General features: G+C 42.3%; 1 long non-coding RNA gene across 1 annotated transcript; it reads right to left on the bottom strand.

Moving 5' to 3' along the window:
- Positions 1-44,471: 44,471 nt before the first annotated feature.
- LOC132884827 (uncharacterized) lies at positions 44,472-82,960 on the bottom strand. The gene is made up of 3 exons (XR_009654495.1): positions 82,690-82,960; positions 80,673-80,911; positions 44,472-44,529 (listed from the first exon to the last, which is right to left on the bottom strand). It is a non-coding gene; the product is annotated as an uncharacterized LOC132884827 (long non-coding RNA).
- Positions 82,961-144,179: the final 61,219 nt, after the last annotated feature.

Below are 144,179 nucleotides of genomic sequence, written 5' to 3'. Positions count from 1 at the left end.
TAACAAAGAGTAAATTTAGTGATTTATTTAAAAGGCGCCGCTTTATTTGATTAGGAATGGCATATTAGCGTGAGTTAAGGAGAGAAGAACTGGAGAGAGAGAGAGAGACGGACATACAGTTGTCAAAGCAGAAGCTGTATGTGAGAGATAAGGCTGTGCCATAAACTGCATGCCGTGTGTGTGTGTGTGTGTGTGTGTGTGTGTGTGTGTGTGTATGCGTGCATGCTTGTTCCCTCGTGAAAGAGAAGTCAACGTCAGGTACTTGAAATCACCTTTGCTACCTACTGTGTGTTTTGTGAACACCAACCTCACATGAAGTTTTATTACATAAAAAAAAAAAAACAACTCTATGGGTTATCGAGTTCGATCATTGTTCTTCAGTGATTCCAAGTATTCAGAAACACAAAAGTGACACTTCTCCAACACTGTCGAACCGTTCCCAGGTCACGCTGCCTGCCAGCGTTACAGTGAAGACCGTCCTGAAAAGTCGAGACGTGCAAAAGGAAGCTCAACTGGCCGTTTAACAACACCCTCCTCCGACCTCTCTTCCCCCACCCGTCTCTTCGTTTATTTATTTCTTTATTTCCCTCCTCTCCCGTGTGGCTTCAGGAGAAAATGTCCACACTTCTGAAATTCAAGCAGCCCACGCTGACGCCAGTTCCCAAGGAGAAACCTGATTTTCTCAGGTTTAACTAAATAATGTATGCATACTTTTACTTTGGCATGATAAAGCAATTTTGGTCTTAACAGTGCCCTGAGAAGGGGATATTTCAAAAGAGAAAGTGAGGGAGGCAGGGGGTATGAGAGGGACAGTTTCCTGAATAATTCAGACAGTTCAAGTGGGGATGAAAGGAGAAGAATATTTCGTTCTTCCCCTCCACACACACACACACACACCCGCCTCCATAAAAGCGAAACAAAAGCTTTCCTTCTATAGCTGTCAAGAAGGTGGGAAAAGAGTTAGAAGTTTTTCCAATCATTATTATCTCATCTCATCTCATTATCTCTAGCCGCTTTATCCTGTTCTACAGGGTCGCAGGCAAGCTGGAGCCTATCCCAGCTGACTACGGGCGAAAGGCGGGGTACACCCTGGACAAGTCGCCAGGTCATCACAGGGCTGACAACCATTCACACCTACGGTCAATTTAGATTCACCAGTTAACCTAACCTGCATGTCTTTGGACTGTGGGGGAAACCGGAGCACCCGGAGGAAACCCACGCGGACACGGGGACAACATGCAAACTCCGCACAGAAAGGCCCTCGCCGGCCACGGGGCTCGAACCCGGACCTTCTTGCTGTGAGGCGACAGCGCTAACCACTACACCACCGTGCTGCCCATCATTATTATTATTATTATTATTATTGTTATTATTATTTCAGGGCAGCATGGTGGTGTAGTGGTTAGCTCTGTCACCTCAGAGCAAGAAGGTTCCGGGTTCAAGCCCAGTGGCTAATGGGGGCCTTTGTGTGCGAAGTTTGCATGTTCTCCCCGTATCTGCGTAGGTTTCCTCCAGGTGCTCCGGTTTCCCCCACAGTCCAAAGACATGCAGGTTTGGCTAATTGCTGGCTCTAAATTGACCGTAGGTGGGAATGTGAGTGTGGATGGTTGTGTGTCTGCCCTGAGATGATCTGGTGACTTGTCCAGGGTGTACCCCACCTCTTGCTCATAGTCAGCTGGGATAGGCTCCAGCTTGCCTGAGACTCTGCACAGGATAAGCGGTGACTGAAAATGGATGGATGGGCGATTATTTCAGGTTGTCGAATGACCAAAGGGGGATGATCCTAAATGTCTAAGGGTCCAGTGTGTCCATTAGGGGCCCCAAGTATAAAATGAACAAGTTTTTCTTACTTGGAGTCCCAAGCCCCACTGATACAGTAGATCTCAACTGATTGAAAGACTTCCTTTTTGGGGTTCAGTATTACATTACAGGCATTTAGCAGATGCTCTTGTCCAGAGCAACATACAACATACCCAGAACAGCCTAGGGAGCAGTTGGGAGTTTGGTGCCTTGCTCAAGGGCACTTCAGCCATTCTTGCTGATCCAGGGAATCAAACTGGTGACCTTTTGGTTCCAAAGCTGCTTTTCTAACCATTAGGTCTCTTTGGTGATTATCTTTTTGGTTCTTTTCACCAGATTTGCAGGAACCCTATAGTGTGGCGGAGAGGCATAATCTGAAGTACTTTATGGGCATTTAATATTCCCCTGTCCCGGTGGAAAGCAAAAGAAGAAGAACCTTTCATTCCTCCCAAAGAAGCAAAACTCAATTAATTCATTCATTCATTCTAATGCCTTTACTCATGACTATGCAGAAGCCATAAAGCATTTCTACTTTTTTTGGATATTATTAATTTAAAGGGTCCAAAGCCCAGCTACTGCAGCAGTCTAACACCTACTGGAAGAATTCCTTATCGGGGTCCAAGCATCACTTGTGCAATAACCCAAGAATTATTACCTATCTGATTTTGTACCCAACAGTCAATCCTGGGGGCGGCATGGTGGTGTAGTGGTTAGCACTGTCGCCTCACAGCAAGAAGGCCCAGGGTTTGAGCTCAGCGGCCGGTGAGGGCCTTTCTGTGTGGAGTTTGCATGTTCTCCCAGTGTCTGCGTGGGGTTTCCTCTGGGTGCTCCGGTTTCCCCCCCAGTCCAAAGACATGCAGGTTAGGTTAACTGGTGACTCTAAATTGACCGCAGGTGTAAATGTGAGTGTGAATGTTTGGTTGTCTCTGTGTCAGCCCTGTGATGACCTGGCGACTTATCCAGGGTGTACCCTGCCTCTTGCCCGTAGTCAGCTGGGATAGGCTCCAGCTTGCCTGCAACCCTGTAGAATAGGATAAGTGGCTACAGATAATGGATGGATGGACGGTCAATCCTGGCCTTTCTGTGTGGAGTTTGCATGTTCTCCTCATGGCTGAGTAGGTTCCCTCTGGGTTCTCCGATTTCCTCTGACAGCCCAAAGACATGCAGATTTGGTCAATTGGTTACTCTAAATTACCCATAGGTGTGAATGTGAGTGTGAATGGTTGTCCGTCTCTCTGTCTTGGCCCCATGATGGACCGGTGGCTTGTCTAGGGTGAACCCTGCCTCTCACCCAATGTCAGCTGTGATTGGTTTCACAACCAGCAGTGGATAAACAGCATCGAAAAGCACTTAATTTTCAAAAGTCTGAGGGTTTTTTTTTTTTTTGAGTGCTCAAAAGACTTTGCGATGTAACCTCTGGGCATTCTACATGTTGAAAATGAAAGCAGAAGAAGAATCTTTGGTTCCGCCCTCCTAAAAAAAGCAAAACTTTCCTTCCTTCATGCTAATGACTTGCAGTGACCTGAGTCTCAGAATCTACAACTTATCTCCCACTCAGCCTGGCATGTCCTTCATCTAAAGTTATCAAAAAATTTTGCATTAGCAATTTCTGACAGATGGAGAGCACAAGCCTGTAAGTGTAACAGTGCATTGGCCTTGCGTGCCAGGCTAAAAAGAAGGAAGGAATGGTGGAATAAACGAAAGGTGAGGAAGGAAGTGCTGCTATAATTAGAGGTCACGGTTGTGTACCTTGAGCATTCAGTTCAGGGTGAAAAAGGTGTGAATTGTACTGGTAAAGGGAATTGTGTGTCCTTTTTTCTTTACCTTTACTGTCTTTTTTTTTCAAAATGCAGAGAAAAAAGGAGAAAGGAAAATACTAGCTCAGTCTAAGTACCCAAAGCCACACAAAGCTGTCAGAATGCCATAAAAACCACCACTGCAGGAGCCCCCACCTGGCTCCAGCCCTCCATCTTCACTTTTATACATGCCTTCGTGTGTGTGTGTGTGTGTGTTTGTGAGCACCGATTGTGTTTCCACAGCTACTGCCTACGCCAAAGTGAATCGAAGCGAGGGAGCAAAGCCTGCTGGGATCTCGTCAGCCGAGCGGCCCAGCCCACGGAGCTCACGCATGCCAGCAACATTGCATCAGAGTCGCAACCTCATACACGCGTACGCGCACACTCAAACCGTGACCCTAGAGCCTCTTCTGCCTCCCACGCAGCCTGGCATGTCCTCCTAACTTCCTCCCAAAGTGTTAAAAAACTTCACGGCTCCCAAGGGAGGAGGTTTAGCAGGGCCTCACAGCAGCGGGTACCTTTTTAACAGGCCTTTGCTAATTCCAGCGTCACGCGTGCTCAATGTGGGCTTGTGAGGTTTCTCTCAGTCGGAGTTGGTAAAACATGGTAGCAGAAGCACCTGAGAATTATGGGTTAGCACCTGCAGGTTTTTTAAGGGTCATTTATTTCTACCCCACTCTTCTTTGGATATATGTGGTACCTCTCCTCCCTACCCACCCCCTTTCTTTTTTTTACCACTATGCTAGTTCAGGAAACTGGCAAACATTTTTAAAACCACCCCTGTTTTCACTGGTTCAAGACCCTAACCGTTGTGTAATCAGATGTGGAAGTTTCCTGATGCATCGCATAAAAATAATAATAACTATAGAGAAGTTGCAAAATACAAAGTCAAGTCAGCATCTATAAACAGTGCAAAGTTATTCCCATAGGCAACAATTACACACGAGGTAAGACCAGGGGTACATGTGTTTATTTAACTTTGCTGCACTGTTCACATTTTATTTTAATGCTGTGAATCATCACGAGCTCACACTTGAAAGTTCACTCAGGGTCAGCTTAGGGGCTGTTGAATCATGTTTTGTTTATGAACGAAACCTTGAGGAAAAGGTACAGTACAATGCCGTGCCCGATTTCCATCTGTCTATTATCTATACCACTTAATCTACTGAAGGTCGCAGGATCCAATCCCAGCTGACTTCAGGCGAGAGGTGGGGTTCACCCTGGACAGGTTGTGATGAACAACCATTCACACTCACATTCACATCTACGGGCAAGTTATGCCGCTTTTCCACTACAAACGCGGCTGAGTCGGGCTGAGCCGTGCCGTGCTGAGTCGGGCTGAGCGGGGCTGTTGGAGTTGCATTTCGACTACAACCGTGCTGAACCGTGCTGGCTGGAAGTGGGTGGACACATTGGGTGGAGTTAGCGAAAGTGGGTGGACGTCACGTGATGTCGTTAAGCAGCGCAAACAGTGACATCAGTGACCTTTTAAACGGTAGTCTCACGACCCGGATAGTAAACAATAAACATGGAGGACATGGAGTCGTTAGTGTTGCTGGTCTTGGTTCTGTGGCTTGTTGTCACCGACAACGCCAACAGATACTGGCAAGAGCGTATAGATGAGGCGAGGCGCATAAGGCTTCAGAAATTCTCGTAATTCTCCTTCTTCCGGGTTTACGGTGTTTACAGATCCCAGCGTGCTCGCGGGGTGTGTGTGGGCATGTGAGGACACTCCTCCTCACCAATCAGTGCACAGGGGAGTGTCTGCTCACGCCCCCAGCCTCACTCGGCACGGTTTGGCTCGCTTCAGCCCCACTCCAAAACGGTGCGAGTTTTAGGGGCTAAGCAGGGCTGAAGCGAGCCGAGTCGTGCTGTTTTTTGGTAGTCGAAACGCGAGCCGTGTCGGGCTGAAGTGAGCTGAAGTGAGCTGAAGTGAGCTGAAAAAGGGTAGTGGAAAAGGGCCATTAGAGTCGTCAGCTGCATGTCTTCGGACTGTCAGAGGAAACCCACCCAGACATGAGGAGAACATGCAAACTCCACACAGAAAGGTTCAAACCCAGGACCTTCTTGCTGTGAGGCAGCACTGCACCACCAAGCAGAATAAGTGTGGAAAGCTGGGAAGCAGATCGTTCCATGATAGAGGAGGAAACGGGAGCACCCAGAGGAAACCTAGTCGGGTACAAGGTTAGAACCTGGTTTCTATGAGGCAACAGTGCTAACTACTGCACCAACCTGCCTCCCCCTTACCCGAGTTATAGAAATCTACTCACAATGCCATTCTCATTTGAATTTGTACAAAGATTCCACGAGATCAGCATCATTTACCTAATAGCGCAAGTCCCCCCTAGGATTTGAGGTCTTTGATGGTTCTCGATTCCAGACCTGCATTTGGCCAGTCTGTTTTGTCATCAAAAAATGTGGAACACTTCCAGATTGGCACTTTCACCTTGTTGATGGAAAGGAGATATGAAAACATGCATCATTGACTCGGTTATGGTATGTGGTGTGTGTAGTCAGTAACTGTAAATAGTGGTCACTGTGGGTATGCCTGGTTTATACTCCTCCCTTTGTGTACCCCCCTCTCTCTCTCTCAGTTTCCACTTTCCCATCATGTAGTCACTTGATCTGATTCCTCCTCTTGGCCACACAATGAAGCCAAGGTCGAGAGCCGTCACATTTATCCGTTTGCGACTAACAGTAGGCACAAGGAGCAATGCAGCACCTTACAAATGAGATTAGCCCAATGAAATAAACCTCTTTCTGAACCGTGATGTCATTCTTCGCTTGTAGATTGTGTTCGAAGGAATTCCTTTGACGTGTAATTGGGGACGAGGCAAATAAGCTTATGCAGTTGAGCGTTCATGTGAAGCCACTCGGGCCGAGGTGGCTTCCTTTCTTGTGCTCTGCATCCCATTCAAACGTGCATTCATTAAGACTAACTAGCTTTTTATCAGCTGTCGAGAACGAGAAAGAGAAGTGTGGGGGGGGAGGGGGTGAAGAGAGATTGGTGCATGATTTCTAATTACACTCCCATAAGGAGAGCCTCCCTTGCCTCTTCTCTTGATTCTTGATTTCTCCCTTGCATTTTTCACTGACGGAGGACAATGGCAGACTTTTTTTGAAGAAAAAAAAAACAATCTTAAAGAAGAAACTCCATACTGAGACACTGAACACAATGGTTTGCTGCTTTATCAGTGCCGGAGACACTAAGATAGCCCTCAAGTACCACGCAAGAGGCTGTGTCTCACACGCGACGCTCTCTTGAACGCCCTCCTCTCTTGAAGTGCACCGCTCTCTCGCAAAACACTCGTCACACGCACTCGCGCACACGAATGTACCTCTTCATAGCTCTCCATACACAAAGCGAACAGCAGAAAAGGCAACGGGAAACGTTCACCTCCTCCTGCACAAAGACAGACGATCTAGCCCTGAGGGAAGCAGGGATGGAGGGGGGTCAGTAGGGGAAGGTGGGGGTAAGTAAGTACACTGTTACAGTACAGTGGGGCAGAGCTCATAAATACAGTCAGCATTATGAATATTTCAGTGTGGTGACCTCAAATCTTTAATATTCCGGGTCTGTAATTAAAAACATCGCTGATCGATGCTTGTCTTCATCATCTTCATCATCATCGTGTACAGGGTGGCAGGGGTACAGCATCAGAGTCCATTCCAAGAGATTCGTTTCTGAGAATTATTTCTTTGAGTTCCTTTCCCTGGTTTGCATTCATTGCTCACGGCGTAACGTAACCTCACGCGACGTAATTAGCATGAAAATCAGTTGATCAACCTGTAAATATTCCCCAAGCATTTCAAGATGATGTCAAAGGACTTTTTTTTTTTTTTTTCCATCACAGAGCCGCATTAAAATCACTTTAATTCAAGTCCAAAATCCAGGTATGCTTATCTATCTTCTTATCTCCGGAGGTCTTCAGTATTAAAAATAAATATTTGCAATAGGCTGAACCTGTTTGCCCCCCCCCTTTTCTGAAATAAATAAATAAATAAATAAGAGAAGACCAGCTCTGCGGCACGATATGATCTAGAAAGTGACCTCATTTCCATCACATCTTATATATTTTATGAGATACATGGAATGTGAGCGACGGAATAAATACCCAAGAGACTTCTAGCCCAAATTACTATTTATTTATTTATTTATTTATTTACGTGTTCATCATTGAAATAAACTTATTTCTTCATCTGTCAAATATCGAAACATTTATTCACAAGTGAGTGATTTTTTTTTTCTTATTCCAGAAGAAATGGAAGAAATGTTTTTTTTTTACATTTTATCCTCCCCAAAAAAGCAAATAAATATATATATTTTTAAATTATTTGTTTTATTTATTTACTGATTAATTTGTTTTTATCAATCTATGTATTCATCTCTCTATTTTTCATTTTTTTTAATTTAATATCTTTGTATTTTCTTTCTGTCTTTCAGTTCGGTTCAACCCCCTCTACGACACTGGCCTCTGTACTGACGGCTACTTTTTAAACCTTCACCCTTATTATTAAACTTCCTGCCAGATTTGGCTGTAGTGAAACCCAGCAAGCACTGATGAGGTTAAGTTTGCTCTGTAGACTTGCTTTGCCGAGTGCTATTCCACTCCGATAAAGAACGAGTCATTGTTCACACACACACACACACACACACACTCTTTGCTCTCGAGTCTATGGAGTCCCTGCACACTAACACGCTGCACTACAGAAAGGGGAAGTGCAAGGGGCAAGGGCAGTCACAGTAACGACTTCAGTAAGTACCGATCGTCACCTTTTCTATCCCTCTATTAGCGGATCAGTGGCCGTTAGCCTCACACTAACCCCGCTCTCATCCTGATATTCTTCTTCTCAGTGTATGGGCTCGACTGACAGCGCTGACACCTCACAACTGAGAGAAAGAGAGGAAACAAGGGCAGGACTTTTAAGGATTCCAAAAGCAATTTATAGGCTGGCTGACAAATAAAAGGCTCAGAATTAATCCTGACCCCGGGGAGGAATCAAAGCTGGACTGAAACTATTTCATTCTTTCGAGTTTCCCTTGATTTAAAAGCAGACCTGGTGGGAGAGTTGAAGGCTTTTCTTAGAGTCGAGTTCAGAATACTGGGCGTTGGACTAACTGCGGTGGACTAATATATATATATATATATATATATATATATATATATATATATATATATATTACTGTCTTCGGTGCATGTAAAGAAATGCTGTAGACCAAAAATGACTTCAGAATAATTCTAAAAAATTACTCTAAACAGTAATCAGTAAGCCATAATAAATGAAACAAAGTCAGTATTTGGTGTGAGATGACCCTTTGCTTTAAAAAAAAAAAGAAAAGGAGTCTCAGGTCCCAACGAGTGCAGTTTTATGCGGAAATGAGCTGTAGGTTTTACTGAGCATCTTCCAGAACCAGCCGCGGTTCTTCTGAACACTTTGTCTGTCATACTGGACTCACTTCTTCATTTTGCACCAAAACCCAGCAGCCTTCATTATGTTTTCTTTTTTAACCTGTAATACACTGCTCAGATGGAAAATGGAAACTTTTTTTTTTCTGTAACATTTAATTTTGTGCTGGAAAACGAATGTTAAAATGGAACACTAAAATGTTTTTGTAATGTTTTGACTCGATGATGTAGACGTCATAAAATAGAAATCTATAACAAAGTTTGGATGGGAAAAAAATGGGGTGCCTAAGACTATATATATATATATATATATATATATATATATATATATATATATATATATATATATAAAATTTTACACACACACAGGAGTGATGGATGCTGGCCAAAAAGGAGAACGAAAAAGCTGAGAAGTTGCTTCATTATATCTCCATCTGATTCATGCGCTTTGCAGCTGATCAATGGAGATTAATAAGTGTAATTATCATTTTGGCCAGAATCCACACCCACCTTGTAAGCACTGTGTGTGTACGCGTATGCTACATGACTGAAAGATCCGTTAGCCTTAATTTGACAAATCGCTTCACTCTCCTGCTCCACAGCTGAACTGTATTCAGTTCCTCAGTCACTCTATTCATTTAACGAGCCTGACTCTCTCAGACTCAAAACACACACAAATATTTCTTAAAATCCCGTCTTTCATTTGATCCGGACTACAGCTCTAATCTTTCATCACTTTACAGTATTTGACAGAAACGATATACGAGAGAGGATTCTTGGCTAGCGTTGTGTTTGAGTTTCTAGAGTTCCTACAATTCCCTAAGAACTACTTTACTGTCCATGTCGCTAATCTCAACACTTTTTTTTTTTTTTGCTAGCCTGAATTCTGACAAGCATTTATCATGAACTTGAGCTAAGCTGTATTTCTGTCATACTTTACATTCCCAGAAGTTCTCACATGCCTCTTTTCCACCAAATCAGTTCCAGGGCTGGTTCGGGGCCAGTGCTGGTCATACCTGTCAACCCTCCCGTTTTTCCCGGGAAATCCCTTATTTTGACTTATTTCCCGCTGTCTTCCCGTTTTCTTAATTTTCCCGAAAATATCCTGTATTTTGACATTATATAAAAGTCCCGTATTTTCACAATATAAAAAAGTCGGTAGGTCCAGAATTCATGACGCGCCTCTGACAGGAGTTTACAGCAGGAAGTCGGGCCATGAATTCACGTCCCCGCCCTCTCAGGCATCAGTAATTACAGAACTCCGTCCGGAGGCGAGGCTGAATAAGTGATTAGGTCCAGTGTTGCCAGATTGGGCGGTTTCCTGCCCAAGTTGGGCGGTTTCAAGTGCATTTTGGCGGGTTTTGAACATATTTTAGGCTGGAAAACGTCAGCAGTATCTGGCAACACTGATTAGGTCTGAGGTGAAGATGGCGATGCTAATAGCTAAGAAAAACATTAGCCTCTCTTTCTTTGATGATTTCAACAAGTGCGTGGCTGGAATGTTCCCAGACTCTTCCATCGCAAAGAAATTTTCCATGGGGAAAACGAAAGCCTCCCAAATAATCAAAGGTAAGCTACACATGTTTACATTAAGTATGTCCTGGCTAAGACCTCATAAATAGCCTAGTGTAAACTAATTGGTGTATTAACTGTTTTATCCACTCATTGTCTATTTTATTTTCTATCTGAAACTTACCCATTTTAAATCACTCTTGGTTTAATTTTTTATATTACTCTTTATTACTCTATCTATCTATCTATCTATCTATCTATCTATCTATCTATCTATCTATCTATCTATCTAGTGTTCCGAGGCCATGACTCTGGTAAAGCCATAATAAATTGCAATGGAATTAAATTTATTGACTGGTTATATAATGACCTTTCTTATTTTAACATAAGATACGTATTTTAGCCCTTAATTTCGGAAATAACTGGTACCACTGAAAGCAAATAAAAATAAATGTAGAGTTTATTCACAAATGCACTCTATAAACCATAAGCATATTGAGTTTGGGTCTTGGCTATCACCAACATGCACCAGAGTACAGGAAATCACAAATACGAGATAGAAAATTGCCCCCCATTCAACTACACACCCACTTTTGGTGAAGGGTATGACTTTCCGAAATTTTCCCTTATTTTGAGTTAAAAATCTGGGAAATATCCCTTTTTTTCAAACCTCAAAGTTGACAGGTATGGTACTGGTGCTGGTTCACAACTCGTTCAACTTGCGAGCCAGCTGAGAACCAGTTTGCTTTTCCATCGCTCGCGGTGCTAAGGGAAGACACGTCATTACGTCGCTGTATACGTCAGTTACGTCGCTATGTTTGCATAAACCTTGGCATGAATATCGAAGCAAAAACAACACGGAAGAAGCAGCAGCAACAGCAGCAACAACAACAATAATAATGGATGACTTCACGTTTGTACAGCTGCAGCTTCTCGTCGCTTAAAAATGGCGATCTTTCGCGGTCTTGTTATTGTTGTTGGTCTTAACAACTCCGCCCCCCCCGCTGACGTAAGCGGTTCTTTCCTCTGGCCCAGCAGAGAGTTGGTGCTAGCCTGGAACCGGTTTTTCTGGCCCCAGAGCCAGTTCTTTGTCAGTGGAAACAGAAAACCCGGTTCCAAACTAAGCACTGGCCCCGAACCAGCCCTGGAACTGCTTTGGTGGAAAAGGTACAACATACTACATGGTGGTCCCGCTAACCGCTAACTTGCTAGCCAGTACGCCTCACTTGCTATCTTGTTAGCTAGCTAGTCATCAGTGTTACGAGCAAAACAACAACAAAACAGCTGCTAGTTCAGGACCCATCCTGAAGGTACGCTAAAATGAACAAAACTAGCAATTGTTAGCATCCAAACACTTCTCGGAAGGTTGAAGGGGGTCTCGGAGATGATGTGTACCCCCATGAAAAGGTTCCTTTTCTGTTAAAACGCTGGCCAATTAAACAGGAAAGCAGCTGCCTCCAGCTTAGATGCGAACTCCAAAACCCTCGTGAGGTAAAATTAAGCCGGGTTCTGCTTGGCTTCTCTCTGTGTAAACACTGCTTGGAAAGTCGCCCCTAATGAGCCTGTTGCAGTGTTTACCTTAGATAAGGTGAGTGGAGCTGCACAGATACAGCGCGATAATGATGTGTTTGCACAGAAAAAGGATATGTAGCTGTCCTGACATGTGAAAAAAGGCTGCATAAGCCTACATAAGCCTTTTATCAAATAAGCTAATACGACGTAACACAAAATAGCGACGGAGGAAAAATGTTCGTCTCATGGATCAGTATTGAGGTTAGCGTGAGTTTCTGTGGTCCTTTTTCTTTTCTTTTTTGATTTCAGACCATGGATAAATGCTTTCAATGTAGTTCATCCATTAAGTAGCCACTGGGGAAGAAAAAAGGTCACGGAGGAGTCTTTTATTCCATCATTCCATCCGTGTGTCTGAACCCCTTCTGCCATGTAGATTTAGAGCATCTCGAGATCACTGAGTATCTACCTATTGACTGCCTGTTCCGCCCGTGGTCATAAATACACCCCCACATGTGCACACACACACACACACACACACACACACAGGCTAAGCAGCTCCTTTGTGAAACCAAGAGTACGCTTGCAAAAAGAGAGAGAGAGAGAGAAAAGGTATCCAGCGCTGTCAATTTGACATATTTACACTTTAGCGATTCCACTGTTTTGTCCTGCGGTGGCACCTATCGTGGGCCAGATGTGTGAGCAGGACTGTGTGACCTGAATGCTGCCCCAGGGGCCACTGGGTAATGCGCGGTGATGTCAGGAGCCCAGCTGAGGTGAGAGGAAGTGACAGGCAGAAGGGGACTGCGGGGCACATCATCTCTCCACTCGGCTGGAGCGGCAAGGGAGGGCTGCGAATCGCTTATGAATAGTCATTAGGGCTTCGTTACCCCGCTCTTCCCCTTCCCCTTCCCCTTCGACACCCAAACGTCTTTTGTCATCCTCGAAAGGTGCAGTGTTTAATTGCCAATTGATTTTTTTCTCCCCCCTTCTTCCCCCTCGGTCTCACTCCGCCTTCTGATATGACAGCACGTCAGGCAGGAAAACGGTGCTGAACTAAAAAAGGACTCGGGGGGATGGATTAGTGTGGATAAATCTGGCAACCTGGACTACTGCTAGCCTGTGAGGTCTCGGTCCAGATTGTTTAAGAGCTCCATTTATAATTAATGCACAGTTAAATGAAAAAAAAAAAGGAATAGCACAAAGGAAAAGATTTGAATGAGGCCTATAAGCTGTGAGCACTGTGTATGTGTGTGTGTGTGTGTGAGAGAGAGAGAGAGAGAGAGAGAGAGAGCAGACATTTAAACCTACAAGCATGTCGGCTCAGTGAGCTCTGCGCACAGCAACTGTCAATTACATGAACAGCTGTAGGAGTCGAGTGGACGAGTGAAGCCATCAAACGAAGCCGCGTTCTGACAGGTGAGCCTGACGCCCTTCTTTTTTTTCCCCTCTCAAATCCTCATCTCCCTCCTTCACTCACTCACTCACTCACTCACTCACTCTGTCGCTCCATCTATCCTTGCCTCGGCAGTTTGTTCAACTTGTGAAAGCCCTGAGGTGTATAAAAGGGAAAGGGGAACAAAAAACACACACACACACACACACACGATGGAAAAAAATCATAAATGTCAAATCCTGCACTCGAATCAGGCACACGTGAGGCCTGAACGTGAATGTGTGTCTTTCATTGCTTTTCCCCCTCACTATTTCTCTCCGCTGAGCAGAAAAATGGGAGTGTGTCGCCTATTGTAAAGACTGATCTAAACACACAAGGTTATCAGGTAGGTACATGTGCATCTGTGTGTGTGTGTGTGTGTGTGTGTGTGTGTGTGTGTGTGTGTGTGAGAGAGAGAGAAGATTCAGCCTGGCTAAATAGAGGCCCATCCCTCCATATTACAAAATCAATTTCTCTTAGCTGTGCAGATTTGTGTGTATGTGTATACATGTGTGTGTGTGTGTGTTGCTTGGATGTCAAACATCGCTGTCCTCTTTTGACATGCCGTGTGGTGTGATTACCTCGTCACTGCCATATTAATACAGTGAATAATGAGAGAGACGCGGTGCTGCCATTCTAAGCCAACAATACGTGCAGAGCAGGAGCATGCACGAGAAAGTGTGTGTGTGTGTAGGGCAGAAGGTATGAGCTGGTATAATAGGAGCACTGTTGGGGTAATGTAGTCTCTATTGTGCGGCTGCGTAAATGCCCATTTCAGTGCACAGAGCCTGCATTAAGCCCTAAAGAAATGTTTCGAAGAATGGCTCTTCTTCTCCTCCCCTCCTTCGCTCCCTCCCTCCCTCCCTCCCTCCCTCATCATCCCCCCTTCCCTCTCAGTCTGACAGGCACCAGCCGTGCGTCTTTTACGCCGTCGCACTGATGCAGGTGTGCCAGTCTGCCTAACGGGCGCTAATTACACATTTTCCTGCCCGGCAACAATTAAGGTCAGTGCAGTAATTGCAGGTTTTGAGGCAGTTTTAACTGGCACTGCCAGCACTGGAGGAGGAGTGGGGGGGGCATCTTAATGCCATGTATTCCGTGTCTTGTTGGGGTTGACCTCAGCCGTAAATTAACGCAAACCACAATATTGAAGTACTACAATAACGCAGCACAGGTACTGTCAATACATTCCATAGCGCAGAACACGCAGAGCTAAGTGGGTTGTGACTTCCTGCGCATAAATTAAAGACTGGGTGTACAATTTACGCCTTGCGAGGACGTAAAGTCAAATCCGGCACCGTTTCGGAGTGCTTCGAAGAATCTTCTGACGATTCCTTTCAAGAAGAAATCCACCCTTATGACTAACATGGTGTCGAAGATTTCATTTCTGATTTAAAAAAAAAAAATTCCACTTTGGGGTGGCACTGTCGCCTCACAGCAAGAAGGTTCTGGGTTTGAGCTCAGTGGCCGACGGGGGCCTTTCTGTGTGGAGTTTGCATGTTCTCCCGGTGTCTGCGTGGGTTTCCTCCCACAGTCCAAAGACATACAGGTTAGGTTAATTGGTGGCTCTAAATTGACCGTGAATGCGAATGGTTGTTTGTCTCTGTGTCGGCCCTGGTGACTTGTCCATAGTCTCTGGGATAGGCTCCAGCTTGCCCGTGACTCTGCACAGGATAAGCGGTTATGGATGGATGGATGGATGGATGGATGGATGATTTCACTTTGGTTAACATTAAACACAATGCTGTACTGTATGCTCAGCTCAAATAGATCAGGGTCCAAAACTCTGCGTCGACTCCCTTGTATTCGTCATCTCGTAGATCATTAACTAGCAGAGCCGAGTCTTTGCTGTAGCAGCTAGCTTTCGTAATACGGTATGACTTCATGTTACCTGGTGTTAAAAGCAACAATATTGACCTCTGGCATTTTAAATGTTCACCTTCATCACTCGGTTATAGTCTTACGTTAGCATTTTGACACTCTAGCTAGCTAAGTCAAAAAACGTGAACGATAATTTCAATTCTTTACAACGGACATATTTCTAAAAAACTGAACAACATTCTTTGAAATATGATCATTTGGTATTCTTTGTGGTTTCTTCACGGCAGCATGAATTAGCTTAATTATCTTTGAGCTAGCTATGTACGGTAACATACCGCGAGTTGACCTTGTGGTTAGAGTGTCCGCTTCTCAACCAGGAGACTGCAAGTCCAACTTGTGGTTGGGTCATCATAAAAATGGTACGTACTGCGATCTGGCGAGGCATGTCAAGTAGGGAGTCAAACTCTTGCGGTTCCCAGAGGACCCCCACACACACACAACTGTAACCCTAGGTATGTCATCGGCGAGAGGCCGAATGCTATAGAAACAGAGATCGGTGCCACCCAATGTGCCTTAAGGACCTGGTTAGTACTTGGATGGGAGACTGCCTGAGAAGACCAGGTCCTGGTGTGGGAACGACTTTGACTTGATGAACCATGTAACATTGTACTATACAGGTTAGGGCTGTAACGATACACCCAACTCATGATTCGATTCATATCGCGATTTTTGACCCACGATTCGATACGCCCACGTTTTTTTTTTTTTATGTTTTTTTAAAGTAGTAAATTTGACTTATTAACATTTACTTACTTACATTAACTATTTAATAACAAATAATTCAGACCACTGCAGAGAATGAGTAATATGTATGCAAAAATGAACAAATGTATATCCAAAGATTGTTTTTTTTTCTCAAAATAATACTGTTGAGCCGGAAGCTCTGTTTTTTTCGGTTCTGAAAAAGTCATTTTTCCAAATCGTGTAAATCCGTTAAGATTTTTTTTTTTGGGGGGGGGGTGGCTCTCTCACTGTCTCACTCTCATAGGGCCAATGATTTTCTGTGATCGCGGAAAACAGATGGAAATTACAGAATTTTTATGGTGAAACATTGCTCGCGTGTCAAAATGTAACTGCCGCAGAAGGCTTCCGCCCAAGCAGACATGCCTTCAGTGTTGCCAGATATAGCTAACGTTTTCCACCCCAAAATATGTTCAAAACCAGCCAAAAAGCACCTAAACCTGCCCAATCTGGCAACACTGCATGCCTTTCCGGTCAAGTGATTGTGATTGGCTTGTGGCACACCTAGCCAGCCAATGAGCTGCTTGTTTACAGATTCGCTCCCCGCGTCGCAACCAGAATGGCGACCGCTTAAAAGAAATGAATGCTCTGCCAGTGGCGAGTGTGGACGTTGCGTGGTGACTCGCAGAAGATTGTCGCAGGTCGGCGAAAAAACGACTTACTAATAGATATAAAAAATAAAAGTAATTTAAGTAAGTTTAAAATGTAATTTAAATAAAAAGTAAAGTATTCATAAATTGAAGTTTGGAAGCGCCTCTGTTTTGGGGCTGAGGAGAAGTTTGAAAGGGTGTACCGCGATTCTGCCTTCTTGTATCGCGATACGGATCGTGGCTCTGCGTATCGTGATTTCGATTTCGATACGCATATCGTTACAGCCCTAATACAGGTTGATACCAGCTTCGTAACACAGGTTGTTACGACAACATTTTGACACCTGGTATAAATTTTTGTTTTTGGAGAAAAAAAAACCCCATACGTCATTTATCGAAATTATTTCGCAGATGCAAAACGGTAACTTCAGAACTCTTTCCTTGGCCTCCGTGGTGATATTTCGCTCACTTTCCCGACGCTGAGGAATGGAGTTTTGGCTTAAAACGCTTCCGTCCAGAGATGCAATTTCCAAATAGCCACATAGATCAAATCAAGTGCCAAATAATTGTCTTGTTTTTATTAATAGATTCAAAACACAGCCAAGGAGAGTAGAAGTGCCTCGCTCGGCAGTTTGGGAGGACCGAGCCGTTATGACAGAGCGCAGGTGTTTGTTTTAAGACACCTCAGAGACCTGAAGCACCCCCAGAGTCATCTGACTGCATGCGTGTGTGAGCTATCCTCAGAGACACACACATCCGGGACACGTCGTACACAAACACACACAGGTGGATCCCTCTTTAAAGCATGTGTGTGTGTGTGTGAGCAGTTAAAGGATGACTAACTTCCCACTACGAAGTCTGAGAGTCTTCAGTGCAGATGCTAATGACCACACCAAAAACAACGCGGCTCAATGAATGCGGATGCACTTTGTTTCAGTATCTCTGCAGCTAATCTCAGCGGTTCTTTTTTTTTAAACAAGCTGTTAATATTGATTAGTGCAGAGGAGAATCCAATCACAATAACAGCATTTCATTAGTGGTATATGTGTGTGGGGGGAGGGGTGTAGGGGGCGTCTTGTTTGTCGGAATATGATCGAATTGATAGTGACACGCATCGATTTCTATCATGACGTGCTGCACCTTGAAGAATAATGACCACTTGTTGTAGTTACCGTCACAGTGATCAAGGTCAGTGAAGAGAGGAGGGGCGGCACGGTGGTGTAGTGGTTAGCGCTGTCACCTCACAGCAAGAAGGTCCGGGTTCGAGCCCCGTGGCCGGCGAGGGCCTTTCTGTGCGGAGTTTGCATGTTCTCCCCGTGTCCGCGTGGGTTTCCTCCGGGTGCTCCGGTTTCCCCCACAGTCCAAAGACATGCAGGTTAGGTTAACTGGTGACTCTAAATTGACCGTGAATGGTTGTCTGTGTCTATGGCCCTGTTTACATTATTTCGAATCAGCGGATCATCAGATTAACGTTTTTAAAACGATTTGCGTACACACACAAATAGCAGGAAGTGAAGTCCGCGCCGTTTTTCAGCAGTCGCGTCACATGACCAACATGGCATGACCAACGCCAGCGAATCAGGAAGGTGGATGTCACAGTGACGTTGTCCAATGACGACGTCAGCTAGAGCTCAGCACTGCGTATCCTCGTTCCTCAATGTTTACACAGCACCGGATCAGATACGTACTGGGTTGAATACGTGCGCCCTGGCGGATTCAAATTGTTCCGCCTGTGGAGTCGTTTCCCGGCGTTTTAACGTGCACGGACAGTGCATCCGCAACGAAAACGATACGGATACGGTCTAATGTAAACACCACCTAAGTGTCAGCCCTGTGATGACCTGGCGACTTGTCCAGGGTGTACCCCGCCTTTCGCCCGTAGTCAGCTGGGATAGGCTCCAGCTTGCCTGCGACTCTGTAGAAGGATAAAGCGGCTACAGATAATGAGATGAATGAAGAGAGGGACAGCTGCCAGTGTATTTATATAGTCAGTAGATCACACAAACGTGCGTTCTGTACGTGCATGTGAACCTTCAAAGGCTACATGCGTCTAAAAAAACATCGATAACGGAAACGTATATTGCAGAAGTACCTTGGATTACAGCGCTGTTGAATCCTCGATTCTGATTGGTCAAAAAGTTCAGATTCATTTTCAAGAACAGTAGCTCTGACAATCTTTTACGTTGTATATTAACGCCGTTTCTAGAATAACAGCTTAAACCAGGACTCGACTGGTCACGTAAACAGATTTCAAAACATGCAGTTGTTTTGAAATGTACACACTTGAGTTACATACATAATATTGTAGCTACCATTTCTGCCACCATGACTGGGTTAAAGTTACTTGTTTTTTTACGTGTGTTTATAATAAACAAATAGTTACTATTTTGTTTGACCGCGAGTTGGCCTAGTGGTTAGCGTGTCTGTCTCTCGACTGTGAGATTGCGTGTTCTACTCGTGGTCGGGTCATACCAAAGACCATCATAAAAATGGTACCTACTACCATCTGGCGAGGCACGCTGCAATACAGATGCGAGTAGGGAAGTCAGACTCTCGTGGTTACTAGAGGACTAGCCGGCTGCTGTAACCCTGGCTGTATAGGCGAGAGGCCAAGGGCTATGGAAACAGAAGTCGGCGCCGCACCCATACACCTCAAAAGAGCTGGTTAGTACTGGGACAGCAGACTGCCTGGGGAGACCAGATCCTGGCATGGAAGGGACTTTGACCATTCTGTTAACATCTTTAGTTTTGAACTAATTCTACAAGTGTTCTAAACACTTTGGCGGAGCGTCCGTCTCACCCAAAATTGTTGCCTTTTTGTAAATCTCAATAAACAATGAAATTATAAATATTTGTACATGTCTCAGTGTGTGACTGGAACTGGTATTCGTGTAACACATTTTGGGAGAGACTGACATCCATGACTTATCGTCCTCACTATTAGTCTCGTGTCTCCAGTGCTCGGTTATGAAACCAGATGTGTTTTGTCTGATGTTTGTTCGGGAGGGAAAAATAGTTTTAGCCAAAATATTCCTTTCACACAAACATACACATAAACACTGCTGAGAAAGGCCTCATTAATGCAGAGGACTTTGTGCTTGTTTGAGAGAGAGAGTGTGTGTACGTGTACTTGCTACATATTGAGGACCGGAATACTTTTGTTTACTGACCATTGCATTTTTGGGAAGTGAGGACATTTTGGCTGGTCCTCACTTCTTCAAGGAGCTGTTAGAGGGTTAAGACTTAGTTTTAGGGTTCGGGTTAGGGTAAGGGATGGGGTTTGGTTGAGGGTTAGGTATTTTGTTGTGATGCTTAAGGTGAGGGTAAGGGGCTAGGGAATGCATTATGTCAATGAGTCCCCACAATGACAGAATTACAAGAATGTGTGTGTGTGTCTGAGAGAGAGAGAGAGAGAGAGAGAGAGAGAGACAGCGAGTGAGCGTGTATGTGTACTTGTACTTGCGACATATTGAGGACCAGAATACTTTTGTTTACTGACCATTGCATTTTTGGGAAGTGAGGACATTTTGGCTGGTCCTCACTTCTTCAAGGAGCTGTTAGAGGGTTAAGACTTAGTTTTAGGGTTCGGGTTAGGGTAAGGGACGGGGTTTGGTTGATGGTTAGGTATTTTGTTGTGATGCTTAAGGTGAGGGTAAGGGGCTAGGGGATGCATTATGTCAATGAGTCCCCACAATGACAGAATTACAAGAACGTGTGTGTCTGAGAGAGAGAGAGAGAGAGAGAGAGAGACAGCGAGCAAGCGTGTATGTGTACTTGTACTTGCGACATATTGAGGACCAGAATACTTTTGTTTACTGACCATTGCATTTTTGGGAAGTGAGGACATTTTGGCTGGTCCTCACATCTTCAAGGAGCTGTTAGAGGGTTAAGACTTAGTTTTAGGGTTCGGGTTAGGGTAAGGGGTGGGGTTTAGTGAAGGGTTAGGCATTTAGCTGTGATGGTTAAGGTGAGGGTAAGGGGCTAGGGAATGCATTATGTCAATGAGTCCCCACAATGACAGAATTACAAGAATGTGTGTGTATGAGAGAGAGAGAGAGAGAGAGAGAGAGAGAGAGAGAGAGAGCAAACCACAATTCAGCCACTAAAGGCACAAGTGCTCAAGTAATCAAAGTGTGCAGGACAGATCTACAATGCTCACTGCACAGCTGTATTACAGATGTAGCATCTATTTTGTTTGTTGGATGTCAACATGTGCAAAAACAGCTAGAGATCCAAAGAGGGTTTTTTTTTTGTTTGTTTTTAAGTTTGTTATAGATGAGGAAGGTTTTGGTGTGTGTGTGTGTGTGTGTGTGTGTGTGTGTGTGTGTGTGTGTGGACAGTGTTGGTCATATGAGAGTGATGGAAAAGGGGGCTGTACAAGTATGTGCTGAGTGAGACAAAGAGGTTGCAGTCTAATTGTGACTACACGGCTGTATGTGTGTGTGTGTGAACAGGATCAGATATCGGGGCAGTGTGCTGATCTAGGCTCAGTCGTCTTTCCCTGTTAATACGACAGCTGGGACAGAGGGAGGACACGGATGCGGGACAAAGGCAAAGAGACAGATGCGGCTTTTGTCATGCAGAACTCCTGGGTTCCACACACACACACTCCGACAGCATTACACTGCTTTTGATTACACAGCTCACCCTTTATTAAACGTGTGCATGTGTGTGTGTGTAATCTGTGACTCAGACTTTTGGTGGTCATGTGATAGAGCTAATCCTGACTGAATCAGTTCTTGTGTGTGTGAGAGAGAGAGAGATCCATGCTAAAGGTGAGTGAGAATGAGACTTTAAGAGACAGAGTGATGAGTCCTGCTAATAAGGACCACATGAGGGTATCCGCACAAAAGCCTGAGCAAAACCAGCACTCTTCATCACCGTTTTCTCGATTAACAAAACATGGGCGTACGCTATACTGACAAATGTAGACGTTGGCGACTTTGAAGTCAAAACTATTTGTAAATATTTGCCGAAAGTCTCCTTACATTCTGTCTGATTCAATAAAATGTCTGCGCGGAGAAGAAACTCCAGTGGTCTCACAGTGTGGCCCACAAACATCCAGCCAGTCAGGAAAAAGAGGCGTCTTTACTTGCTTGTTTGTGTTTTGTGGGCGTGGCACTGGGAAGGGAGGGGCTGCATTTGTTTGATTTTTGAGTTTGAAAACAGCTAGCTTTGGCTAACCATCTGCCAAAACTTTTGTCGAAATTGCTTATTGCACCTTTAAGTTTGTTTTGTTTCTTATTTTGTGGAGTTTTCACACAATGATGACTGACTGACTGACTGACTGTGGAAAATGACCCCACCCCTTCTCTCAATTGCCAACCCAGTTAAGGGCAAAAGAGAGCCTTATCTCAGAGGGTTCATCTTCAGATAGGTGCTGTGTGTGGCATGTGTGTGGGGGACACTTGTGAAGGATTCCTTCATGACAGGACTGCTGTTGTCAGTTGTCTGAGTCTTAAATTAGATATGAGTTTTATCTAATAGTTGAATGTCATCTGGGCCAAACCCGGCGTAAATCCCCCTCCGTCTAGCCACATTCTCTACAGTCCACTCTCGTTTCAGCGGGCTGATTTAGCACAAGGCACAACACTCACTGATCGAGCTGTGACATATTCGGAACTTTAAGAATATCATCGGTGTCTGTAGTGTGGGTCAAAGCGCAAGTCGGCAAAAATAAACTGGGACAACTTTGCACGTGACCAATATCAACAACCACGTGGAAACGGAAAAAGGGTTGTGACTGAAATTGTGCAAAAATATACCTAAGTCTTCGCAATGAGATACTGAAATAGTAGGGTTTAAATAGACAAACAAATTAAGAGACAGACACAGAACAGGTGCACACATTAGGGTAACAAACCAATGACGAGGCAGGACGAAAAGCAAAACAAAGGGACAGGGCAAAACAAACAAAAGTGCATAAGCACAAGCAGAGCTTGATGCACCAGGAACCACTGGCTAATTTAGCGACTGTATATTATCTGCAATTTCAATTTCGAATTGTTATCTTCTTATGTACCGTAAAAAAAAATTTCACTTCCGGTGCCTGTGGACATTAGTCTAGTAAACTAGACCCACCCGCCTAGCGGCCAAAAATATTTTTGCCTAGCGAGTGGGTCTAGCCTTGCACCATATAAACAAAAACACCCCGGGCATCAAATCGTGCCCGCCAATCACAACGCAAGGTTTTTGTTTGGATTCTTTGGGCGGGCTTTTGCAGGAGTGACGACAAAGCTGCGCGACGCTGGAGAAAGCACAACAGGAAAGATGGCTACTGCTAGTGAACAGCGCGCGTTTGACTCCTCTTTGGAATCAGTTTTAGAAGAATTAGACTTGGAGTTTTCGTTGAAACATGAGCAGGAAGAGGCTCTCCGCTCATTCCTTTTCAAGAAGGACGTTTTCGCTGTTTTGCCGACCGGCTATGGCAAAAGTCTGATCTACCAGCTGGCTCCGCTCGTAGCCAAAAGGATGGGGCTAGTTTGTGCAGTACGAAGAATTAATAAACAGCTTTGAAACATTACTTTTTGATTGTTTCTTATTTTCCCGTTATTTTAAATTTAAGGGAAATTATTTCACCAAACACCACTAAATAAAAACTCTCAAAAACAGTTTAAGCAAACCCTTGAAAAACACTTGAAAAAAAAAAGTGTATGTTAAGTATGTGGTACAGACTCCAAACTTGTGGTCATTATCTCCAAACTTCTTAATATCTAGAACCTGTTTATTAATTAATACGCATTTTGAAAAATGATTTATTTCAAGGTCTCCCCCACTGCTTTCTGTCGCTCTGACTACGTCACAGTCACTGTTGCGCTGATTGGTCAGAGCGTTGGCCTATACGCACAGAGACAGTTTGAAAGACAGCGGTTTGTTCCTCCCACACCCGTCGGAAATGTCTACAGATCGAGGCCAGACTAAATATTCACATTTAGTCTGGCTTGCCAGGCTATGTGGACGTTAATTCAAGCTGAAATTCTATCCACGTGAATAAAATCTCCACTTGGAGTAAAATTCTCTGGTCTCTCTGGCACCTCAGGGTGTCAACAAGGGAGACGTTAATAATATCGACCACAAACATCCAGCCAATCACAGCAAAGGGGCATCTTTATTGAGGTGTGAATGTGATTTTAAAGGCGACTCATAAGTTGTTTTTAAGTTTCGAAGCAGCTAGCTATGGCTAACCTTTTGCCAAAACATCTGTCAAAATTGCTTATTGCACCTTTAAGTTTTATCTTTTGCTGACACAATTGCTGATTGGACCTTAAAAAAGGTAGATATTATGGGAGAATCTCTCAGGGTGGATCAGATCTCCACCCAGCCGCCTTCCTTCACCCTCAAGTTTTATTTCATGTCTGCTCAGTGGCCTTAAACTGTTACCTTCTCGTTATAAATCTTCTCAGGTTTCACCTTGGTGTCCGTGTGTGTGTGTGTGTGTGTGTGGGTAGTCGGCGGCCCCTGTGCGTATTATACCCCACAGGGCAGAAATGAGCTCCAGGCTGTTGCCCTTGCTGTGTCAGGGCGTCTCTCACATGAGTGATCTCTTTTCAAAGACCCGAGGAGCGCAGCCACACACCTCCCTGCCCCTCTCACGGCGCTACGCTAATAGGCTAAAGCGCTAGGTAATGGCCTGCTCATTCTTTCTGTCTCTCTCACCTTTAGATGAAGAGGAACAGCTGCTGGCTTTCAGTAGAAATATAAAGTCGACCTTTTAAGAGAACTCCAAGTAAGCACACGAGTCGCCGCTAGTCTGAGAGCTGAACAGTTACATCAAGCGACACATGGCATAAAATAATGAAAAGCGTGAAGGATATTACGTCAAGGAAGTGAGAGTTTTGACTTTGAGAGCGATCCAAAGTCAGAAAATAAAAGCTTCGGCTTTTTAAATCGGAATGTCTGAGTTTTCTTATGAATTTGTTAACCGATTCAGTGAGTCACCGGTTCGATGATTCGCTGAATCATATTGTGCCATTTTTCCTTTTTAACTCTTCCTTGAACAGTTTGTGTCTTGTAACGACAGCCGTACAAATGACTCGAGTTGTTGGTGTTGTCATGGCAACCTACAGTACCATCCTTCACTTCCTGGCCTGTCCTGACGCTCCTGAACCGAATACCAAAGCTGAAAACATTTGGTGTCGGAAACCGTTTATTTATTTTATTTTTAAACGTTGAACTTAAAGTCGGGATCTACTCATGTGTAGTTTTGCTAGCATTAGCATTAGCATTAGCAGTGTAGTTCTTGTCGAGATGACTGCAATGGGCAGTAAAATCGATTCACCGATTCATGTTGCAGTATTTTATTCCTGAGCCTTCCTCACAACGTTGGCGCCTTATTTTAATAACGGTCACGCAAATAACTCACTGTCATGGCAACCAGAAGACACCACCCTCCATCACCCTGTGGAATGACTGGTTGTTCATTCGGGAAGCGAATTTTTGGGACGGAAAGTGAACATTTTGCGATGGAAACGTCCGCAACGGTTCAATGTTAAGCCCGATTGCATTGTTTCTCTTACACAGATGAGCAAGTGCACACCCCCTCCCTCTGATCGCTACCAACTCTCCAGCAACACATAAACAAAAGAGGAAAGGGAAATGAGCATCACTCATATTTATACGGTTCAATTTGCCCACGCAAGCCAGCAATTCATTTTCATGATCAATTAAGACGGCTGCGGGCGTCCGCAATGCATTTTCTTTTGACGGCACCCAGATCTACGATATCCCTCCTGCTAAGATCGCTCCACGGGGGGAGCTCTTCACTCGATTTTTCATGTCTAGTCCGTGTGTGTGTGTGTGTGTGTGTGTGTGTGTGTGGAAGGGTCACGTCATAAACACCTGTTCGAAAGGGTGCAGACAGATGTCATTAAGGTGTACGAGAAAAACGATGCGTTCTCCAGGAATGGGGTCGGTACTTTATTTTGCGTACAAACGTCAAGCCTCCCATTGCTTTCGAAGGTATGAGCAAAGAGCAAAAAAAAAAAAACATTTTATTTTCCTCACTAACATTTTTGCAAATCATTACACCCGTCTCGAGAGAGAAAGAGAGTTCAGGAGGAAAAAAAATATATGAAAGAAAGAAAAAAGCATACCCTGGCCTGAACTATTCCTTCCTCATGGACAGAGACATTCATTTCAATATATTTACCTCTATGAATTTGTTTTTGTGTGTGTGTGTGTGGAAGGAAATGATAAAGAATGGAGTGTGTGTTTTCGGAGAGCCAGCGCTGCCATAGAGTGGAAGCCTCACGGGCGCATTAGAAAGGGAAATTACGCTCAGCGGGGAGAAAAATCATTGTGTTACCCCAGGTGAAAAATATTGTTGCTTTGCTTAAAAGTGCATGCAAGGCAGCCTGCATTATTAGAATGTTTAAATATTAATTCTTCCACCGGGTAGTAAAGATGATCGAGCCGCAGTGTCAACTACTTTATTTTATTTTTTTTTCCTCCCTCCTCCATTTTCTAGCAGCCTGAAGAGCTGCTTCCTCAAACTGAAATTTTATTCGGAGTGGTTCTGCACTTTGTTTGTCAATTTGCACAACAACAACAAAAATGGTAATTTTAAAATGAACCCAGTTCGGCTGAGCTATAACGAATTAAATTCATTTTCATTTTCTTTCCATAGACATCCTGTTCTGGGTGGCACTGCATAGTAGGGTTATACAGTACCGTACGTCATTACTCAGTACTGAGTGTCTTGAAAGGATGTTCAGTATGAGCAATTTGTGAATAAGTATCCTGGGATGAGCACAAGACAGTCTTCATGATTCCAGGTGCACTATCAGGATCAAATTGATCTTTTTATTCGACCGACTCTGCTCTTTTGCGTATGGATGGACACCGCTGCCATGCAAGAAAAAAAAATAATCCCGATCAGCGTTTCATTATTACAAGAAAAGCATCTAGTTCATGGATGCATTCACAGAAAACATCTCGTTGTTAAGATGCATGTATCTTGTTGTAATGAGAAAACATTATTACCATAGAAGCATCTTATTATTCTATAAATCTTGCGATTATTCTGAGAAAACATCCCGTTATTATGAGGAAAGTAGTTTATTATGATTAGAAAACATTGAAGTATGAGATAAACGACTTGTGATTATTCTGAAACATCTCAATATGAGATAAACATCTTGTTATTATATTTTATTATTAAACATCTCAACATGAGATAAACTTGTTGTTAGAAAATACTTCGCGAGGATGAGGAAAGTATTTTACGATTCTTAGAAAGCATCTCAGTATGAGATAAACATCTTGTTGTTTAATAATTATTTTTAAATGATTATAATAAAAACCATAATAATAATTATTATTATAAAACACGTCATTATTATAAAAAAAGTAATTTATTTTTATTTGAAAACATCTATGATATGAAGTGAACGTTGTTGTTGTGAGAAAATGCTTCGTTATTTTGAATATTTTATGATTTTCAGAAAACATCTCAATGTCAGGAACTTGTTTTTGTTGTTAGAAAACAATTTGTGATTATAAGAAAAGTATTTTATTATTAAACATCTCAACATGAGATAAACATCTTGTTATTGGTTTATAATTCATCTCATCTCATTATCTCTAGCCGCTTTATCCTTCTACAGGGTCGCAGGCAAGCTGGAGCCTATCCCAGCTGACTACAGGCGAAAGGCGGGGTACACCCTGGACAAGTCGCCAGGTCATCACAGGGCTGACACATAGACACAGACAACCATTCACACTCACATTCACACCTACGGTCAATTTAGAGTCACCAGTTAACCTAACCTGCATGTCTTTGGACTGTGGGGGAAACCGGAGCACCCGGAGGAAACCCACGCGGACACGGGGAGAACATGCAAACTCCACACAGAAAGGCCCTCGCTGGCTGCTGGGCTCGAACCCAGAACCTTCTTGCTGTGAGACGACAGCGCTAACCACTACACCACCGCACCACTTATTATTATTCTTAAACACCTCATTATGATGAGTAAAGCATTTCATTATTGTTCAAAGAGCTCATGCTATTCTGAGAAATATAAAATATAGAAACACATACAGCTACATACAGTACAGTATGTGTAGCTACAGAGTATAACAGGTTACAAATCATAACCAACTGAAACGGCGCATTCCATGTCACGCGAGTATAAAAATTAACTTATTTGTAAAACCGTGATGCTTTTTCAAAATTACGAGATATATCATTTTGTAAGAACACTTTTTTTATGCAATACAACGTTTATTTCTCAAGATGTTTTCTCGTAGTGATGCGAAACATACACTACCGTTCAAAAGTTTGGGATCACTTTGAAATGTCCTTATTTTTGAAAGAAAAGCACTGTTCTTTTCAACGAAGCTCACTTTAAACTAATCAGAAATCCACTCTATACATTGCTAATGTGGTAAATGACTATTCTAGCTGCAAATGTCTGGTTTTTGGTGCAATATCTCCATAGGTGTATAGAGGCCCATTTCCAGCAACTCTCACTCCAGTGTTCTAATGGTACAATGTGTTTGCTCATTGCCTCAGAAGGCTAATGGATGATTAGAAAACCCTTGTACAATCATGTTAGCACAGCTGAAAACAGTTGAGCTCTTTAGAGAAGCTATAAAACTGACCTTCCTTTGAGCAGATTGAGTTTCTGGAGCATCACATTTGTGGGGTCGATTAAATGCTCAAAATGGCCAGAAAAACGTCTTGACTATATTTTCTATTCATTTTACAACTTATGGTGGGAAATAAAAGTGTGACTTTTCATGGAAAACACAAAATTGTCTGGGTGACCCCAAACTTTTGAACGGTAGTGTATCCGTAATAACGAGATACTGGGGTTATTTTTTGCGTGGCAGCAACGCACTTTCGTATTTATGAAGCTGTTCATGTTACGCCACCACTGACGTCTTTCTCGATCACGGAGAAATGTTTGAGATGTGCAGGGTTCATGATGCTAAACTGGAGGCTGTGAGGTGATTAGAATTTTTAGCCACAATTTTTAATCATCGTTTCTTGGAAAAAAAATCTGAATCTCTGTAACTGTAAGATCTTAATTGTTATAGAGAGAGTGTTCAATGTGATGCTCGCTCGACCATTTAACAATTTTAGGTGCTCGGAAGCTTCTGGGAATTTTTTTTTTTTTTTTTGGAAGGTATCATGGTGCAAAAATGTAACTGTTTATGCCACAATGTTTTAAGCATCCGCTTCATCATGGTTTAGTAAAAAAGTCGGTTTTAATCTCACTCCCACTAATGGCTCATCTCCAGATCAGACAACTGAAACCCAAAGCAAATTAAAATTGATCTTAAATGTCAATGCGTATAGGTGGCAGTCAATAATTTGAGACCACTTGGATACAGACAACATACTTGCAGTGACAATCCATGTAGAGCAATTAAAAAGAAAGCTCTCTCTCTCTCTCTCATTCTGCAGACTTTCATTCAGGCCTTTGCTGTCACAAAAGAAATACAAACAGATGCACATTTATTGGCGATCTGAGTTATTCCTGAGAATCACTTAATTTTTTGGGGGCTTTCAGGTACAAACAGGAAGTCCGTGAGCTGCATTAAGGAACTGCGTTCCAAAAAGATGAGGGAGACGGAAACAAGAAGAGGGATAAAGGAACGAATGTGACTCGGCGAGCTACAAAGACAGACAGGGAGGAGAGAAAAGAGGCCTCGTCTCGAGCTCTTTCGCTGTCATTCAGTCATGCGCTCTGCCAGAATTCGCCACCTGAGACGGATTGGCGCGCATGTCGGAGTCGCTCATGCAGGAGAAGCAATACACAAGTCGAGTGTAAAGCCACTTTAAAAGCTCATCAGGCGCTGCCCGCGCTTGTAGGAAATACCTTATTCATGACGGAGCGGCCCGGGCCTAGGTAATTACTCGAATCAAGGTGGCCTCGGAAATGTTTAAATCTACCAGGAGCACTGAGGGCATGAATAATGTAGGATAATTTGCATCTAAATTTTTTAAATGTTTTTCATTCAATACAAAAAAAAATCCTAAAATGCAGGCTCCAATTAAAGTTTGATGGCTGAAAAGCTGAGAAGCTCTCGTACGTACCGGCTGAAAAGCTCCTTATTTGCAGATATTATTTAGCGCTATAGGATAAAGAAGAGGAAGTAGACTACAGGGGACGGGAAAGAGTTTCCGATAAATAGCAATTAACCAAGAGGTATTAGCATGCCCCGAAATGGAGCACATGGATGTTCGGCACTGTTGTTTCGATAAATTAATATTTCTATGATCTATGACTGTATTCACATGAATATAGTAATGGTCAGTGTATGATTGTCCATTCATGAGCTTGTTCATGAGCATTAAAGTTAAAAAATATTTATTTTTTTCGTGGTGCGGTTTTCATCAAATCCTGCGCTCTGATTGGCTGGCGAGCAGGTCCGTATCCTACGGTACGGACCCCGGTTACGGACCTCTGGCGACTCGCTCGTTCACAACAACAACAAACATAGTAGCATTTTTTCGTCAACATTTATCTTTTTTTTAATAAGATTTATTTATAAGATTATTAAAAATCTTATAAATGTTTGCCAGCATTTCTCAGGAGAATAGCGTTAATTTTACAGCATGGATAGCGATAACGACAGTGTTCACAGTGAAAGCGAGTTTTACTACCCTGAGGAAGAAGAAATAAAAGAAAACATTTCAGGAGAAAGCTAAAAACCTCTAACTGTTGTTAACGCCGAGCAAAAACATGTCTGAATCCTGAATGACTCAATTTTGTATAAATAGGGGACTACATAGGCGACAAAATGTAGTTTTTTTTCCTGCCATGGAAGTGCACTTGTATACCGAGGAGGAATCCATTTGTGTTACAGCCGTGAATGAGGATTCAAAATGGCGGCTCGGCTCGGTTTTCCCTTTCGGGCGCTCTCGTTTTCTGTTAGAATTTGGTAAAGAAAAAAATAAATATATTATTTACCAGCTTAAGGTCGGTCCATATGGTGAAATACCGTGACCTCGGCCTTGAATACTGACCTCGGCCCAGAGGGCCTCACTCAGTACTTTCAAGACCTCGGTCACGGTACTTCACCATACGGACCTCCCAGCTGGTAAATAATATGAGTAAAACAACCAGATATTTGTATCTTTCAGTTTCGCAATATAGCTACAAGGCTAATGTCGCAAACAAGTAATGGGGCTCGCAAGTAAAGTCATTCACACCTGGAAAGAGATTTATAGTAAGCCATACTGTATCTTCAATAATAATTTGTGACATTACTGAAGAAATAAATGCAGTTTGAAAAAGAAACATTTGAGTGAGACTTCTATTCTTCGCTATATTAGCATCATAGCAGTTACTTTGTTCCGATACTTAGGTCTCATCGTTAAGTATTGCTACTTTACTTGAGATTTCTTTCACCTAATCTGTTTGAAAAATCTTTACCTTCTCCTCAAAATACCGAATATGACAGCAATAATGAGGGCTAATACCCAACATTGGCTAACTAGCTAGCTAACATTTGAGAGATTTGAGAGACAAGCTGTAGTTTGTTCGCCGTAGCTAATGTTTTCCGACGTTCCTTGACGAAAGAGCTGCTAATTTAGCATTAGCAACTAAAATTAGTGAAATTTTCACTTTTTAAAATCATTTTGCTTTCATATCTGAGGTAAATTCGAGTGTATGCTTTTCTACTCTGACTTGAGTGAAGAATTTGAAGCTGTACAGCTTTTTTTTTTTAATACCAGAGAATTTAGTTAGATTTCTGTCCTCATGCTCAAAACCAAATAATCTTAGCCAGTTTGAGTGAGACTTCTATTAGTAGCTATATTCGTATCATCGCAGTTACTCTAACACTTAAGTCTTGTTTTAAAGGGGAACAGAGGGCAATATATAGAGTAAATATAACAATAAAACACACATTAACGAACCTTATTCAAGACTTACAAAAGTTTTTTGTTCTAAGGTTGGAAAGTTATAGTGTTTTGAAAGTAGCTCGAGCAAACTATTTCCGCAGTTTGAACAGCCCGCCATGATATTAATTTTATCCAATCAGAATGCACGTTCATTTTCTCTGCGTAACACTCATGACGTATGTGCCCAGTTGTGTTGGCTCATTGAGGTTGGGACTAGCACGTGTGAATCGGAAAGTAGGATGAATTGTAAGTGATCGGCTACACAATGCCACAGTGTGTTGCTTTTGGGTGTAATAACAGGACCGATCCTCCAGACGTGTCTTTTCACTCGTTTCCACTGAAAAACACCAAGCGAGTTCGAGCATGGCTACGTATGATCGGCAGAAGCGATTTCAAGCCATCACGCGCTTCAAGGCTATGTTCAAAACATTTCCTGCCCTCGGCATATGAGGAGGACTTATTTGCCAAATACGTTGGACTACAACCAGGGAAGAAGCCCAGGCGAATTCTGAAGGATGATGCCGTACCAACGGAATTTTGTCGTAGGCCAAGTGCAAGTGAGACGGCGGCGAGCGAGTTCTCTGCACGTTCTGTGAGGTTGAAAAAGCGTCGAAAGGAAGCGAAAAAAAAGAAAGAGGTAGGACTCGTCTCGCATTGAAAAGTTGTAATATGCAAGAATAGGAATAGTATTGTAAGTGTTGTGTATTTGATTGATTTTGCAGATGAAAGAGATGCTTGTATCTGCTACTTCTACTTCACCTGGCTGTGCTCTGAAGAAGGTAAATATATGGTATTCTATGATTAATTCATCAGTTAGCAAATAAAGCTAACCAAAATAGAAACTTTACTTTCGCTTGTGTTTCGAGTTACAAAACATGATTACACGCTTCTCTCCTAGTGCAGTGGGTAGGGCTGACGTCACGGTCTTTTAAAAATGGCGACTCTTGTGCCGTTTAGCGTACCGACTATTATATTTACAATTACCAAGATATTTCGTTGTTTTCTAGTATATAAATTTGATAGAATACTTAAGAATACGTTACTTTGTCACATCAGCAACTGTATATATTATATTTGGTACCCCTTTAAAGTATCTCTACTTTACTTTAGATTTCTTTCACCGCATGCTTTTGAAAAAGCTTTATTTTCTCCTGATCCATCCTGGTGCCCTATGTCTGGCTGGAGTCTCATCGCATCGCTCCTGTGGAGGACGGCCCCATGTGGACAGTTGAAAGTCACACTTGGAAGACGCTCTGGACTCTTACAGTAATGCTTTTACGGCTGAGGACTACAGTTGACTTGCTAACTTTAGGACTGCAGTTGTCATGAACAGTTTTGCACTCGAGTTTCCATTAATAAAGAGTTTATAACATCAACGAAACTGACTTCATGTTAAAACTGTTAATGTTATAGTCATGCTGTCTGTTGTTGCCCAAATGAGGATGGGTTCCCTTTTGAGTCTGGTTCCTCTCGAGGTTTCTTCCTCGTGTCGTCTGGGGGAGTTTTTCCTTGCCACCATCGCCACAGGCTTGCTCATTGGGGATAGATTAGAGATAAAATTGGCTCATGTCTTGGGTCATTGAGATTCTGTAAAGCTGCTTTGGGACAATGTCTACTGTTAAAAGCGCTATACAAACAAACTTGACTTGACTTGGCTTGACTTGACTTGAATTTTCTCCTCAGTGTTCCCAATGTGAGAGCAAGAATGAGAGCTAATACCCAAGATTAGCTAACTAGCGAGCTAACATTTGAGAGATTTGAGATAATCTGTGGTTTGTTAGCTGTAGCGAATGTTTTCCTACATTCCTTGACAAAAGAGCTGTTAAATTAGCATTAGTAGCGAACATCAGTGAGATTTTCACATTTTTAAAACAGTTTTACTTTCATATCTGAGGTAATTTCAAGAGTGTCTACTTTTCTACTCTGAACTGAGTGAAGAATTTGAAGCTGTCCATCTTTTTACAAGAGAATTTAGTTAGATTTATGTCCTCAAGAGCAAAACCGAATAATGTTAGCCAGTTTGAGTGAGACTTCTATTATTAGCTACATTAGCATCATTTGTTACTGTACGTATGTTTGATTGCAAAGTATCGCTACTTGAGATTTCTTTCACCTAATACATTTGAAAATCTTTACTTTCTCCTCAAAATACCCAATATGACAGCAAGACTGAGAGCTAATACACAACATTAGCGAACTAGCTAGCTAACCTTTGGGAGATTCGAGAGATAATCTGTTGTTAGTTAGCCGTAGCGAATGTTTTCCTGCATTGCTTGATGAAACAGCTGCTAAATTAGCATTAGTAGCTAAAATCAGTGAGATTTTCACATTTTTAAAACAGTTTTACTTTCACATCTGAGGTAAATTCAAGAATGTCTACTTTTCTACTCCGAGATGAGTGAAGAATTTGAAGCTGTAGTACAGCATTTTTTTTTAAACCACAGAAGCTAGATTTCTGTCCTCAAGAGCAAAACCAAATAGCGTTAGCCAGTTTGAGTGAGACTTCTATTATTAGCTACATTAGCATCATAGCAGTTAATTTGTTACTGGGCATATGTTTGATTGCAAAGTATCTCTACTGTACTTGAGATTTCTTTCACCTAATGCATTTGAAAATCTTTACTTTCTCCTCAAAATCCCCAATATGACAGCAAGAATGTGAGCTAATACACAACATTAGCTAACTAGCGAGCTAACATTTGGGAGATTCGAGAGATAATCTGTTGTTAGTTAGCTGTAGCGAATGTTTTCCTGCCTTCCTTGATGAAAGAGCAGCTAATTTAGCATTCGTAACTAAAATCCGTGAGATTTTCAGCTTTTATATACTTTCATATCCGCGGTAAATTTAAGAGTGTCTACTTTTCTACGCCGAGCTGAGTGAAGAATTAGAAGCTGTCCATCTTTTTTACAAGAGAATTTAGTTAGATTTCTGTCCTCAAGAGCAAAACCAAATAGCGTTAGCCCAGCGGTTCCCAAAGTGGGGGTTGCGGAGGGACTCCAGGGGGGTCACGGAGAGACGGGACTGTTTGCATAACACAGAAAAAAAAAAAAAAACGGGCATTGGAATGTTTTGAATGGCGTCGGAATGTTGGTAATGCGTCAGCCGGCAGAGAGTCATTAACTCAGTCTATAGAACCCAATCACCCCCTTTCACTCCATAATCGCTCCCCGCCCTCCAATATGAATTTCATTCAGTGTATAGCTGCCACGGTCATTAGAATTCAATTGCTCCCTTTCACTCAGTAATCGCGCTCCGCCCTTGAATATTAATTCAATATTAATTCGATATTGTTGTTGTTATTAGCAAGCCCTCCTCCTGTGAATACAAACTGTATAAAACAGGTCCCTATTTTGAGATTCAGAACAAAACATCGGACGGCGACTTTATGACAACATGGACAAGTTTCTACACGTGCTTCCTACAAAACGCAAGGCTGCTGCACAGGACGAGTTCCCATGCACTTCGGCAGCGAAGTTTCCTTTTGCCACATCCTACCTCTGTGAGGTGGGCTTTTCTGCAGTGGCCTCCATCAAGACCAAATACAGGGCAAAGTTGAACATTGAAAACGAACTAAGGGTGGCGATCTCACAGTTATCACCAAGATTTGAAAAACTCTGTACTGAAAAGCAAGCACACACAAGTCACTGAAAAAATATTCTGATGTTCTGTGTAATGTTCTGTTTTATTATGATGTGCAATGCTCTTTTGTGGAAAATGCTCTTCTGTGAATAAAAAATAGCAACTTTAATATCCGTCTGATTATTATTATTATTATTATTATTATTATTACTACACTACACACTGCATAATGGGTGGTGGTGGTGGGGGGGTCGATGTCAGGGGGTCCCAAAAATATTCTGAAGTCCAAAAGGGGGTCCCCAGCCAAAAAGTTTGGGAACCACTGCATTAGCCAGTTTGAGTGAGACTTCTATTATTAGCTACATTAGCATCATAGCAGTTGCTTTGTTACTGGACATACAGTAATTCTGATTAAGTATTTGTACTTTACTTGAGATTTCTTTCACCTAATACTTTTGAAAAAGCTTTCTTTTCTCCTCAATGTACCCAATGTAAGGCTACATCCACACGACAACGGCAACGAGATTTTTTTTTTTTTAGCGGGTAAAAAAAATATCGCGTCCACATGGGCAACGGATCAGTAAAATATCAGGTTCATATGGCAATGCATCACTTGCTGAAAACGATGCAATACACATGCCACATCTCTACGTGCGCTGTAAGACGGTCCCATCGGAGACACCAGAACAATAGAAGAAGAAGTAGGATGCATGCGCATGTAACGGGTTTATTTTTTTCCACTTGCCATTGTGTGTAGTGGTGGGTAAATTCTGCGCTGGCCCTTTAAGAGCGTAGGTAGTTATGGGAACGAGGCGCTGGCCTCTTTCAGTTCATTTTGGAAATGTAATGCCGCTTTTCCACTACCAACGCGGCTGAGTTGGGCTGAGCCGTGCCGTGCTGAGTTGGGCTGAGTTGAGCTGAGCAGGGCTGTTGGCGTTGCATTTTGACTACAACCGCGCTGAACCGTGCTGGCTGGAAGTGGGTGGACACATTGGGTGGAGTTAGCGAAAGTGGGTGGACGTCAGGTGATGTTGTTAGGCGGCGCAAACAGTGACATCAGTGACCTTTTAAGCGGTAGTCTCACAACCCGGAGAGTAAACAATAAACATGGAGGACATGGAGTCATTAGTGTTGCTGGTCTTGGTGCTGTGGCTTGTTGTCACCAACAACGCCAACAGATACTGGCAAGAGCGTATAGATGAGGCGAGGCGCATAAGGCTTCATAATTCTCGTAATTTGTAATTCTCCTTCTTCCGGGTTTACGGTGTTTACAGATCCCAGCGTGCTCGCGGGGCGTGTGAGGACACTCCTCCTCACCAATCAGTGCACAGGGGAGTGTCTGCTCACGCCCCCAGCCTCACTCAGCTCGGTTTGGCTCGCTTCAGCCCTACTCCAAAACCGTGCGAGTTTTGGGGGCTGAGCAGGGCTGAAGCGAGCCGAGTCGTGCTGTTCTTAGATAGTCGAAATGCGAGCCATGTCGGGCTGAAGTGAGCTGAAGTGAGCTGAAAAAAGGTAGTGGAAAAGGGCCATAAGCGCCAATGCCACTGGACGTTTGCAGCCCGTCCTCAGCAGTGTATTTGTGTCTCATTTCTTCAGAATAAAAAGACTGGTGAACAACACAACGCAACATCTGTTACACGCATAAACCCCTTCTTCTACCCGGCGTGAAGCACTCACAGGAACAAACACACAACAACAACAAGAAGATGGCTGCGACTACGCGAGGAAATCGTGCCTTCTGTGTGTACAAATTAGTTTTATTAGTGTGCATAGTTTTATAGAACTTAATGTTCTTATTGTGTGTGAACATTTTGAAAAGCATTTTTATATAATTTATATAACTTTTTATAGTGTGTGAACATTTTGAAAAGCAGTCTTATCCAATAAAAAAAAAAAGAAATTCAAGAAATGGTTCAGTTACTTGTTTATTTAAAAGAAAAGCTGTATACAAAAGTGAATGCAATGCAGTGGTTCATACAAAACAGTCTGTTGAAGGGTCTTCTGACCCTTTTCCCCTCTGCCTCCATTATAGTCAGGTAACTGTTGCTTTGTGTGGAAGGCTGGACTTTCTGTTCATCAAAGCAGGTGTAAATTGTCTGTCTGGCAGGTCAGTCAGGTTAATGTGTAAACAATTTCAATTTGTTACGAATGATGCGCGCGAGAGTGCTGCTTGTTCTAGTCATGTGGTTGTGACATCATCGTAAACAAATCCGTTCTACTCATCCAGACGACTTTGCAACGGCGCCGTTGCCAGATTTTTCCACTCTGGAACCCGTTCTCAAAAAATATCGTTTTGGGGCACCCAAAACGCCGGTGCCGTGTGGACGCCAGGCCGAAACGATAAACAATTTTATCAGTTTCACCTGAATCCGTTGCCGTGTGGACAGGGCCTAAAAGCAAGAGTAAGAGCTAATACCCACCGTTAGTCATGCAAATTAGCCGGATGCTAATACCAATTACAGAATTATTAGCGTGTTAGCTAACATTTCAGAGATAAGCTGTTGGTTTGCTATAACTAATGTTTTCCTACTTTCCTTGATGAAAGAGTTGCTAATTTAGCATTAGGAGCTAAAATCAGCGAGATTTTTTTTTACGTTTTTTTATACTTTTACTTTCATATCCGAGGTAAATTCCAGAGCGTATACTTTTTCTCCTCTGACCCGAGCAGTGGCGATCCTAGAGTGATTTACTCTCTGGGCGAAACCCCCTGCTGGCGCCCCCCCCCCCCCCCCCCCCCCCCCCCCGCCCGTCTAGTTTTTTTTTTTCGGGGGGGTTTTTTTGGGGACCTTTTTTTTTTTGGACCGTTTTTTTTTTCGCACCCGCGCTCGTGTGCCCCCCCCCCCGCATTGGGCTCTGTATTAGCCAACAGAATGTTAACAGCTTTACATGGTCGTTTAAACATTTCTCGTCGTGTGTTGTACGTCGCGGACACGGCCCGTTATAAATTTGCTGTTACCAGAATGGCAATGATCAAGTCGTAATGTATTACTTAAGACTCTGTGTAATGTCATAATAGTGTAGTACTATGGTAGTAAAGTCTTTGATGACTAGTACAAAGTTCCGCTGGCGGGATTGTGCATATTATGGGGCTACGACAAGTTAGGCGCACACACACACACTGATGACGTCACCTGCGCAACTTTGGTATTGGGCTTCCCCATCCAAAATGTTCAACCCCCCCGCCCGTCTTGTTTTTTTTTTTATTTCGGGGGGGTTTTTTGGGGGACCTTTTGTTGGGGGGGGACCGTTTTTTTTTTTTTTGAGCCCGCGCTCGTGCCGCCCCCCCCCCCCCGCGATGCCGCCCCGGGCAGCTGCCCGGTCGGACCGCCCCCAGGACCGCCCCTGGACCTGAGTGAAGAATTTGAAGCTGTACAGCTTTTTAAAAAAAAAAAAAAAATTGTTAGATTTCTGTCCTCAAGAGCAAAACCAAACAATAAAACATATAAACAAATAAAACATGGCAGCACAGCTTAGATATGAGCGGTTGCAGCAAGGTAAGCTATACAGGATTCAATAAAAAGATCATGCTGGCATGACGTTCTTCGCCTCCTCCTTTATTCTGCATGTTGTGGGTTGTTTTTTTGTCACTCTGTCACTGATGCTTTTTAATGTGAGCTAACATCGTGTTAGCTTGAGCGCTAAGAGCACTGTAAATTCTGCATGCAGTCACTATAAAATGAGATAAAAGTGTGCGTATGTGTGTGTTACTTCATTTGGACTGATAATATCAGACTGGGCTTACCTGCTTCCAGACGCAACAGCAACAGTGCAGAGACATGAAGTGCAGCAACACAGCATCAGAGAGAGAGAGAGAGAGAGAGAGAGAGAGAGATGGTATTGATTAATTTTGTGTCCAGTGTTATCTTTCAAAATCCTTTGTTAAAGCTTTCAGAGAAAGATATCACACAAAGATGACATTTACAAGATGCACAATTCTATCAGACAGCTGAAAAAAAAACCCCACAAAACATCAGAAAAGGTTATCGAAAGCCATGATTCGTGTGTTTTTTCCTACTATTTTTAAAATGGCTTTGACGGAGGAGTAGCCAAACATGCCAATACCACTGATTCCTAAAATGCCATATTGAATCCAAACAGTAATTAGTGTAGTTGTGTAGTGGAGAGAGCGCAGAAATCTCTCTGACACTATCTTCTGCTCCACCGCGCAGATGGAAGATGGTAATTATCACTGTCTGCTACTCAGCCTCTCCATTTGCATTTAACCCAGATTTGAGGTCAACAGGAATCTCCACCCTGAGCCTTGCACCACACACACACACACACACACACACGCTAAGATAGGCATCTCAAATTTCACCTTCTTCACTCTTTCTACTTTCCTCCGATCTGCACTGAAACATATACACCAGTTACTCCGAGTCTGTGTTTCGCTGCAATCTGATCATTCAGCAGTCATGTGAAGTATCAGCGAAGACGTTCCTGTAGAACTCTGGCTCAAATGCGAAATTCGGGGGGTTCTTAGGAACTAAGACAAAGTCCTGATGTGATGACGGAGTAATAACCAAAAGAGAGGTTAAATAAAGAAAAACAAAAGAGCGGAAACAAGACAAAATGAAGAGAGAAAAGAAATGAAATGAAAAAGAAATTAAGCAAGTGGAAACTAAGAGAGACTAAAAAAGAGACTATACACATGAAAACTACAAAAGAGACTAAAAGACTAAAACTTAAAGAGAGACACCATGAGTGAAAGTGAAAAGAGAGACTAGAGAAAGCCTTAATAAGAGAGACTAAAAGTGACGAAATGGGAGAAATCTAAAAGAGAGAAAGGAGTGAAAACTAAGAGACTAATCGAGAGACAACATGGGTGAAAACTAAGAGACTACAAGACTGAAACTTAAAAGAGGCTTAAAGAGGAACAGCATATGCAAAAAGTAAGAAACTGAAAGAGACCATATGAGTGAAAACTAAGAGACTAAAAGAGGGACAATATATGCAAAAAGTAAGAAATGAAAGGAGAGACTAAAAGAGAGACTGAATGATTAAAAAAACTAAATGAGACGAAACGGGTGACCATGAAAAGGAAGACAATTAAAAGAGAGACTATATGAGTGAAAACTAAAAGAGAGACTAAAGAAGTGAAAACTGCAAAAGAGACTAAAAGACAAACTTAAGAGAGACTAAAAGAGAGACACCATGAGTGAAAGTGAAAAGAGAGACTAAAAGAGAGACTTAATGAGTAAGAGAGACTAACATAGACTAAATGGGAGAAATCTAAAAGAGAAATAAGTGAAAGCTACAAGAGAGACTGAAGAAAACTAAGAGACTAAACAAGAGACAACATGGGTGAAAACTAAAAGAGAGACTACAAGACTGAAACTTAAAGAGAGACTAAAAGAGGAACAATATATGCAAAAAGTAAAAAAAAACAAAAAGAGAGACTAAAGGAGAGATCAAATGAGCAAAAACTAAAAGAGAGACTAAATGTAGGAAACTGAGAGACTAAATTAGTTAAAACTACAAGAGAGATTAAATGAGTGAATACAAAGAGAGACTACACAAGACAAACGAGTGAAAACTAAAGGAGAGATGACGAGACTGAAACTTAAAAGAGATACATGAGTAAAACCTAAGACTAAATGAGTGAAAAGAGGGATTACATGAGTGAAAACTAAAGGAGAGACTAAAAGAAAGACTAAAAGAGAGACAAAATGAGTGAAAACAAAAACGAAGACAATTAAAAGAGACTAAAAGGGAGACTAAATGAGTAAAAATTAAAAGGAAGACAATTAAGAGAGACTAAAAGAGACTCTAAATGAGTAAAAACTAAGAGAGACTAAAAGTGTGAAACTGACAGACTAAATTAGTTAAAACTACAAGAGAGATTAAATGACTGAATACAAAGAGAGACTGCACAAGACAAAGGAATGAAAACTCAAGGAGGGATTACAAGATTGAAACTTAAGAGAGACAACATGAGTAAAAAGTAAGACACTAAACGAGTGAAAAGAGGGATTACATGTGTGTAAACTAAAGGAGTGACTAAAAGAAAGACAGAGAGACTAAATGAGTGAAAACAAAAAGGAAGACAATTAAGACAGACTAAATGAAAGACTAAAAGAGAGACAAAATGAGAAAAAAATGAGAGACAAAATGAGTGAAAACGAAAAGGAAGACAATTAAGAGAGACTAAAAGCGAGACTAAATGAGCAAAAACTAAGAGAGACTAAAAGTGTGCAACTGAGAGACTAAATTAGTTAAAATTACAAGAGAGATTAAATGAGTGAATACAAATAGAGACAACATGAGACAAATGACTGAAAATGAAAGGAGAGATTACAAGATTGAAACTTAAGAGAGACAACATAAGTAAAAAGTAAAAGACTAAATGAGTGAAAACTAAAGGAGAGACTAAAAGAAAGACTAAATGAGTGAAAATTAAAAGGAAGGCAATTAAGAGAGACTAAAAGCGAGACTAAATGAGCAAAAACTAAGAGAGACTAAAAGTGTGAAACTGAGAGACTAAATTAGTTAAAATTACAAGAGAGATTAAATGAGCGAATACAAAGAGAGACAACATGAGACAAATGAGTGAAAACGAAAGGAGAGATTACAAGATTGAAACTTAAGAGAGACAACATAAGTAAAAAGTAAAAGACTAAATGAGTGAAAACAAAAAGGAAGACAATTACGAGAGACAAAATGAGCGAAAGCTAAGAGAGACTAAAAGTGTGAAACTGAGAGACTAAATTAGTTAAAATTACAAGAGAGATTAAATGAGCGAATACAAAGAGAGACAACATGAGACAAATGAGTGAAAACAAAAAGGAAGACAATTACAAGAGAGACTAAATGAGTGAAAATTAAAAGGAAGACAATTAAGAGAGACTAAAAGCGAGACTAAATGAGCAAAAACTAAGAGAGACTAAAAGTGTGAAACTGAGAGACTAAATTAGTTAAAATTACAAAAGAGATTAAATGAGCGAATACAAAGACAGACAACATGAGACAAATGAGTGAAAACGAAAGGAGAGATTACAAGATTGAAACTTAAAAGCGAGACATGAGTAAAAAGTAAAAGACCAAATGAGTGAAAACTAAAGGAGAGACTAAAAGAAAGACTAAAAGAGAGACTAAATGAGTAAAAAAAAACTAAGAGAGACTAAATGAGTGAAAACAAAAAGGAAGACAATTACGAGTGACAAAATGAGCGAAAACTAAGAGAGACTAAAAGTGTGAAACTGAGAGACTAAATTCGTTAACGCTACGAGAGAGATTAAATGAGCGAATACAAAGAGAGATTAACAAGAGACAACACGAGTGAAAACTAAAGGAGTGACTACGAGACTGAAACTTAAAAGAGAGACAACATGAGTCAAAAGTAAGAGATGAAACGAGTGAAAAGCGAGATTGCGAGTGAGAACTACAAGAGAGATTAAAGAGACGACTGGAACAAAAATTAAAACTGAGACTATAAATGAGTGAAAACATAGCAGTACTGCAAAAAGATAAAACTATCGTGTGTGTGTGTGTGTGTAAGAGAGAGAGAGAGAGAGAGAGATTGTGTTGTGCGTGCATGAGGCAGCATTCTCTCCCTTTTCCTTTCCATGTTCTCTAATCAGACGCCAGATTACGTCCTCCCTTTCAGATACACAGTAATTACATCGCTATGTGAAACACACACACACACCTTCCTACAGCCTTGGCCCCACTGATCACATACAGACAGCAAAGACAAATTCTTTTCTAATAAACACGATGTTGTGTTCTGCTCCTGCGCAAGAGCAAAAGCAGAAGTTGTTAACTATCAGCGTCGAACCTGAGAGGTTATCCAAAGGTGTCCTAACCACACCACACCCCCTCCCCGACACCCACCCCCACCTGGGACTTCTCACAGTTGTTCAAGACTTCTTGTCGTCTCTGGTCCACTGGGAGAAGAGTGTAAAAGAGATAAATAAGCATAAAAAGAGGTGGGCTGGGGGGGGAGCCGTACACCAAGAATAACCGCTCTTTCAGCCGGGTGTTTATCAGCAACAGCTCGACTGGAGGCTACAGACGTTCACTCTGCCAGTGTTATGGCATGTTGTGTGTCCTATTCTGGAGATTGGCTCGTGATAACATCTCAATGGAGGGACAGGGACTGATAGACATCTCAGAGAGAGAGAGAAACAGTAAAAAAAAAACAAGTGATTCGAAGAATGAAAGAAAGAAAGTGATATCCAGGCTGTTTATAGAAGAAGAAGACGACGACGACGTCGGATTATTATCCAAAACGTTTAATATCAGTAATAATACCTCTGAAATAATAAAAAATAAACGCGATTATTATCATTATACCTTATAAGTATCAAGTAATAATGGCTCATAAAAATATTTCTCATCTCGTCTCGTCTCATTCTCTCTAGCCGCTTTATCCTGTTCTAAAACTAAAACATACTGTATTTACGATAGTGTTTATTTTTTTTTTACATTCATATTTTATATCGAGAGATTTTTTTTAATTAGAATAACTACATATTATAATTATCATAACTGTCACTTCAAATACGACGTGAAGCTCTGGGATCCTGCGAAGTCTTGCTAACACACACACACACACACACACACACATAGAGTGTCTCATTATCTGGTGCTGTGCCATCACACCATCAAAGGAGTTTTGATAGGAGCCGAGTGACCGTTTGAGTCGGGCCCCTCCGTGTGTCCGGAGTGTGAGACCTCTGACAGTGTGAAAGTGTGTGAACGAGTGTGAAATAGCGTGAAAGAGTGAGACAGTGTCAGTGTGCCAGTGTAGCCGAGCTCCTCATTGTTTAAATCCGCAGGCTTATCAACACACACCTTCAGCTGCTTCATTTCAGTTGTGAATGAGAGAAAGAGGTGCTGTTATTACTTCTGCAGCGTTGCTACTGATCCATGTGTGTTTGTGCGTCTGGGTACATGTGTCTCTGTGTGTGTGTGTGTGTGTGTGTGTGTGTGAAGACTTTGTGTGCTGATGTAATTGCGTTCTAGCCGAGCAGTCATCCGTTCTCTGTGTAAAACAGCTACAGGCTCCTTAATCAGGCTGCCGGGTGTGTGTGTGTGTGTGTGTGTGTGTGTGTGTGTGTGTGTGTGTGTGTGAGAGAGAGAGAGAGGAGCCCGGGCCGGAACAAAAACAACCCTGCACGCCACACACACAAACACCTGTTCAGCATTGATAGCAGATGCCATTCAGTGAGCAGGACAAAACCGGGAGCGGAATTAAAAAAACGCAAGCATCACCAACTTCTTATTATTTACTGCCAGATGAACTAGTATAATACCGAGCTCTGTTTGACAACCTCGTAATTACACTTTTTTTCCCCCCTTTTTATTATTTTTGCATCATTTTCTCCTTCTATCTCTCACTCTTTCTCATGCCAGACACATACCTGCTCACTTTTCCATGATGGGATTGGACAGTTTTATTCTCATTTCCTTTTAATTCCTCTGAAAGAAGAAAAACAATGCTGCGTGTTACACGTCGCGTCATTTGCGTCAGTCCCCCCCCCCGCATAATTGATTGGCATTAGGCTGCAGCTCAGGTAATTACACGGCGCTGGGGCAGAGCTGCGGTTTGAAATAAAAACGTGAATTATTTTAGGAGCCGTTTGGTTTCTGCGGGATTCTTTATCGTCTCTGCTCTCGTCTGAGGCGCGGGAATTCAGTCGACGTACGGTACAATTCCGAGCTCACAAAAGACAACACCTTTGAACGTGAAGTTTTTAGGTTTTCTGGGGTTTTTTTCATGACACGTTAGCGTCTCATGCAACCACTTTTCGATGACGTACACGGATTCTGAAAGGATGCGTCGACATCCAGTCGTCTTTAAATCTGTGGGAATCTCTGAAAACGTCTCTTTCCTGATGAGATGCCTTCAGCTAAATAATTTACATAAATGCATCTGATTGGCTGAAGAAAAAAAAAAAAACGATGACGTGTTTAGACCACCCATCTGCGATATAATACTAATAAATACCAGAATATTTATCTGCTTAACGTCTAATTATATCATGAATACAATGATATATATAATGAAAATGGTCACAACAACAACCTGTATAAACATTGAACAAGGAAAATAATAAGGTAAATTCAATATAACATTTATTATTATTATTATTATTATTATGTTTTTCTGGGGGGCAGCACGGTGGTGTAGTGGTTAGCACTGTCGCCTCACAGCAAGAAGGTCCGGGTTCGAGCCCCGTGGCCGGCGAGGGCCTTTCTGTGTGGAGTTTGCATGTTCTCCCCGTGTCCGCGTGGGTTTCCTCCGGGTGCTCCGGTTTCCCCCACAGTCCAAAGACATACAGGTTAGGTTAACTGGTGACTCTAAATTGACCGTAGGTGTGAATGTGAGTGTGAATGGTTGTCTGTGTCTATGTGTCGGCCCTGTGATGACCTGGCGACTTGTCCAGGGTGTACCCCGCCTTTCGCCCGTAGTCAGCTGGGATAGGCTCCAGCTTGCCTGCGACCCTGTAGAACAGGATAAAGCGGCTACAGATAATGAGATGAGATGAGATGAGATGAATATCGTGAAGAATAAAAGTTGTAAAAAAAAAGTACAAAAAAAATCTAAAAGTTTTGTTGAGAAAAAAATATTTTTTTTTACATTGTATAAAACAAATATAATTTAAATGAAATCAAATATATAAGATCTATATTTTTAAAGCAAGAAAATCCAACCATTTAATTGTTTCATGGACAGAATGAAAAATGAAAACGGTAAAAAAGTTAAAATAAATAAATATTAAAATTAAAAAAAAGAAAAACTGACTTGTAAAAATGTTGTAAAAAAATTTTAATGATGTATATTTTTAAAAATATGAAAATAATAAATGTATTTTAAAAATCTATAATTTGTAGAAATATTTAATCAGGAAAATAATGTAAATTTTTAAATATATATATATACATATACATATATATATATATATATATATATATATATATATATATATATAATTTATTATAGAAAGTTTAAAAAGCTATTTTATGAATCTACGTTTTACTCATGAGTAACAACACAGGTGTTCAGGATTTTCTTTTTTAAAATACAAGTTTATCGCAATTAAAAAAAAAATGTCCGTCTGTCTGTCTGTCTGTCTGTCTGTCTGTCTGTCTGTCCAGTTTTTCCCCCTTTCACTCGTACTCGATCTCCAAACCTGTCATTACATGTCAAGTCCACTCTACCTCTGAGGATCTCGTTCATGTAATCAAATGATGACATCAAACAAAATGGCCACCTAGGACCTCTTATCTGAGCCAGAGCACAAACACGCAGCTCCTTCCACACACGTATACACACACACACACACACACACACACACTCTCAGCGACACGTGCATGCTCGCTCTGACTGATAGTGCTCCTCTAAAACCCATCTGGCCTGGAGATGTAATAAAATTGACATATTGATTTGGATGAAATTTACGAATGCCTGTTTTATAAAGTCCATCTCCAAAGCGGAGGCCTCTCCGCGCTGCTGCCATTTTTCCCCCAAATGGATCAATTACGTGCCCACGTAATCCAGTTACCTGTGAAATCCGCACATAGTTCGCCCATTCCCACCACTCTGCAGCCTCGCACACACTTACACACTCTGTCGAGCTGAACTGATGTCAGCGAGGTTGTCGCTCGATCTCTCACATTAATGAGTGACTCCAGCGAAGGCCCGAGTATTATATGTATGTGTGTGTCACGCAGAGCAATCTGGATCTTGCCGAGAAGCTACTAGGATGCGTTTGGAAAGTTGCAAGCGGACATTTTGGATTCAGAAACGCACCTACAGATAATATTTCACGCTCAGACACTCGGTTGCACTGGATGCGTTGTAAATATCCCAGGTTTTGTGAATACTAGTACTGTGTTACATAACCCTCAGACAGAGTTAGGGTCGTATCTTACTGGGCTGCGACTAGTTGGAGACACAACAATTGCGATAAAATATGCAAATTAGCAAAAATTTTCACTTGGAATCATACTGAATTGATATTCGCGTATTTTACCGCAATTGTGTTTCCAAATAGTCGCAGGCTGTCGCAGCCCGGCTTTCCCTCGGCAGGCAGGGAAGTAGAGGAAGCCTCACGGAAACTGACTTGAGAAGGGTTCGCGACGGCTTTGCGACCCCAGCGACGCATTTGCGGCTATTTTGAGAGAAATTTTGTCGCACGAATTTTTTGAACATGTTCAAAATTTCAGCGACGAAGGAGCAACACTTTGCGACTCATGCGAGGAAATTGAGAAGCCCCGCGAATGTTTCAAAACACTTTTGAAACTCTCTCGCGAATGACGTTCGCAATTTGTTGCAAGCTGTCGCAGCCCAGTGAGATACTAGCTTTATTCTTCCTTCACAAAGCTGACTGGTCAGCAGTTCTAGCGTTTCTATAGCGACAACTTACCCACAACTCGATATAGGAGGTTTTCCGCGATGTTTGGTGAGCGCTCGTGGGCGGAGTTTTCAGTGTTAGTGATTTGGAAAACGCGCGGAAAATGTTCATGCTTTTCGGTTTCTTGGAATCAATCTACTTTTTGTTTGTTTGTTTTTAAAGCCCGTTCCACAATATTAAACATATTACGATGAAATAACGATGCATTTGGCTGTCGAGTAATCTCCAGAAGGACTTTTTCCATGGAATATCCTGCATATCTTAAAAGAAAAAAAACCCGCTTGTGGTCTGCTTGAAATCATAATTTCGCTTGGCGCTGCTCGAATTCAGCAACAGATTCAAGACAGGAGGTGTGGCTTGCGATATTTAAACAATTTGCATTGTCAATATAGCTCTGGTTTGATTCGTAGATTTACTTTTTAACAGATTTATCCTGTTAGGTTACATAAAAATGGAATAGTTGAGTCATATCATTGAACGATTTGCAGTTGAAACGATGTGAACCTGATAACCGATAGCTAAAATTTACCGCTGTGTCCACGAGATCAGCCTCATAGCTGAGCAAAACAAATTTCCGACACCTGATGTGTTTTGTCTGATTGAAAATGAGAGGAAATTGTGTGTGTGTGTGTGTGTGTGTGTGTGTGTGTGTGTGTGTGTGTGTGTGTGTATTTATTCTATCCACATTCACTGGATATGAGCAGTCGCGCGCTCTGATTGGCGACTCTACTACTAGGATATCAGCTCATATACCGTGAGTAGAGAAAACCAAAATGGCGTAGCGTGTTGCTGAACCAACCGAGGACGAAATAAAAACTCAACAAGAAAACAAAACCCCAAAAAATAAAAAAAGCAACAAAATATGGAATAAAAGTATTTGATGGTAAGAACGTACCTCTTTTTACATTTTCAAGAATGACTATTATTTTCGCATTTTTCACAAATTGCTCCTGTCGTTTCGCCGGTTTGTTAAGCGGAAATGATTTTGTCGGACGTTCTGCGTAAAGTTTTTATTGATCGAATTTGCAAAAAAATAAAAATGCTCAGTTTCTCAAAATCCAGTGAATGTGGATCGAATAAAACAGTTATTCCACTCAATCTTGTCGTACACGGTTTCTAGCTAACAGCTCACGTACGACTCGATTTCGTGGAATAACTGTTAATTAAATGTTTTTTTTTCATCGAGTATCATTCAAAAATGAGAGCAAATCGTGTGTAGTTGTCTCATCTCATCTCATCTCATTATCTCTAGCCGCTTTATCCTTCTACAGGGTCGCAGGCAAGCTGGAGCCTATCCCAGCTGACTACGGGCGAAAGGCGGGGTACACCCTGGACAAGTCGCCAGGTCATCACAGGGCTGACACATAGACACAGACAACCATTCACACTCACATTCACACCTACGCTCAATTTAGAGTCACCAGTTAACCTAACCTGCATGTCTTTGGACTGTGGGGGAAACCGGAGCACCCGGAGGAAACCCACGCGGACACGGGGAGAACATGCAAACTCCACACAGAAAGGCCCTCGCCGGCCCCGGGGCTCGAACCCGGACCTTCTTGCTGTGAGGCGACAGCGCTAACCACTACACCACCGTGCCGCCCCGTGTGTAGTTGTGGTAAAAAAAAAAAAAAAAAAATCAAAAATCATTACAACTGTAATGCATCACAAATCAAATCACCCATTTTGTTTCAATAAATATGAATGACTCGTGATGAGTTCTAGTTTTATTGATTTTTTTTTCCTGTTTAGCATAGGGTGACCAGACGTCCCGGTTTTACCGGGACAGTCCCGATTTGAGGTTGTGTGTCCCGAGTCCCGACAAAAGTCTGTCGGGACACGGATATGTCCCGGTTTTCGCCACTCGCGACGTTTGCGACTGAGCAGCGTGGGAATCATTAGCGGAGAAATGTCTTTATTTACTATTCTGATGAATTGACAGGAATCGCAAACTTTCCTGGTTACTGCCCCCTGGCCCTGTGGCATGGGTGTTTATTTAGCCACATTATTCCAGACAACAGAACGTGTTGCCATCTCATCTCATTATCTCTAGCCGCTTTATCCTGTTCTACAGGGTCGCAGGCAAGCTGGAGCCTATCCCAGCTGACTACGGGCGAAAGGCGGGGTACACCCTGGACAAGTCGCCAGGTCATCACAGGGCTGACACATAGACACAGACAACCATTCACACTCACATTCACACCTACGGTCAATTTAGAGTCACCAGTTAACCTAACCTGCATGTCTTTGGACTGTGGGGGAAACCGGAGCACCCGGAGGAAACCCACGCGGACACGGGGAGAACATGCAAACTCCACACAGAAAGGCCCTCGCCGGCCCCGGGGCTCGAACCCAGGACCTTCTTGCTGTGAGGCGACAGCGCTAACCACTACACCACCGTGCTGCCACGTGTTGCCATGCAACAATAAAATAAACATTAACTGGCGCGAATGTTCTTTGTCTAGCAGCAGTCATGCCGCAGCAATTATGCCGAAAAGAAAATGTACCTTTTCCAAAGGTTTACAGGGCACCTACCCCTTCCTCCGAGAGGTGCAGAACAATGCGCACGAAGCCTACTGCGCACACTGTAAGTGTTCCTTCTCCGTAGCCCACGGTGGTAATGCCGATATACATACAGGATCACATTAAAACAGCTAAACACAAGCGAGGCTACTTTTCCGACTGGAAAAGATTCACTCTTCTTGTAAATATATGGTACGTAGGCTAATGCATTTTGTTTAGGGTGGGTGGATTGACAGTCGCCTTAGCTTTGTTCCTGTGCTTTGTTCTTGTACTGAATTGAGTAGCCTAAATGCTGTGCGCTCCTGTGGGGGCTTTCCTCAGGCTGTCGCCCCTCTCCTCTTTTATTGCTGTTTTGTTTGAGTATATATTCTCAAATCACTTGTCTCTCTTTTGTTTCTGTTTAACATACCATTCTGACAGTTTGGCCATATTGCTGTGTTGAACAGCTTCCATTAAAAAGTGTTCACTTTTGTACACATCTTCTTGCTTTATTCATTCAGTTGTGGGGAATGGTTAGTAAGGTTGATTCTGACCTAGGCTATGTTGAGGTCACATATCTACTTTTTAAGTTCATGCTATAGTGCATACAATTTTAGAGAGATAGCCTACATGTGCATATGCATTCTTCTTGGTGTTCTCACAAACAGGTGAAATAAATCAGTTTAAATTTGGCCTATGGACATAGCCTGGCCTATTCTCAGCCATTACAAAATCTGTTGTCTGACCATAATTTAACTGATCTGTATACCACTGTGCTACTAGATAACAAAATGCCTGTTTGTTTTATTTCATGTGAGATTTTGATAAATATGAGCTTCAACAAAATGATAAGAGCACCTCTCTGAGTGTCACGTTTACGTAAAAAAAAAAAAGGTGTGCGTGCACAAGCATGGTCGCGCACAAAAGTGTCCCGGTTTCAGACTAGGGAAATCTGGTCACCCTAGTTTAGCAGAAAGCAAAGAGGTGGATTGCTTTAGGAATCGCTTCTCGGGGATGAAAGAAAGAAGAAAAGGGGGAAAAAATTAAAAAGGCGGGGGGAAAAACGTTCTCGATCTTATTCTCTACACTTCAGTGGATAACATGTGGTTCAGTTACAGCGTACATAACTCTCCTTCTCTCCGTGTGTGTGTGTGTGTGTGTGTGTGTGGAGTGCTGAAACTCACTCACACTGAACAATCTGTGTGTGAAACGCTTGTCAGGTAGAGCACGACCCAGGCAGTGGAGTGACTCCTCTGAAAGGGCTCCAGTAAAAGCATAATGGAGGAGTGTAGCAAGATAAAGAGTGTGTGTTCAAGTTTGACTTGGTGTGTGTGTGCGCAGCTGACATCTTTCTGCAAGAAAAACACCTCTGATGTGTCACGTCGCTGTAAAACTTGTGGCTAGCTGAGTTCACAGTAGGGAGCGAGGTGTGACTGTGACCATTACAGGCCCCTCACGACGCAAATATTGAAGGAAATAACAGTTCAAGAAGAAAAAAAAAATGAAGGGTTTCGTCATCCAGGTTGAGCTCGGTTTATCAGCCGTGTACGCTCGTGTTTACAAATTAAACAAACCTCCTTTATTATTTTTTTGGCTGTTTAATTCAGCTGTGTAGCAGCTACTAGCGCGCCATGTTATAATAAGATTAGCGAAAGCACCTCTGCTGTTTCATAGTCAATGACAGCTAATGTGTAACTAGCCTGGCGAAACCCTGCCGCTAGCAATAATGATCACCGTGAGTGACTCTCTCTCTCTCTCTCTCTCTCTCTCTCTCTCTCGTTCTCGTTCTCTCTCTCTCTCTCTCCTGTAATCAGTCTGAGCTGATGATGAGCACTTGTGTAATTAAGATGGTGGATGTTGGGAGGAAGAGCCATCAGCGTCTCTCTCTCTCTCGCTCTCTCTCTCTCTCTCTCTCTGTGACAAGCTTCAGCGTCTTAACCTGAACAAGTCGCAAGACAAAAGCCCCCCCCACACACACACACACCATAACCAGGAGGACTAATTTCCAGACCAGGTAAGAAATCCATGGAATCAACTCTCAATAATGAGGTCATCAAACATGCTTTTCGGTTGCCAAGTTCCACAAAATAGCACTGACGCTGAACCCATTTGTCCTGTTTTTAGCTTCGAGATGGCAGCAAACCTCATGGGTCACGTGACTACAACAACGTGATCCACTCATCACGATAAACGATGAGTAATGGTTTTACGGCCACTTCGACAATATTAAACAACGGCAGAGTCAAACCGCAAACGGCAAATCTTGTCGTCTTCCGCCACCGTTTTTCTTTTCTCTTTAAACGGATGATTTTTTTTTTCTCGTCTTGTGACGCTGCCGTTTATGGATGCTCAGATCTAAATATTCCGCTGTGATGCATCAGACTCATGGATTAAAATACATCAGGGGATCGGGGAGGGGGGATCAGATGTCAAAGCTGATACAGTACCACGGTTTTAGGTCAGTGACTAGCTCCGGTATCAAGTCAGCAAAAAAAAAAAAGAATGAATACGTCAGTAAATAAATACAAACGAGCAAGTTGGCAAGCAAGCAAACCAATAAATAAATAAATGAGGAGCGAAAATAAAACGAGTCTGCGAAAAAAAATGCAATAAATAATGAACAGACAAGGATCCAAATAAAAACAATGAATGAATGAATAATATATATATATTTTTAAAATAAATAAATAAATTACGAAAGATTGACAAATATACAAGCAGATAAGCAAGCAAACAAATAAATAACAGAATTTGTGTTCATACAAATAATCCGATCCATCAAAAGCAAATAAATACATAAAATAAATGAATGACGGAAAGTAAAATATAAATAATAAACAGACAAGCAAGCAAACCAGTCTTTTTCTGGGGGATTGATGATACATACACCAACCCCTCTCTCTCTCTCTCTCTCTCTCAGCAACATGTTAATCGAGCTACTTCTATCCATGAAATGGGACTCGCGTTTACATTTTCCATATTAAACTAAAAAGTAAATTCTCAATAATATAAGCATTTTTTTTTCCTGAACAGGACTTCTTAAAAAACAACAACAAAAAAATCTCTTCTGCATTTCTTTCAGTCGTCAAAGTGAGCAGCTCCGAGCTCGAGGACAGCTTGAGTATTTTGCAAACACTTTGTGCGTGCCTGCTGAGGGAAGGGGCGTCGCGTCCGGATGGCAATCGCGCGTTCTCGGAGCCTCGACGGTGGCGCGTTTTATAAATTACCTCATCAGAGGCTGAAATTAACACTGATTCTTGCAGGCAATTTCTCCATTTCCAATGCTAATTACGTTTTTCTCTCGCTCTCGCTTTACTTTTAAATTCCGTACCACCTGTTTAGGAGAAGACATCTTAGGCAGCGCAGACGCATTTAATCACAATTTTAATTAACCGGCGTGTAGATGTGAAAAAGAAGTAATTATAATGCAGATGAAGGACGGCGTTTTTGTTTTTTTTCACATTAAATTGTTTTGTTTCGTCGTTATGTTGATTGCATAAATAGTGACAGAGAACAGTTTTTATCTACTGTAATTTCGTAATTGTTTTGCAAAAAAAATGGATTGACTGACTTCATCTGTTTGCAAATTGTTTAATTCGGTTAACCCTGTAACTGCCGCGATGCTCCGGAGATGCCGAAGCATCCCAAGTTCCTGCTCGAGCAACGAGACGATTCTAGTTAAGTAAATGGAACTGGATGGAATGAAATGATGGGTTGAGGTGATTCACTGCTGGATGGAAAACCAGATTGTGGTTCCGTCATACAACAAGACACTTTCAGGTGAGAATTTAGTTGTTGGTGGAGTTTGGTGTCTTTGGATTTTATGTCCAAGATTATTGAAGCATGTATAAATCCACAGCTCAAGCATGGAATGATCCGGTTCTGAGTTTTCCGCTTATTATTCTGCTTATTGGCGGGGCAGTGGTTTGGAGTGTCGCCTCACAGCAAGAAGGTTCTAGGTTCGAACCCTTCCATGTGGAGTTTGCATGTTCTCTTCATGCCTGTGTGGTTTTCCTCAGGGTTCTCCGGTTTCCTCCAACAGTCCAAAGACATGCGGATTAGGTGGTGTTTACATTAGACCGTATCTGTATCGTTTTCGTTGCAGATGCACTGTCCGTGCACATTAAAACGCCGGAAAACGACTCCACAGGCGGAACAGTTTGAATCCGCCAGGGCTCACGTATTCAACCCAGTACGTATCTGATCCGGTGCTGTGTAAACATTGAGGAACGAGGATACGCAGTGCTGAGCTCTAGCTGACGTCGTCATTGGACAACGTCACTGTGACATCCACCTTCCTGATTCGCTGGCATTGGTCATGCCACGTTGGTCATGTGAATGAGCAATACAGGAAGTGTGTTGAGGAAGTCATTAAGTGAATGAGCAATACAGGAAGTGTGTTGGTTACCGTAGCACTAAATAGTCTTGTTGTAATCGCACAAAACGGCCGTTCTGCTAGGTGAAGAGTGTACCGAACACTGTTAGATCCTTCTAGCATAAACACGAAGGCCATACACGGTGTAAAAAAGGCGTCATTGTAGTACCAGTACCGCCGATAACAGACTGGCATACTTCATTTTTTACAACGACATCCTTCCACTTGCAAGTGGTGAGTGACTTGCGCATGCCCGATATGCACTGGGATCATGTGACGTGACGTCTAATTAGTCATGTGATTAGCGTATCCGTGTATTGGCGTTGCTGTGTGCACAGGGAACGGTTTTGTTGTGGGCACAGAAATTTTGTGTGTGTCGTTTTAAAAATGTTAATCTGATGATCCGCTGATTCAAAATAATGTAAACAGGGCCTTAGTCAACTGGCTACTCGAAATTGCCCATAGGTGTGAATGCGAGTGTGAACGGTGGTTGTTGTTGTTGTGTAGCCCTGTGATAGACCGTCCAGGGTGAACCCTACCTCTCACCCGAAGTCAGCTTGGCTCCAGGTTCCCTCATGACCCTGATGGAAAATAATCAACGACACGTTGGATCTACACAAAGCACATCCTACATTTTATTCCTCTTCTTATAGTTGTAAAAGTTGCTTCCTGTTCTCACTTACTTTGCTGGAAGTGTCTAAAGATGTCGATCCATCATTGTTTTCTTCTATAAGAGGTTGATATTCAGACGAAAAAAACTGCAGCTTTGTCATGTTACTAATAAACCACAAAGCAGAAACTCCTCAATTCAGTAAACTTTCAAGCTTCAAAGCTTGGAAATGTCTCCTCCTTATCCGCTTTGTTTCGGATTGCGTTTTCTCAAGAGCAAGAACGATACGACGATCGAACCCTCCAGCTGAAATGTGGCTCTGTTCAGCGATAACGAAACTGTCCCACCATCTCCGACCTTTAACTCACTTTATGCTGCATGTTGGATGTGGACAGAAATGGGAAGAAAAATAATATGTGTGAATGCGAGAAGAAAAATAAGGATGGAATATCTTCCAAGCATTTGAACAGACTTCTCCAATGTTTGTTTGAGAGAAAAAGCAAAGAAGAGAGACCCTCCGAGTGGCAGTTAATGAAAGCCCAAGTTAAGCAGCTTCACGTTCCTCCACTCTGCACTTAAAGGATTTCTGAATGCTGTACAATGAACTCGCTGAATGCTCGCGAGTGTTGCCGAGACAGAATTGGAGCAGCAGTGAAAGTTTTATCCCTTTAGGATGGCAAGCTACAGTAGAGTGAAATATTCAACAGAAAGAGCTCTCGGGATTTTTATCCATGTTCAGTCAATGTCGCATGGTGTTGAAACATCTGGTAGGAAATATCGTCAATCGGTCAGGGTGTGTTTGGTGTCCAGAGTAATCAGTTGTAGCTTCCAGTACCAGTCAAAAGTTTGTACACACCTACTCACTCTGTATTTTGACTATTTTCTACATTGCAGAACATCCATCCATCCATTATCCGTAACCGCTTATCCTGTGCAGGGTCGTGGGCAAGCTGGAGCCTATCCTAGCTGACTATGGGCGAGAGGCAGGGTACACCCTGGACAAGTCGCCAGATCATCGCAGGGCTGACACATAGAGACAAACAACCATTCACACTCATGTTCACACTGACGGTCTATTTTTTTTTAGAGCCACCAATTAGCCTAACTTGCATGTCTTTCGACTGTGGGGGAAACCGGAGCACCCACGGGAAGAACATGTAAACTCCACACAGAAAGGCCCCTGTCGGCCACTGGGCTTGAACCCAGAACCTTGTTGCTGTGAGGCGACAGTGCTAACCACTACACCACTGTGCCACCCTGTAGCGAAGCAAAAGAAGAGTCACCTTATCCTGCCTTGCACCTACAGGATACCAAGCCTGCACCTTGACCACAACACCAAAGAGCCATACCAACAGGCTTGTTGGTATGGCAGTCAGAGCACATACTCAACTGTAGCGACGGGCAGTCCGTCCCACTGCCTTCCCTTTAAGGAGGCGTACCCATGCGCTTCATGCACACAGGCATCCCTCACGCATCCCCCAGCCATACTTCTCCCATACCAGGGTGCCCGACACACTCATGCTTCACCCATCCCTGGGGTCCTTTGCACAGGGGCCACCTATCCTGGGGGTCCCTCCTAATGCTCACACATAGGGCACACCTCCGATAGCCTCCTGGCAAGCCATCCCACTTCTGACACCATTTGTAGTGAAACAGGAGAACAGTCACCTTATCCTGCCTTGAACCCAGGTCGACAGGATACCAAACCTGCACCTGACCACAAAGAACCAGGCTTGTTGATATGAAAGTCAGAGCACATGCTCAACTGTAGTGATGGGCACTCCGTCAGATGGAATTATATGGTAAACAAAAAAGTGTTGTAGAAAACAAAATATTTCATATGTTAGATGCTTCAAAGTATCCAGCGTTTACCTTGATGACGCTTTGCAAACCATCAGCATTATCTTAACCAGCTTCATCAGGTAGTCACCTGGAATGCTTTTCAATTAACATGTGTGCCTCGTCAAAAGTTAATTAGTGGACGAGTTTCTTGCCTTCTTAATGCGTTTGAGATCAAACAGTAAATAGTAAACTAGATAGAGATGGTGACTAAAGTCGCAGGAATTTGCACTAGCTGACTTTTATCAATTGAAGGTCAATGTGAAGGTCATTTTGCTGAACAAAATAAAAAAAAAACTGATTGAAAAAAACATGAAAATTGACAGTGATTGAAAAAAAGCCTGTTTTTCGTGGCTCATTCTGGTTCGGTGATCCAGATCAGTACCAAAAGTCATAGCAACATAATTCAGCCCGAAGCTATTCTTCATGTGAAATTTGGTGATGATTGGTTGAAAACTGAGGGAGCGTCCTAAAAAACATTCAGAGAATAATAATAATAATAAGAAGAAAGTAGAAAGATCCTGAGTGAGAGGAACAGTTTGCGCTACCGCTGCTAGCGCAAATTAATAATAATAATACAGTATAGCGGGTGGCACGGTGGTGTAGTGGTTAGCGCTGTCGCCTCACAGCAAGAAGGTCCGGGTTCAAGCCCTGTGGCCGGCGAGGGCCTTTCTGTGCGGAGTTTGCATGTTGTCCGCGTGGGTTTCCTCCGGGTGCTCCGGTTTCCCCCACAGTCCAAAGACATGCAGGTTAGGTTAACTGGTGACTCTAAATTGACCGTAGGTGTGAATGTGAGTGTGAATGGTTGTCTGTGTCTATGTGTCAGCCCTGTGATGACCTGGCGACTTGTCCAGGGTGTACCCCGCCTTTCGCCCGTAGTCAGCTGGGATAGGCTCCAGCTCACCTGCGACCCTGTAGAACAGGATAAAGCGGCTAGAGATAATGAGATGAGATGAATACAGTATAGCCCTATTCCACACCAGAACTGTAGTAATCCATACATATTACATCAAGCACCACTTGATGTAATTAATAAAAGTCTATTAATTAATAACAATAAAGAAATACACTGAATTAGAAGGTGTGTCCTTCGAATAAACAAAACAAAATGAACAAATAAATAAATCCAAACTCGGGGCTCTATCTTGGACAACCACTGGATACAAGGTAAAACGCCAGACACCATTTTTCCAATCTTCAACTCTCCAGTTTTGGTGAACATATCCTCACTGTATCCTCAGATTCATTCACCGTCACCGGAGATGCTTTTCTGCTTACCACGGTTGTAGAGAGTGCTTATTTGAGTAACATATATATTTATTCTATCCACATTCACTGGATATGAGCAATCGAGCGCTCTGACTGATTGGCTACTCTACTACTAGGCTATCAGCTCATATACCATGAGTAGAGAAAAACAAAATGGCGGCGCGTTTGTTGCTGAACCAACCGAGGACGAAATAAAACCTCTACTTGAAAACAAAACCCCCCAAAATACAAAAAAAAGCGCAACAAAATATGGAGTATTGTCCATGACAAATGATTTTGTCGGACGTCTCATATCGAGTTTTTATTTAAAGTAAAAATAAAAATGCTCCGTTTCTCAAAATCTAGTTATTCCACTCAATCTCGTCCGACATGGCTTATAGCCATCAGCTCATATCCGGCTCGTTTTTGTGGAATAATTGTTAAATTTTCCTGTCACTAGTTCCTGAAACCTACCCATTCTCCTCTGACCTCTCCTCTCTTGTTAACTGCCGCTCGCTGGATATTTTTTTCCCCCTCTACATCATTGTGCATCAACTCTACAGACTGTTCCGTGTGAAAATCCCAGAACATCAGCAGTTTTTTGAAAACGCTCAAAACAGCCCGTCTGGCACCAACGACCAAGTGACGGAGTCGCACAGTCATTTTTCTCCCCGTTCGTTCTGATGTTTGATGTCAAGCGCTTGACCCGTAGATGATTTTAGGATTTACGCCAATAACGATAGCGATGTATCAGTGTTTCCGTCTCATGTGATGGTCTACATGAAGCATGATGACTCGTTCTAAGGGACTCTGGATGGAAAGAATGATGACATGGTTGCACGGAAAGACGAGCAAATCGTGCGTGCTGAGGGAGAACTGCACGTGTTACACTTTCCTCCGACACAATAAGACACTTCTGGAACTCTTTGACACCTATACACTTGAGACGTACAGGATACGAATCGAATTATTCTACATCGCACTCACACACGTGTAAACAAGTTTTATTGGCCTACTGACTAACTTTCACCTACACAGACACTTTCTGATTAATTTTACAACCTCCACAGGAGGTGACACACACACACACACACGAAAGGTTCAACTGTGCCTTAATAACTATGAGAGGGAATTCTGAGTGAGAGGAAGATGAAAGAACTGTCCTAACGTTACGCCTATTAGCCCTGTGACCCAGCTCTCTCCAGAATCTCAGACGCTTTCTCTTTCTCTCTCTCTCACTCACACACACACTTGGTTTCACCCCTCTACACACACTATCTGTCCCCTCTCTCTTTCTCTCTCTCCTGTCAGGTTTTGGCCTGCCAATTCTGGCTTGAAGCTTGACTGCCTTGATTTGATGCAAATACCTCGGGGGGAGTGTCCCCAGACTGATGAACAGTTATGTCAAGTCGATTTTGCACCGCCGGGAAAAGGTAACCTCATCAGAAGCACACGCACACACTCCTAGAAGCATGCAGAAGGTTAAAGAGACAGGGAGGTTGTGATGTGTGATGGTCGGGGTCCCCTCTCACTGCGTGTCTCGCTATAGCGACTCTGTCAGCGCGTCTGGGCTAATTGCAGACGAGCCCGGCTGCCATTACAATAAAAACGCAGAGCGTGGCACACATTAACGCCGCCTGCCTCATTTGTGCCACTGCTGGAAAAGGTAGAAATGAATATTTCATTACTTTAATTACTCCGACATAGTCTTTTTTTTTCCCCCCACCACACATCACACAGAGAGAAAGAGAGCGAGAGAGCAAGAGAGAGAGAGGCAGAGAGGCATCACTAATTATGAACAGTAATAACATTTAAGATTCACTGATTGCCAGTTTACCGCCGATCACGAGATGTTGTGGCAAGAAATTACAAAGGTAAAAGAAACAATCAGCGGTAGCCAAGATAGACAGACAGAGAGGGCGAGCGAGGGAGAAAGAGAAACAGGCAGGAGGGAAACAGGGGGCTCGTTTTCAGAGCAAACGCAAGACTCACACCTGCCATGTGGAGCAAAGTGAGAGGGAGAGACATCTGTCTCGCTTCTTCGGGGAGCTTTTTAAAGCATACATTCAAAAAACTGGAACCTCGAGGCTCTAATTCGAGTGCAGCTCCGAGCAAGCAGAGATATGACAGGAACGGCCATGGTGATGACAGGAAACGTGTTTGAGCATCATGACAGTGAACAATGACGCCATTTTTTTGGTTTGCTTTCTTTTTTTGGACTTTGAAAGTCCCTGAGAAGGGCGGAAATACAGAAAAGAAGGGAAGATGTGGAGAAGAGATATAAAATGGATTCAAGAAGAAGAAAATTTTGCTTTAAAGACGAAAAGCGGAGCTCCCAATGAGTGTAAAATGTGTTCGTAAATAATCCAACTTGATTTTTTTTTAAAAAGCAAATTAAAAAATGAGCGCTGGGATAAAAACTAGTGCTGTCAAAGTTAACGCGATAATAACGCGTTAACGCGATCTCAATTTATCGCGATTAAAAAAACATAGTGCCTTTAACGCAAATTCTAATTTGGCCCTGCGAGTCACCCGTAGTTCCTGTTGAGGCTTGTCGCGCGCTGCTTCAATAAGAGTACGTGTGAGTGATGGAGAAAGGCATAGACATATAAGCATCCTCGCCGCCATATTGGATGGGGCAAAGTGGAGATTCTTCAACCGTCTCTGGTATAGCGTCTAGACAGTAGCCGAGAATAAAGACGCCTCATTCATGTGCTGCGTTTAACTGTACCAACAGGTTTACCGTCCAAACGAGATCACATGGGATTACCTTTCACAGGTGAGACTGGAAAAATACTTTTCAATACTGTTCCTTCAGTCTTCAGTTTCCCAGCTCATCTCCACCGGGGGGGTGTATAGTTATAAGCAGTGAGAATTAGAGAATACAGTGCCACACTATGATGAACGTTTTTGAACGTATGATGAATGTTTTTATTTTTGTTATCTGTTTTTTTCTTCTTTTATGGCAAATACTTCTCTTCAAAAGAAACTAATGAAGAGTAAAATAAAGCATTTTTTTATTTTCACAGTGATATGCACTTTATTTTTCATCCCTTGTTTTTCTCATCTAATATGGAAGTTATGGATGTCAGTGGCTGTAAGACGTGTTATGCTCTGCAATTAAAAAAAAAAAAAAACATTGGTACAAAGCAAGCCCATTCACTTTTTTATGCTGGTAAGAGAATTACAATGGTTTTTCATGTGACAAAAACATGCGATTAAATTGCGATTAATCGCGAGTTAACTATGACAGTCGCGACGTTAATCGCGATTAAATATTTTAATCGCTTGACAGCACTAATAAAAACCCATCTCATCTCATCTCATTATCTATAGCCGCTTTATCCTTCTACAGGGTCGCAGGCAAGCTGGAGCCTATCCCAGCTGACTACGGGCGAAAGGCGGGGTACACCCTGGACAAGTCGCCAGGTCATCACAGGGCTGACACATAGACACAGACAACCACTCACACTCACATTCACACCTACGCTCAATTTAGAGTCACCAGTTAACCTAACCTGCATGTCTTTGGACTGTGGGGGAAACCGGAGCACCCGGAGGAAACCCACACGGACATGGGGAGAACATGCAAACTCCACACAGAAAGGCCCTCGCTGGCCCCGGGGCTCGAACCCAGGACCTTCTTGCTGTGAGGCGACAGCGCTAACCACTACACCACCGTGCCGCCTAAAAACCCATCTATTGTGTGGAAATAAAGATACAAATTTTATTGTCTGGTGGTCGTGTTTACGGTATGAGATACGTTGCCTCGCACTTACGATCAAGTTCCCTGTGGTGGTACATTATTCGTACGGACGTCATACAGTCGCAAAAGTAATCAAAAAGTCAGATCGACGCATGAGGGCCCGGTCCCACTGTAACTATAACTATAAATAAATGGGTCCCCTGCAGTTTATGTGGTCATTGCTCACACCAGACGGATAACGATACCTATATCCCAGGCCTGGGTTTATCCGTATCGCTGAGATTTGCTTCTGGAGCCATTTTTACAGGCCTGGAAAAATCTTATCCGATAAAACATCTGACCAATCAGGTAATTGTTTACACGTGACGCTGTCTGAGCATGTCCTATTTTTCCCAAAAATCTTTGTACATCCTTGTTGCATCATGGATTCAAGGAAAATTAAAAAAAAATTATAATACAAAGCATGGATCTTTTATTCACGGATATGTGATTTTCTGTGAAATATCAATAGTAAATTAATAAACGTATAAATACAGGTAAGATTTTTTAATTATTATGAACTTCATCAGTCCAAACATTGGATCGTTTCAGACTTCTTAATTTTTTATCCGTGATGCATCATCCGTATGAAATCGGGAACCAATCTGTAATATACTGAAACGTCCGTGACCGATCCGTAAATTATTAGCATCCATGATGCATCTGTATTAAAATCCGTAACCACTCTGTATTTTGTGTCCTTTTTTTATTATATTTCCGCAATCCGTGACCTATCTGTATTTTGCCATCCAATTGAGTGTGTACATGGGTTGTTTTGAAGTCCAAGTTGGACAGTATGACCCGGAATAATGCGCTACTACTTGAAAAAAAACTTCCATGACTATAAGTTGCATGCGTTTATTTACCTGAGTGTCAGGACCAAGCTATATTATAGTCGGGATTATAGTTGTGGTGCTCCAGACTAGAACTAAATTCAGGCAGAGGGATAGCCATCGTTGGAGTTCTAGTTATCGGTGTTGTAGGACTGGGCCTGGGCGGCACGGTGGTGTAGTGGTTAGCACTGTCGCCTCACAGCAAGAAGGTCCTGGGTTCGAGCCCCGTGGCCGGCGAGGGGCCTTTCTGTGCGGAGTTTGCATGTTCTCCCCGTGTCCGTGTGGGTTTCCTCCGGGTGCTCCGGTTTCCCACACAGTCCAAAGACATGCAGGTTAGGTTAACTGGTGACTCTAAATTGACCGTAGGTGTGAATGTGAGTGTGAATGGTTGTCTGTGTCTATGTGTCAGCCCTGTGATGACCTGGCGACTTGTCCAGGGTGTACCCCGCCTTTCGCCCGTAGTCAGCTGGGATAGGCTCCGGCCTGTCTGCGACCCTGTAGAACAGGATAAAGCGGCTAGAGATAATGAGATGAGATGAAATTTTGCTGGACCAAACAAATTAAAAACTATTAAGATACAGAACAGAGTAGAAATTGAAGTACTTATGGAAATCTTGGGGAAGGGCGGAATGGTGGTGTAGTGGTTAGCACTGTCGCCTCACAGCAAGAAGGTCCTGGGTTCGAGCCCAGCAGCCAACGAGGGCCTTTCTGTGTTGAGTTTGCATGTTCTCCCCATGTCTACGTGGGTTTCCTCCAGGTGCTCCGGTTTTCCCAACAATCCAAAGACATGCAGGTTAGGCTAACTGGTGGCTCTAAATTGACCAGAGATGTGAGTGTGAATGGTTATGTGTCAACCCTGCGATGACCTGGCGACTTGTCCAGGGTGTACCCCAGTCAGCTGGGATAGGCTCCAGCTTGCCTGCAAGCCTGTACAGGATAAGCGGCTACAGATAATGGATGGATGTTGGGGAAAACGGGATGGTTTGAGGATTTCAAAATCTGCTAATCTTCTTGGATTTGTGGGGAAACCATAGCCTAATGGTTTGAGAAGACCGAAAGATTGCCAGTTTCATTCCCTGGACCAGCAGGAATGGCACCTAACCCCCAACTGCTCCACAGGCTGCTCTGGGTACTGTATGTTGGATAAAAGCGTCTGTGAAATGCTTGTAATTTTACACAAAATGGTGTGGAAAAACAAAAAAACATCCAGTTCTACGTGTGAAAAAAAATGCCTTGCTGACTTGAGCTCAAATAATCACTCTTTACATCCGTGGTGCACAGGAAAGCATCACGCAACATGTCAAGATTTCAGGCTACAATAGCAGATCACAATGCAAGGTTCAGCGACTGGAATCTGAGGCTCACTGAACCTGGACAAGTTGAAGAAAAAACGAGACTCAAACTTAGCTGAGTAGGTAAGAATAACAAAGTGCGCCTGGGTTTATCTGAGGAATGCTGGAACGAGACCTCAGACTGATAACGCACAGCACCTCCTCCCTCCTCTCTGACACAGCAAGAGATGGAGGGCAGTCTGAAGGACTGAAGGAGAACAGACACACACCTATACAGACACACACACACACATATGTCTCGATACAGAAATCACAGCACCTCTAAACCCATCATGGGTACACTAGTGTGTGTGTGTCTGGGAAAGGCTAAGGACAGGCTGTCGGTGTGATTAGGCTGGCGCTATTTGAGGATACGTTTGTTTGACATTCGCACGTGACAGTGGCGTGATGCGGCAGGGTGACCGCGATGACAGGAAGTGAACTCATCCGTAGTCACAATGCATTACCACAACTTACAAGGGCAACACATCGAACCACGCACGCTAGTACGGTTTAAGTCTTTATTTTTATCGTCTCAGACTCAAGGTGGGTTTCTATTCACCTGCTCAATTCCGCAATACTCTGAAGTATTGCAAAAAAGTTGCGATTTGGTTTTGCGCACGATTCGACGCAGCGATATTTCACAAAATTGAAACGGAAACACATTTTTCGCATTTAAGTCACATGACGTGCCATGGAGACGCACAAACCCAACAAAAATTAACGTGCCAACGGTTATCAGGTCTTGGAGATGACCATGTCATCATGTTTAAATTGAATAACTATCGCGAGAAAAGAAAAGCTAGCTTTAATTACATGGCATTACTCACAGAATGAAAACACAAACCATTCGCAATTGTGTTTTGTCTGCTTAAAAAAAAAAAAAAACGCTTCTAGTTTGCTGAAAACTGCAATGGCTATTTTTGGAGATATTTTTTTTTTAAGTTTTGTTCTTGATACATTTTGTGTGACTGAAAATGAAGCTTTTTGAAGAAATGTGAGAAACGTAGGTTTTTTTTTGTCTAGATGGAAAAAAAAAGATGTACGGTTTTTTTGGGCGCCAAATTGTTTGGGTTGCTGAAACAAAGCTTTCTCCGATGAAATTTTCTTTTTTTCACGCAAATGGGAAAAAGGTACCGTATGTTTTGAAAAACATGAACGTGAACCTTGACGTCCTCGTTGTGGTTTTGCGTGTGTTATGAATGTGCGGCGACTTTATTTACATGGTGTCTGGGCAGGTTGCGACTTCATGGACTGTCATTTCTCATCGGGTAGTTTTGTGTTGTTCTGCAGAATATGATATAACGTTGATCTTGATAACATTCAAGCCTAACGTGAAATCGTAGCTCCACCTCATCATCGGTCGTTGCGATTTTAGAACTTCTGTCGTGTTGTTTTTTTCTGCAATTCACTTTCTATAATGCTGAATAAGCATGTTGTTTATGAGGTAACAGCTTTTATTCGACTGGATATGAGGAATAGTGCACTCTGATTGGCTACTCTACTACTAGGATATCAACTCATATACCATGAGTAGAGAAAAACAAAATGGCAGAATGTGTTGCTGAACCAACCAAGGATGAAATAAAAACTCTACTCGGAAACAAAACCCTAAAAAATATTTAAAAAAAAGCAACAAAATATGGAATAAAAGTATTTGATGGTCAGAATGTATATTTTTTTATTTTTCAAGAATTATTATTATTATTATCGCATTTTTCACAAATTGCTCCTGTCATTTCGTCGGCTTGTTTACATTTTAAGCGGAAATGATTTTGTCTGAAGTTTTTATTTATTGAATTTGCAAAAAAATAAAAATAAAAATGCTCTGTTTCTCCAAATCCAGTGAATGTGGATAGAATAAAACAGTTATTCGACTCAATCTCATCGTACACGGCTTATAGCTATCAGCTCATGTACCGTACAACTCGCTTTCATGGAATAACTGTTAAATGTCTCACTATCGCCACTTACTGGGCTTGCGTATACAACTGGTGAGTGCTTTCAAAATGTTTTTGCGTCACTGTTTTCCAAAACACTATTTTTTAACGAAAAAAAAAGAATGGTAATACCAACATTTTGAAAACTTTTCCACAGCACTGTTTTTATCAACAAAAACTGATTTATTTTCCGTTCTTGAACCCAATCAAGCCATTTGTTATTTATTCGAGTTTGTTCCTTTATTGTTTATGAAAGCATATTGCTACCATGCCAGAAAAAAGAAAAAAAAAGTCAGATCAGTATCACGTTATAACGTGAAAAGATTATTGTTATAGCAGGATATTTTCACATTATTGCAATGCAAACTTATCACAAACTTTTCTTGTTATTACGTGATACTTTTCATGTTGAAACATGATAACTTATACTATCACAACATGAAAGATTTTGTCTTATTACAAGATAGCTAATATATTGTTATAAGATGAAAAGTTTTTAGCAAGGTAAGTTTGTATGTCATTATAATGTTCAAATATTTTGGAAGTGTTCACGAGCTACAGGGCGAGGATAAAAGGTAAAAGAAAACGTGATGCCAAGCAGCGTCCTGGAGTAAAATTGTTTGAATGTCAGTTTTGACCAAACTATTGATTTAAAATACAAAATAGAATGAATAGAAAGTGTGGACGGAGTGGTTTAGTCAGTAGCGTGGTCATGGAGCCCGTGTTTAGGACGTCGAGCTCCACATTGCGCTGGTCAGGAAGCGTAATCTAGCGATCTGCTATTGATTGTTCTGGGTGACCTTGCCAGAAGTATTCCTCAACCTAACAATCAAATGTACATCAGAACTAGCTTTGTGTCTGAATGCATGCTCGTGTGTGTGTGTGTGTGTGTGTGTGTGTGTGTGTGTGTGTGTTCTGGACTTGCTAAAATGTGCTCAGCAGATCAAACCGAGAACTGCTTTCAACACCCTCTTTTTTTCTAAATACGGGTGACATCTTTGCACATGTAGTGCAAGAGAGAAAGGCAGAGACAAATGGAGAGACAGTGAGAGAGAGAGGAGAAAAAAGAGAAGCAGAACGAGAGAGAGAGAGAGAGAGAGAGAGAGAGAGAGAAAGCAGCTTAACATGGATGCAGAAATAAAATTTCTCAGTCTTTAACACCGCAATTAGTCCCAAAAGCCACCTGATCCGAGCTCACATCTAAATCTAAAAGCCTCTGTTCGAATACTAACACACACACGCGCACGCACACACGCACACACACATGCAAACTTCTCTGTGATTATATTAACCAGGAGGGATACACAATAACACGGAAAATGATAATTACAGTCCTTTTTTCCACTGAATATTAAAAATCATTATCACTCAGCCAAATGAAGGGCAAAATAATTCTATTGCGCTTTTATCCATTTTAAATCACGTTAAACTCTGACATCATTTCTTCATGTTCACGTTTATATCGGAATAAAACTTGTTTAAGTCGTTATTAATCAGTCAGGGTCCATATATTATACTGAATGAATTCATCAGCACCCAAAGAATTATGACCATGATTAAAAACACAAGTAATCATGCAGCTTTATCTCCCAGTGAAACAGATCCTGTGTTCCAAAATCAGACCTTGTGTCCTATTTACTATTCCCTCAAACGGCAAAGTGCATTGTGGGTATTCTGTACTCCTGTACACCTGCTGTCTGACCTGGACGCTATGTTACTGCATTGTGGAATTTCAAGAAGCCAGATTTCACTGATGTTTTCAGATCCAAACTTTTGTGAAATAGCCCTCTGCACTACGTAGGGAACAGGGTGTGGTTTAGGACACACATCTCTGTCAAAGAATGTGTGGCAAAAATATTGGCGCTGATGAAGGATGTGTAACAAACAAACTATATATGTGCTTGTTAAATTGTGACAAGTTCTAATCCATCCATCCATCCATCCATCCATCCATCCATCTATCTATCGATCTTTCTCAGTGTATCCCCCACTCTCTTTATTTCCATCTTCTCCTTTTTCTATCTATCTATCTATCTATCTATCTATCTATCTATCTATCTATCTATCTATCTATCTATCAACAGTGGTGCTTGAAGGTTTGCGAACCCTTTCAAATTTTCTATATTTCTGCATAAATATGACCTAAAACATCATCAGATTTTCACACAAGTCCTAAAAGTAGATAAACAAATGAGACAAAAATATTATACTTGGTCATTTATTTATTGAGGAAAATGATCCAATATTACATATCTGTGAGTGGCAAAAGTATGTAAACCTTTGCTTTCAGTATCTGGTGTGACCCCCTTGTGCAGCAATAACTGCAACTAAACGTTTCCGGTAACTGTTGATCAGTCCTGCACACCGGCTTGGAGGAATTTTAGCCCGTTCCTCCATACAGAACAGCTTCAACTCTGGGATGTTGGTGGGTTTCCTCACATGAACTGCTCACTTCAGGTCCTTCTACAACATTTCAACTGGATTAAGGTCAGGACTTTGACTTGGCCATTCCAAAACATTAACTTTATTCTTCTTTAACCATTCTTTGGTAGAACGAGTTGTGTGCTTAGGGTCGTTGTCTTGCTGCATGCATGACCCACCTTCTCTTGAGATTCAGTTCATGGACAGATGTCCTGACATTTTCTTTTCGAATTCACTGGTATAATTCAGAATTCATTGTTCCATCAATGATGGCAAGCCGTCCTGGCCCAGATGCAGCAAAACAGGCCCAAACCATGATACTACCACCACCATGTTTCACAGATGGGATAAGGTTCTTATGCTGGAATGCAGTGTTTTCCTTTCTCCAAACATAAGGCTTCTCATTTAAACCAAAAAGTTCTATTTTGGTCTCATTCATCCACAAAACATTTTTCCAATAGCCTTCTGGCTTGTCCATGTGATCTTTAGCAAACTGCAGACAAGCAGCAATGTTCTTTTTGGAGAGCAGTGGCTTTCTCCTTGCAACCCTGCCATGCACACCATTGTTGTTCAGTGTTCTCCTGATGGTGGACTCATGAACATTAACATTAGCCAATGTGAGAGAGGCCTTCAGTTGCTTAGAAGTTACCCTGGGGTCCTTTGTGACCTTGCTGACTATTACACGCCTTGCTCTTGGAGTGATCTTTGTTGGTCGACCACTCCTGGGGAGGGTAACAATGGTTTTGAATTTCCTCCATTTGTACACAATCTGTCTGACTGTGGATTGGTGGAGTCCAAACTCTTTAGAGATGGTTTTGTAACCTTTTCCAGCCTGATGAGCATCAACAACGCTTTTCCTGAAGTCCTCAGAAATCTCCTTCGTTCGTGTCATGATGCACTTCCACAAACATGTGTTGTGAAGATCAGACTTTGATAGATCCCTGTTCTTTAAATAAAACAGGGTGCCCACTCACACCTGATTGTCATCCCATTGATTGAAAACACCTGACTCTAATTTCACCTTCAAATTAACTGCTAATCCTAGAGGTTCACATACTTTTGCCACTCACAGATATGTAATATTGGATCATTTTCCTCAATAAATAAATGACCAAGTATAATATTTTTGTCTCGTTTGTTTAACTGGGCTCTCTTTATCTACTTTTAGGACTTGTTTGGAAATCTGATGATGTTTTTGGTCATATTTATGCAGAAATCTCAAAAATTCTAAAGGGTTCACAAACCTTCAAGCACCACCGTATCTATCTATCTATCTATCTATCTATCTATCTATCTATCTATCTATCTATCTATCTATCTATCTATCTATCACTCTCTGTTCTCTTTCAGTGTATCTTCTACCTGGTATACGATGCTTAAAATACAAACGATGTACTTTTTCTCTGAAAGTATCTCTCTCTCTCTCTCTCTCTCTCTCTCTGTCATCCATACAGCATTTTACACTTCGCGCTGTCAGCTGTTATTGAGAGACTCCACCCGGCGAACATGACCATCAGCCTGCTCTTGTGTTCATGCTAATTTATACATCACAAACCTGCGAAACACCTCTGCGTGTATGAATTAAGACTCGAGTGTTTTTACACCTGAGAAAACACACACACACACGAACTGTCACACGCCAGCCTTCCCGCAAATGGGAAAGCTGACACTTGAGAATGCGTTTGTTTTATTATTATTCTTTCTTTCTTTCTTTCTTTCTTTCTTTCTTTCTTTCCCATCTTACTATCCGAGATGTTACAATACCAAAATACCTGCTTTTCCACCGATGAGAGAATGAAATGAGGCGTGAGATTTGGAAATTTTCTTTTTTTTTCCTTTTCATTTTTTTCACCGAATGCATAAAACATGTCGGCTTAGCGTCGCATGGTACGCACGTAAATGAAAGTGCCAAAATGCATGCAATTATTTGCCAGTCCAGTGATGTTTCAATTCGGTGTGTGTGTGTGTGTGTGAGATGTGGTTCAGGCAAACATCACTGTACCAGAGAGTTGATATGAACTGTCAAATCTCAAGAGCTAGGCGACAGCAGGACACAACACAGCGCACGCACACACACACACACACTTGCCACTTCTTCTCTGACACGTACTCATTCGTCACCCATTTAGAATACCGCTCTCAAACCTGACCCCCCCCCCCCCCCCCCCCCCACACACACACACACACAACTTCTTTTTGGTCTTTTTTTTTCACATCATGCTCCAAATACTTGGCATCTTTTGTCAGGTTGGAACGTGGCATGACATCATCAGCATGACGTCATCACTCCGTATTTGCTTTTATACCCTCCCCGGCAACTTTAAGAGGAACCTGTTTTTGATTCTAAGATTCCTGTTCTTGGCTGGAGGAGTGGAACCCAATGTGCTCTTCTGTTTCCTGTTGCATGCTGAGATGCTTTTCTGCTCACCACGGTTGTAAAGAGTGATTACACGAGTTACTATATCCTTCCTGGCAAAAAAAGCTCGACACAATCTGTCCATTTTCCGATCTCGGACCTCTTTTATCAACAACGCGCTTGTTTCCACCCACAGAACTGTCACTGCTCACTCACTCTGTGTTTGTTTTTTGTTTTTCGCACCATTCTGTGTCAACTCTAGAGACTGTTCTTTGTGTGTGAAAACACTAGGAAGGAGATCAGCAGTTTCTGAAAAACCAAAAATACTCATCTGGCTCAAACCAACACCTATGCCACAGTGAAAGAAAGTCACACTTCTTTGTAAGATCACAATTTTTCTCATTCGGATGTTTGAACGTTGTGAAGCTCTTGACTTGTATCTGCACGATTCGATGCATTGTGCTGCTGTCGAGGGATTGACGAAATCAGGGCTTCTTAAAAAGTGTGGCCTTCTCAAACCTTCCAACACAACACACTAGGTTCAAGTTCATCTCATCTCATCTCATCTCATTATCTGTAGCCGCTTTATCCTTCTACAGGGTCGCAGGCAAGCTGGAGCCTATCCCAGCTGACTACGGGCGAAAGGCGGGGTACACCCTGGACAAGTCACCAGGTCATCACAGGGCCGACACATAGACACAGACAACCATTCACACTCACATTCACACCTACGGTCAATTTAGAGTCACCAGTTAACCTAACCTGCATGTCTTTGGACTGTGGGGGAAACCGGAGCACCCGGAGGAAACCCACGCGGACACGGGGAGAACATGCAAACTCCGCACAGAAAGGCCCTCGCCGGCCCCGGGGCTCGAACCCAGGACCTTCTTGCTGTGAGGCGACAGCGCTAACCACTACACCACCGTGCCGCCCTAGGTTCAAGTTAGCGTTATTAATTTATCGACTTGCTTTCTTGTGATTTCGATGAAACGCTTTCAATCTGGTCATAAATCTATTCATTTTGATCATGCGCTTTGTGAACTGTTGTCCCGTTGGACTGTAGGTTTTGCGACTCAGCTGCTGGAACAGGAATCTGGGACTCTCTGGTTCCCCCTTTCCACCAACATGAACTAGGTGCTAGTTCTGGGCTGGTACTAGTGCCAGTTCGGATTTGGTTCAACTTGCGAACCTTGTAAGAAATGGACTAGAGAGCCACCGTCAAGCCACGTCATTACATCACTGGATACGTTTCTGTTTTCCCAGCAACTCTAGTGCCAATCACAACAACAACAATGGCGGATTACTGAATTAATCAAACTATCAATCAAACAAGCTCTGCTTTTCTTTCTTTTTAAATGGCTGTCACAAAGTTTGAGCTGGTCTTGTTTGTCACGATAATCCCCCCCCCCCCCCCCAAGCCCATGACGTAAGCACTTTTTGGTTCTAGACCAGCAAAGTGATACTGGCGCCGCTCTCGAATCAGTTTTCCTGGCCGAGAGCTGGTTCTTTGGCTGTCAAAACCTGAAGAACTGGTTCGAGATGACGCACCGGCTCCAAACCAGCGCTGGAACTGCCTTGGTGGAAAAGGGGTAATGGAAGAATTACAGCATGACGGCACTGAAACCTGCGTCTTCTCAGACTGCAAATCGAAGACTCGACGCCGTTTTGTGTCCCAAAGGATTACAAAAACATTCACAGCATGCAGCATGGACTTCAGACACACACTGAACCCATTGGACTATGATTAGGAACTTTTCAACTACACAACTGATGACGTCAAGCCCTCGTCGGAGATATGGAAATGGTCACTACGACGTGATGCATTTTCAAGCGCGAGAAAAGGTCGTTGGTCTTTATTTCCTCACGTGAAAAAATTCCCATTTGAATCTTTCCGTCTGCTGCAGGCACCACACGTCGCCTTCGTACTTTTTGTGACTGACAAAAAGCGTTCATGAGACTTGACCTAAAACACGAAAAGGCTGACGGGATCTGACCCGGAGTGGTGCGGAGTTCTTATCGCGCTTGTGTGTCAGAGTCGAAAAATTGTCTTACAGAACTGAAACTTTGGTTTCATCCTCGCACAGGTGCCAACATTTCAGGTTTCGCCACAGCCTTGATGACTTTCGCTTCTTTTGCGACGTCAGCGAGATATGTCTCAGTGTTTACCAACAGCATTTTTCACCGGACTTAGTGAGCTCACGAGCCAATAGGAAACGGGTGGGCGGAGCTGCGTTTGACTTCTTTGGTCTAGCATCACACCGAACTTTTGCTTCACCTTTTCTTTCTGATGGGAGGGGGAAAAAAGCCTGTCTCACTTCACACTCAGGAAGGTTTTGTGGTCGATTTGTTTTCTCTCTGCTGTAACGGAGTCGGATAAGCAAGTCTGAATGAATTCAGTCGTTTTACTGACATTGACGTTATTAGTCATTTTATACGGAAGTGGAGCTCAGAGTTGGTTTGGAAATTTCATCATATGAATGAGAGAGAGAGCGAGAGATGCTGAATGGAGGTGAAAATCGAGGAATATGGAGCAGGAGTCAATGCTGTAATCATGGGCTGGATATCCACAAAGCCACCAGAAAGCTCTCGTCTGCTCTTCATGCTTCTCTCTCTCTCTCTCTCTCTCTCTCTCGCTCAGTGTGCATCCAGAGCCGATCAGAGAAGATATAAAAACGCCTTCATGGTCTGATACAGGAAGAGAAAAGAGAGGAGAGAGGAGTGAGAAGGAACTGCTCCGAGTGTGTGTGTGTGTGTGGTTTAACATCACTCTACCTAGTAAACCCTTCAGCTTTGTACCTTGAACAAAGGCTCCTTCAGCAAACTCTCTTTCTCTCTTACTTTCCCTCTCTGTGTCCGAAGGTGTTTGCTGAACTAAAGCTGCTGAAATCCCGCTGCTCGAGAGGAAGGTGTGTGTGTGTGTGTGTGTGTGTGTGTGTGTGTGTGTGTGTGTGTGTGTGTGTGAGGAGGGGGTTAGGTGTGATCCTAAGCCTTTTTTTTTTTTTGACAAACATGAAAAAAGAAGAAATGTCACGTGATTGAAAGTGTGTAAAGTCATAGCGTGGTCCACACACACACACTATATATATATAATATATATATATATATATATATATATATATATGGGCGGCACGGTGGTGTAGTGGTTAGCGCTGTCGCCTCACAGCAAGAAGGTCCTGGGTTCGAGCCCCGTGGCCGGCGAGGGCCTTTCTGTGCGGAGTTTGCATGTTCTCCCCGTGTCCGCGTGGGTTTCCTCCGGGTGCTCCGGTTTCCCCCACAGTCCAAAGACATGCAGGTTAGGTTAACTGGTGACTCTGAATTGACCGTAGGTGTGAATGTGAGTGTGAATGGTTGTCTGTGTCTATGTGTCAGCCCTGTGATGACCTGGCGACTTGTCCAGGGTGTACCACGCCTTTCGCCCGTAGTCAGCTGGGATAGGCTCCAGCTTGCCTGCGACCCTGTAGAAGGATAAAGCGGCTACAGATAATGATATATATATATATATATATATATATATATATATATATATACACACACACAGTGCTCAGCGTAAATGAGTGCACCCCCTTTGAAAAGTAACATTTTAAACAATATCTCAATGAACACAAACAATTTCCAAAATGTTGACAAGACAAAGTTTAATATAACATCTGTTTAACTTATAACGGGAAAGTAAGGTTAATAATATAAACTTAGATCACACATTTTTCAGTTTTACTCAAATTAGGGTGGTGCAAAAATGAGTACACCCCACAACAAAAACTACTACATCAAGTCTAGGCAATGGAATGAACAAGTTGGTGACATTTTGCAACTTTTACCATTCTTCAACAACGACCTCTTTTAGTGACTGGATGCTGGATGGAGCGCGATGCTCAACTTGTCTCTTCAGAATTCCCCAAAGAAAATAATTTCTTTACACCACAAAGGTGAAGGCTACAAGAAGATCAGCAAAGCTTTACTTATCAGTCAGAATACTGTTGCAAAAGTGGTACAAAAATTGAAGAAAGATGGAACTGCAACCATCTCACAGAGACGTCCAGGTCGTCCATGGAAGTTAACACCTCGACAGGAGCGTCTTCTGATGAGAAGGGTTGAAGAAAATTGGCATGCGAGTTCATTGCAGTTATCTAAAGAAGTAGAAAGCCAAACAGAGGTGACTATTTCCCGTGACACAATACGGCGTACACTGCAGAGGAATGGCATGCACGGATGCCGTCCATGAAAGAAGCCTCTCCTAAAGCCCAGGCACAAAAAAGCCTGCCTAGAGTTTGCCAAGGCCCATGCTGACAAAGATGAAGACTACTGGGACTCTATATTCTGGAGTGATGGGACCAAGATAAACGTTTTTGGAACTGACTGCTTCAAAACCGTATGGCGTCGCAAAGGTGAGGAATGAAAAGAAAAATGCCTGGTGCCAACAGTGAGACATGGTGGTGGCAGTGTCCTTATGTGGGGCTGCATGAGTGCTGCTGGTATCGGGTTGACGGCATCATGAATTCACAGACGTATCGCTCTATACTGAAAGAGAAGATGCTACCATCACTCCGTGCCCTTGGTCGTCGTGCACATTTCCAACATGACTAAACACACATCTAAGGCCACTGTTGGATTTCTGAAGAAGAACAGGGTGAAAGTGATTCAGTGGCCAAGTATGTCTCCTGATCTGAACCCAATCGAACACCTATGGGGAATTCTGAAGAGACAAGTTGAGCATCGCTCTCCATCCAGCATCCAGTCACTAAAAGAGGTCGTTGTTGAAGAATGGAAAAAGTTGCATAATGTCGCCAACTTGTTCATTCCATGCCTAGAAGACTTGGTGCTGTCATTAAAAATCATGGAGGCCATACAAAGTACTAGATGTAGTAGTTTTTGTTGTGGGGTGTACTCATTTACGCTGAGCACTATATATATATATATATATACCTTGAAGAACTCAATAAGTTTGACAGTTTTCTCCATCACCTGTGGAGACACATATGTGCACACACACACACACACACACACACACACACACACACACACACACACACACACGACTGTGAGACGTGACTGGCCATGAATAGTCAAAGCATGGCATCTTGTAACACTATCAGTGTGTGGGGGTGCTGTGTGTGTGTGTGTGTGTGTGTGTGTGTGTGTGTGTGTGTGTGTGTGTGTGTAAAGTAAGGCCTATATAAGGCTCGTAACCAGGGGAGGCCCCGCAAACACACACAAACACCTTTGCTATTTTGCTCTCACCGCCCACCCTTGTTTCTTTCTTTCTTTCTTTCTTTCTTTCTTTCTTTCTTTCTTATGCTTCCTCTACTCCCCTCACCCACTTGCTTTTCATGTGGGCCTTCCTCTTCTTCTTCCTCTTCTTCTTCGTTTTTTTTCTCTTCAGAGGCTGAATGTAAATTCAGCGCGCCGGCGCTGAGAGGCCGCGTTGTGATTAAGAAGAAGAGAGGCTGCTTTTCTTTGTTCCGCCCCCGGGGGATGTTTACCGGCAGAGACGCGGCGGATCAGATATGAAAGGCATTCGGGTCACGACTGATGTGAGCGAAAGTGAAATCATACCTAAGGCGTTCTGTGCAGTGCCGAGTCCAGGGCTAGCTGACACTGCCCGCTCTGTGTCCACCCCCCCCCCCCCCACACACACACATATATACATATATACACCATTCCACACAAACACACTGCCAGGAGTGAATATCTTTACAGAGAGGAATCAAATCATTTTTTTTTGATGAATTTTCAAGAAAAGAAAAGGGGGGGAAAAAGGTGGTGTTCAAGAGTGTTATATGAAATTACGTTCATTTCTGTTCGCGTGACGGTGGAACATGTCATCGCGGCGTATCACGGTCATGCCGACGCCTCGTTTAATTCAAGCCTGTCGATTGTACGCTGGCTTTTACGTCTACGATTATTCGGCGTACTCAGCTTTTCTGTTTACCTTGTTTGTTTATTTATTTATTTATTTTTTATCCGAATATCCGAGAGCTGCTTTCTACAGACGATAAAATTATCCGCTTTCTCGACAAATCGCAATCGGATAACTTTTTCTTTTTTTTTTTTTTGAACCTGACTCTACGTATTTTACAAATCGTTCATCGCAATGGAAAAGTCGGGTTGACGGAAATAATTGAGTGTATTTTTGTTTGTTGAATTACAGCTGGCATTGAGAGAAAAAAGACAAGTATTCATTAAATTGAAGGAATAATAGTAATTTCCTATTATTATTATTATTATTATTATTATTATTATTCAATGATTAAAGATACGATTTTTAAAAAATAATTCCTCTCATATGACATACAATTTATTCTCCAATGAATCCCATTCCTGCTTTAATCTGAAATAATTTCCTTCTAAATAAATAAATAAATAAATAAATAAATCGCTGTGTAAATAACCAAAATTAAAATGTCATGCAAAAATAAAAAAATAAAATAAAAAATCTCATTTAAAAAAATTATTGAAGTTTACTTTGGTCTCAAATCTGGTTCTGTGGTTTGTTCTAAAAATAAATAAATTAAATTAAATTAAAAGGCCCGTATGTTGTCATGCTATGTTACGAGGATAAAACGCTGCGTTATCCTGCGCCCTTTCACGTGATTATTCCTCCCTGGCCTGCACGTTCGATCAGCTGTAATTATTTCACTCGCTTAAACAAAATAATCCGCCTCTAAACGTCGATGTGTGGTGTGGTGCGGTGCCGAGCTGCTGCACCGAGTGAAGGATGTAGAACGAGTGTGTGTGAGAGAGAGAGAGGAGTGAGACAATGGTGTGGTTTCTGAGCAGGAGCGTCCGTGTCGTCTCTGCCGCCGCTGTTCTAAACATGGAAATGAAACGCATTGGCTTTGACAATCAGCTGTGTGGGAGTGCGGCAGATCTCCACCCTCCATCCTGGATGGAGAGACGTCAGGACGAGTGCGGAGGTGACGAGAAGACAGAAAGCACCTTTCAGGAGTATAATAGAGTGTTTAGTGCGAAGGGGGGATGATGACAGGGACGGGGATCAGGGATGGGACCTGCTATTGTTGGGACTGAAAGCGAATTGTTTTCAGAACCTCGACCGCCCCCTCCCAAAAAAAAACCCACCTTCAATCTCCATCTCCATTTACTCCAGGACTCCGATGACTGCCACTTTTTTCCTCCCTTAGTAAAATGATGATCAAACGATCGATGACATCTGAGTGAGCTGGAGCACGTTTTGATAATGAACAGGGCTTTGTGTTAGAGGAAACGTACCGGTGCGCTTTATTTGCGGGACGGCTTCACGTCCAAGGCAGGAAGTTAAGTTCACGCATAAGCGTTCCCTGAACTGCTCCACCACCATCGGCGTATGTTTCCGTCCCATCACAGGGTTTCCCTTTGAAATCACATCCAATCTCATAACTTGTAATATCCACACATGGATCCAAAGTGGATTTACGCTGTCAGTGTGCATTGAGGTTATTTGTTCTAACACGCAGAAATCTGTGGAAGCTTTGAAGGCAGCATTTTGCTGCTGCAGAACGGAGATAGAAATGACTAAACACACACACACGCATGTATATACAAAGCAAAGCAAAGTGAATGAATGCTCACAGCTGGCTTGGAACAGCTGGAGAGAGAGAGAGAGAGAGAGAGAGAGAGATGTATAGCAGCTGTGATCTGACTCCACAGTCCTGACTCTGACCCGGTCCTCTCTTCCAGGAGTGGACACTTCCTCACCATTTCATGCATGCTATGAAACGGACAAATCGATTGCTCTCGTTCGTGCACGATGTCCGTGGAAAGATGGCTTTCCTCACAAACCACATCCAATCCACGCCTGAGAATGTCAGGCAGGAGAAGGGAAACTGAAATCATTTCAACAAGCCGTTTTTCTTTTCAAAGCGAGAACAGATTTCAGAAGGACCAATATCTGGATGAACATGCTTATGAAATACATCCCATCCCATCACATCACATCACACTCCCGTCACTTTTGCAGTGCCCGAACACACACACACACACACACACACACAGTCATCGAAGATTTCATTTCCTCTTGAGTTTTTTTTTGTGTGTGTGCCACTGTGTCTAGTTCTGGGCTCGCACAAAAACACACACACACACACACACACACATCTGCCGCCAGCACTCCACCCTGCTAGAAAAAAACCCCAAAACACACACACATACAAAAAACACAAAGTGTTGGATCGGATTAACTCTTCGTGTTTATTTACGTCCAGCTGGAGTTGGACTCGTAAACCTGTTTGTGTTAATTCGGGGATTCAGGGCTGGGAAATTTTTCTGTCTTTTACTGCGCACTCCATCAAACCAAAGTGGAGATGTTTCCTCATTCTGGTGGAGTGAAATTCCCAGCGGAGCCTGCATGGCCGTCTTTCGGAGCAACACTCTTAAAAGAGTCTCATAAAAGAATAAAAAAAAGCAACACTGACTCACATCTCATAACCCTGAACATAGCTGTAAAGATTTAAAGCGAAGCTCAATAGGGAAGTCATGTGTGTGTGTGTGTGTGTGTGTGTGTTTCAGTATTTCAGTGTTTTTCGCACGACGCTTTATGGGTGATTTGATCATCATGCCTTCGTCTATGCCAAAACGACTGTGTGTGTGTGTGTGTTTATCGTGTATTGTCTCAAAGCAAAGGACATTCGACGCTCAACCTGGATCTTCTCAGGCGCAAAATAAAAGAAAGACCGGAAACTTGTTTCAAGTCTATCGTTGGATGCGTTAATCATTATATCGCACGGCTGATATCGCCGAAAGCGTGCACATGGTTTGTTTCTGCTCTGAATCCGAAAGAGAGAGAGAGAAAAAAAAAAAAAAACAAGACATACATATACAAGCTACAAATTAAACTAGAAAAAAAACAAAACACAAATCTGGAGCTGTTTATGTTCTAAAGTGCTGGGATTCTAATGGGAGAGACAGTGTTCAGGAAGGACATGGGAATTTTGTCCATGTCAGGTCGCCGTAGTGTTTAGGGCACGCGCAAGATTTGCATGAATGCAGGTTCGAGAAATGATAGAGATGCACAGGACCTCTCTCTCTCTCTCTCTCTCTCTCTCTCTCTCACACACACACACACACACACACACACACGAACATGCACGTGCTAAATTGAAACTGCAAAAAAATAAAAATCACACTTGAAATGTCGCACCGTCCCAAAACAATTGTTGTTCCATGCATGTGTGTGTGTGTGTGTGTGTGAGACAACTCGCGCTAATTCAGCTCGTGCATCTGCGCCATTTCGCCGCGCGCGTGCACTCCAACACCACTAACAAGCGCACACTACAAAGGGCGCTAACACAAGACCCTACCCTCCGAACAAACAGCCCTGATATTGACAAGGGCGAAAACACAGCCTCATGAAGTGCTCTCCAAACACCCCAACATACACACACACACACACACACACAGGTCCAATCCCGAGCATTGCACCGAAGTGCAACAAATAAGCGCGTACTCAGCTTCTGCGCTTGTTTATTCCAGGAAAGAATAAATAAATAAATAAATAAAAGAGAGCTGGAGCGTAGAAATGAGTCGCTATAGCATGCATAATAATAATAATAATAATAATAATAATAATAATAATAATACATGTTTTGCACATCAGTCGAGTGCGCTCAGAGCGCGCGCTTTTACGCGAATAACGGTTTTTGGTTTTTTTTTTTTTTTTTTTAGTCTAATGGGAAATAAAGCGAGAGACTATATATAAAGAGTGCCAAAGTTTCCTCCTGAACTGACTACTCCACTCCCACAAACACGCATCGCCTCTCTCTCTCTCTCTCTCTCACACACACACACACACTCTCTCTCTCTCTCTCTCTCTCTCTCTCTCCAACAAAACCCGCGTGCACTTCTCCTCCACTGAAACGGAAATTAAAACCCATAATATTCACAACATAATAATAAAATAATAATAATAACGCAGTCCTTTCTCTCAGGCAGCCCGGAGTCCCTTTTCTTCTTCTTTTTTTTAACATCCCGAACACTCAACTTCCCAGCTTTTTTTTTTTTTTTCCTCTTACCGTTTTTCCTCCTCGGGTTGGCTTGTTTCCGTCGCTTGCACCGGGGGCCATCCGCCATGATCTGCTGCTCCTGCTGCTGCCTCATCGACGGGCGTGTGTGTGTATGTTTGTGTGTGTGTGTGTGTGCGTGTGTGTGCGTGCGTGGTGTGTGTGTGTGGTGTGGATCAGACAGCGGCTCACATGGATATGGACGCGACTCTCCTTCCTTCCCTTCAATCAGCGGCGGCAGGCTGGAGGATCTAAAGCGAGCAGAGAGAGAGAGAGAGAGAGATGATGATGTTGTTATTGTTGTTGTTTTATTAATTACATGAACATTTTTTGTGCAAAAGCATGAAGTGTGTGTGTGTGTGTGTTTTTTTTTTTGAAGCACTGGATTAAAATGCATATTCAATAATAATAATAATAATAATAATAATAATAATAATAATAATAATAATAATAACAGGGACCTTAAATACTAAAGAGAGCGAGACAACCAGAGAGAGAGAGAGAGAGAGAGCACCAACACTATAAGCCCTCATTCTTCCCCTGGTGTGAACAGAAAAGAGTCGCATTTTTTGCGTCCTGGATTTTTCAAGCCCGTTCACGACATTAATACCCATCAGGACTCTGGAGCTCCCGAAAAGCGGCTGTGTTTCAAATATCCATGCACTAACTGTTGCACTTTGTCCTGTAGGGGGTCAAAGGAGAAAGCTTTCCCACATGCAGCACCCAAGCACAGAGCAGTTTCTTTCTTTCTTTCTTTCTTTCTTTCTTTCTTTCTTTCTTTCTTTCTTTCTTTCTTTCAAATTAAATCATAAACACGGATTGCAAACTGCCTGAACACTTCTTCATATTAAAATCAATCAATCAATCAATCAATAAAAAAAGAGTCTGGAGTTTGGTGATGATCCTAAATTGAGTTGTGCATGCACAGACTGAAAACTGGAAAAAAAAAAAAAGTCTGTGTTTCATAATGTCTCTTTTTTTTTTGGTGCACTAACAGCCTGGAAAATAAAATGCGCAATTGGATTGCAGAAGAAGTTGTGCGCAAACTCATTGAGTCAGTGTATTATTATTATTATTATTATTATTATTATTATTATTATTATTATTTGACCTGGGTATGCTTTCTATGAATGTACATATAGTCTATATGATGTGTGGGATTGATTCTGAGTCATTGTGGTGACTCTCTCTCTCTCTCTCTCTCTCTCTCTCTCTGTGTGTATATATATATATATATATATATATATATATATATATATATATATATATATATATATATATATATATATACCTGTCGATATGTCTATCAGTTTGCACTGGAGTTTCCAAACTGGGGAAAAAAAAAAAAAAAGATCAGAAAGAAAGAAAGAAAGATAGAAAGATGACACACTGACCAGAAACTCGTCTGTACAACGCGTGGCATGAGAACACCAGGAGAAAACAAGGCACCAAGAAGGTACGTGTTGTCATTTGTGTAACACGCACGAGTCTGATATTTAATAATATTATTATTATTATTATTATTATTATTATTATTATTATTATTAAGTGTCAATGCGGCGGTCAGTGAAAAGAGTATCACTAATTAAGGAAGTTACTTTGGAGGGAAAAACAAACAAAACTCAACTCAACTAACACTCAAAAAAAAAAAAGAAAATCGTGCTTGAAAATAGCTTTCGGAATAAATGTCATAACATGTAAAAAAAAAAAAAAAAACAGGAGGGGGGAGTGGAGGGGGTTGGATAAGAGAATGATATAAATATTCGCATCTGAAATGAAGGTGCTCAGTTTTCACCTGTGCAGGTGAGTTTCAAGGTAAGTACAGATTTGGAAAAGGGGTTTCGACCCAATACAGTTGGAGGAGGAAGGAAAGAAAAAAAAAAGATGACTTGTGTATCAGCAAAACAAAAACAAAACAAATGTGATCTAGTGAAGGAAGGACGGGTTTAAAGATGGATTGATTTAAGAATGCATGGATGGATGGATGGATGGATGGATGGAAGGATGGATGGATGGAAGTGTCACCTACCTCACGCATGTGAAGGTTGTATGGTGTCCGAGCCGGTTGTGGAAACGAAGCGGATCCTTAAGCGAACCGAAAGCACCGCCTCGGTGAGGGAGAAAAAAAAAGAGGGGGGAGTAAAGAAAAAGTGCTCGGGAAGGAAGGACCGTTATTCCTGGCGCTCAGGTTTGGGACTGATCCCTTTCAGCCACTCCAGGAAAGCAACCTGCGCACGGACTGACGCGTTACGCCTCTTCTAATGACATTTCTCTCTCTCTCTCTCTCTCTCTCTCTCTCTTTCTCTGGAGTAGAGAGAGAGAGAGAGAGAGAGAGAGGGGCTGAGACAAACGACACACGCCACCTATCTTCACACGGAGGGATAATGGATCAGTGCGCATCTCATGGGAAGCACAAGTTAGTTGCTTTTCTTTTTCTTTTAGATTCTTTCTTTCTTTCTTTCTTTCTTTCTTTCTTTCTTTCTTTCTTTCTTTCTTTCTTTCTTTCTTTCTCGAGCCTATTTTATAAGTCGTCAATATTCAATCTGGACTCTGGATTCTGATCATGACCCATTACTCGTTTTGTTCCTTCATCTTTCCTCAAACGAATCAGGATCAAACAACTAGTTGGATTTATTATTATTATTATTATTATTATTATTATTATTATTGGTCGGTTGAACAGCCTAACTTTAGCCATGTCCCAAACTGCTTCCAAATTAGAAGGTTTTTTTTTTTTTTTTTTTTTACCCCACTGATAGGGTTCTAAGCTCCTTAGGAGACTAGTTTAGGACGCGGTTTGGGACAGAGCCGATTAGTCTTTTAAAGTCGGTGCCTCCGTGCTGCCTTCAGGCGCGACAAGATTTGTTGTGAAGACGAGTTTCCGACTTAACACTTGCGCGTTAATAATAATAATAATAATAATAATAATAATAATAATAATAATAATACATTTTTTAAAATAAAATGTGATCCCTAACTTGTTCAATTTCCCCAAAACATCATTTTCACCACGACTCCGGAATTCAATGGATTGTAGTAAGTCACTTTTTATTATATACCATATTAAATCATCTTTCTTTTCTTTTTTTCTTTTTTCGAACTTACTTTTCAGCTTTCTGGTGTCTTCTTCTTCTTCTTCTTCTTCTTCTTTCTAACCTCTGGATGCAGGATGAAGATTCTCAACCAGTCTGTAAATTAACCAGGGTGCAGAAATACACCATGCTGGCTGGCTGTCTAACTTTTTTTTTTTTTTGAGCACTTGAATGTGCAGTTTATTTATTTTTAATCAAACGTGGAGAAGCTTCTAAAGGAGCAAACCGAGCGTCGGAATTCTCCAGCGCGCGCGGGTCGATTCCAGGTGTGACAGATGTCGGATTTCTTTGTTTTCAAATTGTACCTGACGTTTGCAGTCTGTTTATCATCACCTGGAACAAGTAGCTTTAAGTACTGCCATATTATTATTATTATTATTATTATTATTATTATTGATTAAATGTGTATGTTATCTGTAATCGATTTATTAAGCGGGGAAAAAAGTGTCCTGTGCGCGAGGGAGGGAGGGAGGGAGGGAGGAGGGAATCAGGGAGGGAGGGAGGGAGGGAGGGAGAGATGGAGCCCCACCTTGAGAGGGATGTGATTGGTTATACCTACCGATCCAGTTTATGGATAATTAAATCATCAATCAGGGCGGCGGGAGCGCGCGCGCTCGGCTCCATGCTTCTGTTCAAAGCCAATCAGATCGGAGCGGAGCGCGCGCGCAGCCGGAGAAACGCTTCGGAGCACGTGGAGTTCAGAAAGAGAGCGCGCGCGAGCCTGAGGAGTCACCGAGACATGTGACCTGGGTGTGTATTATTATTATTATTATTATTATTATTATTATTATTATTATTATTAGTTGTTATTGTTGTCTTTTTTTTTCTCCTTAAACTTGCCCATATAAGGAATTTCTAGGCCCGCGTGCGTGTGATTTGCGTCTCGTGAAGCTTCCTGAGTTTAGAGTCACGTTGCAGGAAGAACCATTTTGTGTTCTTTCTTTCTTTCTTTCTTTCTTTCTTTCTTTCTTTCTTTCTTTCTTTCTTTCCAGTTTGCACGGCGAGCTCGTGCCTCCTGTGCCGCTGCTGCGCCACTTCTCGGTTCATCATCCTGAATGCGCCGCTGCGCTCGCGCGCCTTCGCTCTCACTCTTACCGACAGCATGACATCGGTTCGAGTCCCGCGGCCAACCTGCGCTGCAAACTCCGGGTTCATGCATGTGCTCACTTCATTTCATTCGAGGGGAACAACAACAACAACAACAGGAAACTCCTTCATCTCTCTCTCTCTCTCTCTCTCTCTCTCTCTCTGCATGCTTTCAGAACGCTTTGACGTGCCACACCATGCAACTCAGTCATTCCTGTCCATATCCTGTACAAATACATCTGACGCTGTCACCTAACACAGGACCAACAAGGTAAAACATCAAACACTGATCCAAAGTTTACGGAAGCCACTTTGGGACCAAAAGGTTGCTGGTTCGAATCTCTGAAGCGCCCTTGAGCGAGGCATCGAACCCTCAAGAGTGGTGGTACCTTGCGTCTGACCAGCCAAAGAAAACCTCATGAAGTTCTGGTGGTGCCCGAATGAGGTGGAGAGAAAAAAAGATCCAAAATAATGCCACGATCCACTCAGTCAACCTTACAGCTTCAAATCTCCGAAGCCTCACCAATCTTTATGAATGAATCACATTCATAAGACTATCTCTGTGTTACTGTATTATTATTATTATTATTATTATTATTATTATTATTGCAGGAAGAATGCTCGGAACTAGCTCCATAAACGCCCCGTGAGGCACGCGCAGTCTCTGAAATAAAGGTGCCATCAAGGAAACAAGGCAAGGTGCGTCCTTGAAAGCACACGTTTTACCTGGAAATCTTTTAAACGACTGTAACTGGAGGTACGTACCATAAGGAGCAGTGCATTAAACCGTCATTAAAGGTACGATATGCGATTTTCCTGTTCAAGGTACCCTGTAATATTATTACAGGAGAGGAAAGGCAAAGTAGGTCTTCACACTAAGAGTGTACGTACGAATGAGTAAGGGAGAATAAAGATGGGGGGAGCATAATTCAATCTATATTATATTATATTATATTATATTATATTATATTATATTATATTATATTATATTATATTATATTATATTATATAGAATGCTTTATCTGTGCCGTGCCAAGAGGTCCATAAATAGCCTCCCAGAACAAAACGATAGACAAAACACGAGATGAGTGTCTGATCAGTTCAGTGTGAAGAAAAGTGTGTGAGAGTTGGAAAAATATGAAGGGGTGTGTGTGTGTGTGTGTGTGTGTGTGTGTGAGGCTCATCGGCAAGCAAAGGAAAAGGAGCAGCAGAGAGCAAGAAGTGAGATGACATGTTTGTTGTGTGAAGTGTTTTATATGACAGAGGATGAACTCCGTGTGTGTGTGTGTGTGTGTGTGTGTTTGGCTCCAGGAGCTGAGAGTGATGAGAAAGTTCCAGAAAATCTCACATCTGCGGCGGGGATGGAGCCGAGCACACAGGTGGTAGGGAGGGAGAGAGAGAAAGTTATTTCCTGTCTATGAGAACATCCTTCGAGTGTTTTCTCCTCTCTTTCTGTCACACACCCTCGTCGAACACACCCTCTCTCTCTGTCTCTCTCTCACACACACACACACACACACACACACACACACACACACACACACACACACACACACACACACACACATTCTTTACAGTGTGATTCATTTGAACTCCTCCTTCCAGGTGTTTACGAGTCGCACAGCCTCAGCTGTTAGCAGACATTTCAAACTGAAGTGCTGGACGCATGTCACAGCTGATGTGTTTCTCAGTGCAGGATTAAGATCAGTTTAGTCCACGCCATGAAAACGTGCCATGTTGACTTGTCTCAACACATGACAATAGCACACACACACACACACACACACACACACACACGTCTCCTTCAGAGACTTCAGCACATATTATTTCCACCACTGATCACTGCCGATTCACGGAGCCATTTGGTTTTAAATGTGGTAAAATATCTATCTATCTATCTATCTATCTATCTATCTATCTATCTATCTATCTATCTATCTATCTATCTGTGTGAAAAGATGTTTAATTGAATAGTTTGGCTCAAAAAAAGGATTTTTGTAAAGCCACAATTGCAGGAAATGTTTTTTGTTAAAGGTTTTTTTTTTTTCAGACTTGAATCAAGAATAGAAAATGAAAGGTTAAAAGTACCGAAGTTTTTCAAACATACAAAACCGCCGAGAGAATAAAGGACAAAAAAAAAAGAAATAAAAAGATAAAATGTACTCAAGATATGTTTGGTAGTAGTTGAAGTTTCCAAGGTTAAAAAAAAAAAAAACAACTGAATTGAATTTGGGGGGGGGGGGGGGGTGGAAAAATGTCCCCCAAACATGTTAAAATATGAAAAAATTCAAGAAAAAAAGTCAAGAAAAAGTAAAGAAATAATCCTGAAGATGTGTTTTGTGTTAATGGTTTTCACACTCAAAAACAAGTAGATTAAAAATGCAAAAATCTCTCTACAGTATATATTATTACATTATTTAATATTAAAATTTGTAATATTTAATTTATTCATTATTTTAGTCTTAAAAACTGACTATGGTTTAAAATACAATAAAAATGTCCCCCAAACATAATTAGTGTTAAAGCTTTTCAAACGTAAAAACTCAGTCGGGGGAAAAAAGAAAAAAAGAAAAACAAAATGTCCACAAAATATTTTGGTGTTTCAAAATATATGTTTTGTCAAATCGTTAATAAAGACAAGCAGAGTAAAAAAGAGGGGAAAAAACAGGAAAGAAAAATAAAAAAAATTAAAAAGCCAAGTTCAGTAAAAAAAAAAAAAAGAACAAACAAAGGAAAAAAAATCCACACTTTATTTTAGGTGTTACAGGTTTGTTTTTTTTTACATCTTGAAAAAAATAAAGAGATTAAAAAAGAAATGTCTTTTTTTTATTAAATGAGTATCGTAGAGAAAGCAAGAAAGAATCACATCCTTCAAACATGTTTGGTGTTCAACTCTTTTAAACAGCGTGTGGAACAGAAATATGTAAGTGCGACCTGGAGTCCCGTGAGCGACACGCCCCCTCTGAGTTGTATCGAGAATTCAAAAAATGCAGATCGTAAAAGCATTAAGGGAGAAACCCACGTGATGCGTTCGACCCTTTCAGGTTTGACTCGTGTGGTTTTCGCCCTCAGTTTGTTTCCTCCCGGCGAGTGCAGCGAAGGTGAGGGACCATTCCAAAGCGCCCGGTCCAGAACAACATGAGGACTCGAAGTGCCGAGGCCATTTGCATAATTATCACCTGTGCGCGTGCGTTTACATCACGGCGTTTACGTTCTGAGCCAAAACCACATCCGGGCCTCGTTCACGTGCGCTTCAAGAATCGCTGAAGACATGAATGACACACTGGATCATTTTAATGAGGAGATCCAGGAGGTGCTTTCTGGGTGAACGTATATATGTGTGTGTGTGTGTGTGTGTGTGTGTGTGTGTGTGTGTGTGTGTGTTCTGAGGCTCAGCATGGAATGTGCTATTCTCACCACAACCAAGTCTGTCATATTTAGCTTGCCAGGATTTGCTCACACACACACACACACACACGCGCACACACACACACACACACACATGGAAATGAAAACACGATGCACAATGAGAGAACGCAGCGCACGTGTGAGCTCAGAGTGTGTGATCCAAAGGCTCACGTTCGACACACTGCCACACCCAAGAAATATAAACCACGTCAAACGTTGCTTGGTTTACAGCGAGCTGGGAGCGAATGTGTCGCTACATTCAACACACACACACACGTAGCCATTTTATCAGCTTGCTTCCATTCGAAGGAAGGACTGTTACTTGTTGGAAGGAAACAACTGTCTCCCTCGTCCTCTCTTTCTCTCTCGAAAGGGGTCAGGTACCACAAGGCGATGCAAAAGCTGCGTGTTTGTTTGTTTGTTTGTTTTTTAATATTTTGATGTTTCAGATTTCTGAAGCAAATCCACAAGAGTAGCAGCACAAAACACACCCAATTAATTCTGATGGAATGTGTGTGTGTGTGTGTTGCACATGGTCTTGAAAAAGTAAGCTCTGGAAAAAATTATACAGGAAGATGACTTCTCACATTCTGAAATAAATTTCAATGAATAATTAAGTGATCAAGCACTGGAATAATTGTTGTCTTTCTAATCTTCACAAACACACACACACGAATGAAATGTCATAAATGAATTGTATTCTTCCCCCCCAAAAAAATTTAGTTAAATATTTTTACTTGTGGTTTTTTTTTTTTGACTCACAGTCAGGATTGCAGCGTTTCTTGACCAGATCGCGGTCGAATTTTGTTTCGATTGTGAAAATCGCATCAACATCAATATCACGACGTCGTTTCAACCTCTTACTTTTCACCACGCCTGAACAGGTCTCGTTCACATTCCGATGCTGCTTGACGAGTATTTTGCGAGCCCTTTTTGCGACTGCGAGTATTAAACGTCATTTCAACGTTTTTCTCAACGTTGAAGCAATTATTTCAACCACTTTTGAGCGTCACTTGCCGACTGGGACCGAACCGTGGTGCTTCAGGTCAATCACAAAACTCAGGGTCAAGGTTACACGTTCTTGGTATTTTCTTTGTTGTCATGCAAGTGTGTTTATATATAAAAAAAGACACGTTAAGAAAAAAAAGTGCACAATTGTCATGTGGAGTCACGGTCTCCATTTAATAAAAACACAAATGAATCCACGTGTCCTGGTGTTTGTTTTGTTGTTTTTAATGTGATTATATCTATCTATCTATCTATCTATCTATCTATCTATCTATCTATCTATCTATTTGGCTCATTATGGATTGATTGATTGATTTACAGTGGTGCTTGAAAGTTTGTGAACCCTTTAGAATTTTCTATATTTCTGCATAAATATGACCTAAAACATCATCAGATTTTCACACAAGTCCTAAAAGTAGATAAAGAGAACCCAGTTAAAGAAATGAGACAAAAATATTATACTTGGTCGTTTATTTATTGAGGAAAATGATCCAATATTACATATCTGTGAGTGGCAAAAGTATGTGAACCTCTAGCATTAGCAGTTAATTTGAAGGTGAAATTAGAGTCCGGTGTTTTCAATCAATGGGATGACAATCAGGTGTGAGTGGGCACCCTGTTTTATTTAAAGAAGAGGGATCTATTAAAGTCTGATCTTCACAACACATATTTGTGGAAGTGTATCATGGCATGAACAAAGGAGATTTCTGAGGACCTCAGAAAAAGCGTTGTTGATGCTCATCAGGCTGGAAAAGGTTACAAAACCATCTCTAAAGAGTTTGGACTCCACCAATCCACAGTCAGACAGATTGTGTACAAATGGAGGAAATTCAAGACCATTGTTACCCTCCCCAGGAGTGGTCAACCAACAAAGATCACTCCAAGAGCAAGGCATCTAATAGTCGGTGAGGTCACAAAGGACCCCAGGGTAACTTCTAAGCAACTGAAGGCCTCTCTCACATTGGCTAATGTTAATGTTCATGAGTCCACCATCAGGAGAACACTGAACAACAATGGTGTGCATAGCAGGGTTGCAAGGAGAAAGCCACTGCTCTCCAAAAAGAACATTGCTGCTCATCTGCAGTTTGCTAAAGATCACGTGGACAAGCCAGAAGGCTACTGGGAAAATGTTTTGTGGATGGATGAAACAAAAATAGAACTTTTTGGTTTAAATTAGAAACGTTATATTTGGAGAAAGGAAAACACTGCATTCCAGCATAAGAACCTTATCCCATCTGTGAAACATGGTGGTGGTAGTATCACGGTTTGGACTTGTTTTGCTGCATCTGGGCCAGAACGGCTTGCCATCATTGATGGAACAATGAATTCTGAATTATACCAGCAAATCCTAAAGGAAAATGTCAGGACATCTGTCCATGAACTGAATCTCAAGAGAAGGTGGGTCATGCAGCAAGACAACAACCCTAAGCACACAAGTCGTTCTACCAAAGAATGGTTAAAGAAGAATAAAGTTAATGTTTTGGAATGGCCAAGTCAAAGTCCTGACCTTAATCCATTCGAAATGTTGTGGAAGGACCTGAAGCGAGCAGTTCATGTGAGGAAACCCACCAACATCCCAGAGTTGAAGCTGTTCTGTATGGAGGAACGGGCTAAAATTCCTCCAAGCCGGTGTGCAGGACTGATCAACAGTTACCGGAAATGTTTAGTTGCAGTTATTGCTGCACAAGGGAGTCACACCAGATACTGAAAGCAAAGGTTCACATACTTTTGCCACTCACAGATATGTAATATTGGATCATTTTCCTCAATAAATAAATGACCAAGTATAATATTTTTGTCTCATTTATTTAACTGGGTTCGCTTTATCTACTTTTAGGACTTGTGTGAAAATCTGATGATGTTTTAGGTCATATTTATGCAGAAATATAGAAAATTCTAAAGGGTTCACAAACTTTCAAGCACCACTGTACTTACATTATTATTTTTTTTCATTTGTCTCTTTTTTTGATTTTGCAGTGTTTTTTTTTATCTCATTTTCATCTCTCTCTCTCTCTCTCTCTCTCACACATACACACACATACGGTACCTATGATATGATATTAAATGCCAAAACACCCAATTTGAGTCCTCTAGAGTTATAATGAGTGAGAAAACATCAGCAAAGGAATATTGGATGAAACAAAAAGCCTGAAGTGTCTCGACAATAAATACTTTAACCGATTTCTCTTTCTCACTCTCTCTCTCACACCAGCTTTTGTGCAACATGCTTGCATTCTAATGAACAGTAATCATGCAGATTCTCACAATCAGGGACGTCGTGTTTTCTGGATGTTTCTATTTTATCCCCAAAGCCAGATTGAGTTCAGTTCAGAGTGTCAATTGGTCAAACTCGGCAGATACAGCAAACTCTATAACCGCCGTATGATATATCAAATACTGTACAGCTAGCATGACCACGCCCATGTCTAATGGCTGAGTCTAGATATGTTGTTCTCGTTAAATATATTGTCATCATCATCATTTGCATCATCTGTTCTATCGTTGGTTCCATTCTAACTTCTGATCAAAGCCCTCCAGGAGGGTCTGTCACTTGCCTGGGACTAGCTGTCTCGATCCCGTTCCTCTTCGCAGTGTCTTTGAATCTCAGATGTGGTCTTCCCTCCTGATCCCTCTTCCCATTGCAGAGTCGGGAGTACAATATCTGTCTCGGCAGTCCATGATGTTCCATCCTATGAACATGTCCAAGTCTTTCCAGTGAGCATCAAGTCCATCGACGGAAGCCCTGCACGATGGAGAATGTCCTTGTTGGTTATTTTCATGTGTTCATTATTTTTCCATGAAATAAATAAACAAACAAATCAATAAATAATAAAAAACACTCTGGAGTCCCTGTTGCCATCCTGACCTTCCAGTCATTACTGTGCTTTTATTCCTTTGATGCCACATCAATTTGCAGATGAGTACGATTTTTTTATGAATTGAAAATAAGAACTTTTTATCCAGTCATGGTTACATTTAACGCTGTCATGTTACCACAAAACGAGAAACACTAACATCACAGTGTCGGAAAACGTAAAGTTACAGCTTTATCTCGGAGTGTTGCAGAGCGCTGATGAAAAAAAACAAAACAAAACAAGGTATATTCGACTTTTATGTCGTTTTGTTGCATATGAACAAAGCAAAAATAAAGTCGCGACAGTGATGTATACCTTCTTTTTTCTTTCCAGCTCAAAAGCATTTCTTCAGCCGACAGTATCTGCATTTGGTTCCTCTTGTCTTTATCCACTATCTGTTGAACCTGTAAACACAAAGACCACTAGATTTAATAGTTTCATGAAATTATTTTGGATGTCTAGGAAGACATAACCCAAAGAGATCTGAGAAAGTTTGATTGCAGGACATGCAAAGTCGACCTGCAGGAGCACATGTGGTTTTTGCGAACGCTGCGCCTGAAGAAACCCTGAGGAGACGCCTTCCGTAAATGCGAAATAAAACATCACCTCAGAGAAAACTTCACATTATTTAACAATTATTCGCCGAAAACGAGGTGAATCTCGGCGCGAGATGAAGTCGAGGTTATTATTCACCGATATTCACTGAGCCTGAGGTGGATAATTATTTTAGTATACAACCCCGATTCCAAAAAAGTTGGGACAAAGTACGAATTGTAAATAAAAACGGAATGCAATAATTTACAAATCTCGAAAACTGATATTGTATTCACAATAGAACATAGACAACATATCAAATGTCGAAAGTGAGACATTTTGAAATTTCATGCCAAATATTGGCTCATTTGAAATTTCATGACAGAAACACATCTCAAAAAAGTTGGGACGGGGCAATAAGAGGCTGGAAAAGTTAAAGGTACAAAAAAGGAACAGCTGGAGGACCAAATTGCAACTCATTAGGTCAATTGGCAATAGGTCATTAACATGACTGGGTATAAAAAGAGCATCTTGGAGTGGCAGCGGCTCTCAGAAGTAAAGATGGGAAGAGGATCACCAATCCCCCTAATTCTGCGCCGACAAATAGTGGAGCAATATCAGAAAGGAGTTCGACAGTGTAAAATTGCAAAGAGTTTGAACAGATCATCATCTACAGTGCATAATATCATCAAAAGATTCAGAGAATCTGGAAGAATCTCTGTGCGTAAGGGTCAAGGCCGGAAAACCATACTGGGTGCCCGTGATCTTCGGGCCCTTAGACGGCACTGCATCACATACAGGCATGCTTCTGTATTGGAAATCACAAAATGGGCTCAGGAATATTTCCAGAGAACATTATCTGTGAACACAATTCACCATGCCATCCGCCGTTGCCAGCTAAAACTCTATAGTTCAAAGAAGCCGCCGTATCTAAACACGATCCAGAAGCGCAGACGTCTTCTCTGGGCCAAGGCTCATTTAAAATGGACTGTGGCAAAGTGGAAAACTGTTCTGTGGTCAGACGAATCAAAATTTGAAGTTCTTTATGGAAATCAGGGACGCCGTGTCATTCGGACTAAAGAGGAGAAGGACGACCCAAGTTGTTATCGGCGCTCAGTTCAGAAGCCTGCATCTCTGATGGTATGGGGTTGCATTAGTGTGTGTGGCATGGGCAGCTGACACATCTGGAAAGACACCATCAATGCTGAAAGGTATATCCAGGTTCTCGAGCAACATATGCTCCCATCCAGACGACGTCTCTTTCAGGGAAGACCTTGCATTTTCCAACATGACAATGCCAAACCACATACTGCATCAATTACAGCATCATGGCTGCGTAGAAGAAGGGTCCGGGTACTGAACTGGCCAGCCTGCAGTCCAGATCTTTCACCCATAGAAAACATTTGGCGCATCATAAAACGGAAGATACGACAAAAAAGACCTAAGACAGTTGAGCAACTAGAATCCTACATTAGACAAGAATGGGTTAACATTCCTATCCCTAAACTTGAGCAACTTGTCTCCTCAGTCCCCAGACGTTTACAGACTGTTGTAAAGAGAAAAGGGGATGTCTCACAGTGGTAAACATGGCCTTGTCCCAACTTTTTTGAGATGTGGTGTTGTCATGAAATTTAAAATCACCTCATTTTTCTCTTTAAATGATACATTTTCTCAGTTTAAACATTTGATATGTCATCTATGTTCTATTCTGAATAAAATATGGAATTTTGAAACTTCCACATCATTGCATTCCGTTTTTATTTACAATTTGTACTTTGTCCCAACTTTTTTGGAATCGGGGTTGTAAATACACAAGTGATTATTTCAAAAAAATTGATTTCAGTCTTCAAAAGCGGCATGCAAACGTAATAAAGGCGTGGCCCCGGCTTGTGTCATTTATCTACACCGAGTCGCGTAAAATACTTTTTTGAAATGGATAAAATAAATCACAATCCCACCTTACCTTTGAATAGTTTTAGACCAAACTTCGTAGCATCTTCAGTGCTTTTAGGAACAGCATTTTCTTTCATCATTTGTAATTCTTCCCAGGCTTGGAGTACTCGAGTCCAGGACTCGTGCACTAATTTTAAGGCCTCGTGACTTGACTTGGACTTGAGCACTGATGACTCGTGCATTAACTGCATTCAGACTCGTAAATTAGAGATGAGGACTTGGGTTTTTTCTTTATTTTTTTGTAACATGCCATAATAATTTGGCATAAGATATTTATATTTTGATCTACGTTAATTTTTATATTAATGTCATCCAAGAGAATGCACATTCACCTGTTCATACGTCATGTTCAGGAACAAACTAACGTTAATGGCACTAAAATGCCTGGAGAGACGCCTCTATGATTGTCCGCTTTGCTTATACAGACTTCTCGTGCAGTGGGAAAAAAATGCACTGCTACTGTACGTGTTCCATATGTAGAAGAACTATCGAGGAGACGACGGGGACAACCTTGAACTTCAATCGTCTTTTGGTAAGACTCCACCCAGAGAAGGAAGTGACATGCTATGTTCATTGCTCTGTTGATAGTGGGCGGGGCTTGCTTGCTGACTAATGAACTAGCTAGTGTTAACCCTCTCTCATGTTATTTGCCCTGTTGATAGTGGGCGGGGCTTGTGTCGGTATCAGTAGTGAACTCGATTTGACTCGAAATTTTCTTGATTGACTTGGACTTGAACACTGGGGACTCGAGGCTGGACTCGGACTCAAGGCTTAGCGACTAGAATACAACACTGATTCTTCTTCACTTTTGGTGACAAAGCAATTGGCTGCCATTTTGCCGAGTCGCTTGAGGTGATTATCGAGAAATAGTCTGAATTCTCGACCAATCAGTGTGAGAGATTTTCTATAATCACCTGCATATTTATATGAACAACTATTATTTATTTGTTTGTTTGTTTGTTTAAAATCCATTCATGGTGCATCTATGCATTATGCAGACAAATATCTTGGTAAAGCGTATAATTAGAAATAATGTATTCGAAAGGAGGGGCGGCATGGTGGTGTAGTGGTTAGCGCTGTCGCCTCACAGCAAGAAGGTCTGGGTTCGAGCCCCGTGGACGGCAAGGGCCTTTCTGTGCGGAGTTTGCATGTTCTCCCCGTGGGTTTCCTCCGGGTGCTCCGGTTTCCCCCACAGTCCAAAGACATGCAGGTTAGGTTAACTGGTGACTCTAATGGCCCTTTTCCACTACCCTTTTTCAGCTCACTTCAGCCCGACACGGCTCGCGTTTCGTCTACCAAAGAACAGCACGACTCGGCTCGCTTCAGCCCTGCTTAGCCCCTAAAACTCGCACCGTTTTGGAGTGGGGCTGAAGCGAGCCAAAGCGAGCCGAGTGAGGCTGGGGGCGTGAGCAGACACTCCCCTGTGCACTGATTGGTGAGGAGGAGTGTCCTCACACGCCCACACATCCCGCGAGCACGCTGGGATCTGTAAACACCGTAAACCCGGAAGAAGAATAATTACGAATTACGAGAATTTCTGAAGCCTTATGCGCCTCGCCTCATCTATACGCTCTTGCCAGTATCTGTCCGCGTTGTCGGTGACAACAAGCCACAGCACCAAGACCAGCAACACTAACGACTCCATGTCCTCCATGTTTATTGTTTACTATCCGGGTCGTGAGACTACCGCTTAAAAGCTCACTGATGTCACTGTTTGCGCCGCCTAACGACATCACGTGACGTCCACCCACTTTCGCTAACTCCACCCAATGTGTCCACCCACTTCCAGCCAGCACGGTTCAGCGCGGTTGTAGTCGAAATGCAACTTCAATAGCCCCGCTCAGCTCGACTCAGCCCAACTCAGCACGGCACGGCTCAGCCCGACTCAGCCGCGTTGGTAGTGGAAAAGCGGCATAAATTGACCGTAGGTGTGAATGTGAGTGTGAATGGTTGTCTGTGTCTATGTGTCAGCCCTGTGATGACCTGGCGACTTGTCCAGGGTGTACCCCGCCTTTCACCCGTAGTCAGCTGGGATAGGCTCCAGCTTGCCTGCGACCCTGTAGAACAGGATAAAGCGGCTACAGATAATGAGATGAGATGTATTCGAAAGAGTGCATTAATCAGATTCAGGAATAAAACGTACAAAATCAGGGACAGGAAACGTCATTTCTCCAGCAGTGGAAAAATCACAGATTTTTCATCCGAGTCGGCTGCGAAAATGTCGTATGATAAAAGAAAAGAGCAAGATAAATTGTTTTGGATTAAACGTGTAGCACAAACAACCTCTGTCATCACGTCAGAATCCCTCCCTACCTCTTTCTTGCCATCCCCCTTCTCTCTCTCTCTCTCTCTCTCTCTCTCCTCATTTGGCTGGTTCTTAAACAGGCCGAATTGAAGCGAGCTGATTCCCTCTTTGATCATGATACTTGTTGTAAGAGAGAAGGGGCTTGAAGAGAGCGTTTGGCTACAATTGACTGCTACAATTAAGGGATGATCAGAGGCCTGGCGAGCTGCACTTACCGTCACATCTAAATGTCAGTGAATTTTTTATTTTATTTTTTTTTAAAGAAGAGAGATATACAGCAGTTGATTTTTTTTCTTTATTTCCTATGTGGCTGGTAAACTGTAATTTGCAGGGAGTTAAGAAAGCACATGGAGAGGAGCAGAGATGTGCATTACCATGTGAAAAGAAGCAATCAGGGGACCACTGCTGAGTCTATTGTCCAGAAAGACTGCTGATCCTCCGAGAGAGAGAGAGAGAGAGAGAGAGAGAGAGAGAGAGAGAGAGTTCTCAAAGGAACGATGGGCGTCACCAAACTGGAGTGTGCTGCATGTGCATTTGTCGAAATCTTAACAACCTAAAATATCAAAGTGTTCTTAAAAATCTTAAATAAACACAATCGAACAAGCGCAAATAATCATCAAGTCAATGGCAGGGGTCAGAACCCAGGTAGACAGCAACAAACCGTCCAAAATATTCCGTCATCACAAGACAGGCAAGGGTCAAAACCAAGGACGTAACTCAGAAACACGGGACGCAGGGAATACGGGGAAACTGGATCCGGATACGTGATTAGAAATAACGATGAGATTCAGGCTACAGCCACACGACAACGGCAACGAGATTTTATTTAAAAAAAAATATCGCGTCCACATGGGCAACGGATCAGTAAAATATCAGGTACATATGGCAACGCAACGCTTGCTGAAAACGATGCAATACACATGCCACACCTCTAGGGGCGCTGTAAGACGGTCCCATCGGAGACACCAGAACAATAGAAGAAGTAGACGCATGCGCATAAACCTCTTCTTCTACCCGGTGTGAAGCACTGTCAGGAACAAACACACAACAACAACAACAAGAAGATGGCTGCGACTACACGAGGAAATCGTGCCTTCTGTGTGTAAAAATTAGTTTTATTAGTATGCATAGTTTTATATAACTTAATTTTCTTATTGTGTGAACATTTTGAAAAGCATTTTTATATAATTTATATAAATTTTAATATTGTGTGTGAACATTTTGAAAAGCAGTCTTAGCCAATAAAAAAAAGAAATTCAAGAAATGGTTCAGTTACTTGTTTATTTAAAAGAAACGCTGTATGCAAAAGTGAATGCAATGCAGTGGTTCATACAAAACAGCGAGAGTGCTGCTTGTTCTAGTCATGTGGTTGTGACGTCATCGTAAACAAATCCGTTCTACTCATCCAGACGACTTCGCAACGGCGCCGTTGCCAGATTTTTCCACTCTGGAACCCGTTCTCAAAAAATATCGTTGTGGGGCACCCAAAACGCCGGTGCCGTGTGGACGCCAGGCCGAAACGATAAACAATTTTATCAGATTCACCTGAATCCGTTGCCGTGTGAACAGGGCCTCAGTGGCTACAGTACGGGAAGGCATAGGAAGACAAAACTTATCAAATGCTGAATAGGTAAGAATTAGCATGGAACATATCGATCAGAAGGTGGAGGCGGAGTCAAGATACAAATCAAAACAAAATGCACATAAGCAAAAACATGACAGGAAGTCAGTGCTGTACAGTCAGAAAGGGGCAATTCACGAGAACAAATATAATAAATACAAACAGCCAATAAAGCGTTCATTATTTTACAATTCCAAAGATCCAGGTCTATTCGACACACTTGCACCCCTTTTTGAGCAACAAGGGACGGGTTCTTGAACCGGTTCTGTGCAGGATGATTTCAACTTTGGTGCCAGCTAGTGAACCGGTCCACATTTTCACCAGTTTTGAGTGGAACCATTGTAATCAAGGATGTGTCATTAATGGAGAGTGTTGCACGATGCACAATGGGAATAAACAGTCGTAGCAAGATGGCGGATCGCATTGATTACCTCCGAGCTTTGGTTCTGTTATTGAAGATATTTGTTTTCCTTCCGTTTTTTTGAAGATGTATCCTTTTCCACTCCATTGCTGTGCTCTCCAAACTAATGACATGCCCACTGATGTCATCACGGTTCGCACTGGAAAAACAGCTATATTTTAGCTCCAGTTGGGAACCAACTTTTTTGGCTACGGACCAGTTTATTTTTGAACGAAATGCTTAACTGTCCAAAATTTGGCACGTGAACCAAAACAACAAAAAATGTTTAGGTAGAACATCTTTAGGAACCAAAGAACTCTTTCCGAACAGCTAATCAGCTTGAGTCATCAACCTGATTGAGTTACAACAACTGGATGCCTTCCATCATAACTAAACCTTGAGATAAGAAGGAGAACTGGTTGCTGTAGGCTGGAATTTAGCATAAGCTACTGCCATCTCCTTTACTTTGGGCATGTGGCACGAATGTCAGATGGCAGGCTCCATAAATTCCTGCAAGTTTAGGTTCCCGCCCATGGCTCTAAAGAGATTGGATGCCCAAGACTAAACATCCTGAAGACACTGGGTAACGATCTTGAGCTGTATGTAGGAGATGATTACGCTATTGCGATGGAGAAGCTTTGTGCATTGGCTCGAGCAAAATGGCACCGAATCCTATGTTCCACCAAACAACGATTAAGAGCTTGTGAGCAGGCATACCTGTCGGAAGATGGATGAAGACCTGACCAAGGTACAATCAGCTTTCACTCTTCTTTGATTCGGACAATCCAAGACCACTATGAGAAAGGGTTCCAAGTGGAACCTCTTTAAAGGGGCGGGATCACCCTTCCTAGAATCCTCTGCACCAAGTAGTGATGTTCCAACCATTTTGAATGCTCACAAAATCCCAAATCAATTCACAACAATCGAAGGCCATAGATCTTACATTGGAATGTGAAATTGAAGATGCTTTGTCAAAGTATGTACATTTTAAATTCTTTCAACTCCATTTTACTGTGAGTTGGCCTAGTGGTTAGCACGTCCACCTCTTCACCGGGAGATTGCGAGTTCTACTCGTGGTCGTGTGACCATCATAAAAATGGTACCTACTACTGTCTAGCAAGGCATGCTGCAATACAGATGCGAGCAGGGAAGTCAAACTCTGGCAGTTACCAGAAGACCAGCCCCCCACTGTAACCCTAGCTGTATAGGCGAGAGGCTGAGGGCTACAAAACAGAGATCGGCACTGTACCCATACGCCTTAAAGAGTTGGTTCATACTAGGACAGGAGACTGCCTGGGAAGACCAGATTCTGGCATGAGAGGGACTTTCACTTTTTTTTAACAACTCCATTTTTATTTGGCTTTTCCATTGTAATTGACCAGCACTGACCTTGGCCGTCTTGTAGATGGCAACGAACGAACGATACAATAAAGCGGATGTTCCAGGTCAGAACTGTAGGTCAGGTAGAATTTTTCAACCGAGGTTAAAATCTTTAACCCAGTTCATAATTTGCTACTTGTATTCGGGAGACTTACTATATCGGCAGCACAATGGTGTAGTGGTTCTGGGTTCAAGCCCAGTTGCCAACAAGGGCCATTCTGTGTGGAGTTTGCATGTTCTCCCCATGTCTGCGTGGGTTTCCTCTGGGTGCTCCGGTTTCCCCCACAGTCTAAAGACATACAGGTTAAGCTAACTGGTGGCTCTAAATTTACCGGAGGTGTGAGTGTGAATGGTTGTTTGTCTCTGTCAGCCCTGCAATGACCTGGCGACTTGTCCAGGGTGTACCTTGCCTCTCGCCCATAGTCAGCTGGGATAGGCTCCAGCTTGCCTGCGACCCTGTACAGGATAAGCGGCTACAGATAATGGATAATGGATAATGCTCGCGAGCAAGCTGGAGCCTATCCCAGCTGACTATGGGCGAGAGGGGGGGTACACCCTGGACAAGTCGCCCAGGAGGCACCCGGACGAAACCCACACAGACACGGGGAGAACATGCAAACTCCATACAGAAAGGCCACTGGGCTCGAACCCAGAACCTTCTTGCTGTGAGGCGATAGTGCTAACCACTACACCACCATGCCACCCTCATTCCAAAATGATATTTTGTATTTTTAATCCTTTGATAGCACACAGACAGATTACTGAGAAAGTGCAAAGCCCTGTCCTGAGCGAAGACTTTCTTGTGAAGGAAAACCTACCAATGTTACAAAGCACTGACACTGAAGACTCCTTCCAAAAAGGATCAATAAACATCACCATATCAAGAATTACATATGTTGTTTGATGTTTAGGTGGAACTACTGTCCGAGCTGCTGTTATACAAAATAAATCAACACCTTCTGACCAATCAGAATCGAGCATTCGATTGGACTGTGTAATTTATGTGTCCACTGGCAAGTTTGTGTGACATCACCAAACCAAAAATTCACTTTTGTATGTAATGTGTGTGTATGTTTCTAATGCAGTCTTTTGCTCCGTGTCTCTCAAAAACAAGCCCTGGTTACAGGATGCTTTATCAGGAGGTGTGGTGAGAGTCAGGAGTTTTTTCCCCCATCACCCCAGGTCTGAGAAAGGCCGGCGCGGGGTGCCCCTGGGCCTCCTGGGAAAGAGGCGTGTAGGTGAAACGAATGCCAGAGATGTTTGAGATGTTCATCAGGCCATATTGTCAACGGCCCGTCTGATTGTGAGCCGCCAGTCAAGTGAGAGAGTGCCTTGTAATCACGCCGATTTATAGTTTAGCTCGCTTCACCAAAATCAGCGCAAACTGACGGCTGAAAAGAGGGTAAGACTATGCATGAGCACGCGTACACACACGCACACACACACACACACACACACGCGGAACCTGTGGACTACCACCACGCACACAACCTGTTGGTAGACACTGTATACGTGTGTGTGTGTGTGTGTGTGTGTGTCCAGACAGGATGTTGTGGCATTCACACACCTGGTTCTCTTGGCAGAATTCTGAAGTGTGATGGAAAGGAACAGGTGCACAGGTACAAATACTGTAACTCATCACACACACACACACACACACACAGTGAGCCTGACAGGTGCAGAAGTTCAAGTTTCAGCATTTCGCTCATTTTTTACCCGCCTCACGATGAACATGTCCTCAGGACGACAGTCGTTGCTCCTGAACATTTGGTGTTTTGGAAAGCAACAATTTTAAAAATGTGAAAAATCCAGGAAAGGAACCAGCTAAGCAACTTTTTTTTTTTTTTTTTTGCTAATAGACACTGTTTCTCATCTCATCTCATCTCATCTCATTATCTCTAGCCGCTTTATCCTTCTACAGGGGCGCAGGCAAGCTGGAGCCTATCCCAGCTGACTACGGGCGAAAGGCGGGGTACACCCTGGACAAGTTGCCAGGTCATCACAGGGCTGACACATAGACACAGACAACCATTCACACTCACATTCACACCTACGGTCAATTTAGAGTCACCAGTTAACCTAACCTGCATGTCTTTGGACTGTGGGGGAAACCGGAGCACCCGGAGGAAACCCACGCGGACACGGGGAGAACATGCAAACTCCACACAGAAAGGCCCTCGCCGGCCACGGGGCTCGAACCCAGGACCTTCTTGCTGTGAGGCGACAGCGCTAACCACTACACCACCGTGCCGCCTAGACACTGTTTATTATGAGTAATTTCATATTTGTAGACAGAATAGAATTAGATAGATAGATAGATAGATAGATAGATAGATAGATAGATAGATAGATAGAGTTACATGCAAAAGTTTGTATCCCCTCCAAATTACAAGTGGGTCTGGAGATTGAGATTTGTGGCAAAATAAAAACTTTCCTGAAAAGTTTTCTGCTGATTTCAGCATATGCTTCAGATTATTGTTTTATTGCACTATATCTCATCTCATCTCATTATCTCTAGCCGCTTTATCCTTCTACAGGGTCGCAGGCAAGCTGGAGCCTATCCCAGCTGACTACGGGCGAAAGGCGGGGTACACCCTGGACAAGTCGCCAGGTCTATTGCACTATATATTTTATTTATTCATTCATTCGTTTTTAAAGATAAACTAATAATACATTTCCTTTTTTTTCCTGCCAGCCAGAAATCATGGGGGATGCAAACCTTTGCACTCAGCTATCAGTTGATGTGATGATGATCACATCATTACCTTTCTTTGGCTAATCAGACACAAGGTACGCACGCCACCACTCTTGCCGGAGCAGTTGGGGGTTAGGGGCCTTGCTCAAGGGCACTTCAGACAGTCCTGCTGGTCCAGGGAATTGAACCAGTGACCTTTTGGTCCCAAAGCTGCTTCTCGAACCATTAGGCTATGGTTTCCCATTTATTCCCATTCTCACTCAGCGATAGATAGAAAGAAAGAACAAACAAACGAACGTCTTTACTGAATGAACCCAGTCTTGTACACACACAAAATCACACCACGTGCACTAACTAGGGGAGGGGCAAGGAGTGCAGAAGGCAGGGCAGAAGACGGGTGGAGGGTGGGTATCAGGTTTGAGCCAATGAGAGTCCTTATACACTGAAGCCAGAATTGGGGGACCCGGTGTTGTGGTGTGCTGTGTGTGTGTTGTCATCTGATGGCAGATTGCCGTCTGTCTCTTTCCCTCCCTTTCTCTTTCACTCTCTGTACTTTCTGTCTGGACCTGGTGTGTATGAGCGTCTGTCCCTGTCATTCACCCAACTCACTCATCCTTACTTTTTCTCCTACACTGCTTATTATCTCTCTTTCACACACACATACACACACACACACACACACGACATGCAAACACATTATAATTATTCTGAGGCTGTCATGTTTCTAATAAAGTGGAAGAATGTGAAGAAAACTTCCTTCGGGTTTCCTCCGGGTTCTCCAGTTTCCTCCCTCCCACTTCTCAAATACATGCCAGTGCTTGGATTGACGATGTATAGTACGGATGAGCGTGTGAATGTGTGTGTGATGTCCTGCCACATGCCCAGTGTTCCCGGGATCGAGTCCAGATTCGACCCTGACCAGGCTGAATGAATACATCTTTATATAATGGTTCTTTTTTTCAATCTTCTTTTTTGACTGTTAGAGGAAATAAAGGTGTTAATGGACTATGAGAATTTGCATTATTGTTATTTTTTCACACAAAAGTAAATTTATTTCTTATTTACGTTCCTCTTGATGCCAAGCGTAGGACTACCTTGCTGCTTTATTACCATAAATTCCATATATTACGAATATATTGTTGTTTTACACTTGTGCTGCTGGGAAAATCAAACAAGGTGGCCTGGGTCAATGTTAAGTTGTGAAGAGAAAACGATGGTTCATGGAGGTCTTGAGAACAGTGTATGTAGGTGTGGAATAGCTCGCTACTGGAGCAGCGTCTAATGGTGCATTCCATTTATACTGGGAAGTCAGGAGTTCGCAGTCGGAAATGTCAATCGGAATGCCCCTGAAGTCAGATTTCTGATTCGGAAAGTTGGCGGAACCTCGCCAACCCCAACTTCAAAATCCAAGATGGCTGCTCTGTGTGTCAACAATAGTGAAAGCTGTAGTTATATACTGTTTATTAGCATTTCTGTGTTATCTGTGTCTCGCTGAATCAGTCATATACACAGTACTGTCCAACTTCTATCTCTTTTGCATGCACAAAATACCACATTGGCGTATTGCTAACAATGGCGAGAACTGGTAATGCTAATTCCTAATTGTTTTTTGACTTGGAATGTCATGTGGTCCTGCGAGCTGGCCTAGTGGTTAGCATGTCTGCCTCTTGACCAGGAGATCGTGAGTTCTACTTGCTGTTAGGTCATATCAAAGACCATCATAAAAGTGGTACCTACTGCCATCTGGCAAGGCACACTGCAAGTGGGGAGTCAAACTCTTGCAATTTCCAAAGGACCAGCCCCCCACTGTAACCCTAGCTGTATAATAGGCGAGAGGGTTATAGAAGTGGAGATTGGCATCGCCCAATGCCCCTTCAGGGCCTGGTTAGTACTGGGATGGGAGACTGCCTGGGAAGACCAGGTCCTGGCACAGGAGGGACTTTGACTTTTTTTTTTAAATGGAAAATGGTCAACTCGGGTGCGATGTCATTCCCAACTCCAACTTCCGACTATTGTGGTCAGTGGAGCGCAGCATAAAGCATGAGGAACCCAATCCTCAACCCTCCCTCCATCCTACTCTCACTCTCTCTCTTGGGAGAATGCAAAGGAAGGAAGGACCCACATTAACACTGAATAGAAGCACCCCATGCAGTCTCATTATAATATCTAACCCATGTGTCATTGTTTATATGATGAAGTTTTCTCTCAGGAGCTGCTTATTTAACATTTTCAGAAGGAGTCTCCAGTGTCAAAAACAATAAAAGCATAGGCTGATGATGAAATGATTGTTTATATCATGTAAATTATCTCCAATTACAACTCTTTTTTTTTCTGGAAGGTAACTACAGACAAATAAAAAGTACGTCATTCTTTAGTGAATAAAAACGTATGTTCCTGGAAAATAATCACCACACCATTGGTGATTATCTTCCTATAACAGCACCAAAGAAAATAAAGAACACATACAGTAGTTTTACTAAAAACCTGACTCAACATACTGCACCCCATCATCTTTGTGGCAACTCTCGCCTATAAGAAGTCATTAAATCATCTGCGTGAGTGTACGAGCACCTTGAGTAATGTGTGTTATGGTTCTTGGAGTGCGGAGGTGCAAAGCTCAAGGTCCGCACCACTGCACAGAAGCTCATCGCATTAGGTCGCATCTGAGGTATCCAAACGTGCCACACAAGAGCACAGCATTCATTTACCGAAGCAGTGCCTTGGAACAAAGTAATGCAGAAGACAGGATAGGTAGAAACGTCTGTCATCTCTGCCTCTGCAATGTCACGCTTCATGTCCATTTCCATGGCCCTTATTTTGACCAATTCCTCTGACTGAGCCCTGACTTGGGAATTCGTTTTACTCTGAGACGGCCTTGAACGCCCAAGGGAGCGATGTCGCATTTTTGTGGAAGTCACTCACATGATAGCTGACTTAATACATGGCCACTGGGTTCTCCTGTGCCTAATTCTCAGTGATGTTGATGTTCTGGAAATGTACAAAATTTATGATAATGCTTGCCTCACCAACAACCAACTTCACTCATCATTGTCTTCTCTTGGGATGTTAGTAGGCTATTTATACCTTTCGGAAGTGAGCCTGAGTGGGCCTTTCACATATGCAGTATGGAGAATGTTTGAATTCAACCCTCATGCTTTTAACCCTTTGGTACAGCTGCTCACTTGGAGTAGTCTGGAAATAGCAATCGCAATCTGGCACAGAGCACTAGAAAAGGTCAGACAGCACTTGGATCTCAATCCACTTCCCTGTTTCGACTGAACTGCAGGAAGTGAATCAAACACAAAGTGGAGGATTGTTGGGTTGCAAAATGGACCTGGGCGTGGAATGGTCTCGAAGTATGACACAAAAAATGACAAATGACAAAGTTGAATTCTGAATTGACATTTTTAATATGTTTTTTTTTCCATTACCTGCCCAATATTATCCATGCTCAAAAGATTTCCATAAGTACTTCAATTTGTACTCTGTTCTGTGTCTTAATAGTTTTTAATTTGTTTCATCTCATTATCCCTAGCCGCTTTATCCTGTTCTACAGGGTCGCAGGCAAGCTGGAGCCTATCCCAGCTGACTACGGGCGAAAGGCGGGGTACACCCTGGACAAGTCGCCAGGTCATCACAGGGCTGACACATATGCCGCTTTTCCACTACAAACGCGGCTGAGCCGTGCCGTGCTGAGTCGAGCTGAGTCGAGCTGAGTGGGGCTGTTGGAGTTGCATTTCGACTACAACCGCGCTGAACCGTGCTGGCTGGAAGTGGGTGGACACATTGCGTGGAGTTAGCGAAAGTGGGTGGACATCACGTGATGTCGTTAAGCAGCGCAAACAGTGACATCAGTGATCTTTTAAGCGGTAGTCTCACGACCCGGATAGTAAACAATAAACATGGAGGACATGGAGTCGTTAGTGTTGCTGGTCTTGGTGCTGTGGCTTGTTGTCACCGACAACGCCAACAGATACTGGCAAGAGCGTATAGATGAGGCGAGGCGCATAAGGCTTCAGAAATTCTCGTAATTCGTAATTATTTTTCTTCCGGGTTTGTGGTGTTTACAGATCCCAGCGTGCTCGCGGGGCGTGTGTGGGCATGTGAGGACACTCCTCCTCACCAATCAGTGCACAGGGGAGTGTCTGCTCACGCCCCCAGCCTCACTCGGCTCGCTTTGGCTCGCTTCAGCCCCACTCCAAAATGGTGCGAGTTTTAGGGGCTAAGCAGGGCTGAAGCGAGCCGAGTCGTGCTGTTTTTTGGTAGTCGAAACGCGAGCCGTGTCGGGCTGAAGTGAGCTGAAGCGAGCTGAAGTGAGCTGAAAAAGGGTAGTGGAAAAGGGCCAATAGACACAGACAACCATTCACACTCACATTCACACCTACGGTCAATTTAGAGTCACCAGTTAACCTAACCTGCATGTCTTTGGACTGTGGGGGAAACCGGAGCACCCGGAGGAAACCCACACGGACACGGGGAGAACATGCAAACTCCACACAGAAAGGCCCTCACCGGCCACGGGGCTCGAACCTGGACCTTCTTGCTGTGAGGCGACAGCGCTAACCACCACACCACCGTGCCGCCCCCAGCAAAATTTGAATAACAAAATGCAAAATCTCTCACATCAGAACTGGAAACGGTGATGAACTACATTTCCCATCAGCCTCAGCAATCACATGACTTTACCACATGCCTTCCTGATCACTCGCACCTGCTTTGTGTTTCCCCTGAGTAGCACCACTATTATTTAAGTTCTTGCTTTTGTTTGCTTTGTGGTTTAGTGTTTGTTGTTGCTTGTTTCAACTTTTTGTTTATGGAAAAAAGCCTGCAATTGCATCCAATTTTATTGATTTGACAAAAATAAATCCAAACGGGATGCTCGTGGAACACAACAATTTCACCTTGATTCAAGTGACACAAGCAAAATGAGTGAGAAAGTTCCTTCATAGTACAGTACATAGTGTACTCCATGTCCCAGCCTTTTCTTACTTTGTTGTACTCAAAACATCCTGGTGTTTTGTATTCCAAACAGCTTCATAGCTTTATTGTTTTCAGTTGTGATTTGGATTTCATACTGGGGTTGATCCTGTTTTTTTAAACACACTGCTGAATACGATCTTGAGTTTATTTGTGAACATGCGCCATAATCTCAAGAAGAAAAGAGCTGAGCCCTCACTTGCTGGGTTCTGTTTCTACTCCCAAATACGATCCATATAGGTACACAACATACGGTACAAATCTTGCACAAAGACCCACAATATCACCGATTGTGACCAAGATGTGGCTTGAGGAGAATGCGAAACCCTATTCTCAGTTTTTTGCCTTCTTTGGCCATCTTGACTTTTTGACATCAATGACTGATGGAGAGGCTAGTAATGGACAGAGAAAGAGATTCAAGTGGACAAGCCGAGGCAGCTGACAGATTTAGCACTTGGTCATGGATGAGGCAGTGATCTTCCAACCCTTCATTTGGTCATCAACGTACAATTGCCATGTGTATCATTGATTCTGTTTGGAATTTTGTATTTGGAAAGTGTGAATAAGTTTGGGAATGGTGTCCAATGGTGGAATGTATTGCTCATCTCATCTCATTATCTCTAGCCGCTTTATTCTTCTACAGGGTCGCAGGCAAGCTGGAGCCTATCCCAGCTGACTACAGGCGAAAGGCGGGGTACACCCTGGACAAGTCGCCAGGTCATCACAGGGCTGACACATAGACACAGACAACCATTCACACTCACATTCACACCTACGGTCAATTTAGAGTCACCAGTTAACCTAACCTGCATGTCTTTGGACTGTGGGGGAAACCGGAGCACCCGGAGGAAACCCATGCGGACACGGGGAGAACATGCAAACTCCGCACAGAAAGGCCCTCGCCAGCCACGGAGCTCGAACCCGGACCTTCTTGCTGTGAGGCGACAGCACTAACCACTACACCACCGTGCCGCCCGGAATGTATTGCTATCCAAGATATATTCTGACCTCAAGCCCTGTGTTCTTGGGAAACCCTCTAGATCTAGTACAACTTGGACCAGGATAAAGCATTTCATACAAATCAATTGACGGCTGTAGAAACGTGAAGCAATACCAAGAAGTAGGAAGTGTGCTGGCTTAAAACAATCATATTGACACAGTACAATTGTTTGACAAAGCTACATGCTTGTTCTCCATCTTGTAATGCTTGTATGCCACTTATTTATGTTTAGTTGTCATTGGCTCTCCCGTCAATGTCCGTACCAGCTGTGTATATACACCAATGACCATCTCAGTCATGAAAAATATTTCAAAATATCAGGCCTCCAGTCATTTTGGAGTAAGATCAGAATTCTTCAGATTGAGAAATCCATGCCCAATCTGTTGCAAAAGGTCAAATCAGGGATATAATCTTGTATTGTAGCCCCAAAGCTCTACTAAAACTGACCGACTGATGTAACAGCTGATTGATTTCAGTTTGTCCAAAAACCGGGAAGGGGATGAGTCCGAGAAACCTCTGAGAGAGCTATAGTACAAGAAAAAGGTGTGCTTTGGCTAAAATGTATATGTTTATACAAAGGTAGCTGTTGGTTTTGCTTTCTATTTGGTATTTTAAGTATTTGTGACAATGTAGTTCTCAGGATCTGTGCTGTGAAGGACCACAAAGTGCTCAATAAAAAAGAAACTATAAATTATTTTAATGTCTTTGAAATGTGTTTTAAAATGATGCTGTGCTCTCAAAAGCACTTCCATCCAAGCAAGTCACACTACTGTCTCCAGCCAAGTATGAAGCAAGAGAAGCTTATATTGAGCATCTTGGCAGTTCCTGTGCAAGCAAAAAAAAAAAAAAAACCCTTATCTGTGCTCAACTTTGGCCAGTTTAACCCACATAAAAGCAGTAGCTTGCCATTAAAAAGTAATCTTCTGATAGTATTCTACTTCTGGTATTACTCGCAGCTCTTTTTTTTGCAGGAGATACCATGGACGCATTCCCTCCTGACTTCTGAAAAAGAATCAAAATGGTGGATTTGGGCTTCGTTAGCAGTTCGCAGAGAGAGGTGGGGAAAGGGAGGGAGGGATCAGAGTGAGAAAGAAAGGGACAGGATCAGAGCTGATCCTACAGCAGAGGGAGGGGACCTCCTGCCAAGTGCACAACAGAATTAAACCATGGGATTAACAACACCTGAGCAGACCTGTCAGGCGCATGCACACACAAGAGTGATAAGACTGAGAAGGGATGAAATATCTAAGAAAACATGATGGGAGGTATCCCATCAATGTCAGATGAGTAGAGTTTCATTTCTGAAGCTTCCTGACTTTCTCCCTCTCCCTCTCTCTGTTGGTGGTATTTGAGTCTGACTGGGGTCGCCTTATCCCAGTTTCATTTCTAAACACAAAACTCACGGCTTAGTAGCCTCTCCAACTAAAAATAAGATGATGCACATGGAATTGAAAATTGAAACGGAACTGCTCAGAGGCCAAGCAAACCTCGAGATTATTTTTCCACCAACCAGGTGAAACGGTACAGTGGCACAGTGGGTAGCATTAACACCTGACAATTCCAGAGTCCCCAATTTGATCCTATGCACAATAGTTTTGGAGTACTCAAGGTCGGTCTTGGACTTGAGACCACTTTTTGAAGGTCTTGGTCTCATCTCGATATCAACCGCATTTTTACTCTGTCTTGTCTTGGGTTCAGACAGAGAGGTCTCAGGATTTTATTTCAAGACCACAACTGTGGGGATTTCACTAAATTGTCTGATTTATTTGTTAAAACTCCTTGATTCAAATGCAACCAATGATGTGACTCATTGCTAATTTGAACTTTTTGTTACTGTTAATGGCCATCACTAGCCTGGCTAACGCGACTTCAAAGCTCTCCGAGCTATTGGTCTGGCCAAGATATTAAGCCCAACCATTTCCCAGAGCCCGTGGTTGACCCGCCTCCCTGAAATGCCTCAGTTTGCTACTGGTTGAAGCCAGAAAAGGCTGTGACGAAGCTTAAACCAATCACATCCCTCTTTCCTCTGACGTATGCGACGCGACGGGGCTAACTGGTAGATTAAACTCTTACCGAAGCCGGTCGGGAGCAAGGCGAAAACGTCCTTCCTTTCAAAAAATACCTCCAGGGCTGCTCTTTGCTCCGTTTTCAATGAGAACTTCCCGTTGAATGCTTTCAATACAGCATCTATGCGTAATAGATGCGGAAGCGTGAATGAAGCGCTTCCGGCATAGATTCTGTAAACAATCTATGGCTTCCGGTCGCAGTTCTACTACGTCAGTGCCTTGAACACGCCTCTACCCAGGGCCATTGGAGATGCTCAAAGTTGATTGGTTCCCGATTTTTCGGGAGCTTGGAAGAGCTGTAGATAGCTTGCCTGGCCAGACTAAGCCCGCTACAGGCCCTCGTGTTGCGTCACGCTTAGGATGGGCGGGCCCAGGCTAGGCCATCACTCCTCTCCACCTCCCTTCACACATACTGGTCTGGTCCTGATCTTGACTTGGTCTTGTCCTGCCTTGGTCTTGACTTGATCTCAACCCCTCAAAGTCTTGGTCTTGTCTTGGTGTTGATACGCTCTTATCTTGGTCATGACGTGGTCTTGACTAGAGGACGGGTGACTGTTTGTGCAGAGTTCCGCATTTTCTTCCTGTAAATGAACTGATTGTGCTAAATTGCCCCAGTTGTAAATGAGTGTGTGCACGGTACCCTGCAATGGACTCGCATCTCATCCATGATGCATTCCCACCTCAGCCCAGCTATAAGGACATTATCAATGTGTTTGGCTGTGTGTATGGTGTTTGTAGCACATATGGTACCCTGTTAAAAAAATCAAGCTTCGGCTAATGAGTGGCCAGCAGCCAAAACACAGGCCACGCTGATAAAAATGGCAGACCTTCTTTACCAACTGGTAAGTGCTTAGAGAAAGAAAAGTGAATTATCAGGAGTGAATGCACAGATATCATGGACAAGTTATTTTTCACAGTTAGAAAATTACTATCTGGCAACGATGGTCTACCCATTTGACCAGCTAGCTCCTCCTCTAAATAGCCTCATGCTGTATTCATGGTGCCTTGTAAGTGGTAATTTCCAACGACATAATTTCCCACCTTAGCATGTTCAATGTGTGAAGTGTCAAGAAAAAACATGGATGCCTTCTCGAAAGAGTTGAAATTCAATGTTCTATCTTTCTAGATGCCTTTTACCAGATGTAAGAGGGCAAATTTGCCTCGAACACAGCATTAGTTCCCAATCCTGAGCAAGTACCAAAAACCTTCCAACTGGAAATTTTTGTACTTGGCCAAAATCAAAAGCTCAATTCTTTTTTTAATGCCAGAAGTCATGCTAGCATGTACATTGGAAAAGGCCTAAAGAGTGGCAACGCTACTAGAAACCTTCTTCTCCACCTTTATCTCTCACTGAGGTTTGATTTATATGTGATGTAAGCTTCCTATGTTTACTAAAACTAAAAGAAAGAAAGAGAAAGGGAGGAAGACAAGAAGAAAGGGATATCTGGATAGAGTTCAGAACAGCTTCTGTTCTCCACTCGGTAAAGATTGTGTGTGTGTGTGTGTGTGTGTGTGTGTGTGTGTGTGTGTGTTACATCTTCAATAAAAGTGTCCCTCAAGCACACACCTCCACACAGTAAGAAAAAGAAAATATTTCTTCCCACATGCAATTTCCTGCATCTAAACCAAGCACACACACCTGCATCATACTTTGTTTGTTAATACAGAATTAGCTTAGCTTTTAATTTTAATAAACATGACACTATGTTGAAATGACTAAAGCTGTGCAGCTGATTCCACACCTTTTGTTCAGTTTTAGAACTGAAAATTTGCATACATATCTGAAGAATTCAGTCACTTATGAAGGTTTCACATAATTGAAGTTTCTAACATTAGTGCATCACAGTAACCGAACTGTGCTTTGCCACTGATCTGAACACCACACTTAAAGGAGATACGCAGAACCATGGCCTCACTTTTTGTTTATAAATGCCTTGAGACCTCAAGAACGGCATAGGAATAGTTTTAATGCTTTAACGATGAATCTAAAATAGTCATTTTTACGATTAAAATGATTCATATAGGTAGCGGTCTGAGTGAATGGCCTTGACATATGTGACGTCACTGCAGGAAGTCTATCGGTCTCATGGCCATTTTCACTATACTAAAACACAGAGCTGACTGCAACTTTGATCCTCTATTTTGAGCTAATTTATCACCATGCCACGTAGATGTGTTGCTAGCGGGTGCGGCAACACGACGGAAGGTGGATTTATGTTGCATTTATGGCCCAAGAATGTTCAAACTGCAAAGATTTGGACGCGTTTTGTGAGAAATTCACGGGCACATTTTACTGATGACTCGTATGAAACCTCTGATCTGTTGAGGAGCGTTGGCTATAAGCCCGTATTGAAAGAGGGTGCAGTACCAACACTTAAAGGAAAAGAAAACTACAAAAAAAGGAAAGTAAGTTCAGTTGCACCAGTTCTCCTGGAGCGTGAGCCGAGCAGTAATGGTGGAGTACTCAGTATGGAGAAAATGGAGAATGAGTGGACCAGTCATCATATTTCTCCACTGGATATGCTTTTTTTTCCCCCACTGGATATGCTTGCCTCACCACCAGCATCTCGCCCTTATGTGGAAGAAGCGAATGAACGAAGAACTGAAAGTCAGATTGTTTCAGAACAATCGGCCACAAGATCGGCCTTCAAGAAGCGAGAACACAGATGAGTAAGATACGACTCTCATTTGGTTACGTAACAACAACAACACTCGTTTACCTGCATTTATAATACATGTAACCTGTATTGTGTATTTAAGTTACTGGTATAAGATTATTTAATTTGCGTCAGAATGTGATTCTCTCAGTTCATCTGATTATTTAATTAGCCTTTTACTTTTTATCAGTGAAAATGCATGCATGTGCATAAGTTATAACACCTATCCTGTTTTAATGAGAGTCACATGAGGCTGTCAGTTCAATTCCATCCAGTTCTCGAGATGGCTTTGTTCTCTGGCTTTATTTCATAAGGTGGGGGCAACCATGGCCGATGTGTTAGTATCAGATTCACTTTCTGATGGTTTGAACTGAGACAGTTCTACGTGTATAGCAGTAGCATGTACACACACTCCAATTTCAGGACTATCACAGTCAGATGTATTACTATCTGAGGAATCCTAAGAATCTCCAATAAATCCGAACGAAGAGGCCATTGCAACCACTCTCGCCTGCCGAGGCTGGCTTTGGCCTGTAGCTGTCAAAGGCCTCAGCCTTAAAGCCGGTTACCGCTGTGACATCACACACTCAAGGCTGTCTGGCTCAGCAGGGCAGCTCGAATGCCAAATTTGTCATCGATTTTAACTCTCAAATATATATATATATATATATATATATATAGAGGGCAGCATGGTGGTGTAGTGGTTAGCGCTGTCGCCTCACAGCAAGAAGGTCCGGGTTCGAGCCCCGTGGCCGGCGAGGGCCTTTCTGTGTGGAGTTTGCATGTTCTCCCCGTGTCCGCGTGGGTTTCCTCCAGGTGCTCTGTTTTCCCCCACAGTCCAAAGACATGCAGGTTAGGTTAACTGATGACTCTAAATTGACCGTAGGTGTGAATGTGAGTGTGAATGGTTGTCTGTGTCTATGTGTCAGCCCTGTGATGACCTGGCGACTTGTCCAGGGTGTACCCCGCCTTTCACCCGTAGTCAGCTGGGATAGGCTCCAGCTTGCCTGCGACCCTGTAGAACAGGATAAAGTGGCTACAGATAATGACATGAGAATGATATATAAATTATTCCCATTTATGCAGCATACAAGAGCCAAGGATGGAGATACTATCCACTCAGAAATGTATTTAAAAAGAAAGGTTCTGCGTATATCCTTTAAGGATTCTTTGGGGTTTCCCTATAGCCAATAACAGAGTTTCCTAGTAGAACCAGGTTAGAAAGTCCCTATGGTGAGTGAAGAAACATCGGCAAGGTTATACCAGTGTTCCACTTGCCTTTACATTGGACTCGACCTGATAAAGTTTATAGCATCCAAGGACCTCTTTAACGGTCAAATAAAAGCTGTTGAACACAATCCAATTATTCAATGTGTACAAATAATATATTGTCTATTTATTGGAGTCGTAGGGAGTTTTATTCCTGAACTTTCCACCAACAGACCACGTTAGGTTTAAGTTCATGTTAGTTGGTTTTGAATTATGGATGTTTGGATTAAATCCATGTGATTCAAGTTACAAGTCAAACTAGACAATCGGTTGACCACAAGGCTTTCCGCAAGGGTTCGATTTATGGTAAAACTTCTCAAGAGATTCTATTTGGAGCTTCCTCTGAAAGCTATACTTTCTATTGCAGGGTTTGGTCTAGAAAGTTTAAAGGTTCTTCCAGAAAGACCAAACCTGTCTCTAAAATGTGTAGTAGGGGATGGAAGCAGTTTAACACCATCTACATGTTTGCCGTGCTCTGATTTTCTTTTACTGACCAGGAAAATAATAGATGTGTATTGGGGAAAGGTCTTCGATGTAAAACCTGCTCTGGGTGTTGCCAGGTTTCCAATGCTGAAACAACTTTTTACTGCTTTGCTGTGCCTCCCACAGAGCAATGCAGATAGTGAGAGGGCTTTTTCATTGGTTAGGAAAATTCATACTGAGGACAGAAAAAAATATGGCTGCAGACACATTAACTGCATATCTGCAAATTAAAATGAACTGTGATGAGGAGCTACAACTGCGACCCAAGCAGTGATATTATAGCTAGTGCCAAATCTGCAACATCTTTATACAACACAGAACACTCCAAAAAGGAACACGATTTAAATTCTTGTTATAAATTACTGGGAAGATTTTCAATTTAACTTTATAATTTATTAATATTTTCACTTATCCTTGTTTACATAATATACTTGATGTGGTTCAGTCATCTTTAGTTGGATCGAACACTGCTTGTGGTGTCAACACTTTTTTTCTCAAATGGAACTTTTACTAACCTTCATTTACTGTTTGACATGATTATATATAATTTATTACATGTAAGGGTAGTATCTCACTGGGCTGCGACAGCCTGCGACTAGTTGGAGACACAACAATTGCGATAAAATATGCGAATTAGCAACAATTTTCACTTGGAATCACACTGAATTGATACTTGCATATTTTATTGCAATTGTTGTCTCCAACTAGTTGCAGGCTGTCGCAGCCCAGTGAGATACACTCGCACTTCTTGTCTCACGGAAACTGACTTGAGAAGGGTTCGTGACGGCTTTGCGACCCCAGCGACGCATTTGCGGCTATTTTGAGAGAAATTTTGTCGCACGAATTTTTTGAACATGTTCAAAATTTCAGCGACGAAGGAGCGACACTTTGCGACTCATGCGAGGAAATTGAGAAGCCCCGCAAATGTTTCAAGACACTTTTGAAACTCCTTCGCGAATGATGTTCGCAATTTGTTGCAAGCCTTCGCAGCCCAGTGAGATACTGGCTTTACCTACTATTTTAATTAACATACCTACTGTTATATTTCAAGTAATTTTCTTTGGTGGGATGTAATCTTGTAGGTGATGTCAACACTTGTCAAATAGAACTTTGTGTAATTTTTATGAACTATTTAATATTAATACATTTTATTTGCAAAATTTACATCAATAATTCTGGTATTACTGATATAATGTATATTAAATAATTAAGTTTATAGTTCAGTCATTCTCTTTCGTAGATAATTGTTTACTTGACTGGACATATAGTCCTTTTTAATTCAGTTGTTTTCTCTGGGATCTAAAATTTCTTTTTATTCAGTACATGCTTATTTGATCCCTTTAACTTGATGCAGTGTGATAAATATGCCGATTACAGTCGGAGTGTATAATGTGGAATAAAACAATCGGTGCTTTGGATTCTCATTCTCATTATCTCTAGCCACTTTATCCTGTTCTACAGGGTCGCAGGCAAGCTGGAGCCTATCCCAGCTGACTACGGGCGAAAGGCGGGGTACACCCTGGACAAGTCGCCAGGTCATCACAGGGCTGACACATAGACACAGACAACCATTCACACTCACATTCACACCTACGGTCAATTTAGAGTCACCAGTTAACCTAACCTGCATGTCTTTGGACTGTGGGGGAAACCGGAGCACCCGGAGGAAACCCACGCGGACACGGGGAGAACATGCAAACTCCACACAGAAAGGCCCTCGCCGGCCACGGGGCTCGAACCCGGACCTTCTTGCTGTGAGGTGACAGCGCTAACCACTACACCACCGTGCCACCCCGTGCTTTGGATTATATATTGGAATTTTTTCTCATGTATAAGGGCTCATGGGTGTACGTCAGGGAAAAGTATAGATTTTGTAAGGGCATGGAGAACTAAAGGTTGACATGTATGCAACTTTTAGATGTACCATCCCAAACTTGCTCTAGTTGTCCCAGTGATCCCTTCCATGGTAAGTTTCTGTGACTGCCCTACACATTCCTGAGTGTTGTTTTAAGAACTGGTAGGTGTAAGAACTGTTTTGGTTACTTGAGTCCTACTCCTTCATATTCCACATGCTTGCCCCTATAAACTGTCCTCCCTCATATAACACCTGAGTAACGGCCTGCTGACAATTCATTAGGGTTTCTCTGCCATGCGTTAGAAAGGCCTCATGCTTGTTTTAGACTGCTGAGAGTGGGAGGCCCCCATCCTAATTGGAAACATCAGTTTGCAACATTTAGATGTGTGTTGTAAAAAGTATTCCCAAGTGTCATGTTATAACAGTCACTCCAGAACATACCTAATCCTGCAAAGACTGGAAATATGGGAAAGAAGGCAGTAGATGTATAACAATGCACTTTCAAGTTTGCTTAGCTATAAGGTATAACGTTTTGTGAGTCATGTGTGCTGAATGGAAAATTTATTTCAGAAAGGTTTTCATAGATTCATTCTCATCTCTTTATCTCTAGCCACTTTATCTTGTTCTACAGGGTCGCAGGCAAGCTGGAGCCTATCCCAGCTGACTACGGGCGAAAGGCGGGGTACACTCTGGACAAATCGCCAGGTCATCACAGGGCTGACACATAGACACAGACAACCATTCACACTCACATTCACACCTACGCTCAATTTAGAGTCACCAGTTAACCTAACCTGCATGTCTTTGGACTGTGGGGGAAACCGGAGCACCTGGAGGAAACCCACGCAGACACGGGGAGAACATGCAAACTCGGCACAGAAAGGCCCTTGCCGGCCACGGGGCTCGAACCTGGACCTTCTTGCTGTGAGGCGACAGCGCTAACCACTACACCACCGTGCCACCCGTTTTCATAGATTGTTTCAATTCATTTTCTCAGAACTAGACCATAAGAAATGTTAGCTAACCTGCCCCACCTTAGTTTTTCATTGTTTCATACAACAAAAACACCTCTTTTCACACATTTGATGTGGAATCCAAATTCATCCAACTCCGTGGTCTCCAGTGAGAGTTTTATCACATTAGCTAAGCCATGATATCACCAAGCTAGCTACTACATTAGCTAAGCCATGATTTCACTGCTGCTTGTAGCAGGTGGGAAGATTTGGATTACAAAACTCAGGTGGCTAACAGACATTCAGCTGAAGCTCCAACAAAAACCTCAGACTGTTCTTCAATTACAGTTAAAAACACAGATGGCTGCAGATTCATTTGGGAAAAGATGCTATTTGGTGTTTTGATGTCTTTCAGAACAGGAACAGATGCATCAGTGATAAAAATGGATGTAGTATGCTGTTGAAAAGTGATAAAAATGGATGTAGTATGCTGTTGAAAAGAAACACCAAACGTTAACAGGAAGACAAAAGTAAAAGTGTATTTGTTTGTATGAGTGAGTGTATATAGGTATATTGGCATTCTCCATAATCATGTCTCTGTGTGCTCTCACCATTCCCCTCTCTACGGCAAACAGCCATTGCTATAAAATGCATCAAAGTCCACCCTTCCTCCCTTCGTGTAGTAATAGATAATGTTTACATATGTTCCCACTGCATAAAACTGCTGTACCGCATGGCTGCAAAAGCCCTGACTAAATCTGTTTCCCTTGGACAGAATAAAGCTCCACAGAGGTAGCCTAGGCCAGGAAGCTGACGGCTATGGCTCAACACACCCACACACACATACTTGCACACATATATACACTCCTTTCTATACTCCTGGCTGTTGACATGGTGAGACACTGTTTAAAGTGAAGGCATAACCTAATTGGGTGGGAGGAGTACTCAGGTTTGATTTGTGGTGTTTGGGATAAAGGTTGAAACACAGTAAAAGAAGGGAAAGTATCCATCATTTGTGCAGATGTTCTGTATAACTACATCAGGCCAGCAACCATGTCTCGTACATAATATGCAGAATGAAGATATACTTAGAGGTATCATTAAAGGCATTAGTCATGAATTTGTCCATCGAAAGGCACCGGCAAAGGTTCTACTATATGCAGAATCCCACAACAGAAGGTTTTTACGAAAGGTAAAAACCTTAACCATCTAAAAAGCCCTTGAAGAACCTTTGTCCCCAAATGTTCTATATAGAACCCAATGATGGAGGGTTTTCTGGAAAGGTTCCCTCAAGACCCGAAGAACCTTCACTATCCAAAAATTCACGAGAATCCCTTTTTCCCCCCATAAAGGTTTTCTGTAGATCCCTACAACAGAGGGCTACCTTTTCAGGAAATGTTCCCTTTCAAACAACCCTTGAATAGTGAAGATCTTTTATATTATTTTTTTTATGGAGAAACCTACAAAAAAGCATGACCCTTTCAGGAAAGGTACCCTTAAAAAGCTAAAAATATTAACCATCCAGAAAATAACTCTTGAGGAACCCTTTTGTCCCTTAAATGTTTTATGTTTCCTTTCAGGAAATGCTACCACAAGAAACTTACAACCTTACCTATCCAAAGAACCCTTGAAGAACTCTTGTTTTTTCTTTTTTTTTTCCCCCTTAACCATTTGATGTCAGTCAAGTCAAAGTCCTTCCTGTACCAGTACCTGATCTTCCCAGGCAGTCTCCTGTCCCAGCACTAACCAGGTACTTAGGGCATTGGGCGGTGCTGATCTCCATTTCCATTGCTCTCGGCCTCTCGCCTATTACATAGCTAGGGTTACAGTGGGGGGCCAGTCCTCTGGTAACTGCGCAAGTTTGAAACTTTTGATGTAAAACCCAACAAAAGAGGGTTGCCCTTTCAGGAAAGGTTTCTTCAAGAAGGTTATACTCTCCTGAGACACCTAATGGTAGTTGCTGCATCCTTTCAAAGTACAACCACAGATGCAACATTGTAGGGCAGCTAATGAGGTTGAACAGGCTGATACATCAGGTTCGCTAACATTGGAAATAGGGTGTCCTGGGGTATGCAAATACAATTCCACTGAAGGTGAAAGGTTGCCAGTGGTGAAAGATGCATATTTGCTCCTGGTTGTGGTCACGTCTGCTTTATGCTGTCATTATGAAGGTGACCTGTAAATTCAAAAACCTCTGTTTTGTGAACTAAAAGAAAACAGGGGCATTGTGCAATGGACTCTGGTTAGTAAACAAAGGGTAGAATGTGCTGTTTATGATTTTGGAACCATTTCATCCATTGGTGTTACCAGAGGACTGGCCCCCACTGTAACCCCAGCTATGTAATCGGCGAGAGTCTGAGGGCTACTGAAACAGAGATCGGTACCACCCAATGCACCGCAAGGGTCTGATTAGTACTGGGACAGGAGCCTGCCTGGGAAGACCAGGTCCTGGCATGGGAAGGGACTTTGAACTCATCCACTGGTATACATTAGGATTTTGTGGTAAAAATTAGATATTAACTTCTGCCTACTAGGATTTTCTTGTTAGCAGGATGAGACACAATTCTGCTTATTCTGGAACCCCTGGCCATGGATGGCTGGAGCACCATCAGATCTCAAACTTCCAATGATTATCCCCCCCTCAACGGTAGGGGAAAAATTTAGATCACATGTTCCAAACTTGATCACACCTTGGTTCAACTAATCAGCAAATTAACAGCCCTTCCAGCAGAGAAAACACGAAAATGTGCAGGACAGGGAATACTCCAGAACCAAGGTTGGGAACCTGTGCATTAGGTATTGCATAACTTGTGAGTCTGACTGGTAGAATTGGGGTTGTTCTCACTTGTTGTTCAGTCTGTTTAGCAAATAAATTAATCGAAATTGATTAAGGGCAAAATGTAGCACAAAGAATGTAGACTTCCTTCCCAAAATCTGCTAATTGATTTCTCATCTTGTGGGCTGTACTGCAGGTACGAGCTCTTGACTGAATTGAACGCAGCACGATTCCCCTACAGGCACAATTACGTGTCGGTGAGAACAAAATGGCACGGGAGCTGACATGACAGCCAGAATCCTGCACCGTGGAAAGGGGAGGAGAACCGGAACATGACAGGCAGCCAGGAAAAGCGTGTGTAAATGTGAGCAAGAAAGAGGAGATGAAAGGGAAGAAGCTCTTCTTCTCCACCTATACACAAGCAGACACCTTGTAAATGATTACATAACAGACAGAGAGGGAGAGCGAGAGGTATATCATCAGCAGTCGGCTGTATGAAAGCGTGCAGAAGCTAAAGAGCTCTCGTGAAGAGCTGCGTTTCTGAAAGGCCTTTGAAATGCAGATTACGAGTCTATAAACTGTCACCTGTTCTCCGCTCTCCAATAAAAAGCCTGCCTGCGTTTCTCAGCAGCTCGGTTTGATCACTATCGCTGCTGTCGAGGCAAATGGCCCCTGATGTCTCTATTGTTCCGTGATGCCGATGTGAAGTGTTTATCTCCTGTTTGATTCTGATGTAAGAGGTATGAATGCGAAAAGTTCATCTCAGGAAGAAAAGATTTTTAAAATTCAAAAAAATAGGCTCTTTGTCCTCCACTTTTCCGGCTCTTGCTTTTCAGGGGTGTTAAGGATCTTTCATCTCCATCAGATTTCCTCCATTTTAAAATGTCTGCATGATTAATTTCCATTAGTTTTAAGAGGCAAAAGGGCATATTTATTTAAGCTCATCGAGAGTTTGGAGCATCTTATTTATCTCTGAAATTTAGGGTGTACTTTCAAAAGCTTGGTACTTTTTCACCTCGAGTCAAAACTGTTTTTGAACCCAGGTGTGTTCTCATGAAATTTTGGTGTGCGTGCTCCGAGGTTCTTTTCAATGAAACGAACACATGAAATTCTGACTTTTGATTGGCCAGAAGGTGTTATACAGTATTAGTGCACTGTTGCTATACGGTATCTATAATAACAACATGCACATGGAGGACTTCGACAGAGGATGCTACATATAAACAGCTTTTAATTTCATTTAATTTGGTGAAGGTTTCATTGATAGAATGAGGATCCAGTTTGTAAATGTAAGTAACTTTAAGACATGAGAAAGGCTTTGTGGTTTTTTACTAACATGACAAGCTGCATTATTGTATGCAACTACGCTCACCGACCACTTTACTAGGAACACACATCCACCTGGTGTTTTCTGCTTCAGTTAATGTTCACAGTGTTCAAACATCAGAATGGGAAAAAATTATGATCCCAAAGTGTGACTTTCTTTCACTGTGGCATGGGTGTTGGTTTGAGCCAGATGGACTGCTGGTTTGAGTATTTCAGAAACTGCTGATCTCCTCCTGGGCTTTTCACACAGAACAGTCTCTAGAGTTCACACAGAATGGTGCGAAAAACAAAAAACATCGAATTGAGTGAGTGACAGTCCTGTGGGTAGAAACAAATGCCTTGTTGATACGAGAGGTCAAAGGAAAATGGCCAGATTGGTTTGAGCTGCCACAAAGGATATAGTAACTCATAGCAACTCTTTACAATCATGGTGAGCAGAAAAGCATCTCAGTGTGCAACAGAAAACAGAAGACTACATTGGGTTCCACTCCTGCCAGCCAAGATCTTAGAATCAAGCACAAGTTCCTGTGAAAGTGGCCAGTGAGTGTATAAATGGATAAAAAGTATGGCGTGTGGTTCAATCATAAATACAATTTATATTTAGCAGTTTGCTGAAATGGGGCGGCACGGTGGTGTAGTGGTTAGAGCTGTCGCCTCACAGCAAGAAGGTTCTGGGTTCGAGCCCCATGGCCGGCGAGGGCCTTTCTGTGTGGAGTTTGCATGTTCTCCCCGTGTCCGCGTGGGTTTCCTCCGGGTGCTCCGGTTTCCCCCACAGTCCAAAGACATGCAGGTTAGGTTAACTGGTGACTCTAAATTGACCGTAGGTGTGAATGGTTGTCTGTGTCTATGTGTCAGTCCTGTGATGACCTGGCGACTTGTCCAGGGTGTACCCCGCCTTTCGCCCGTAGTCAGCTAGGATAGGCTCCAGCTTACCTGCGACCCTGTAGAACAGAATAAAGCAGCTAGAGATAATGAGATGAGATGAGTTTGCTGAAATGTGTGTGGGATGAAACAATCCAGAACATGTGTATGTCAGAAAATAATCAACAGTGAAAGTCATGCTTTGATTGAGTTTTTGGTGATGCACTATGGCAAAATAAGCACAGAGCCTCATGGATTCATACTGGAAATTGTATAAATGCCATCTTTTAAATTATTCATAATGCGCACACACACACACACATTCAGTTATTTGAGTCCAGAGCAATTATGTCAAATATTTATAAAAGTTGGTCATTTTCAGAATTATATAGTAAGAAATACCATGTGAAAGGTTTTCCCAGACAACCACACATACTGTATATGTAAGACTAGTTCGAAATAGTGCATGTATTTTCATTTCTGAACAGCTCGAGGTGATGTGAGCATAGTAGATGTGAGCAGTATTGCAAGTTCAAGTTCGTCAGTCAAACGCAGTCTACCTGCCTGCCTGGGCTACAATCCAAAATGCCTTTTCCCAGAAACCTCTTTCCTCTTTCAGTGGCCCTGAGGCCATAAAGCTGTCAGCATGCATGTAGGTGCCACCGACTTTGCCATGGTCACACTGGTTAAGGAACCAAGCCTACACACAAACACACACACACACACCTCTCTCAGGACCCCTTGGTTGTACAGGAAGCAGAGGTGGCTTACAGGATCAGCTTGAGGAATCTGCTGGAATGAGAACCAGTTTAGAATAACATGTATGTTGGACAAATCCATGTTCCCGGGATTAGTCCAAAAGTTCCTGCCAGGCCTTTCTCACAATTACAAAATCACTGATGCAATCCATCATGGGTTAAAATTTTCACGAAACTATTTGCATTGGAAGATCATTGGGTCTAAAAGTCTCAGCGGCCCCCTCCCCCCTTATCTTTTTTCTTTCTTTCTTCTTTTATAGTTAGATACTTAATCTGTGTCTCTGTGCTTTATAATCAGACCCTGAAACATTATATCTGTGTTTTATAGAAACTGTGTCTCTTCTTCTTCCTGAATGAAAATGCTGTAGTCGTACAACCCTAATTCCCAAAAAGTTGGGACATTGTGTAAAACATCAATAAAAACAGAATGTAAAGATTTGCAAATCATGGAAACTCTATATTTCATTGAAAATAGTACAAAGACAACGTGTCAAATGTTGAAACTGAGAAATTTTATTGTTCTTTCAAAAAAAAATATGCTCATTTTGAATTTGATGTCAGCAAAACGTTTAAAAAAAGTTGGGATGGGGCAACAAAAGACTGAAAAAGTTGTGTAATGCTAAAAAAAATGGTGAATTGGCTACAGGTCAGTAACATGATTGGGTATAAAAAGAGCATCCCAGAGAGGCAGAGTCTCTCAGAAGTAAAGATGGGGAGGGGTTCACCTCTCTGTGAAAGACTGCATGGGCAAACAGTGCAACAATTTAAGAATAATGTTCCCCAGTGTAAAATTGCAAAGAATTTGGGGACCACATCATCTACGGTACATAATATCATTCAGAGAATCTGGAGAAATCTCTGTATGCAAGAGACAAGGCTGAGCTCTTTTATGATGGACTGTGATGCCAAGTGGAAAATTGTCCCGAGGTCTGGCAAATCAAAATTAGACATTCGTTTTAGAAATCATGGACACCACATCCTCCAGGCTAAAGAGGAGAGGGACCACCCGGCTTGTTATCAGTGCACAGTTCAAAAGCCAGCATCAGTGATCGTATGATGGTGCATTAGTGCACATGATATGGGTAGCTTGTACATCTGGGAAGGCATCGTTAATGCTGAATGATTTATACACCTTTCAGAGCAATATGCTGCCATCCAGACAAAATCTTTTTCAGGGAAGGCCTTCCTTATATCAGCAAGACAATGCCAAACCACTTTCTGCACATACAGTATTAAAACTGCATGGCTCAGTAATAAAAGAGTCCAGGTGCTAAACTGGCCTGCCTGCAGTCCAGACCTGTCTCCCACTTAAAACATTTGGCATGTTATGAAGCACAAAATACAACAAAGGAGAGCCCGAACTGTTGAGCAACGGAAATTGTATATTAGGCAAGAATGGAACAACATTTCTCTTTCAGAACTACAGCAACTGGTCTCCTCAGTTCCCAAACATTTACAGAGTGTTGTTAAAAGGAGAAATGATGCAACACAGTGGTAAACATGCCCCTATCCCAACTTTTTTGAAATGTGTTGCTGACATCAAATTCAAAATGAGCATATATTAAAAAAACAAACAAACAAACAAACAAACAAAAAACAATAAAATTTCTCAGTTTCAACATTTGATATGTTGTCTTTGGACTATTTTCAGTGTAATATAGGGTTTCCATGATTTGCAAATTATCGCATTCTGTTTTTATTTACAGTTTACACAGTGTCCCAACTTTTTTGGAATTGGGGTTGTAGTAGTAGTAGTAGTAGTAGTATCTTAACCCAGTTAATTATGGTTATATTTTAAAATAGATCTTTGAAAAGACCTCATAATAACTCCACAAGTTACAATTAGAACTCTTTTGTGTGAAGAATGATATAATGTTGGTTCGAATATCAGTGAGACCCTAAAATCATCTGTGAAAGCAATCGGAGTACATTAGCATGAGTTCGAATGAAAAATAAAGATTCAGTCGGCATAAATTTTATCGAAATGTACTGAGACATTGGTCAGGTAATATAGTACCAAAGAAGCTTATATCATAGTTAAGCAGCCTACTGCCTTCTTATCATGTTCCAGCTTTTCCCCTCCACTTATTTTATTAGTCTTCTTCATTTGCGCATGACTTATGGTTTTGTTTGGAGTTTTGCTTTGGAGACCGTGATATAATGTAACGAGATACTCCCTCATGTCCTACTGAGAGATCAGCACAGGCACATATATCAGAAAGCGACGCCTATTGCTGCAAAGTGCAACGCAGCGTGCCGTTTCCAACAGAAATGAGCAGAAAAGCGCTGGAGAAGGGAATATTTGGATTCAGTTGGGTGCATGGCAAGGAAGCGTGTCATGGCACTGCTCGTTCCCCTGCCTGGGATTTGTGCAAGTTTCTGTTTCATGTTGGCGAAAGCTGGAGACGCGCTGGCAAACCAATGGACCCTTTAACACCCTCATCAACCCAAAATAAACACTGCGCTTCTGGAATTTCACACCATGCTTCATGATACACAGTGTATATGAACAAGGCATACTCTGCTATAATATGATCAGAGTTTATGGTATAATTCAGATACTGTATTGAAAAATGTTGCGTATTTGCCGCTTTACATGCAAACATACAAGCACTAATGGTTTAGGATTTAGATTTAGGGGATGAGATCAGGATTTTGAGCTAGGGCTTAAGGATAGGGATTAAGGTTTATAATGTAGAGTTAGGGATTAGGGTTGGCATTGGGTTTATGGCTACAGTTTTAGGGTTCAAGGTAAGGGCTAAGGGTTGGAGGTTATTGTTTCAGGACTAGTCAAGTCAAGTTTATTTGTATAGCACTTTTAACAATTAACATTGTCACAAAGCAGCTTTACAGAATTTGAACGACTGAAAATATGAGCTAATTTTATCCCTAATCTATCCCTAATGAGCAAGCCTGTGGCGATGGTGGCAAGGAAAAACTCCTTCAGATGACATGAGGAAGAAACCTTGAGAGGAACCAGACTCAAAAGGGAACCCATCCTCATTTGGGCAACAACAGACAACATGACTATAACATTAACAGTTTTAACATGAAGTCAGTTTCGTTGATGTTATAAACTCTTCATTGATGGAAACTTGAGTGCAAAACTGTTCATGACAACTGCAGTCTGAAAGTTAGCAAGTCAACTGTAGTCCTCAGCCATAAAAGCATTACTGTAAGTGTCCAGAGCATCCTCCAGGTGTGACTTTCAACTGTCCACATGGGGCCATCCTCCACAGGAGCGATGCAATGAGACTCCAACCAGACACAGGGCACCAGGATGGATCAGGCAGGTCCGAGGAGCAGAAGAGGTCAGCATCTCGATCCCAGGACTGACATGTAACCCAGAGGGACAGTTTTTTTTTTTTTTTTGGTGGGGGAGAGAGAGAGAAAACAGAGGTTGTTATTCAGGTGACACTGGGCATACCTAAGTAGGAACAGTATACATATTGCACTGAGTACAAGCAGGGACTCCGGCAACTAACTATGACAGCATAACTAAAAGGGGAGAGCCAGAAGGTTACACAGGCATGAGAGAGCCCCAGGACATAAAGCAGCAGCCACTACACCATCAACAAACTTGAGTGAGCAAGCGAGTGGGGACTGACAGCATCCATACATCCCAGTTTACCAAAACACTCTATGCCTGAGGACCATCCAGATCTACACCTTTACCTCATAAACACCATTAACACAAGGCTTGACTAGATATATTTTCAGCCTAGACTTAAATGCTGAGACTGTGTCTGATTCCCGAACACTACTTGGAAGGCTGTTCCATAAGTGTGGGGCTTTGTAAGAAAAGGCTCTGCCCCCTGATGTAGCCTTCACTATACAAGGTACCAGCAGATAGCCTGCACCTTTTGATCTAAGTAGGCGTGGCAGGTCATAGAGGACCAGAAGTTCACTCAGGTACTGTGGTGCGAGACCATTTAGTGCTTTAAAGGTCAATAGTCGTATTTTATAATCAATACGAAATTTGATTGGGAGCCAATGCAGTGTGGATAAGACAGGGGTGATGTGGTCATTCTAGTTCTAGTAAGGACTCTTGCTGCTGCATTTTGAACTAACTGGAGCTTGTTTATGCACTTATTGGAACATCCAGACAGTAAGGCATTACAATAATCCAACCTGGAGGTAACGAAAGCATGAACTAGTTTTTCCGTGTCATGTAGTGACATTAAATTTCTTATCTTAGCAATATTTCTGAGATGAAGAAAGCTATCTGGGTGATGTTATCAATGTGAGTTTTGAATGAAAGACTGGGGTCAATAATCACTCCGAGGTCTTTTACTGCTGCATGTGAAGAAACAGAAAGGCCATCCAGAGTTACTGCATAATCAGAAAACTTACTTCTAGCTGCATGTAGTCCTAGTACAAGTACTTCAGTCTTGTCAGAGTGAAGCAGAAGGAAGTTAATAAGGATCCAGTGTCTAATGTCCTTCACACATTCCTCAATTCTATTAAGCTGGTGTCTCTCATCAGGTTTTGCAGAAACATACAACTGTGTGTCATCAGCATAATAGTGGCAACTAATACAATGTTTACGAATAATATCACCCAGAGGTAACATATATAAAGAAAAAAAGCAGTGGACCGAAGCCAGAACCTTGTGGAACACCAAACTTTACCTCAGTATGTCAAGAAAAATCACCATTTACCGTACATCAACATACTGATAGCGATCAGTTAAATAAGAGCTGAGCCAGGACAGGGCCGTTCCCTTAACTCCCACAACGTTTTCTAGTTGAGCCAGAAGAATGGAATGATCAATGGTATCAAATGCTGCACTAAGGTCAAGCAACACAAGCAGCGAGACAAAGCCCTGATCAGACGCCAACAGTAGGTCATTTACTACTTTAACCAGAGCTGTCTCTGGGCTATGATGAGGTCTAAATCCTGACTAATACATTTCATGGATGTTATTCCTATGTAAATATGAGCATAACTGCTGTGCCACAGCTTTTTCATGGATCTTGGAGATAAAGGGGAGGTTTGATATTGGCCAATAATTGGACAGCTGACAGGGATCAAGGTCAGGTTTTTTAATCAGGAGTTTGATAACTGCTAGTTTAAAGGATTTGGGTACATAGCCAATCCTAAGAGAATAATTTATTATTTTTAGAAGTGGTTCAATTACTTCAGGTATTTTTCTGTTTGAATAGATGTGTAGGTAAGGGATCCAGTACACAAGTTGAGGCTTTTGATGCCGAGATTAATGAAAGTAATTCAGTTTCTCTAAGGGGAGTAAAACATTCTAGTTGATGATCTGATACAGTCATATTGTTAACTACAGGGTCACTTGCATTATCTGACCTTAAATTAGTAGTTTGAATTTTTTGTCGGATATTCTCAATTTTGTCATTAAAAAAATTCATGAAGTCGTTGCTACTACATACTACAGGTGTACATGTGTCTATAGTGGACTTATTCCTGGTTAATTTTGCTACAGTATTAAATAGGAATCTAGGATTATTTTTGTTATCTTCTATTAGGGAGGAGAGATATGTTGATCTCGCAGCACTAAGAGCTTTTCTATACTTCAGGAAGCTCTCCTTCCATGCTAATTTGAACACTACCAATTTTGTTTGACGCCATTTATGTTCCAATTTTCCAGTGGTCTGTTTTAAAGTGCGAGTGTCATCATTATACCAGGGTGCTAATTTTTTGTCTCTGACCATTTTCCATTTAAGAGGAGCTACATTATTTAAAGTATGGCGGAACGTTGATTCTAAGCATTCAGTTGCCTGATCAAGTTCTGCAGGGGCTGGCAGTGACCCAATCAAAGTTGATAACTCTGGGAGATCATTTATAAAGCGAGGTGCAATAGTTGACGTGAATGTACATTTAATACAGTAGCGTGGTGAGGTGCATATATTATTACTCAGACATATTTTGAATGAGATGAGATAATGATCTGAGAACTTCAGACTGTGGAAGTATGACTATATTTTCTATGTTTAACCTGAATGTTCATATTAGATCAAGGGTGTGACCACCATTATGGGTCGGTCCTATGACATTCTGATTAATCCCTACTGAATCTAAAATGGACACAAACGCTGCTTTCAAAGGGTCTTCTGGGTAATCAAAGTGAATATTAAAATCTCCGACAACTAAAGCTTTGTCTAAGGAAATAACCAGATCTGAGATAAAATCTGCAAATTCAGAAAGAAAATCAGAATATGGCCCCGGGGGCCTGTAAATAATAAGTAACGGAATTAACTGGGTTAGACCTATTTTTTGAGGCTACATACATTATTTGAGTATGAAGAACTTCAAATGTATTAAATTTATAACCAGGTTTTTGTGTTACACCTAGATAATCATTATAAATAACCGCGACACCTCCTCCTCTGCCAGTTAGACGAGGCTGGTGTATATAACTGTATCCAGGAGGACTAGCTTCATTTAATGCTATATATTCATTTAGCTTAATCCATGTTTCAGTTAAACAAAGTACATTAAACTCCTGATCAGTAATGAGTTCATTAACCATTAGTGCTTTAGATGTAAGAGATCTAATATTTAATAGCCCCACCTTTAGATCAAAGGTGCTGGCAGTGGCTGTACAGTCAGTATAATCTAATTTTATATTGATTAGGTTACTGGAAAAAACTCTCTGAATATTTCTACTTTTTTGTTGAGCTCGGGGAACAGACACAGTCTCGATGTAGTGGACCCTGAGTGACGACTCTGTGCAGCTAGCAGACAGTCGGTTTAGCCTGTTCGTCTGCTCCCTGGCCTTGGCTCTGGATTGTCAGAAATTAACCAGGCCTGTTCTGAGACTATGACCTATGCTGCAGGAAATGAGAGCAGCACCTTCCCGAGTGGGATGGATACCGTTCCGCCCTAACAGCCCAGCAGTGCCCTCAAAATTAGCCCAATTATCTATAAAGCCCACACTGTTTTCAGAGCACCACCTGGACAACCAGCAGTTCAGCGACCATAACCTGCTGTAAGCTACATCGCCATGCTGCATTGGGATGGGGCCAGAGCATACTACAGCATCGGACATCGCCTTCGCTAATTTAAACACCTCTACAAAGTTACTCTTAGTAACCTCAGACTGACAAAGGTGTATATCGTTAGCTCCTGCATGGATAACTATCTTTGAGAACCTGTGATTGCCTAGGACCCTATGATTACCTGCTATGCCCGGCACTCTGGCTCCCGGTATACACCTGACTAAAGCTGCTGGATCCCCTAAAGGCTGAGCTAATTTCACGTGCCGTATGATAGAGTCCCTTATAACCAGAGCTCTTTCAGGTTTCTCAGTGGGTGCATCACTAAGGAGAGCAAACCTGTTTGACACGTGAAGTGGAGAGGAGTGGTGCTCCCGTGGGCGAGCCTTAGTGGTAGCTTTGGCTCTACGCTTATGCTGCTGAGTCGTCACCCATTTGCTCCACTGTCAGGGCTCTAATGCCGGAGTTGGGGGATTACTAACTCCACCTAGGGCATCCAGACTTCCCCTACAGAAACTACACTGTTCTCATTCTCACTGACCTTCTCTAAAGCCTGGATACGCGCTTCTAACACTATAATCTTCTCCGTCAGAGAGCAAGCTAATCTGCACTTATCACAAATGTGATAAGACTCGTGTTTCTCAGCCCTGCGATGACCTGGTGACTTGTCCAGGGTGTTCCCCACCTCTTGCCCATAGTCAGCTGGGATAGGCTCCAGCTTGCCTGCGACCCTGTAGAACAGGATAAGCAGCTACAGATAATGGATGGATGGACTCATGTTTCTGGGGTTAGGGTTTATCTTTTGGGTTTAAAGATACAGTTCAGGGTCAGGAATACAAGGGCTTTGAGCGAGGTTTAGGATGAAGGTATATGGTTGAAAATTAGGATTTCGGGATAGAGTTTAGAATTAGGGATTAAGGTTGGCATTGGGTCTTTTCTTTAAAAGGAATGAAAGCTGAAATTCATTTCAGGGCAATATTCATTTGTAGGAATGCAAGGTGGAAGATGTAAAAACCCTTTCAGCAGTTTCAGCTGACGCAGGTATTTATGCAAAGATGGGAGCCGTCATGCGAGGTTTGTCAAATGTGTGGGTGAAATGTTGGTGAAAATGAATGTACTTTATTCTCCTACTGAATATTCCGTCCTTTATTTCTATTCCTGTGTGGTATTGACAGCCGTGTTGGCAGCAGGCTGATATAAAATACGACGCAGACAAGGACTCCTGCAGAGGGATAATGTTCTCTCTCTCTCTCTCTCTCTCTCTCTCTCTCTCTCTCTCGCTCTACTCACTGACAACTCACCTAAATCTCACTCTGTGGGGTTTTACCAAAGCTTAATCTGTGTATATCACACACACGAGAGAAAAAAGCAAGCAAAAGAGACAGAGAGAGAGAGTTGTTTACGTGAGGTTTTATAACCAACATGAATAAAAGGACAAATTTAGCTTGCTTATTCTTCTATTTCTGTTCAGGTACAGTATGTGAGAGGAGGACACTGATGTGAAGCTGCATAAACATGAAATGTACTTCCATTCCTTCTTACCTCGAATGTAGTCCATCATCCTGGATATGTCCGGCATCCAAAGTTTAGCAGTTAAGGAAAGCTTGTAGTTTGCACTTTGTGTGCCTAAATAACCTACTAAATCACATAAAATACATGTATTTTGATTAGAATGGCAAATAAATCAGTTTTAGGGGAAAAATATCCTTCAAATAATTTCTAATGTTTTTGTCTATTTGGGGTTCACTTGTGGAATCGCACCTCCTGCCAGATGTGCGATTGAAATGATAATAATTTGCTGAGGACAAAAATGGTTCTGGTTTAAAATGGCATTATCCATCCATCCACCAACCCATTCATTCATCCATCTCTCCCTCAGCCTTCCATTCAACATTTGTTCCTCTAGTGTCCCTCTGTCCATGCATTCATTCATCCATCCCTCCATTCTTGATTAAACTCCTGATACTGTCCATCCATCTATCCTTTATTCAACTCTTTATGCATGTACCTCCATCTATCTGTCCATCCATCTATCTTTTTTAACTCTTTATGCACATCCATCTATCCCTCTATCCTTTTTTAAACTCCTTATAGACTGGACATCCAGCTATCCTTTATTAAACTCTTCATACACATCCATCCGTCCATCCATACATGCATCCAGTGTCCCTTCATCCATACATTCATCCATCCCTCAATCCTTTTTAAAACTCCTTATAGACTGGATATCCAGCTATCCTTTATTAAACTCTTTATACACATTCATCCATCCACCCTACCTTCCTTCCATCCATCCAATGTCCCTTCCTCCAGGCATTCATTCATCCCTCTATCCTTTTTTAAACTCCTGATAGACTGGATATCCAGCTATCCTTTATTAAACTCTTTATGCATGTTCATCCATCCACTTATCCATCCACTGTCCCTTCCCCCATGCATTCATCCATCCCTCTACCTTTTTAAAACTCCTTATAGACTGGATATCCAGCTATCCTTTTTTAAACTCTTTATGCATATCCATCCATCCATCCATCCATCCATCCATCCATCCATCCATCCATTATTCAAACATTTATGTACAAATAGTGCTGTAAGAATCGTTGAAGGTGGGTGGAGCACAGAAGCATGGCAGGCCAGAACTGAGTTCTCAAACTCTTTTTATTTTAGCTTTTAAGCTCTTTACACTCTCCCAGTCACACGCACACAAGCATTCTGGTTGGGGAGAGAGCTCCCTTCCTCTGCTCTCCCTCTCCTCTTATAGGGCACGGTCACTGGGGAAGATACACAAACACAGGTTAATTCTCGTCAGGTGCAGTGATTCTGCCACTTACCTTCCCTGACTCCGCCCTCCATTCACAGACCAATGCTTGACCACGGCCCCGCTGCCACAAGTGTATATTAACCAATAGGCCAGTGTGTGATAATTTAGGGATGAACTGTATAATGCTAAACATCATCTAAAGCTTTTCATAACATGCACTATCAGTGCAGCTATCGGTCCAGATGCCAACTTCTCTCCGACTATTGGCCAAGTTTGCCAAAGGGAAAACTGGATCAATGTCATTGGTTGGCCAAACTATTCCATAAAGAAGATTGACTTTATTAAGCTCTGTAATCTCATCTCATTATCTCTGGCCACTTTATCCTGTTCTACAGGGTCGCAGGCAAGCTGGAGCCTATCCCAGCTGACTACAAAAGGCAGGGTACACCCTGGACAAGTCGCCAGGTCATCACAGGGCTGACACATAGACAACCATTCACACCTACGGTCAATTTAGAGTCACCACTTAACCTAACCTGCATGTCTTAGGACTGTGGGGGAAACCAGAACACCCAGAGGAAACCCACACAGACACGGGGAGAACAAGCAAACTCTGCACAAAAAGGCCCTTGCCAGCCACAGGGCTTGAACCCAGAACCTTCTTGCTGTGAGGCAACAGCGCCAACCACTACACTACCGTGCCGCCCAAGCTCTGTCATGTTTGGCAAAATAATACAAGTCCAGTTCCATTTTCTTTTCCTTCTTTTTTTTCTCAAGGCCTTTTGATTTGTTTTTCAAGTTGTACACAAACCTAAGCATCCATTAATACATTCACTGATTACCTTGCACAACCATCACAAGTTCATACCACCACAAGACACTAAACATGACCTGAAAGGGTTAAAACCATCATGCACAGTCAGATAATATTATGGTATATCTCATGCTAAGAACTAAAGCTGTTCCAGTGGACACAATGGTGGACCTGGCAGGACCTGTCCCAAATGGTTCACTCCATTAATGCAAGAGCAACCCAGTGCACCCAAACACATATCATTCCCCTGCTCTTCTAAGAGTCTCTCTCTCTCTCTCTCTCTCTCTGTGCTGCTGAGCAGGCCCAAGTGTGCACTGTCTGACAGAGGATTATAGAAAACAGATGACTTACGCTTCTAATTTGTGGCCTTAAATTGCAAACAGAGGTTCAGGAGTGGAGTGGGGTAATAAATGGTAGTAGGGCTGCCACACACACACACACAGACACACATATACACACTATGATAGAGAGTGGAGAGTGGTTGGCTTGTAGGTTAAAGTGAATAGGAAGAGACAGGTTATGATGGCTCAGTAGCTCAAGCAATATCACAACATACACAGTCTTAAATCAGAGCAAACAGAAGCAGTAAGGTTGCGTCCCAGGGCCAATTGTAACACACTAGATCAGATGAACTTGGAGGTAATCTGAGGATACACACATCAACTGGATGAGGTTTTTTTTTTTTAAGAACAGGATCTTCACTGATATTTTGGTAAGTTTACTTAACTATGGGTACCATTTTCAAACTTGGGTGTGATACAGAACACCAATCCTTGGTTCACTAATCGCTGGTAGAATAATCCTTGTTCTTTTCCAGCAGTACTTAGTCCACTGATTTGTGTTCCACCAATCCTTGATTTACTGGTCCATTGATTCCTAGACCAACCACTGATTCACAGATCCCTGGTCCACCAATTCCTGCTCCATTATTTCCCAGATCTGCCAGTTGATGTTCCACTGGTCCCTGGCCCACCTATCCCTGGTCCATGAATCCACTGATCAATGGTCCACTTTGTAAACCAGAAAATATAGGTCCTTTGATCACTGTTTCACTGATCCCTAGTCCATGAATCCACTGATCAATGGTCCACTTGTCCCTGGTCCTCTGATGCCTAGTCCACTAATCCCTGGTCCATGAATCCACTGATCAGCAGTCCACTTGTCCCTGGTCCATGAATCCACTGATCAGTGGTCCACTTTGTAAACCAGAAAATATAGGTCCTTTGATCACTGTTCCACTGATCCCTGGTCCACTGATCCCTCGTCCATGAATCCACTGATCAATGGTCCACTTGTCCCTGGTCCTCTGATCACTGTTCCACTGGTCCTTGGTCTATTGATCCCTGGTCCATGAATCCACTGATCAATGGTCTGCTTTGTAAACCAGAAAATATAGGTCTCTTGATCACTGTTCCATTGATCCCTGGTCCACTGATCCCTCGTCCATGAATCCGTTGATCAATGTTCCACTTGTCCCTGGTCCTCTGATCACTGTTCCACTGATCTTTGGCCCATTGATCCTTGGTCCATGAATCCACTGATCAATGGTCCACTTGTCCCTGGTTCTCTGATCACTGTTCGACTGATCTCTGGTCTCGTGATTGTTGATCAACCGATCCCAGGTCCACTGATTCCTGTTCCACCAATCTCTTGTCCAGTGATCTCTAGTCTACTGGTCATTGTTCAACCAATCCCTGGTCCTCATTATTCATTGCCCACTTATCCTCAGTCCACCAGTCTCTGGTCCACTGATCCCTGGTCCTTCCCTGAGTACATTTAAAAAAAACAGATTTAGAGAAAATTTTGTAATCAGTCTGCAGTCAGAAGAAATTCTTACATTTGACCAACATCCATGGGCATACATGGCCCCACACTTGACCCTGAGCCCACAGCATTTGCACTAAGGCCTAAAAATGCACCAAAATCAAATGCTGAAATGATAAGTATGTTTTTCCTTCAATGTTAAGAATGAATTTTTGAGTTTGTAAACCAGAAAGTACAGGAATTAAATACAATAATTCAATATTAAAAGAACAACAGTGGAATTTTACAATTGCAATTGAATGTTAAGCAACCACAAATAATGGAACATATGTTATAAGCACCACATTTGTTTATAACCCACACAGCATGAAGACCTGTGTGTGTGTGTGTGTGTGTGTGTGTAGCCAGGTTTTCCTGATGTGCATTTGAAAGCTGCACAGTGGAGCTCGAGCTCCCTGCTTGTTGGTAATTACCCAGAGCTAGGTCTCTGAGGTAAAGAGAGAAACACACACAAGCACAGAAACACACAAAGACTTTGAGTTATTAGATATGCCTGAATGTAGCATAACAGCTTACAACAACACCTCACCCCCACTAACCTGAGAGAGAATGAGCGGAAATCCAGACCACAGGGGCCACCTGGCACCTGTTTATACCCAGCAGGCATGTGTGTGTGTGTGTTTTGGGGATTACAGTCTTGGTTTTGTGGCCGTGATCTCACAGGATTATTCCGTTTTGTGTGAGTCCAGCTCAGTATGTGCGTGCACACACACACTGTAGAGACATGGGGTTGGTTTTAAGAGCTCTCTTGGGTCAACTGTGAATGTGGGGCTATAAGTTTGACTGGTCCAAGGCCTCTGTGTGTATGTGTGCTTGCTTGCTTTTACACACTCAGCCAAAGAGCCAGATCAATGTCCCTGTGGGTTTTGAAAAAATCCAGCACAAGCTATGATATTTTAAAATAGACCAGAAAAATGTCCGACTGTAATATTGGAACTTTGTTCTAATTTGAAAAACTGCAGTTCTGACAGTAATTCCGTCATAAGAACTTCCACATGGACTTGTCTGGCGGCACAAGACATTGTCTAATTATTATAAAAAAGTAATTTTTTTAAAAAATGTGCTGCTATTCAAGAAAAAAAATGCATCAATGTTGATATGTTGGAGGCTTCTGTAAGGAGATGTTTGTTTATTCATTATTTAGGGAAGGAGTCTCCAGTGTCAGCACTTAGGTTTTCCACCATGGGAAAGTCATTTTCTGGTTTCTCTTGAACATAATATGCTTCTTATTAAACTCAAATGAGAAGGAAAAAAAGACAGACTGGAGAGGGAATGGCTTACAGCTGCTATAGCGTAAGTATAACAGGAACTACATAACCGCCGCATACGCTACACAACAATAAACATCACTATAAATAGATGGAAAGCATCATATAACTTCATCATTGAGTATTTTTCTAAAATTGGACTTCCCTGAGGATTTTATTCCTTATTAGTTATTAGTATAGTAATATTCGATGAACAGTTTTATTTAAAAGTTTTTCCATGAAATGGAGTTGTACATGAGCTAATAGCTATAAGCCATGTATGACAAGGTTGAATGGAATAACTGTTTTATTCGATCCACATTCACCGGATTTTGAGAAATGGAACGTTTTTATTTTTATTTTTTGCAAATTCGATAAATAAAAACTTTATACAAAAAATCCAACAAAATAATTTCTTTCTCACAAACCAGCAAAATGTCAGCAGCAATTTGTGAAAAATGCAATAATGATGATAATTCTTGAAAAAAATGGTTACGTTCTTCCCATCAAATACTTTTATTCCATGTTTTGTTGCTTTTTATTTTTTTCGAGGACAGTTTTTATTTCGTCCTCAGTTCGTTCAGCAACATGCGCCGCCATTTTGTTTTTCTCTACTCGTGGTATATGAGCTGATAGCCTAGTAGTAGAGTAGCCAATCAGAGTGTGCGATTGCTCATATCCAGTGAATGTGGATAGAATAAGAGTAATTTAAAGTTTAGTAAATACAACCTCAATTCCAAAAAAGTTGGGACAAAGTACAAATTGTAAATAAAAACGGAATGCAATAATTTACAAATCTCAAAAACTGATATTGTATTCACAATAGAACATAGACAACATATCAAATGTCGAAAGTGAGACATTTTTAAATTTCATGGCAAATATTGGCTCATTTGAAATTTCATGACAGCAACACATCTCAAAAAAGTTGGGACAGGGGCAATAAGAGGCTGGAAAAGTTAAAGGTACAAAAAAGGAACAGCTGGAGGACCAAATTGCAACTCATTAGGTCAATTGGCAATAGGTCATTAACATGACTGGGTATAAAAAGAGCATCTTGGAGTGGCAGCCGCTCTCAGAAGTAAAGATGGGAAGAGGATCACCAATCCCCCTAATTCTGCACCGACAAATAGTGGAGCAATATCAGAAAGGAGTTCGACAGTGTAAAATTGCAAAGAGTTTGAACATATCATCATCTACAGTGCATAATATCATCAAAAGATTCAGAGAATCTGGAAGAATCTCTGTGCGTAAGGGTCAAGGCCGGAAAACCATACTGGGTGCCTGTGATCTTCGGGCCCTTAGACGGCACTGCATCACATACAGGCATGCTTCTGTATTGGAAATCACAAAATGGGTTCAGGAATATTTCCAGAAAACATTATCTGTGAACACAATTCACCGTGCCATCCGCCGTTGCCAGCTAAAACTCTATAGTTCAAAGAAGAAGCCGTATCTAAACATGATCCAGAAGCGCAGACGTCTTCTCTGGGCCAAGGCTCATTTAAAATGGACTGTGGCAAAGTGGAAAACTGTTCTGTGGTCAGACAAGTCAAAATTTGAAGTTCTTTATAGAAATCAGGGATGCCGTGTCATTCGGACTAAAGAGGAGAAGGACGACCCAAGTTGTTATCAGCGCTCAGTTCAGAAGCCTGCATCTCTGATGGTATGGGGTTGCATTAGTGCATATGGCATGGGCAGCTGACACATCTGGAAAGACAGCATCAATGCTGAAAGGTATATCCAGGTTCTAGAGCAACATATGCTCCCATCCAGATGATGTCTCTTTCAGGGAAGACCTTGCATTTTCCAACATGACAATGCCAAACCACATACTGCATCAATTACAGCATCATGGCTGCGTAGAAGAAGGGTCCGGGTACTGAACTGGCCAGCCTGCAGTCCAGATCTTTCACCCATAGAAAACATTTGGTGCATCATAAAATGGAAGATACGACAAAAAAGATCTAAGACAGTTGAGCAACTAGAATCCTACATTAGACAAGAATGGGTTAACATTCCTATCCCTAAACTTGAGCAACTTGTCTCCTCAGTCCCCAGACGTTTACAGACTGTTGTAAAGAGAAAAGGGGATGTCTCACAGTAGGAAACATGGCCTTGTCCCAACTTTTTTGAATGTGTTGTTGTCATGAAATTTAAAATCACCTATTTTTTCTCTTTAAATGATACATTTTCTCAGTATAAACATTTGATATATCATCTATGTTCTATTCTGAATAAAATATGGAATTTTGAAACTTCCACATCATTTCATTCCATTTTTATTTACATTTTGCACTTTGTCCCAACTTTTTTGGAATCGGGGTTGTAATTGTAAAAGCTAAGCAATAATAAATTAAACTAGAAGGGCACCCGATAGAGTACATACCTCTGCCAAGCCACATATTATCAACATCAAAATCAAACTGCTGGAACCTAGGATAATTCTAAAGCTGTGCACCAAATTTCATCCAAATCCGTTCACTACTTTTTGTGTTACATTGGGAAAAAACAAACAAACAAACAAACAAAAAAATTCTGGGTCCGCAAACGTATCCAGTTTCGTATCAAAATCTAACCAATTGTTCCTTGGCCCATGATGGCCCAGCTTTCCTCCAAATTCCATCAAAATTCATTCGCTACTTTTTGAGTTATGTTGGGAACAAACAAACAAGCAGAGGCGAAAACATAACCTTCTCCAACAAAGTTGGCGGAGGTAAAAACAGGGATATGAAGAAGAAATACACTTCTGGGAGCAGCTCTCACTTCACAGTGAGTTCATCTTGGTAAAATTTGACCCATGAATTTATAAACATCACCCAGTAGAAGACAAGGGGATGGCTGTGGTGTCTTCAATAAGAAGCTGCTCATTATTATGTAGCATCGTAGGTTTATAAGAACAGTGCGACTGTATGGGGAGTTTTCTGTAATTTCCCAAGTATACTAAGATTTATCAGCATTAGTCCTAGTTTATTGCTTTAACAGCATGAGTTCTCGTCTAAAGATATTTTCAAGAGTATGAAGATGGGGTTGATTTTCTGTAAATTCCAAGGATGTGGATGCTCATTGGCTTGGATAATATTCTGGAAGTAAGAACTCTGATACCATCTGAGACCCTGTTTCCTAACATGTTTACCCTGTACTGTCTGCCTACCCATTGTCTGTTAATGAGAGCAGAGAGTCACCTGGTGAGGAGAAGCACAGCAACGTTGCTCCCCCAGAGTGGCAGCTTTTTGTGTGGGGTTCGAACTCTCACCCTCCATCGCCTTCCACTAAAAGACTCGGTCATTAGCAGTCGTAGAGACGTGAGGCCCTCAGTGGGACCTGGGCCATTTCAGCATCGCAGCACCTTTGTGGTTGTTGTTGTTTTTGCATCCTGTCAAAAGAGCTCACCTAATTAAGCATGAGGTTTCGGGGGAGCCGAAGAAAAAAGCTTCCATTAATGGCTCTCTTAGAATTGACTTAATGAGTTTAGATGGCTATTGTGCAGCTACTGTTGGTGGAAGACAACAGCGATGGATGAAGAAAAAAAAAGTGTGTGAGGGGGAGAAAGCGAAAGCGGTGAGGGACAGCATGCCGGCATGACTGAGGCCTGGAAGAGAAGAAGGGTGATAAACAACTCAAAGCAGGTCATTACTGAGGGACAAAGGGACAGAGATGGAGAAAGGGAACGAGAGAACCTTCACGCCTTTGGGTCATTTCTCTGTTCGACTCTGTTCTCCTTCACACCTTGATCAAGCCATGTCTTTCATATCATTTCATTCACCAAACTCCGCTGGCCTTGTTTTGGGGCCTCAGCTGCTTTTTTTTTATTATTATTATTTATTTTTTTTACCCTCCCTCCCTGCTTGCTTTCGTTTGTCTCTCAAGGCTTTGGATGCCTTTCTTCTAGGCTGCGAACGCCGTGGAACAAGCTTGTTAGCTCACATGGATATTTTGACTGGAGATAGACTTTGGCCACTTGCCTACAGAAACAGAGGCAGAGTCCAACCTGGTGTACTGTAATTGTCCCAGCTACAGTCCCAATAGACTGCAGACATCTGATACATATCAAACGCTTCTCTCATCTCACTCCTTTTCATTCCCTCTTCCCTTTCGTCAGCTTCGTCTTCTGTTTCTTTTTTCCCAGGAAAAGAAACTTGTAAATTAATTTCAGTGTCAAAACAAGTCTCTCTCTCTCTCTCTCTCTCCCTTTTTTCTCTGTCTCTTTCTCTTTCTGCTTTCCCTTCCGTACTCTCTTGTTATCTTGCTTTTTTTTTTAACCCTGAAGTTTTCATCAAAGCAGAGGAGTGCCAGCAAGTACTGCAGAAAACTAACTCTGTAATTTACACAGATGATGTTTAGTGAGGTCTGGGCACCCTATTTTATATAATGACTGCCAGAGATTTGGGGTCTGAGGTTTTTTTTTTTCTTTATTTCTCGTGCTTGGCACAACTTTTAGTATACAGGAAGTCTGCGAAAGAATGTGCAAAAAAAAAAAAAAAACAAGCAAGAAACTGAAATGATAAAAGACTAGCCGAGCGATCAGAAATTCGCAAGATGGATGAACTTTCGAAACAAAGGGTTATTTTGGACGCTCCCCCCCAAAGTCTATGAGAAAGTCTATTACTGTGGATACGACATGATTATTTGACTGATGGATGATGTCATGCTACATACACTATATCTGAAATAAAGGAACATTACGGGATGTGATTTACAGGTCGGACAGCGTGAATAATTTATAAGTTGTATCGAAGAGGCGTCTTTCTGACCTTAGCTGTTAATGACTATAATGTGTCAAGGCTTTGGACGTACAGTATTTTCTTTGCCGTTACTAGCCAACTGCATTCATTTTCTCTTTTTTCCCCAGAGCTCTGATGCAATAACACCACTTTCATGACACATAGGAAGTGCAGACAGCTGTGTGGTTCAGAGAGAGAGAGAGAGAGAGAGAGAGAATTGCAGGAGGAATTTTATCACCTCTCAAATGTGCATGCTCTTGTCTTAGTTAAACCAGTTAGCCACCGTTACAGAAGCCATTGGGATGCTTTATGTACTCGAACCAATTCAATTATTTGTTTGGGTGAGTCAGCTGGAGGAGAGCGAGCCTAGGAGAGGAGTAGTCATAAATCAGGCCTCGTCTCTGAGACAAGGTCTCTCTCTCTTTCTCTCTCTCTCTCCTCCTGAATGCACCATACCGGCTTCAGATGAGTGGACAGGAAGTGCCTTGATTAATGTAATGCAATAGCAGAAATGGCTGCTAAAATGCCCCGGCACGCCTGTTCGGAGATATTTCATTTATGGTATGAAATTGCGGACGCGCCTCGCCTCGCCCCTTAGGACACTTAAACCGTTTATTCTTTCCTCTTATGCAGTCAATCAATACATATGACAGTGATGACTATTTAATTCTGTCTCTTGTATTCCCCCTGTCTTTATCTCCTTCTCCGTCGCTCAGTCTTACACGTATCACTCGTCTTTCAGAAAAAGGAAGGATGAGAGAGAAAGGGGAAAAAAAAAATAACGCAAGTCCCAAGTCTCATGTGAGCACTCTTTATCTATCTCTATCTCTCCTTCCCACACAAGAGAAGAGTTATAAGAGCGCTTTTCAATTCAGCACTGTTCAGCAGCTTTGACTCCATGCCTAAGCACCCTTTGATAAGATCTGTTCCATATACATACTTCGACTGAATGGACACGTTCCGATATTGCGCCAGGACCCTTGATCTACTGAATACCCACTTGATAGGCTTTACATGAATCTTATGGAAATGGCTCTATGTAGATTGCAGTTTAACCAGGCTTTCTGCCGAGTCAGGCTTTTCAGCTGGCGAGTCAGTTCGAATTAAAAAAAAAAAAAAGAGTTGTGCCTTTTGGAGCAATAAACGTCTTATTGAACAGCTAAATTAAATTGAGTTTTGACCCAAGTGTCACCCTGAAGTGCGTGTGCGACAGTGGGTGTGTGTTTTTATTCCGAGTTGGCAGACAAACAAGTGTTTTTATTATTCAGAGAATCCAAAGCTATGTTGATATTTGGGCAGAGAAAGTTATGTGTGTTCAGAGTTGGGTTACGCACATGATAAAGTTGACTTCCTGGGCTCCTATTCAGAAGATCCAAATCACCTGCGTGTACCGTAGTTCATACCTCAGTGGTTGCCAGATTGTTCTTGAGTCCAGGAGGAGTGGTTTTTCAAGAGCGTCTAGGCCAGTTCTTGCATGCAAGCTTGAAAAACGAGGGCGAGAAAATGCTGACGGAAGAGGCCAATCGTGTATTTTCTTTGCTCTCAAATGCAATGCAAGGTAATGTAAAAGGAAGAGGCGATTCACAAACAAAAATAAAGGAAAAAAAACCTTGAAAAGCTTTTAATAGGAATCGAGTATATTGCTGATATGCTGTAACATGAATAGTCTTGGTTATAATTATCACAGGGTCGCAGGCGAGCTGGAGCCTATCCCAGCTGACTACGGGCGAAAGGTGGGGTACACCCTGGACAAGTCGCCAGGTCATCACAGGGCTGACACATAGACACAGACAACCATTCACACTCACATTCACACCTACGGTCAATTTAGAGCCACCAGTTAACCTAACCTGCATGTCTTTGGAC

The sequence above is a fragment of the Neoarius graeffei genome, chromosome 4, assembly GCF_027579695.1.
Source record: "Neoarius graeffei isolate fNeoGra1 chromosome 4, fNeoGra1.pri, whole genome shotgun sequence".
Classification (NCBI taxonomy): Eukaryota; Metazoa; Chordata; class Actinopteri; order Siluriformes; family Ariidae; genus Neoarius; species Neoarius graeffei.
Note: the sequence above shows the minus strand (reverse complement) of the source record. Positions and strands in the feature narration are given on the sequence as shown.